General features: G+C 40.6%; 1 protein-coding gene across 1 annotated transcript; it reads right to left on the reverse strand.

The window, feature by feature from the left end:
* Positions 1-10,325: 10,325 nt before the first annotated feature.
* Positions 10,326-95,735, reverse strand: OTC (ornithine transcarbamylase). Its single transcript, XM_075196431.1, has 10 exons — positions 95,565-95,735; positions 69,378-69,507; positions 48,073-48,154; positions 38,935-39,022; positions 37,569-37,722; positions 34,190-34,312; positions 20,695-20,748; positions 20,129-20,278; positions 17,062-17,199; positions 10,326-11,069 (listed from the first exon to the last, which is right to left on the reverse strand). Exons 1-10 carry the CDS (start codon positions 95,636-95,638, stop codon positions 11,010-11,012), a joined length of 1,053 nt encoding a protein of 350 aa, XP_075052532.1. The 5' UTR covers positions 95,639-95,735; the 3' UTR covers positions 10,326-11,009.
* Positions 95,736-111,153: the final 15,418 nt, after the last annotated feature.

Genomic DNA, 111,153 nt, shown 5'->3' on the forward strand with positions numbered 1-111,153 from the left:
TACTAGTTTGTAGTTTTGTGGATTTAATGCAGAGAGAAGACAGGTCTATAAACACCTCTTCTCCTGTAACTGCAGTATGGTAACTTCTTTTTTCATACCCTTCAGACTGTCAATTACTGATTCTTTTAGCTTACAGTAGTGGCTGATATCTTTTGTTCAGATGCTTCTCCTTTTAGAGGCAAGTAGTTAGCAAGTAACAATGTCCTGGGAGTAAATGTATCAAGCTGAGAGTTTTCCGGCGGGTTTGAAAAACCAATCAGATTCTAGCTATCATTTATGTAGTACATTCTACACAATGATAGCTAGAATCTGATTGGTTGCTATAGGCAACATCTCCACTTTTCAAACCCGACGGAAAACTCTCAGCTTGATACATTTACCCCCTGATGTCAGTCATTTATGATGAGAAGGGAGTGGGAATGGTTCTGAGTTAACCCAATTTTATTTTATTTTATTTTATTTATTTTTTTAAAAAAAAACCTCTTGGCTAGTTTATGTGATACGGGTGGGACTGGTAGATGTGATATAGGAAGAGCTGGTGGCTCATGTGAAAATTAACTTTAGTTTTGGGTACAGTTATGTACAGTGTGTAGTATAGAATGGCTGGAAAATAGTCAAAAAGTTGTAGAGGTGCTTCTTATAGGTTACATAGCTTAAGCAGAGGAGGCACCATTAAATTATGGGGGCAATCATTATTTATTAAGGGGGCCACACTTATTATTTTATTATGGGCATACCATTTATACTGCACACCTATGGCACTACAAGTGACAGTATGCATTTGCTCCCATGAAATAATTAGTGCATCACAATTAATTATTCTCCCCTTTAGCAATCAAATAATATTTTTCCCTTAATATAATGAACAATCATTTTTTTATTCATGGTTAAATAAAAAGGGAAAAAGGGAGGAAAATGAGGGATGGAGTGAGAAGGAGGAAAGGTTATGTCTCAGACAGTGAAGTGGCATTAGAGAAATATAATCTCAGGATAAGAATCCCTGCCGTGTGGGCTGGAACTAGGGGAGAGGAGATGGTATATTGCTAAATTGATAGACAAGATAGCCCAAGTTTTATAGAAAGCAGCAGATGAATTCTTCATAAGTCACTAGTCATAAGCTCCACATCATAAATATATATAAATGATATATATTCCTGATGGCAGCTATAGTTGGTGAATTCTGGTTCTTCCAAAAGCTGGTTGTTAAGACCACACTTAAGATGTGTCTGTCAAATTTGTTTAGATGTTTGGGAAGGTCATTGTCACAGGTCAGTGCCAGTATTCCTTCATTTACTTACCGATCTAAGGGCCAGGTGTTTCCATTAAGGCCTGCATCCTCTTCTTCTAGCAGTTGTTGATTTTGCTGAGTTTGCATTCATGTGATCTCTGGCCTCACTTCCTGCTTCACTCAAAATGTGCACTAATGTGACCTCTGACACCCCTTCCTGGTTTCAGACATCTGATTCCTGATACATGACAAACCCTCTCGGCTATATAAACCCCACACTGTGCAGTAATCACTGCCAGAGTATCAGGTCTTAACTGAGCTAGGTTTTCCTGCTGTGTGCTGCAGTTTTATCATTCTGTGTATTGTCTAAATTTTGCCTCTTGTGCTTGAGACCTTGACCTTCAGCTTATTTCTGAATCTGCTTTTGCCTACTGACTTGGTACCTCCCTCCTGATAGTATTCTCCACCTATTCACATCAGGGGGTAGATAGAGGGCTGCGACCTGCAGGCTCCTGGCTGTAAAGTTAATACCACCTTGCAACCTCACGCCTTGACCATGCCAGTGCCAGTCCTGATTGGTGAACAGGAATCCTATTCCTTCAGTTTGAACCGTGACAGTCAGGAATAGGCAAAAGGAAGTAATGTTTATTTCAGCTGAAACAGGAGATCTGTGTTTGTTATAATTAATGTGAGATTTTTGAACCTCAGACCAGAATTTCTGTGTGATTGAGCAAGGACACAAATGTGGAGAAAAGAGCTTGGCTCTTGACAGACTCTCCAACAAAGAGGAGAAATATTTGGATAGATCTTATACACTTTGGTTGGAACCAGGTACCAATGGTATAAAAGCATTTTCTTTATCACGCACACTAATAGAGGATTTGATTCCTATTGTCCACATATCCGACCAGTCTTCTGTATCCAGGACTTCATTTATTATTAATATTTTTCTTATTAATGTTATTATTTTAGTTACTATATTGATATGAGCCATTTTAAAAAATGATCTACAAATTTATTAGCACTGTAGATTTTGATACTTTGGTTGTTTCTGACCTAAATTTTCATTACATTAAATATAACAAAACAGTTTATATCAAGCATTACATATTATGTACAGTAGGAGCTAATGCCTGACATTTACCCTTGATTATAATTCAACATAGCAAATACTGCAAATTAATGATCAATGGCAAGACAGTCTTGGTGCTTAATTTATTGAATTAATTATAACAGCACAGATAACATCATTTAATTTAAATCAGGAATGGAACCTTCAAGATAAACATTTTGTTAGAGAATTACATGTAAATTTAGTTACTGAATAATCTATTAATTTAGATTGCTGTAATTATTTACACAGCATGTCTTTTTAATACAGCATTATATTATATTATTGGCCTTATTTCAACTAGGGGTTCAAGAGGGACTGTCCCCTTTTACACATTGTCCATACATATATGGTCAGGTCTTTGCATGTCTGGGGAGGGGGGTGGGAGTAGGGATTGAACCATTGTCTTGAATTCTTGTTGATGCCAGAAATACGGAAGGAATATTGAAGTAAAGGAGGAGTGAAGCATCAACACTCATAGCCACCAAGTGATGGTGCAATCCCACTTAATTTCCTCCCATTCTTTACTTTTATTGGGTTTTACAAAAGCAAATGCAAGACAACAAAAAAAAAAAGCAACAAGCATGAAAAAGATAGCAATTGGAAGAGTATGCAACAGAAAATACACAGAAATGTAAGGCATCAAATAATACAAACAAAGCTATGCACGGTCAATGCTACAGTGGGGGAAAGTGAAGAAGGGAGGAGAAAGATAGAGAAATAGAGGGAAGAGGAGGGAATAGGGGAAGTTACTGTTCACTACAGAATATACTGGTAAGAGGGTGCTATTTGAGAGAAATACTGACTCTTATGGGGGACAGAAAGGTCAGAACGCCAAGGGTGGATGAGAACCATACTCGGTCCAGGGGCTCTAGACACGAGTGAGGGGGGCAGGGGTGTGACGCAATATGCTCATAATATATTTTATATGGTAAATCTGCCAGATGCAATTGATAATGGAGGGAAGAGGAGGGAGCTCTGGATATTTCCAAAATATTGTGAGTTGACATTTCACTGCACTAAGGGTGTGTATTAAGTTTTGGAGTATGGTTAGGGGCGCCAGGCAGGGGACGGGTGGTAATGAGTAGGGCAGAGAGGCAGGAAGAGAAACTTGAGTAGTGGTGTATAGAGTCCCAGAAGGGGATCAGTTTCGGACAGTGCCACCAGGTATGGGACATGGTAGTCACCTGACCACATAAGCGCCAACAGAATGGGGAGACACTTTGGCAGATAGTGAAAAGTCTATGGAGGATCAAGTACCATTGAAAATATATTTTCTGAGCGCTTTCGCTAATTTTAACACAGATCAAGGTTTTAACTATGTAACGGCGAAATTTGTCCCAGTCTTCCGGAGTGGTCGTTTCCCTCATGTCCTCCTCCCATTTGAGCTCATGTCGCTCCTTAATGGTGCACTTATGGTACAAAATAAGGCAATAGAAAGTGGAGATGATACCTCTAGTGCTAGAGCAGAGGGAGAAAATGCACAGTAGTGGGGAAGTCTGGTAGATGTCAATCCCTGAATGTCTTATTGTGTCACAAAAGTGAGTTGTAAGTATTGAAAAAAAAACAGAATGAGGGGATACGGTATTGTGTTTGTAAGTTGGCCGATTTAGGGAACAGTTGAATAAGGGCTATGTCTTTAAGGAATTTAATGTCATGACACGTCCAAAGTGAGAATTGAGTCATTTGAGTGCCAGGGGAAATGAAGGGTTGTTCCACAAGGGAGTCATGCATTAGGAGCTAGGTCATATGACGTCACAGTGTGGAACCAGCTTGTGAGTGAAAACGGAAAGGGAGGGGGAGCAGGTGTTGAGGTTTGAGCAACAGGAGTGAGGCTGGGGAATATGTGTTGGAAGAGGTAGCTTCAATGTCAACTCAATTTCTGTGGCCAGTGGGCGAGTGAAGAAAGACACACTGGGTGAGATGGGTGGCTTGGTAATATTTAAGTAACTGGGAGACTCTGAGCACTCTTTCCTGTGTAGGCTTGTGAAGAATATTCACATGAATTCTCGGCTTTCTTGCCAACCAAACAAATTTAGTAGCCAGCTGTTGAAGGAGTTTAAATGATCTTGTAGGGATTTTGAGGGGGAGGGTTTGGAATAGATACAGGAAGTGTGGGAGGATGTTAATTTTGAGAAAGTGTATACAACCTGTCCAGGAGATAGTAAGTTATACCATTGTCACACTCCGCTCCCCGGAGTGTGACAACCACTGCCTTGTTCTACATCCCTGTGGTAAGCTGTGCTTCATTGCTGCTGTGTGTCTGGAATTCGCTGATCTCTGCGCACCTGTTTCGCTTACCTGTGGTAATCGCCGTGATCAACACCCGCTACCTACTTGGCCTGCACTGCTGACTATTGCTATCCTGTTTCACAATCCGTGGTAAGCTGTGCTTCATCGTTGCTGTATGTTTGGACTCCATCAATTTCTGCATACCTGTTCCACTGCTTGTGGTAAACGCTATGATCAACACCTGTTACCTACTCGGCCTGCACTGCTGACTATTGCTATCCTGTTCCACAATCCGTGGAAAGCTGTGTTTTATCGCTGCTGTGTATGTCTGGACTTTGCTGATCTCTGTGCATCAATTCTACTACTTGTGATAATTGCTGTGATCATCGCTCGCTATCTATGTTATTGCATCATGCTCAACTGCTGGCTAGTGTTACATCTCAGTGGTGAGCTGGGGGTCATCTTCTACATATTAAGTTTCCGCAGATCTGCTCATCTTCATTGATCTACATTGAACTGTGTATTGTGTTCCACCCTTTAGTGGTAATTGTTGTGACTTTGATCATTACGTATGCAGTCTGTACTATTGAATGTTGCTGATGGTTACTTTTCTTGCATATCTTCGTGATCATCATTTGCAATTATTCAAGTCTTCATTGAACTCTTGTATTTATGTTTTATAATAAAATGGTAATCTTTGTTATCACCATTTGATGTCCGAATTAGAACATTCTTCTGCTGTGTAACCTGTTCTCTATCTGTCTTACTGGGAGCTTCCCTGGAGGGCTGCGACCTGCAGGGTGGAAGCCGCGGAAGCCCAAATTCCCTTCCAGGAATCCCTGGTGAACACCTTCCATCTTGTTAGACTCCTCGTCTCCAGGAAAGTTTAGTCAATACCCATTGAGACAGCAGGATCTCACTCAATCATTTGTGAGCCTTAATGGCCGCAAAAAGACGCTGACAATTTGCAATATATATTTGGTCATAGGTGCGAGTCAAACAGACCCCTAAGTATTTCAATTTACTATATTGCCATTAAAAGTTAAATCTGGGTTTGAGGCCTTGAAGCGAGAGGAATGTTGAGAGCTAGGATTTCAGATTTGGAGAGATTAATCTTAAAGTTAGAGAGGTCACCAAAAAGGGTCAATTAGATTAGGGAGGAATATGAGTGGATTAGTAAGGGTCAAATGGATGTCTTCCACATACAGTGAGAGCTTGTGTTCAGAGGAGTCGAGACATATTCCTGATATATCGGAGCTAAGTCTAATTTTACAGGCAAGTGGTTTGACCATGAGGGCAAGTACAAGAGGGGAAAGTGGGCAGCCCTGGTGTGTGCCGCTTCAGTTTGTGTAGGGAGAGGATTGAAAGTCATTGTCCAGAACTGATGCAGTGGGATTGAAATACAAAAATGCTACAGCGCACAGGAGTGGCCCCCCCATGCCCAAAGCTGCCAGAGTCTGTTACATATAGGGCTACCCCACCCTGTCGAATGCTTTCTCTGCATCCAACGCCAGGAGCTGGATCCAGGAGCCAGGAGCCAGGAGTTCCATGAAAATTGGAGATGTGGGTCAGGTCAATGGCTTGCTGCGTATTATCTGATGCCTAGAGGCTGGGTACAAAATCCACCTAGTCCGGATAGACCAGAGAAGTAATTACACAATTTAGGAGATGGCATGGAGTTTTTCGAGCAGTTTAAGGTCCACGTTTAGAAGCGATATAGGTCTGTACTTACATCAAGACTGAGGGCCCTGACCTGGCTTAATTAATCACCACAGTTTTTGCGCATGTAGTGGCTGGGTCGAATTTGGAACAGAGGAGCATGGAATTGAATAAGCTCCAGAAGCATTGGGCATGAGGCATACCTCAAAAGGTTTATGATAAATTGCCATAAAGCCATCTGAGCTTGGGGCCGAAGCATTTCTCAGTTCTTTCATAGTCTGGATAATATCTTCTGTGGTGATGACTTTATTCAGAAGATCGGATTATGCTGAAGTGAATTTGGGTAGATGGAGAGACAACAGAAAATCTGAGATCTTAGATTGAAGAATGTCTGGGTTTGTAATACAGGGTGAAAGATTAAAAAGCTCCAAGTAGAAATCTTTAAAAGTATCAGCTATACATTTATGGTTGTATGTGAGGTTGCCTGAAGGGGTCTTATTAAAAGATATATGATTGTGCGTGCGCTTATCTCTCAATTTTTGTGCCAAAAGTTCATCTGCCCAATCTCCCCTCTCATAATATTTTGATGAAGCCATTGGAGGGATTTATCAGCCTTGATGGAGTTGACCATGTAGGAAAATTAATTTTAGCAGGGTTTTGCATTTTGGAAACCGTTGATGCAAGGCTGTAAACAATGGGAGTTTCATTTCCAATTCAGCGATGCGCGCCAACTTTGCCTTGCGTCTGGTAGCAGATAAGCTGATGAGTGTGCTGCATATGGTAGCCTTGTGGTTCTCCCAAAGGAGAGCGGGGGAGATGTCCAGGTGGCGTTTAGAGGAACAAAGTCTTTGATTGAGTTTGGGATTGAAGACCCCTGGGGCTAAATGTATGAAAGAGCGACTTATGCAAGTCGCCGGAAATCTGCGACTTTGCAGAAAAAATTTAAATTGCTCTTTCATACATTTAACCCCTGCTCTGTTCAACAGGAGGGTGTCGTTCAGGCGCCATTTTTGGTGAGAGGAGCGGGGTCGAGGGAGGTTAATCTCAAGAGAAACTGTAGCATGGTATGACCACTTTAACTGGGAAATGTCAGAGTCAGTAAGAGTTTACATAGTGAATCAGTCAATTAATATGAGGTCAATGCAAGTATGTAAGTTGTGGGGAACCGAAAATACTTCTTTTTTTTTTTTAACATTGTAACTTTTAAATTGTTCTATTTCACTGTTCAGTTGCTATTTGTATTTGTTAACTATATATTTTGGTTTAGGTATGATATGCAGCAGCATGTAAACAAATTTACTGTGTCTGTTCTGTTGGATAAAATTTGAGGGTTGATTTATGACAGTGATGTTTCATGTCCATGTGATTTGCAGCTGACCTGGAAGTGTGAAAGTTTTTGGAAGATAAAATAGCACATGGCACTTCTATTCATATTCAAAGGGAACTAAATGTGTGGAGTTTGTATGATCTCCCCGTGTTTGCTTGGGTTTCCACCAGGTGTTCCTCCCAAAAATAGACTGGTGGGTTGATTGACGTCTGACAAAATGGAATTTAGTGTGTGTATTGTTATAAATTTAGACAATAAGCCATACTTACCAGCTTTTTATTCTTTCAATCTGGGACATCCCGGAGGAGAGGTGAAGTATGATTACGGAAGTGGAAAGGGGGTGGCGATTCGCGTCATTTTTGCCCTGTAATGCAATGACGCAAAACCTTTATTTTGCTGAATAGTGCCATGGAGACTCCCATGACACTATTCATTAAATCATGAATGATTTAATATTCTCCGAAAACCACTTAATATGGTGACACTATACAAATAAATAAATGAATAAATAATAAAGGGCTTATCTAATAATGCTGGAGACTTTGGTGAACTGCAGTAAAATAATGAAGTATAATGGCAAGATAAAATGCAAACAACATATGAGTATTATTTCTTGCTGGTATAATTCATGTGGCCATAACATCCACAATTTTCTTCCAATAACATACACACAACCACACTGTCCCATTCACAGTGACATAGCAACAGAAGTAGGAGCAGAAGCAGCTGTCCCGCAGCCCGGGAACTCTGGGGGCTCAGCTGTGAACCAATGTACTTTTTAGACTAAGGGTTGCTTGACTCTTTCCCACTTTACGTGACCACAGAAGCCCCAGCATAGACATTTTAGCAGGAATATGAAGCTTTCTAATTCGACAGACCCTTTAACTTGCACTTATCCATTTGCACTTAACCAGTCTATTGTTTTCTTTCATAATTTTTAAGTGATCTCTCTACATCATCTGCCTCCACCAATATAATACTAGTAGTTGGATATTACCATAATGGATGAATTTAGAATATACTTTAACACTGCATGACTGATTGGAAACGGTGCCCTACAGCTTTATCACATTGTCCAACCACTTCATCTGATAGCTCTACAATGTATGGATGCAAAGACAAAGAAGATGATAGAATCATTAAACTAATTATCATTATCTCAAGCTGAACTTAACATTATGATAGTCTGAGTGGCTTAATGGAGAGCAGTGAATGTGAGGCTTTTTCTAGTTCATTAGGAATTTCAGTAAAACTGCCCTTAATGTACATACTGGACATAAGGGGAATGTACTAAGCCTGTGTAAGGAAGAATCCATGTGCAGTGTGTGTTACTTGCATATAATAATATGCATTGTATGTAGGCACCAAAACATTGTTTTCTTTTATAAGATATATTGCTGATAGATAACAGCTGTTCTTGTATTCATGTATGTATATGAGTTGGTGGTATATTATCTTTGAAATTAGTAAAGCATTTTAATAGTCAATAAATATGCATGTAAACATTGTGCAAAATTATATTTTAGTGGGGCAAAAAGCACTCTAAAATGATGCTAAATATGTTAGGGATAATGCTGGCAGTCATAATTATATTTTCATAATTATATTTTATCAGTGTTATATCATGTGAATGAAACCCATCACATATTTTCACATTTCAGGAATCTTTAAGAGAAAGTGTTACCTTTTTACTTTTGTATCTTTTCTTAATTGTTATTTTTGTCTTTCCTATCCACCTCTGGATATTTACTGGATATGCTGAATCTATGGTGACCTCACTCACTGAAGTAACCTCATGGGGATAATTTACCAAATAAATAGGCACAAAGGGCATATAAGTTACACCAAATAAATCAAACATTTGCATTTATTTGTCTAAGAGCCAGGGCTGTTTCTGCCATGAGGCAAGGTGAGTACTTGCCTTAGGTCAGCAGAATGTGGGAGGGGAGGGAAGCAGGTCTTGATAAAAGGTATGTGGTTTCCCTGCTGGAGAACCAAAGCCAGTGGTGGGATTCAGACGGTTCGCACCGGTTCGTCAGCACCGATACCTAACTTCAGGCTCGGTTCGGCGCACCGGTGACTACAGGCTGAGTCCACCGATTTCGCTGGTGGGGGAGCAGGCTCCTTAAAAAACCCCCAAAAAACTCACCTGTTTGCGGCGTCGGCATTCCTCCTCTCTGCTCCATCCGCACTGAATGTCAGGCGTGACATCACGTCACGGTCAACATTCAGTGAGGAGTGGCGCAGAGAGGAGTCGTCAGCAGGCAAAAAGACAGAAGACAAGAAGAGAAGAAAGAAGCCGATAGAAAAGGTAAATGAAGGAGTGGAAGCAAAGGCAGCATGGCAGAGTATTTTGAGGGGCAGCAAAGGCAGCATGGCACAGTGTTTTGAGGGGCAGCAAAGGCAGCATGGCACAGTGTTTTAAGGGGCAAAAGCGGCATGGCACAGTGTTTTGAGGGGCAAAGGTGGCATGACACAGTGTTTTGAAGGGCAATGGTGGCATGACACAGTGTTTTGAGGGGCAAAGGCGGCATGGCACAGTGTTTTGAGGGGCAAAAGCGGCATGGCACAGTGTTTTGAGGGGCAAATGTGGCATGACACAGTGCTTTGAAGGGCAATAGTGGCATGGCACAGTGTTTTGAGGGGCAAAACACATTTTTGTATACTTAAAACGGTCATTAGGGCAGACATCCGGTCTTTAATTTATTTGAATTCCACCACTGACCAAAGCTGATTAAGATTTATATATATGAGAACAAGAACACAGCTTAAGTGGAACTGCTCAGTTTAATATTTCAGCAATTTGTTGCTGGAGGCAGGAATTAACAGCAAAATAATTAACAACACAAGGTTTAGGTAGATCTGTCATGACAGATACTTAAATATTTAATGTCTGATAAACCCTGCCCCCACTGGATGCTGTAATTTACATTATTCCCTCACTCTGATCAGACAGTGTAATATTCCCCCCTATGAATAATTGTTATTACCGTTAATTAGTAAGATACTACCTATATATGCCCGAAAAAATTAAATGTGGGGAAATAAAGTACACTAATGTCAATTCTACCAGACCTATAAGAATTGAGAAAAAAGTTTGCAATGCTATCTGATACAATTCTTAGAATGACAATCAAATGAACTATATATTTTTATATATATTAATTTAATGTATATGTAAAGACATAATTTGGATTTTTGGCACTCGTTACTCAAACTGACAACACATGTTAAAAGTTTTAACGTCATCTGGAATAACCTACGCAGTCTCAATCAAATTATTTTGCACTATCTGGGAACAAATTTGAAACAGAGTCAAATGTATGGCACTCAGCAGCATGTTAGTAAGGAATTATTCATTTGCTTCCATCCTTTCAGTCCGCACTCTTTGTTGTGAATCAGATATCCTGCCCATTGCAATCAGCACTCTGCATGCTGACATGTGCCAGGAATTAGAATGTAGGCTTTGGCAGCTGAGGAGAGTAATCAGCAAGCAAAGAGACCATCACACCCTGAGGAGAACAAAAACAACAGTTTATTGGAGAATAAAAGGTATTACTCTACAGTATAATTAGCAATCTCCGATTAAATAAGCTATTTAAAACACATATGAAATACATGAAGCTACATGATTGTATTCCCTTTGTTTAAAGATATTTTGCATGCCCAAAGTTGATGCTATGCAAACATGCAAATGCATATGAAATATAGCATTTTTCAGTGTGTTTTTTACGGCATAAGAAGCACATGAACCAACATCATATTAAAGTGTCTTTGGTAGGTGGTTTCTAGTACATTCAAGAATTCTTAACCAAGGAGCATGGTGCTGGCTAATTCCTTAGCTGGATTGAAAACTGTATTGAATACCTTTCCTACAAGGTATATTTAGCTATAATTAATAGAAGACATGATTGAGGTGATTGACCCAAGGAATTCAATTGATTGTCTTTTATGGGGTCAGGAAAAAATCATTTCCCCCCAGCCATTAAGATAAATTGGCAACTGCATCGCAAGTGTTTTGATTCGTCTTCCTCTGGATCAACAAAACTAGAACTTATATTAGGCTGATCTTAATGGATTTTTGATTTTGTTCACCTTTACTAACTATATAACAATAAATAAATAAAGCAATACAAAAAAAAAAGAAAAATAACCCAAGAAAAATGTAAAAGAAAAACACCCAAAAAGATGGAAATTCTTGTTGTGTCTGGTTTTAGATGGTTGCATAACAGCAATCGCTCATTTTGTAACTAATAGCTTTCAATGTGCTGTACTGCACAAGCAGGTTTTATTCAATATAATGTTCGAGTGATTAATCTCATCCATAGAGTTTAATGGAATAGGTATTTAAACTTTGAGTGTAGAAGAATTAGGAATATAATGCTGCTTATTATAATATTTAGTTACACAATAGTAAGTGTTTAATCACATAAAATAAACCACATAATCTGTGATCAATTGTTTTTTATGGGACAAGCTAAATGTGCACCTTTTTGTCTGTAGCTTGTCCCATAGCTGCCCATTGGTTACAGATGTCTTGCTCCATTAATAATAGATAATCAAGCAAACAAAATCTCTAGTGTAGCCTGGCCTAGGCAGTGGCCCCGATCGCCCCCCCCCCCTAGCAGAGACTTGCTGCCGACGGCTGCACAGTATGTGCAGGTCCGTTCGGCAGTGACAGTGTGCTGCCCGGCTGCTCTGATTAAACACAATCAGAGATGCAGGGCAGCACACTGTACCTGCCTGTCACTGCCGAGCGGTCCTGCACATAGTGTGCAGCCGCTGGCAGCCTTAGGTGTCAGAAAGGGGGCGGGGCCTAAATCACCCCCACTAAATCGCCCGGGGTACAACAGTTTTCTAGATCCGCCCCTGGGCCTAGGTATCATTGATTGAGATTTTCCTTAAATGTGAGATACAGGAACGCCAGTAATCAAGGCTGCCAAGAGGAATTCAGGCCCCCGGTACAGCAACTTCATGGGGCCCCTCTTATAGTTGAGCATGGCAATTTTTTAAAAAAAGTAGCAATGGTCATACAATTGGGGGCGTGGCTGTGCAGTATTGGGGTGTGTCTAGCAGGTGAAAAGCACTATACCACCCTCCTACAGAAAAAACTTTGCTTTGCTGGGTACACCATTGCCAGAACTGTGCAGTGCCCGCTCGCCGGAGCGTGACATATGTCCCAGCAGTCCTGACTTTCAGAACAGCAGGACAGTGACCTCATAGTGCCTCTTAGTTGTGCCCTCATAGTAGAGGCCCAGTCAATACTGTGGTAAATAGTACTGCCCACAATTCATAACACACCACATAGTAGAGTGCATATTATACCACAGTAATGCCCCCAATTAATTTTATGTCACACATACGTGGCCCCAGTTCATGTTATGCAACAGTAATGCCCCCAATTCATTTTATGCCACACATAAGTGCCCCAACTAGTGTCCATGATTTCAGCCTAGGCAAAAGGATTATTGTCCACCAGTCTTGTATGAATGTACATTACACCAGGAGGTCTCATGTATTAAGATGGGGGAAAGGTTCACAGACAGAGCTCTATGTTTAATTACAGAGGACTGCATTGTGTATTTACTTGTAATGTGTCTGGATTGTGATCTCTCCTGTTTAAACAAACTCTGCTGTATAGCCACATAACACTACCTATCAAGAGTGGCTCATCTGCTATCCCTTTGTCTGTATGTTTACCTGTGAAAAGCAAACACAGAAAAGGAACGATCAGGCAGATCCTGAAATTGCTGATGAGGTCATTTTTGGGTTTAAAATTGAGTGCCTAAGGACAGCAAATTGGCATTCACTACCAAGTGATAGCTGAAGTCAGGCTGGCATTGAGGTCTAGATCTCTGCCCCTGACAGGAGAGGGACAAACGGTCCCTGGAGTACTGACTTGGCCCTGATCTATGTCTCCAGGTCTTGGGGAGCTGTGTGTCCACTAAAAGCAGAGTGACAGTGACTCAGGACCACTACCCCACCACTAATGGTATTCCCATTTGATAAATAAATCTATTTCCCTCCCTCCAAACAGCCCCAGCAACAAATTAACAGTATTTACATTTCATAAATATTCCTATTTCCCGCAACCATCACTGCCATTAATTAATTCATAGTCACATTTAATAAAGAGACCTCATTCTCTCCAAACTCACTCCCACATTCAATAGCTCCAAAATACCCCATCTTAAATTAATAGTCCCACTATTAAATTGCCCCCATCAACCCACAAACAAAATAGCACCCTTTAATTAGCCACCATCTACCTCACACACACTACATTGCCACAAGCCCCCTATGTCATCACACACACTACATTGCCACAAGCCCCCTGTGCTATCACACACAGTACATTGCCACAAGCCCCGTGTGCCATCACTCACACACACTACCACAAGCCCCCTGTGCCATCACACACACACTATTACAAGCTCCCTGTGCCATCACACACACACACATTACCACAAGCCCCCTGTGCCATCACACACACACACTATTACAAGTTCCCTGTGCCATCACACACACACACACACACACATTACCACAAGCCCCCTGTGCCATCACACACACACACTATTACAAGTTCCCTGTGCCATCACACACACACACACACACACATTACCACAAGCCCCCTGTGCCATCACAGACACTTTACTGTGTCCCTTCATCATCACCATGCTGTGTCTCCTTATGATCACACTGTGCACCTTCAACATCACACTGTGCCCCTTCATCACAAGCACACTGTGCCCCCTTAGGATCACACTGCACCCTACATGCTGCTTTTCCCCCCTTCACCTGGCCCCCTTTCATCACACTTTGCCATGCTGCTCCCCCCTTCATCGCTCTGTTTCATGTTTACCCCCTTCATCACTCTGTGCCATGCTGCTCCCCCTCTCCTTCATCACACCGTGCCATGCTGCTCCCCTCCCTTCATCATTCGGTGCCTTTCTCTCCCCCCTCTTCACCACTCAGTGCCTTTCTCCCCCCTTCTTCATTACTTGGAGCCTTTCTGCTGCCCCCCCCCTTCTCCATCACTCGTGCCTTTCTGTTTTCCACCCCTTGCCTCTGTTCCTTTACCTACCTTTGTATTGTATTTCATCTCTTCTCTTCTGTCTTCTTGCTGGGTCTTCTCTGTGCTGCTCCTCACTGAATGTCCGGCATCACGTCCGACATTCAGTGCGAACCGAGCAGAGAAGAGGGAAGAGGGACGCCGGTGCTGCAATCATGTGAGTATTTGTCTTTTAGTTTTCTTTTTTTTCTAAGTACCTTGCTCTCCCCACCAGTGAAGGGGGCGGAGCCACCCCCCGGAAAAAATAATAATAAAAAAAAGACAAAATAAAAAACAGTTTAGGTATGTCTGGGCCTGGGCAATTAGTACCCGCCCTCCCCCTCTCGGTGGCCCTGCCTGTAATTTCTGGAAAGGCTAGCAACGAATCAAACTGGTGAAAATCCCTGCTCGGCATCACTAAAATTTAAATAGTTTAAAGCAGTGGTCAGGGAACAGGGGTAAATTAACCAAAATTAACCAAAATGTGGTCAAAATTAAATTCCTGTGGGTAATGCTGCCGATTCACATGCTGTCAGTTGGATTGTAGACCCCTTTAAATGTGAATTTGCTGTTGTACCAAAAGAGCCTCAAGGGTTGGCAGAGGCACTTATTGAACTTTGAAGCAATAATGAAGCACGTATTGCATTTGAAAACAAAGCAGATCTGTCATATGTTTGGATGTCAATAGCTGCAAATGCATTCAAAATTGCACATGAGGAGGCATTCAAAAAGTTGCTGCCTTTTGCAACAACCTACCTTTACGAACATAAAAACAAAGCAGAGAAATCGATTGGACGCTGAAGACTGTATCCAAATTGCTCTGACATCAAAATGCCTCAATATTGATGCTCTCTTTTTAAAAATGAAGCAACATCATTTCTCCAAAACCTGAAGTTTTGAAGTTGAAGCTTTCAAATAAATTTTGAATAGATTCAATAAAATTTTGAATTCCAATAATTAATAAAATATGAATTCCTTCCTTTCAAATCAAGAAGGTAACGTTGGCGTATCTAAATATATTTGGGGGGTAAAGGGTAAAACAGTTCCCTGACCCCTGGTTTAAATCATTTATTCATGTTAGACATAATGCAGATGAATTAATAGCAATGTAATAAATCAATATTGTGACTGCTCTGTGCTTCTGTTATCAGAGGCTACTCTTAAATGATTCTAAACAGCATGTTGTAAATCTACCCAAAGCTGACAAACCCAGAAGTCACATTTCCCATAATGCATATTTACTAGGACTTGTACACTCTGGTAATGAAAAACAACATTTCCTGAACTGTATGTAATAGTTTATTTTGATAGGCATACTCGTAGAACTCCATTGTATATAAGCTTGTTTGAAAACAAGTGTATATAGGTCCATTTGCTTAACATTAATTTTTGAAGACCCGGCATCAGAGAGCGTTTACTAGGTTTTGCTTATACGCGTTGTACAAGGCCTCATTCATGAAAACTATGTGTGCAGTTCTATTATATTTTTTCCATTGCATCCTTGGACCTTTTGCTAGAGGGCAAATAGATACATTTGTTACATCAGCTGGCGTCGCTCATGTTATGCCTTTGCCAGAGAGTTAAATAGATTTGCCCTACTATTGCCAAAATGGGAAAACTTCATAATCACTGCATAATTACATTTAATTAAAGTTGTGAAAGTATTCATCGCAAAAGTATACATCATAATAGCTGATAGTTGTCACAATAGGGTGATTGATATGGCTGGAACAAGATCATAGCACTTTTGTTAGGAATTTGAAAGGAAATATTTTGAATATCACCACAAAAGATATTTTGTTGTAGGGTTAATGTAGTTGTGGTTCTATGCTACAGAGCAGATATCTATTAAATATAGCTATCCATACTGGGGTTACATGTGGGATGTGGCAACTTGTACAGATAAACAGAGCATGAACATTATCAATAGATATTGCAGTTTGGCGATAGGACGGAATGACAAGATCTGCCTGCATGTGGCTACCATAAGACTCTATGTATAGAGTACCAGTATCGGTGCTCCAATATGCCTCACAGCACTAGGGTCATGGGTTCTGTTCCATCCAGGGCCCTATCTGTGTGGAGTGTGTATGCTCTTCCCATGTTTGTGTGAGATTGCTCAGGGTGTTCCGGTTTACTTCCACATTCCAAAGACATATTGGTAGGTTAACTGGCTTCTCACGAAATTAACGCTGTTCGTCTATGGGGTAGGGAATATAGTTTGTAAACTTCAGTGGGGCAGGGAATGATGTGCATGATAAAATATTCTTTGTAAAGTGCTGCATAATATGTAGGCGCTATGTAAAACTTAGTAAAAAATAATAATAATTATAAATAACTGGAAGCCAACAATGAAAATATGTTACCCTGCAAATTAAGAAGCAGTTATTTTGTCCACAGAGTTTAGTTTCAACATTTTCAATCCTAATAAAGTTTCCATCATACTGTACCATGATTGTCCACTTTCTGTTTTCTGCTTCTTGAAAAACAAGTGATTTAGGAGAATAAAAAACCTCATCATCAACTTCTTCAGGCTTTCTTGGCAAACAATGAAGAAATACCCAATTGGGCGCAGCCACTTTTGCCGCCTGTACAATAACATGGAAGAGTAAAACAGGGATGACGCATGTAAAAAGAAAAACACACAAATACCGCAACACAAACAAACACACAAATATTCACCAACACTTTCAACACTTAACCATTCAGGGACATTAGAATAGCATAATTCATTTTATTTTGTAACCACTGTGTAAACTTGTTCAAAGAGACTATATATGAAGCAATAATAATCCCCAATATGAAATGATTTGCAAATCTTGAATCAAGTTATTTTTATGCTGATTTATGATCCTCTATATATTTGCTTAATTTATCAGCTTTTACAACAGTTTTTTATCCATTCTATTTATGGTATAGCATGGGGTCCACAACAAATATCAGCACATATGGCCTCATTCTCTCACTCAACACTTCCCTCACTCTCTGGGCTGCCTTGCAAATGAAGGGAATGCATCAAAGTGTGTACAGGCAACTCCCATGTTTGTCTATTTAAATATATGTGTTGCACCATTTGTGTTTTGCTTTGTTCTAGGACCAACATAGTTACACCCATGGACAACTGTCTGATTAGCACATTTGCAAAGACACTTTTTTGCTTACAATAATATAAAGTAAAAGCACAGTGTTACCTAACGTTGTTAACACAATGGTATATCTGGCAATAATGGCTCCCTGATTCGTTCCTGCCCTAACATGGGGAAAGATCAGGCCTAGTGGATAACAAGGAGGTCCATCTAGGTCTGCAGATAATCTCTTCCAAAAATTCCCTTCTTATCTCAGCCTAGATCTCATTCAATGCTCATTCTGCCCTTGTCTCTGTTTCCTGAATAGCGCAGCTGGAAATTTTCAATGAGACCTTGAGTATTCCTTCCTTGAAGATAGAACCGGTCATCACAGTCTGTGGTCTGGATGGGAACCTTCTGGTCGCGGCAAAATCTCTTTCAAAACACTGCCAGTCTGGTTGATGGTTGGAACACGCCATTCTGAGAACCTGTCCTTGTTTTTGATCAGTTGTCCTTCTGTTTCGCTGGTCTGGGTGATCCATGGCTCCATCATCACAATCCTCTCAATGATTGGAGCAAAGGAGCAAAGGTGAGATCATCTTCTGGGGTTCATCTTGCTCGACCACCTACCTGTCCATGCCCATTCGAGTCCGGCAACTCATTTCCGAGCATCTACGTCCAACATATCATGACTTCCTGGACCTGTGGATTTCTTACTCACTCATCGTGATTATGACTGTGTGATAGATCTGATCCCTGGCACCAAGCTACTAAAGGGAAGGCTCTTTGTGTTATCTGCTCCAGAAACTAAAGTCATGAAGGAGTACATTGAAGAAAAGTTAAACAAGGGCTTCATTAGGCCCTCCAAGTCTTCTGTTTGGAGCCGATTTCCTCTTCGTCTCCAAGAAAGAAGGGAGTTTGTGGCCGTGTATTGGTTTTGGAAGATTGAATAAAATTACTGTTAAAAACACCTATCCACTGACTCTTATTTCTGTCCTCTTCAACCAATTAAAAGAGGTCACCATCTTCTCCAAGATTAATCGTTGTGGAGCATACAATCTCATTTGGATAAGGAAGGGCAACGAGTGGAAAACCACCTTCAATAGTCAGGCTATTACAAATATCTGGTCATGCCTTTCCATCTCTGTAATGCCCCAGCAGTATTTCAGGACTTGATTAACTATGTCCTCTGGGACTTTCGGGGCAAGTTTGTGGTGTATTTGGATGACATCCTGGTTTACTCCCAATCCTTAGGACAGCACCGTGTACACGTCAAAGAAGTTCTCCTTAAACTATGCGAGCACCATCTGTTCAGTGTGAGTTTGAGGTTGACAAGGTCACCTTCCTTGGGTATGTAATTTCCTCCAAGGGGTTCCCCATGGACCCTAGTAAAGTCCAGGACATCCTGTACTGGGTTATGACTACTAACCTGAAAGCAATTCAAAGATTCCTAGGTTTTGCCAATTATTATAGGAGGTTCATTTGCTCCTTCTCACTCCTAGTGGCTCCTATTACTGCCCTGACCCAGAAAGGGGTCAACACCTCCAATTAGCCACCTCAAACCTTCAGAGCTCTGAAACAAGTCTTTGTCTCAGCACCTGTTCTTCCTCATCCAGATCCAAACTTACCTTTCATTGTCGAAGTTAAAGCTTCAGACATCGATGCTGGCACCAACTTCTCTCAGAAGCACGCCTGTGCCTTTCTATGCCATAAATTCTCACCAGCTGAGGCCAACTACGACGTTGGGAACCGGGAAATGCTGGCCATCAAATGGGCCTTCCAGAAATGGAAACACTGGCTCAAAGGTGTTACTTACATCAACATCATGCTCACCGATCATAAATACCTACAGTATATTGAATCCGCCAAGAGATTTAAGTCCAGACAAGCACAATGGACCTTATTCTTTACCCGATTCAAATTTCTCATTACCTTTAGACCTGGGTCAAAGAATACCAAAGCTGACATTCTGTCTTGTAGCTTTCTACCTCAACATGTTGCAAGCCAATAAATTAAACTCATCTGAAGGTGGAGATCCTTTCATTCCAAAATACTTAGAGGGAGCGCACTACAGTATACTATCAATACTACTAACACAGAAGTGGAGATAACCTTATATTCATTACCATATATATTATACAACTAAATATTGTTTCATTTGTTGGAGAAATATCATAATTGTGACCCATGTCCTGTTTAGAAAGCTCCCGAAATGTATAATGTACTTTTGTTTCCTTGCTTACAAAACTGTAGAACATATTGGTATTGTATGTTTATTGTGAACATAGTTATATTTTAACATGCATCCATCACTACTATGTCTATACATTTGACCCTGTTGTATTTAACAAGCAGTTAATTCATTTATCCGCTTGTTTAGTTAGGAGGTGTTTGTTGACACTCACTGTTATTTCATTTAGCTACACAAATACCAACAACATCCATCATGTACCTGCATTGTAATCTGGTAACCTTTAAAATCCAGCAGACGTTTCTTCTTCTCCTCTTCTTGTCCCATGCTTACCCATGTGTCTGTAACCAACACGTTGGCTCCGCTGGCAGCTTCCAGGGGATCATTTGTCATAAGCAGCTTGGTGCCAGACTAGAAGACAAAAATCTGTGCAGATCAGACAGCTTCGTATATATTACGAGCAATGCTGATGTCAGGGATTTATCATGGCTGCAGATTAGCATAACAGCAAGCCTTGGTAGGAGACTAATAAAATGATGATCAAATGGCAAGATGAAGTGCCTTAGCTATTCTGATGAAATAATACCGTGCTTTTCATGTAGAGTTCTTGGGTACCTAAACCAGTTTCATTACAAAGCCAGTGCTTTTATCTTTGTCATCTTCATCATTGTATGGGTTGTAATAAAGGGCACCAATATCCTAATTCTCCTGTGGTTATGTTGGGCTTGTGTAAGATACTAATTCAGGTGCTTGCTGCCGCTGTTCCCTCACTATATTCTAGTTTACACAAACATCATATAACATGAGTCAAAACACAGATAATTTACCTCTTTAGAAAATTGCTCCGCTGTTGCAATTACAGAAGAATTAGGTTCATACCCCTGAAACAATAAATTGACAATACATAGGGATCATTAGTATTTAGGGGGTCACTTTTTGATACATAAGTATTATAATGACATCTCTTTGCAATGGACTATGTTACAACATAATATTATTAATAATATTCATTTAAAAATGTCAGTGTGGGGATGCACGGTGGCTTAGTGGTTAGCACTGCTGCCTCACAGTACTAGGGTCATCAGCAGGGCCTGATCAGCCAATAGGACAGGCTGCAGTCCAGGGCGCTGGAGCCTGGGGGGCGCAGCGTTGCCAAGATGTCTTGTTTTTTTTCTTTGTAATTATAGCAGTGGGGCCAGAGTCATCGGGACCGCCCCTGGTCTAAAGGAGCGGTCCCGACTGTCACTGCTGCATGACAGGAAGTCTGGCAGCGATTGCTGCTAGCTGCCTGTCAGTGTGGCCGTGGGCGCTTCTTACTCTGGTCACGTGATATCAGGACTTCCACATCTCACGTGACCAGAGTAAGAAGAGCCTGGGCCGCACTGACAGGCAGCTAGCAGCAATCGCTGCCAGGTTGCCTGTCATACATAGCGCTGAAGAGAAGACTCCACTGCAATGACAGCTTGTAAGTGAGTTCTAATGTCTCGGGTGGAGGGGGCAGGTGAGAAGACTAAAGGGGGCAGATGAGCAGGGCCGTCTTTCCCATTGGGCACGATGGGCAGGTGCCCGGGGGCCCAGGGGGAAAGGGGGCCCTGGCAGGTCTGCTGCTGTAAAAAAGCCTGTAAAGAAGAAAAAAAAAAGAAAAAAGAAACTTACTTTTTGCGGTCACCTGACCGTTCAGGTCAGGTGACGATCCGGCTCACTCCCTGGACCTCTCTTCCGTGATGCGCTCGCAGTGAATGTCGGGTGTGATGACGTCATCACGCCAGACATTCACTGCGAGCACAGCATGGAGGAGCACAGCGAAGAGGATTCAACTTATCGTGATTGAAAGGTAAGTTGTTTTTTTGTTGTTTTTTTAACTTATATATTTATATATAGGGGCCCCAGTGCACTGCTATGCCCGGGGGCCCATACTGTTGTTAAGGTGGCCCTGCAGATGAGTAGGATAAAGGGGGCAGGGGAGCAGGCTGAAGGGGGCAGGGGAGCAGGCTGAAGGGGGCAGATAAAGGGGGTTGAAGAATTTGCTGAGTGGCGTGTTTAAAAAATAGAGTAGCTTTGGGGGGCATGATCTTTGTATTGTGTAGCGGTTATGAGGATGATCTCTGAATAATAGTCAGGTGGGGCTGGTAAAGGTTTATATTTTTTATAGCTCTCGGACAACAATTTTCATATATATTATTGCCTACATATGCCTGTACTCTTGGGTAGTTTTATCTGGCCATAATGTACTGTTGTGTTTGGACTAAATCTGATCTTTCAGGGTTTGTTAACATTTTACATTATAATACAATTGCTGCATGTTTTCAAAACAGGAACTCGAATTCTCAGAATCCAGCTAGAAGACAACAAAGCTGCAAGAACAAGCAAGAGAGAAGAACAAGAAGTGGTAAGAGAGATTGCACAATCTGTCTAAATGTGAATGCTGGAAAATACTCCTGAAAATTCATATTCAAGAGTAGTCCTAAACGCCTATATTGGTGGAAGGATGGGGGGTGGGGGGTGGGGGGGAGGCTACGGCTGAAATATCCTGGGGCGGACGGAACCCTTAATCAGGCCCTGGTCATCAGTTTGATTCCTGACCACGGCCTCATCTGTGTGGAGTTTGTAAGTTCTCCCCGTGTTTCCGCGGGTTTCCTCCGGGTGCTCCGGTTTCCTCCCACACTCCAAAAACATACTAGTAGGTTAATTGGCTGCTATTAAATTGACCCTAGTCTCTGTCTGTATGTGTGTGTTAGGAAATTTAGACTGTAAGCTCCAATGGGGCAGGGACTGATGTGAATGAGTGCTCTGTACAGTGCTGCGGAATTAATGGCGCTATATAAATAGCCGACAATGATGATGATGATAATGAAATGTCAGTCGTGTGTTGGAAAGTATTCATGCTTCCCACATGCGAGGTGGCATTGTTTATTTTTTATTTGTTTTTTCTAATTTAATTCACACAGTGCTTATGGTTTAGAAATTCTGATATATCACATCTTAACAGGCTGTGCTTCATTTTCTGATGTCACAAAAAAAGACAAAAGATAGAAGTGCTGTGCATTCTAGCATATTGGCCCACCCTTTCTCTGGGCCTTGGAGTGGTTACTTCTGCAGCTAATCTTATTGCCACAACACTGCTCTCTCAAGAGAAGTGCAGCACTGGGTCAGCATTGGAGTTTGTATTTTAGCATTCTAATTACAGTACATCCCTGACACTCACTTATCTGTAGTATATAAGTATAAACTGTCCAGAAAATGATATAGTATAATTTGTATTGCAATTAATTTAGATAACTCAGTTATATGGTAGTTGGAAGCCATATTTCTTACTAGTAATGGAGCATCATGCCTGCCTCATTTAACTATGACCTCATCTAGAATACTGTGTTCAGTTTTGGAGGTCATATCCCCAGAAGGATATAAATACATTAGAGACTGTACAAGAAGGTAAAATAAAATGGTGCATGGCTACATCACAAAACTTACCAGGATAGAATAAAAGATCTTAATATATATAGTTTAAAACAGAGAAGAGAAAGGGGGGGATATGATAGAAACTTTCAATTATATCAAGGGTTTTAAGAAGGTACAGGAGGGAAACATTCTTCAAAGGAAGTGAAGTACTAGAACACAAGGACATGGACTGACACTGGAGGGAAGGAGGTTCAGAGAAAATTTGAGGAAAAATTACTTCACAGAAAGTGTAGTACATACGTGGCATAGCCTCCCATCAGAGGTGGTAGAGAATAATATAGTAGAGTAATTTAAACATGCTTGGGATAGATATAAGGATATCCTTAAATAGAAATGAGAATTAAATAGGTTTTTAGGTTATCATAGGTTAAAAAAATGGGTAGACTAGATGGGCCAAGCGGTTCTTTTCTGCCGTCAAATTCTATGTTTCTAACTCTGTTATTTAAGATTTTTCTCTGCCATGTTTTTGTTACTTCTTTCCCATTAGTTTGATGTGTTCAAATTTGATCATCTGTCACACTATAAAGTAGTTTTACACTCTCAGATACCTTTTAGATAACCCCTCCTGAAATTAACATACCCCACGCATAACATATATACATATATGTATAATATAGGGAAACCTCTGTTACCTGAAGCTGAGAAATGGGAATATTTGATTCAGAAAGATTTGTCCAAAGTGGATAGCCATTTAATTCATTGGTTTGTATGTCCTCCAGCAACACTTACTAAATACATTGCATTCTCTTTTTAGCTTACTTCTGTGATTTCTAGCCATGTACTCTTATCATGAGGAAGATAATGTTATCATTCGTGCCCTAGAATATGACCCATTTGCTGTTCTTTATGCATTAGATACAGTTGTATGAAGAACAGGTGGTGTCATATCGAAAGGCAACCAAAACTCTGATTATATAGACACATGGCTAAATAAAGGAGGAACCTAGAAATAAAAAAGCAATGTGTAATACCCTGCAAATCACAGGTATACAGGCTACATCTCCCAATCTGCCTCTGGGTAGTTCATTACAAATTCGTTTGGCCTTTTTGCGTTGGACAAACTGCAAATTACAACCCCAGGCAGTTCACTAGAGCCCCACACTGCACTAGAAGCATGTAGAGACAGTAAGACACTATAAGTAGTTACAAAAAGCCTGCAATAAATAGGCATTTTGGCACCAGAATGTGCTAGAAGGCTTCAGGAGATTGTTATGGGAAAGGACAGGAGCCAGAAACGGACTGATTGAAGCTAGTGAGTTGTGTCGCGTGATTGCTGGCTGGGATAGTAGGGATCTTCCCACAAAGATCCATTGCGAGCTGTTGCTGAACTATTGCCTGATGGATGATTGCATCAAAAGTATGTAAAAGCCATACCAGACGTAAGAGTACAGGAAAATACCTAGCTTGCCACTGTCCAGGAAATGTCATGCAGAACTCTTTGAAAACAGATAAGTTTATGGTTTATATTGCTTTGCTATTTTCAAGTTATTTAAGTGAAACAAGTGAGACACCAACTGTTGTTAAAACCTCTGACCGGGACTGTAATATTGCTATTGAAAGGTTATGGTTCTGTCTGAAGGAAGAGTTTATTCCAGCCAAATCTGCTGTATTTAAAGCTATCTGCAAGTTGACGCAGTGTGCAAGGGATATAGCGAGAAATCATTTATCACAAGAGTTTGTCCTTATTGCATCAGAAGTTTGATTCTATTGTGAAACCGCCTAAAATGTTTGCTGAGGAGAGAATTGTAAGTTGTTTAACTCTACAGTTGCTAGGACAGATCGATTACTGATTTCATCTTATACAAGTAAATGAGCTTCATGTGTCCAGCTGAAACTTCACTTTAAAATGTGGATTACAGTTTACTAGCGATGCTCAGGCTCTGTTCCCCAAGAGCAAACACACCCGAACTTAGCAGAGCTGAGTACCGAGCTGATACGGCTCAGAACTTTCTTGCGCCCTCAGAATTGAAAACGAGGCGAAGCGCCATTGTTACGTTTTCAGATCTCGGATCTCACGAGTTTTGGATTCTATAAGTACCGCCCTAAACGGCAATCCAGCGCCATTTCACAGAGGGACAAAGAAGGGGTAGCACAGTTCTTGGCAGTCTCTACTGCAGTTGGGCAGCGTCATAGGTAGAAAAGAAAGAGGAGGGGTAGCAGTGTTCTTCAAAGTCTCCGGTGACATTCAGGAGAGCTCCATTGCTCCATTGCTAATTGTCATTGCTGAAATAGAAATAATAGGTCTGGCAGGCTTGGGACTAGATTTACTAAACTGCAGGTTTGGAAAAGTGGAGATGTTGCCTATAGCAACCAATCAGATTCTAGCTTTCATTTATTTAGTGCATTTTACAAAAGGACAGCTAGAATCTGATTGGTTGCTATAGGCAACATCTCCACTTTTTCAAATCCGCAGTTTAGTAAATATACCCCTTAGTCTTCTAAATCTGCAGGCACATTGTACTGTGTTATATAGGTAAACACAAAGAGGAGAACTCCATTGCTCCATTGCTAATTGTCATTGCTGAAATACAAATAATAGGGCTGGCAGGCTTGGTCTTCTAAATCTGCAGTCACATTGTACTGTGTTATATAGGTAAAACACAAAGAGGAGAACTCCATTGCTCCATTGCTAATTGTCATTGCTGAAATAGAAATAATAGGGCTGGCAGGCTTTTCTTAATCAGCAGTCACATTGTACTGTGTTATCAAAATGGATTCACAGCAGTACACAGAAGACCAAAAGCACCAAGCAGCTGCTGGACCAGTCATGATGATAGTAATCCCTCTACATCATTTGCTAAAGCCTATGTTAAAGTGCATAGTTTGTTTAAATCAGGGAAACAAAAATGTAAAAAAACACCTTTTACCTTGGTCAAGAAAAAAAGATCTGTAATCCAGGCAAAGTTATCTGCAGAAAAAAATTAAATTGCCAACATGTCATTCTACACACGCAGTGGCAAGGAAAGAATGAGTGGCAAGGAAAGAATGAGGCCTTCGCCTTTCTCTATGAGTGCGAGTTCTGCAACTGTCACTGAGGCATCTTCTTGTAAGGTCAAAACTGGTTTAAAAAAACTTTTATGTGTAAAAGCCGAGCTGGAAGAAAACAGTAAGGCATTAGAGGAAAATGTATGTTCAGATTCAGAAATGCCACAAGTCCCTGAGGAGATTCTATCCATGAGTGCTATGTGTAATCCTGACCTTTCTGATAGTGTACCCATAAAGAAGGCCCCTTTCAGCATTTCTGAAAATGTGTGTATGAACAGCACAAATGTAGCCGATGATACACAAATTGAGGATGCCACTTTGGAATTGCAACAGGATGAGGGGGATATTTGTGTAGCTGACAAGAGCGATAATGAGGATGTTGATGAGGATGATGTTGCTTGTGTAAAGCTGGGTACACAATACACTGTTTTCGTCCAATAATTGGCTCAAACAGCCGACATACGACCGCTCGTTCAAAAGTCGGGTCAGTGTGTGCAGTGACACGATGATCGAAAGTCTGCCCAAATGGACGATTATCGCCTCATTTGGTTGGTCGAACCGTTTAATATTTTCGGTCCAATCTCGTTTCTGTTGTGTAGCGTGTATAAACTTCCGACCGATCCACAATAGTGAGTACGAAATTACAGTCATTGCTCACGACAACATGGCTGTAAAGGTCGCTAAAGGGACGTCCGCTCTTCCCTTTATCGTCCTAAACAAGGCTAGTGTGTATGCAGTCCATGGACCGAGCGATCGGACCATCGATCGCATGTAAAATCGCTCGGCATAAAAAGTTGGTCGAAATTTCTGTAGTGTGTACCCAGCTTAAGTCCTGCACCAGTGGAAGCAGTTCTTGCACGTGATAAGAAGAAGGACATTGTCATGCCTGGGCATAAGACCAAAAAACCCACCTCTTATGTGTGGAATTATTTTTACCCAAATGCTGACAACAGTTGTCTAGCCCGGCGGTTCCCAAACTGTGCGCCGCGGCTCCCAGGGGTGCCGTGGCGCTGTCACTGGGGTGCCGCGGGCCAGACATAAAAAAAAACAAAACACAGAAACTTACCAATCCGTCGGGCGCCGGGACCCAGCAGCCTCCTCTCTCCTGCAGCTGTCACTGAATATCGACGTCAGTAACAAGCTGCAGGAGAGAGGAGGCTGCTGGGTCCCGGCACCCGACGGATTGGTAAGTTTCTGTGTTTTTGTTTTTTTATGGCTGGCGCCTGGCGCGGGGCAGAGTGAGAGGGATCGTGGCAGAGGAGGGGGACAGAGGATGGTGACAGCGGGACAGAGGAGGAGAGCAGAGGATGGTGACAGCGGGACAGAGGTTGGTGACAGGATGGTGAGAGCGGGACAGAGGAGGAGAGCAGAGGATGGTGACAGCGGGACAGAGGTTGGTGACAGCGGGACAGAGGATGGTGACAGCGGGACAGAGTAGGAGAGCAGAGGATGGTGACAGCAGGACAGAGGAGGAGAGCAGAGGATGGTGACAGCGGGACAGAGGTTGGTGACAGGATGGTGAGAGCGGGACAGAGGAGGAGAGCAGAGGATGGTGACAGCGGGACAGAGGAGGAAAGCAGAGGATGGTGACAGCAAGACAGAGGAGGAGAGTAGAGGATGGTGACAGCGGGACAGAGGTTGGTGACAGGATGGTGAGAGCGAGACAGAGGAGGAGAGCAGAGGATGGTGACAGCGGGACAGAGGAGGATAGCAGAGGATGGTGACAGTGGGACAGAGGAGAGCAGAGTATGGTGACAGCGGGACAGAGGAGGAGAGCAGAGGATGGTGACAGCGGGACAGAGGAGGTGAGCAGAGGATGGTGACAGCGGGACAGAGGTTGGTGACAGGATGGTGACAGCAGGACAGAGGAGGAGAGCAGAGGATGGTGACAGCGGGACAGAGGAGGAGAGCAGAGGATGGTGACAGCGGGACAGAGGTTGGTGACAGCGGGACAGAGGAGGGGGACAGAGGATGGTGACAGCGGGACAGAGGAGGAGAGCAGAGGATGGTGACAGTGGGACAGAGGTTGGTGATAGAGGATGGTGACAGCGGGACAGAGGTTGGTGACAGAGGATGGTGACAGCGGGACAGAGGAGGAGAGCAGAGGATGGTGACAGGGGGACAGAGGAGGAGAGCAGAGGATGGTGAGAGCGGGGCAGAGGAGGAGAGCAGAGGATGGTGACAGCGGGGCAGAGGAGGAGAGCAGAGGATGGTGACAGCGGGACAGAGGTTGGTGACAGAGGATGGTGACAGCGGGACAGAGGAGGAGAGCAGAGGATGGTGACAGCGGGGCAGAGGATGGTGACAGCGGGACAGAGGTTGGTGACAGAGGATGGTGACAGTGGGACAGAGGAGGAGAACAGAGGATGGTGACAGCGGGACAGAGGTTGGTGACAGAGAGCAGAGGATGGGGACAGAGAGCAGAGGATGGGGACAGCGGGGCAGAGAAGGGGGACAGAGAGCAGAGGAGGGGCACAGTGGGGCAGAGGAGGGGCACAGTGGGGCAGAGGAGGGGGACACAGTGTGAGAAGGGCAGTGGAGGGGGACACAGCGTGAGAGGGCAGAGGAGGGGGACATTTTGAGAGAGGGCAGAGGAGAGGGGACAGCGTGACAGAGGGCAGAGGGGGCAGTGTGAGAGAGGGCAGTGTGTCTGGATGCAGAGGGGGCAGTGTGTCTGGATGCAGAGGGGGCAGAGTGCCTGAGGGCAGAGTGTCTGGATGCAGAGGGGGCATCTTTGCATACAACTAAATAAGTATTTCTGTCCTGACCTAAATACTTATTACAATTTTTTGACCCAACTACTTCTAAAACAGGACTGCTAAATAATTATTTTGGAGGGGTGCCTTGAAAAAATTTGGAGACTCTAAGGGTGCCGCGAACTGCAAAAGTTTGGGAACCACTGGTCTAGCCATTTATAGCATTTGTAAAGCCACAGTAATGCATGGATGTCTTTTTGCTGGGAATTACAATGGCTCTTTTTAGTGCATTGTCTGGCACCCTGGATTGGTCTGGGTCTGATAAAAGCACACATCCGGGGGGGAGGGGGGTCAGCGCTCGTTGCCATGTATTAGCTGTAGAATTACCACAGTTATCCAAGGAATGGGTGGAGCGATCAAATGAACCATAACTGATTTCATGATCCAAGGACAATCCCATCTTGCATCAACTTTTCTTTTCTGCCACTGCTATGTGGCAATGTTTCCTAGATGTGCTATAAACTGCCGTGTGTTTGTGTCATTGCTCTGTTGGTTATCATCCAGCTAGGTCGCTGCAGTCTTTGTTTGAAAGTGTATGAAAATATTGTGACCTGTGAGGTGGTCAAAATTGAATGCCAATGACTTGAAATTAGTGTTATTGAAGTTAATAATAATGTAGGGGGGACAAAAAGCAAAAATATGTGATTTTAGCAAAAAAAATAATCTGGATTTTAGAAAAAAAAATCTGAATCCAAAACCAAAACCAGAACACGGGGGTCAGGGAATATCTCTACAATTTACCCCTGTGGGTTCTGTCTATTGTAAAGTTACCCTAATCTACAGTAATTTCTGCTGACCCTAATCTACAGTCAATTAGATCAAAAAGGTATTTATCCAGTGTCACGAGCCGCGGCGGTACTCACAGCCGGCGCGGCTCGCTTCCTGTGCTCCCCAGCGTCACTTCCTCCCAACTTCACCCTGCAGTGTAGCGCCGCGTCCCAGCAACAGGGGACAGCCGGGCGTGTGCGCAGAGGTACTTAATAGCCTGGTGGCTATTAGGCTCTGCAACCTCACTGCCGGTTATAGCTTTTATGCCACAGTCCTGCTGACCTGCTTGATCCTAGTTCCTGTCCTTGTCCCTGTCCCTGTCCCGTTGACATTCTGTTGGATTTCCCGTGTATGACCCCTTGCTTGGATTTGGACCCTGCCTGTTTGCTCGTGACCATGACCTTTCTTGCCTGTATCTTAGACCTTGCTACCGTGCCTGTGACCTCTGACCTTGGCTTGTCTATTGGATTCGCTGTCTGCTGCCGGCCCTCGACCCTAGCCTGGACTTCACTCCGCTTTCCTGGGTTCTCCCCAGCCGGTACGCACTTCACGACCCTCTGTTAGTGTGCGGCCAAGTTTGTCCCCACCACTATGGGCTCCAGTGAACACCAGACTGGCAGAGCAGACTCCGGGTTGTGCTGTACCGGCTAGAGGGGTTCCTAACATCCAGAAACTCATTTCACTGAAGCACAGTGCCTAACTTCAAAGTGAGATTTATTTATTTAGTGACCTTTGTGTTTTAGTGATTTATGTTTGTATATTGCTGATATTGTTTAAACAAGATTCCAGATTATTTTGTGACATGTTAAATAATCTTGCATATTGAAGGTCTCATGGTATTACTTTCCTACACTACTACTACTAATCTGCACGGTGGTAAAACCTTACACTGCAATTAAAGAGAACAAACCCATGAGTTTATACAGTTTTAGCCCACTCTTTGCTAGTTGGTACGAGTGATAGAGCCACTAACAGACTTGTATTGGTATAGTTATGTACTATTTTATCTCTTCAAGCTTGTCCCTTAACATTTTTTTTGGCTTTTATATTTTGATCACAACAACAATTCTGTTATTATGTATGCTCAGAGTATATGCTGTATATGCTGACAATTACAATACTGAAAAGGAGTATTTAAATTACAGTAATACTGCATCATCATCGTGTCCACTCATCACATCATGTTGGGATATATAGTGTATGTACTATGATCACCTGTGAACAATATGTGATGTGATACTGTAAGAATTGAGGGTTCCTGATAATACTATACTTATTTTCCTTTGAACTAAGATTGAAATAACTGAGTAAGCATTGGTGAGAATAGATAAATGTGACAGCTTTATTGTACTTGTACCCAGAGGTAAGGAAAGCCTGGTAAGTAGGGACTGAGACAATTTCATGTCATGTGGTTGTTGTTCTTTTCTGCTTTAAGAAATAGGAGCAATATAATGCAACTCCCCAGCAACAAAGTGTCCCTAGAAATTGTTCTCATATATTGACAGTAATGTATCCATTATATTTAGGAGCTACCACATGCAAAAGCAATATCTTACTGGAGTGGCATCATAGACGCAAGAGTCAAGCATTGTAAACAGCTGTGCAAATTAAATTGTCACCCACAGTGTGAGGTGTATTTGAGAAACATCGACACAATAGGTTTTTAACAGAAGGAATATCCAATCAGTGGTTTAACACGTTAAACAGCTCTGAGTGTACTGTCACTTGAGAAGTAAACCTTTAAATGAAGCCAAATTGGCTGCAGGATGGAGCATACTTTCTGAAATGTAGAGTGTGACCAAAGCCACTTCTCCTTGCTAAAAAATCGTTATGACATTGCAAACAATGAACAATCGCTGATCAAAACACATTTTGCTATAGTTCTTACAAACAAGAGTGTTTCCAAAAGTGATGTTTTATTAAAAGCATGTATGAGCAGAAAACAAATTGAACAAGATAAAAAATAGCTGAATTGTCTTCCAAGCCCTGAATAAAGGCTGTATTAAACTAATATAACCGGCAGCATTTTCATGAACTGTTTGTCTTTTTCAAAGGAGCAATTCTTCACAATGGGTACACTGGTGATTGAAACATACAACAGCTATAATTGTTATTGCTAAGAAGGTAAATTAAAAATTTTCAAAGTATCATAATACTGAAATATGATTTGTTAAGAACATTATTTGCCTTCTAGAATTATTCTTGTTGAATAAAACAAGCATTTATCCGACCTGCAATATGCTTTGTTCAAAAGTCACCAAGGGTAATTTACCAACTGTAATATATGCAGGTGCATCTATTTGTCCACCGAGTGTATAACAAAATACTTGGCGACTTTCTGCATAAAATGGGGATGTGCCATTTTTAACCATGGGGCTGTGTGTACACATGAAAATCCACATGATGGAAAGGGAGAAAAGTCATATCAAAGTCCAGCCAACTACTGTAGGACCATCCTCCTTATCTGTTTAAACTGTTATTTTTTTTCCCCCTAAAATACCGCTCTTTTGGGCTGTGAAGGCCAAAGTCAACTATATAACAGCCTGCAAAATACTTTGGCAATTTTCTTTGATACAAGGGATCACTACATGAAGACACTTTTGTGTAGATCAAAAACTCAGACAACGTCTTGGGCATTTAAGCAACTGCCTGAGGGGAAATGTATAACAACTCTGACCTATGCATCCCTTTTTCTCTGGTCCTTATGGACACCCTCCCATTTTTAATTTGTTAGTTGTCGTTGTAACATATTAATAACTGTAGACATGCTGCTATTACATGCATTTGTTTATACACTGCCATCGGTACCCTGTAAAGCTATAAATGGATTGGTTGTTCCAGGATTATTTATCTGTCAAATTAATGACAAGAGTTAGGCAGCATGAAGACTATCTCTATTACATTTTACATTTGTATGTTTGAATGTTTTTAGCACATGGGTATTTGTGCGCTTACCCACATCAAAGGCATCTGGATGGAGCACCTGCAACTCTATCCCCCCCACCCCCCCCCCCCCACAAAAAAAGGAATTAAATTGGCTGGAATAAGAGGCTCTGTGGCCACCTGCTAACTAGGCAGTGCCCTGGAAATGCTTTATCTCATCTCATATTGTAAAATCTCGTTTTTGTAAGTGGGTGCAATCAGGTGTTGGAGTGCAGCCAAACCGCATTTAGCTAGGAACACCACGATCCACCCAGCCCTTCCCATCAGGAAATGCAAACTTTTGCTGGCTCCCCAGACATTGCCATCTTGATACACCAACCTATAACATTACATTTAGTTGCAAATTTGAATTAAACAGTAACAACAAATCAGTCATTTGCTTTCATTGTCTAAATTGCAATTTTTCAACTAGATACACTGTTAGCTGGCTGCTCCCAATCTAACTTATTTTCTGCTTTGCTATCAAGCAGAAAATAAACTTGAACTGTTTCTGCATGACGTGACCTCCTCACACCCAAACAGGAGGAGAGAGCCCAGTGTTTTCTGTACCACATGCTCTTCCTGTTTCCTGTGTGGGCTGTAGCTGTCAAGGTAAGTATTTTTAAACTGTCAGTGAGTGGGGGGCATGTGGGGAGTACCAGTGATAGGGGGCATTTGGGGAGGGGCATTGAATGGGAGAATATGGAAAAGTTTAGGTAGCATATGGGGAGATGTTAGTGGTTTATGGGGAGATCGGGGTGACGTGGGAAAGTCTGGTGGCATGTGGGAGGCATGTGGGCAGGTGTGCGTTACTTGTGGAGACATGTTTATTTCTGAGTGGCATGTGGGGGCATGTGTTGAGATTTGAGTGGCATGTGGGGGACTTTTTGAGTACATTGGTATCTCAGGGCTTGTGGGGGTAGGAGGGCGCAAAGAGGCATTTTATGACAACTAGGGTTTGAGTGCACGTGGTGGCAGTTTGTGGGAAGTGAGGATCTGAGGGCATGTGGTGGAATTTTGGTTCAAGTGGGAGGTCTGAGCGGTGTGTGGTGGAATATTGGAGCAAGTGAGGGGTATGTTGGGGCATTTTGGGATAAGTAATTGGGATGCCAAGATCATTTTGTGGCTGCTTTTACATTCTTAAAATGAATGTCATTGTGCGGCCCTCTTGAAGATTGGAGGACCACACCTGTGCCCATTAAACTATATCAGGATAAGGTTTACAATCACTAATGTATGGCATATCTTCCAGCATAGAACTTACCTCTTTAATAAAAAGCATCACAATTTGTATTAAAAAAGAAGTTGAATGTGCAAATATCAGTAAAATAACTCCATTTATGCAATGCAAGCCAAATTCCAAGAGGAAGTGGCAAGCCACTGACTACATGTCAGACAAGTCACTTCTAATAGAGAAGAATATGACATTTACCTTTGGTGTTGCAATATGTAGATGCATTCCAAATTTAGCAGCACTCATCATGATTGAGTTCAGGACATTGTTTCCATCACCAATCCAGGAAATTGTCAGTCCTTTGAGGCATCCATAATGTTCCTGTGTAGAAGATCATTAAAGTGAGCGGCATTAGATGATGTTTGTAGACACATAACATATTACGTGGGACTTGCATGCAGTATATTTTTATGGATGTTATTAATAGTTAATTTCTACAAAATAACTTGGCCACACAGGTGCTTCTGTTCTTTAAAGCCAGTGTGGGACAAACTTAAATAGAAATATTGCAGCATCCCGTGAGCAATAAAGTATGTGAACAATACATTCAAGGAAAGTTAAAGGATAACTACACCCAACAATAAAAGTTCATTATTGAGTGCTGGGCCGGATTTACTTGTCTGGACCCTGTAGGCACAAAACCTTTGGCATACCCTGACTACCAATTGGCTAAATAACATTAAGTATTTACACACAACAGGGGTGCATAATAAAAAATTAATTTAAAATCCCAATAATAGACAGACAATTAATATTTATCTGTGCTTTCTATATTCTCTGTAATGTTCAAATCAGTTCTAGAGCTAATAACAGAACAATGTAAAACAGCTCTACTGAATAAAACAATGGTGCAGTTCATTATTGGGTAGATTAAAAACCTATATAATCAATTATAACACCCTCCCAGCTTTAAGTAGTAACATCCATATCCAGCCTAGATCCAGAATATTGTTAGGCCTGAGTTAAATGTTCCTGTCTGTCTGCTTGCACTGTACACAGTACCCCTGTACTGCCTGATCAAATGGAGCCCGAGAGCAGAGATTTAGTTCATCAATTTTGCAGGACGATCCAGCTTACTCCACCTGTCATTCTACTAGAGACACACCAAGAGCCTCCACTTAAATGCAGCTCTATAAAGAGCCTTGCACCCTGCTAGCCTGTGCTAGATTGTTGTTCAGCCAGAACTCTATTTGTCCCCTGTTATAGCTGGACTGTTACTGCTAATTACTGGTTTACCAGATCTTCTTGCTTATGTTTGACTTGGCCGAAACTCTGCCTGCTACGACTTCCTTTTTGAACTTGACAATTCTTCTGCTTGTAACCTCCTATATGCCTGCCACTCCTACCATTGGACTTCCATTCTACCTTATCCAATGCCCAATCTAATTTGCAGTGCCACACCTGGTGCCCAGTCTAATATACATAAACTTATCTGGTGCCCGATCTAATGCTATACCTGCTGTCAGGTATATTATGCAGTATCCTATCTGGTGCATAGTCTAATAGGCTGAGCGCCATAGCTTGTGCCCAGCCAGAAATGTAATGCCATATCTTGTGTTCATTCTAATATGCTTAGCCTTATATGTTGCCCGTTTAATATGTCTTATTTGGTACCATATGAATTAGGAGAGAAAGAGAGTTTTGACCTAAGAAGCACTCCAGGTGTGAAGTAAATAAACATTTAATACTAATATTTTAATGGTATGCGTTAAAAAGGTGTATGTCAGTATACAACTGATTAAAAAAGCGAAGTATTTAAAAGTAATAGTGTTGAAAAAAATAGAATTAAAAATAATGTAACCCTGTGGTGGAGCCAATCTAAAAGTACTGATAATGGGGGAAGATCTGCCAAATAGAAATTCCTTCCACATGTATATACACAATGGATAAGGTGAGAAATAGCCAAGGAGAATGATTATAAGATCCTATAGTATGGTAACTATGTTGCATTCACCAAAACCCTATTCCTGTTGTGTTCATGTAGACTCTAGATGGCAGTAGAACGTGAACTTCCTCCCTATGATCTTGACTCACTGGAGAATGTCCCTCTGTTATTAATAAATCAGATTCCTAACCATAGTCAGAAGCTGAATCGCTGGATATTCCCAGATAGACAAAACATATATAACGTGGCTTTACTAATTCCCTAATGGCATAACTTCAGGGAGACCACTCTTATGTGCGGTTTATATTGTTACCTTACCAATAAACTGTACAGTGTAGTGACAAAGCGCCTTATTTTATGTTATAATAGTGCGCTTATAACCAAAAGAATTTATAACCAAAGGGATTCACCCTAATAGGAGACAGTGTAATACAGTGAAACCACTCATTCATACATCCTATATTACTGCCATGCCACAAGGCTGCACAGTGCAGCGACAAGGTACATTATTCAGTGTTGTTAATGTGGGTTTATAGGCAAAGGGATTCCCCTGGTAATAGGTTATAAAGTATAGTAATAGGTCGTTGTACTTAAATTTGGTATACACTTGTAGAGAGAAAGATATCTACTCTAAAGGTCAATTATTCCTTACAACGATGAAGCGCCGTAATTGTAGTTACTATGCGCCTGTGAGCAAAAGGATTTACTTTAAAGGTAAGTAATACGGCTCAGCGGCGAGACACCGCACTGAGAATTGTGTTATTTATTTTATTTCATAGACAGAGAGATTCCCCCTAGTAGTGAGTGGTTAGATAGAGAGGCACAGCGCCGCGATTGGCTCCGCCCACTTCCGGGTTTGACGTCACCTATTGTGACGCCGGCCCGACGTACGTTTCGCTTGAGAGCTTAGTCATACCTGAAACTTAGTCTTATATACAGAGCCTTATCTGGTGCTAGTCTAAAATTCAGGGTCATATCTTATGCTCAGACTAAAATGCTGTGCCATAACTAGTGCCCAGCCTAATATGCAAAGGTTATTTGATGGGAAGGTGTTTTTAGGAAGAGTGTACACAGGCTGAATGGGAAGTTCACTGATAAGGGTCACTAACACCATCATGGCCTGAATTAGACAAGCAGCTACAGAACAGAGTAGCATAGGAGAAGACAGGATTGCTCATCCTCTTCTATGGCATAACAAAGTGTTTTTTCAAGCCCAGTTTAAGTTTTGGAAATCAAATTGTACAATATATATAACAAATAACTTTCTTCATAATAAAACATAGCAGTTGAATAAATTAAAATGTAATAAAAATAAGATATAGGAATAACATATTGAAGACTGTAAAACTGTAAAAATATAGCAAAAAGATCTGATTTAATTAATGTATGATTCCTACAAATTTATACCATGCACAAATCATATGCAGTTAAAATTACCATTGTTTTTTATTCATTAGAACCTATCTCTGATAGGACAGAGTGTGCAGGAATAAATGTGCTTGCAGTGGATATTAGTCACAGTATAGAATTGCTTAGCAACAGAGATCTGCAACATAACTCCCACTGAGCAAAACCTGATTTTTATGCAGACCACGCCAAAACGCACTAACTCTACTGAGGAATCCCCAGGATTGTATGCCTTTATGCTTGAAAATAATTCAGGAAAATGTATGAGCAGTCATTTTTACTCACCTGAATGGTGAGGTAATCGGCTAGAATCTGAATAGGATGGTAGTCGTCAGACAAACCATTCACTATTGGAATTGACGCTTCTTTTGCCAATAGCTCCAAGTCTGACTGGTGATAAACTCGTGCTAGAACAGCATCTGTCATGCCAGACAGCACCCTGCCAGCGAGACAATACAACATGCATAAGACCAAAAAGCAAAAAATTAAATATGCGTGAAATGCTATATGAAGTGACTCACAATGCAAAATGGTCTATTTTGTAGCAGCTATTATAGAGCTAGCCATCAACGTATTACTTTACTTTCTATGGAAAAAACACTAGTTCATAGTGTATTACAAGCACCATAAAAAATATACTTATTTTAGGAGGTGCAAAGTAGTCCATATGGCATAGACGTTGGCGTGGTATTCATTTTGTAAAATCTCCTTAATTGTATATTATTCTCCTATTTGCTGCTTTCCACTTTGACTGCATAAGATTTTTTTTTTACTGCCTTTGCTGTGCATCAGTCAAGTTTTCAGTACCCCCCATGCTAATAGCCTTTAAGTAATTCTTTACAGCTCTGTTCCCTCTTCTTCATGAACACAATTGATCTAATAGTTAACAAGTGTTCACACCTTCAAACAAATGATTTCTAATAAATCTTTTGGTCCAAAACATACATATTTCCAAATACAACATCGAACCTGTGAATTTTAGTTTAGAATACACAACAATGCCTGACAGGCCTCCTACCGAGCATACATCCCAACTGTCCTGATTTAGGCCGGACACTCCCGATTTGAGGGCTCTGTGTTGTCGTCCCAATCTGGACAGCTTTGGGACAGCAACTATGTTTGTGCCCACCTTTTGTGGCTGCAAATTTTGGATCCCTCTTAGGGTATAGTGTAGAGATTCCACTCAATGATATGCATTTGTCATACTGCTGATCTATTGGGTGTTATCATTTATGGTCATCTGCAATCAAGCATAAATGGTACCACTGTTATGTGCGCTTGGTATTGTGTATGTTTGCGTGTGTATAATATGCAGATATGATAAATATATGGTCGTGGAATCACAAAGTGTATGGATAGAGTCCTTTCAATGAAAATATAGCATTTTCCTTTTTTGGGGCTATTGCATTTGATGGTTTATGGAATTAGGATAATATCCTTGTTATAAACAAAATACTACACTGCTTATATTAATTAAACATTAAGTCATATATTGTAAGCAGCTTTCTTTGTATTTTATTGTTCTAACACTTTTTTAATGACAAGATCAAATCAGCAGAAAAAACTAACGATGTTGGTGTGATAAATAGAAAACCGCATTTCTCTCTTAGGAAAAGATGAATCTACAGGAGATTGACAACATGAAAGAGACCTTGCTGTGTCCTTAAGGCTTTCATTGACTCCCAAATGGATATCCTGCGTGGTGAGAAAACAAGGATGCCCTCCAAGTAAAGCAAATCCTGTAAATGCAATATAAAAATATAAGATGATTTATGGAACTGGAAATAGATATAGTACATACAAAAAGTGGCAGAGTTTATATACTGTATATTCCGTTTTCATAGGTCTGATGTTTCGGTAACAGACCAGGTACCATTGAACTTGCAGTCAACATTCTTTACCCTTTGAATGAGATATATTCTCCACTCTCTAATACTACTGCATTCCTATTACTGATGTATTGGAAGTTGTGAAAGTACCGTTAATTACCAAACTGGTATTTTGATGCTCCAGAAAGCTCTATAATGAGGATTATCCACTGTCCACTATGTTTTGGACACATCACATCCAACTATGAAACTAGACAATATACAGTATGTGAATACATGGGGTTTAGTATATTTCACATTTTAATGGGGTAAATTTGTAATATTTCTGAACTGACAATTTAAACCTACTTATTTATTTATTATTATTATTTATTATTAATTTATTAGTAAACCAACTCTATAAATGCTATGGTTCTGGCTTCAACATTCATCTCTTAACATTACATTAAAGAAGATTTCACTAACATAAAAAATAAATACAATGGCACAAAACCTTATGTTTTTTGCTGACCAAAATACTAAATACTACCAGGCAACCTTCCTAGACTCTGTCATTAGTTGTATTGGCTTGCAGTACCTCTTTTCCACCAGAGGTGCTGCTGTTTTACCTTTGAACATTCCACCTCACTTGCAGGAGTTAACCTTTTTTCCCTGATTGGTGCCTACACCTGCCTCAGTCATTGTTCCTTGCAGTTATTTTTGTTTGTGCCTTGCTGCTGTCCTTGTAAATAACCTGCTCCAGTTTGTTACTTTGGTTTCACCTCTGCCTGTGACCTGACCATCCCAGATTGCTGCCTGGATTGACACTTTCCCTGTGAACCCCAACTATGCATATCGCTACCTGGACCGACCCTTTGCTTAGTATTTTACTCTGCCTTTAGTCTACAATTCTACTTCCCAGCTTCGGGTTTGTGGTGTCTGCACTGGACTTACTTGTGCTCACTGTGTTCAACCATCCAGATATGCAGCTTGATCTGGCCTCTGCTTGTCCTGTGCTGCTCTCCAGTGCCATCTCCACACAGGCCAGCATTACACCCAACCTTTAATCTGTGTTGCTATAGACTGAACCATTAATCACTCCCTGCATCTGTGGCTTAAACCTGGTTGACTTGCTACCTTGTACTGCGGTTAACCCTTCATATTCTGAAACTGTTATTGCTATGGACAAACTTTGCTATTTCATATGTTTGAATCACACCATTGCATATACTGAGTTGCTGTTCACAGGTTCTCTGCGCCAATTGGTTTTCTATGTGTATCTGCTTAAATAAACAAACTTTGTTTTATTCAAACACTTCCGTTTTCCCTGGAGTTCATACGAGGAATCATAACACTAGGTCCTACAGGACATCCTGCCTAAGATGGTTAGTGAGAACAAATATCAAGAATCTGGACCTGGTACTAGATTCACATTCCTATCAAAGAGTAGACTGATAATGAGGATTGGATGGATGGAATGTGAAGCTGACCCATCACCGTGGCATGATATTGCTTAGCCCCTAAAACACCTCCCTTACATTCTTAGTAGTAGTAACAAATACTACCATATCATATTAAGTAGATTAATCATATATTAATACAGGATAATGTACAATACATATATAATCCTATATTAAGCAACAGAGAAAATAATGTATTGAATGAATAATAACTGTACTTCTTTATATACTCCTGGATTTTAATTCAATGCCTAATGGCATGTACACGATTGTGTTTTTTCAATTTAAAATAGGGATCGTTGGTCTCTATAACATTAAGAGTATATACAACCATTTTATAAAATAGCATACACAGCATTGACATGGCCTGGGTCAACAATATACAGTTTATTTCCATATATGCTCTGTCTTCAATTTCTATAACACTTGTATAAATGCTTCATCATTCCCTTTTTTTTAATTATTTTTAAAGCTCATCAAACTGCGAGTGTGTTTTATTTGGTGTTTGAACAGTTAAAACATGTGATGAAATCCTTTAAAAGCTACTTAACATAGAATTTGAAAAAATGTTCACATTATATGGACATAGAACACTCATATGACTGAATACCTGCTTTGTTACCTTTTAGCAGAACTTAAGTATTATATTGTTATTTTAAATTACTCCCAACCCCCAAATCTGTTCCCTATTAGAGTAAATAGTTTCAAGTAAACAGTTAACAGATTCTGATTTTATTAAAGAACACTTTCTTGCATGTCTGTGGGCTCTTCCATAAAAGAGTTGGTCTCAAATGGTAAAGGCAGAGGGGAAAACGGCATCTGCCAAGTATCTAACAGTTTGTGTCTCTGTGAGAGGTTTCCTGTGGTTATAACTGACCTAGGAGTGGATGGAGTTAGTGAACTTAATATTCAATCAGCGGCTAGTGAAAACTGTAGAGCAGACCATTTGCGGTACTTGTTGTTCAATTTCTGTAACTGAATTAAAGACCAGTGATATATAATTTTCCGGGGAGAATAGCGTTGATACAAGTAGCTGTACATTGCCTTTCTAATGGTGATTATCTCAGGAGGAAGCTACATACAGGTTTGTCAGCCATTACCCTATTTCACTTTAAGTCAACAAGTGAATGTTATACTAATGCTAATTGTGGCACCAGGTTTTATGTTTGAAGTTTGTCTTTATATAGAGATGTTTGACAATCTGTATTTATTTTAATTTGTTGTCAAAGAACCGTATTTTGTTCAAGTAGGTCCTGTGAGGCAAATTATTGTGAAAGTATTTGGCACTGGTTGAAGAGTGCACAGTCGTCAAGTGGTGGAAGATTATAGTAGAGCAAAGGTATTTCAGTGGTAGGGCAGACACAAAGAGATTGGGAAGACAGTTTAGCTGTTTATAGGGTGTTTTTATTATAATTTATTAATATTTCGACATAGAAGATAGATAGCAAAGAGCAGAAGTAAATATAAAATTATCACAAAATGCCTGTACAGTGCTACGATATAGTTGCACTATAGAGACAAAAGTATTTGGAAGCGTGACCATTACACCAACAGGGACTGTAATGACATTGTATTCAAATATATTTACTTTAATATGGAGTTGGTTCCCCTTTTGCAGCGATTACAGCTTCCACTCTTCTTGAAAGGATTTCCACAAGATGATGGAGTGTTTCTGTGAGAATTTGTGCCCATTCATTCTGTAGAGCATTTATTAGGTCAGGCACTGATGTTGGACCAGAAGACCTGGCTCGTAATCTCCATTCCAGTTCATCCCAAAGGTGTTCAATGGGGTTGAGGTCAGTGCTCTGTGCAGGCCAGTCAAGTTTTTACACACCAAACTCATCAAACCATGTCTTTGTAGTCCTTGCTTTGTGCACTGGGGAATAGTCATGTTGGAATAGAAAAGGGTCTTCCCCAAACTGTTGCCACAAAGTTGGAAGCATAAGCATTGTCCAAAATGACTTGTTATGCTGAAGCATTAAGATTGCCCTTCATTGGAGATAAGGGGCCTAGCCCAAACCCTTGAAAACAGCCCCATACCATTATCCAATAAAATCAAATAAATGGGCGCTAGGTAATCTATGTAAATACGTATTAATTACAGTTGATCGCTGCTGTCTCTAGTTAGATATCTGATACTAACTGATTATAAATCATATATAAAAAAAGGATAGAGGGTAGCGCTGACTCAACTGTAAAAATAGTTTAATACAAATTAAAGCCAAAAGGCCTGATTGTGATAATACCACACCTGACTAGCATACATACAATTAATATTCTTACAATAGAATAGATATCACTGACATATTATACAATTGGCTTATTAATTAAATAGACTGGTGCACCAGTACATGTAAAATTGGCCACTGTTTAGCGATATCAATCTAAAAAACAGAAAATATAAACCAAGCTGTGGTCCGGACCAATCAAATTACGGTAATCAAACCGGTTAGTGAGCAATCCAAAACTGTTGTGCGGAGTATAGTCCCATAAAGCCGTATAGCATTAGTGACCATAGCATGTAAAGAATTGTATAAATATAATCCAGCACAAGCAAGAAATGTTAGTCTAGCTCAAAAAATGAGCATGTCAAAAAGTAAACCAAACCGTTCAGGAGCGCCTCTTGCTTGAATACTAACATGTAAAATAGAAAATAACAGTTCAAAGTGTATGGATACATGAAGATAGATCAATTGGTAGTACAATTTTAGGCATATAGCCATACACCAATAAGCCTTCAAATCACTGATTAAGCGTCTGCATGAAATTGAACTTGTTTATCCAACGCTGAAATGCAGTAGCCGCCCAGCTTGAAACATACAGACACAGCAAGCCGGCCACAACGGAACCAAGCGGCAACAGCTATGCAAATGTGTACACACAAAGTCTCAAGACAGTGCTTGTATTATGTTCAGCATAAGTTTTACTTAGCTGATCAAGTAATCTTAGGAAGTCCTCCGCGGTTGGTATGTCAATAGGAAATGTCCGTTGTCTCTGTAAGTGCAGGAGAAATAATAACAACAGTCCGGCACACAGTACCCCGGGGTAGATAGGCGGGGTCAGTTTGTCAACTAGTCAGCTGATACGATATAGCCAATCCTGATGCGTTTCTCCGGGCAGTCCGGTTTCATCAGAGGAATGGTAATTGTTTCACAGGCAAAACAATTTATAAGCCGATCCGGTCACATGACCAAAGATCGCAAAAATTAAAACTAAAAATGATTCAGATCATCCTCTTATACATTAGGTTGAGAAACCCAACCATCAAAGCACTCATGGCAAGAATGGATAAATCAATTAAAATTCATAAGTAAGCACAAATATATGTTTATAAATAAACATGCAGCTTGGTTCATGTTGCCATGACTACAGCATGCACTAAATAAACCAATTTAGACTTAAAATTATAATATAATGCTCTAATGCAGAACATTGAAATATAGGGAAAAAGTATATATTAAAAATGTTAAAATTGTCGCAAACCCTTATAACTAAGCACCTCTTAGGATGCATCAATTTAAACCAATACCTATAACTCCAGATTGGTACGGATAGGTATGAGTATTATAAAAAATAAATAAAATAAAGTATAAATAAAAATAAAAAAATAAAAAATAAAATAATAAAGGAAAAGAAAAAGAAAAAGAAAAGGGGAAAGGAACAATAGGAGAACAAAAGGATCTAACAAGCATCAACCATCTAAATATTGCTTAATTCAATGCTCTCGTTCAAACCAGATGGTACAAGAGTATCTAGCCTGAATATCCAATAAGCTTCCCTACGGCACAGTAAGTTGAATCTATCGCCACCACGAGGGGTGGCCTTCACCTGTTCAATGGCTTGTACTTGAAGTTTATCTAAACCCCCTGTCTTGCAGGAATTCACATGACTAGATAGACTGTGAGATTTTATGTTCTTAAGAATATTTCGACGATGTTCAGTAAATCGTGATGCCAAGGGGCGAATAGTGCGACCAACATATTGTTGGCCACACCCACAGTTTATAAGATAGATGACAAAATTTGATTGCCAATTTAAAAATTGTTCAATTGCAAATGTATCATTAGAATGAAAAGATGTGAAGGACATACATTTATGATCAACATAATTACACGTAAGACATCTAGTTCTGCCACATTTATAGAAACCTTTATCCCTCCTCCACTAAACTTCACAGAAGCATAATGCAGTCAGGCAGGGAACGTTCTCCCGGCATCCGCCAAACCCAGACTCGCCCATCTGACTGCTAAACAGAGAAGCGTGATTCGGCACTCCACAGAACACTTTTGCACTGCTCCACAGTTCAGTGTCAGTGTGGTGTGCTTTACACCACTTCATCCGATTGGTCTTGGTGATGTGAGGCTTGCATGCAGCTGCTTGGCCATGGAAACCTATTCCATTAAGCTCCTGCCACACAGTTTTTGTGCTTACATTGATGCCAGTGGAAGTTCTGAACTCTTCAGCTATGGAATCAGCAGAGCGTTGGCGACTTTAACGCACCATACGTCTTAGCAGCCGTTGACCCTGCTCTGTGAATTTACATGGTCTTCCGCTTCCTGTCTAAGTTGCTGTTAGTTCTAAACTCTTCCACTTTCTAATAATATCACTTACAGTTGACCGTGGAATATCCAGCAGGGATGAAATTTCACAAACTGCCTCATTGTAAAGGTGGCATCCTATCACAGTACCATGCTTGAAGTCACTGAACTCTACCCATTTTGTATCACAAATGTTTGGAAATGAAGACTGCATGGCCAAGTGCTTGATTTTATACACCTCTTGCAGTGGGTCTGATTGAAACATTTCAATTCAATAATTAACAGGTATGGCCAAATACTTTTGTCCATATAGTGTAAGTCTAAGTTCTGGTTCTGTCTTACTTGATAACTGATATGAAGAGTTAGTATATGTACTCTCCATTTGGTCAAATTTGTTGTTACTATCTTTTAGTACGTGTCTTATATTTCTGGAATGGAGAGTTTGTTGATATGCATTATTATTTGTTGATTTTCCCATCATGATGCAAAAAACGATACGAAGTCCACACAAATTGTTCTATTTAGTACATATAAACATCACTTACAGACAACCAAAACGACTGCTATTTTGTCTTTTTATTTGTTGCAAATTCTTGCTATGGGGATTGGCAATTGTTTATTGTATAATATAACATAAGGCTGTTTTGCTATGTATTTTATAGAAACTTTGCTATAGGAGCTGTGGTGCATTTTAATCATGGTGGTAAGCAGTTTGCAGTCTGTTCTAGTGTACCTTGTTGAAGCAGTTTATTAATCTTTGATGGCACATTTTGCAGTGTGGTGCTCCAATGAAGAATGAAACATTCTTTAAAGGAACTTAAAAATAAAATATTTTTTTAAATAATACAGGAGCTGCATTATTCATTATACAGCACAGGATTTCTTAATGAATACTGAATTAATGAAATCAAAACTCACTGATTCTTAGGCAATGACATAATACTCACTTTTTTATACAGGTATACAAGATTATACATATATTAACATCACGTGGGTGTGATCCTGTAAAATAATCTAAATAGCATGTTATTCTTGAATGGATTCTAGACTTATCAGTAATTCATTGTTACAGGATCTGATAATCTGTATTACTTTATATATATCGGTCTATTTTCAAAACTGTGATCAGCCATAAACCTGATAAGAAAGTAGCCGTTTTCTCAGAAGATTGGCCATTGCATCACGTTAGGCAATTTATAAAGGGGTTAAGTTAGAAATTAGAGATTTACCCTGCATTAACCTACTTTTTGTGAGTTACCGCAGTCCCCCTAGCCCCCCCAGTCATGGACTGTGATGCTAGTAATTTATGAAGCAGAGTAAAACATTGCTTTTCACTGCAAACTAACAGCATCTCAAGATCACGTTACCTCACCTGTTCCGGAAAGGCTTCATTTGATTCCCTGCCGGGTGATGTCCTGAGCGCATGAGCGGATTTTAGACGCGCAGGGGCATTTAATTTTCTGCATTTGCATTTGCATTAAACTGCCAGTGTCCAGTAAGAACAGTTTGTATAGAAGAGGGGGGTTTCCACAGGGCTGCTTGAGCAGTCCCAGCATAGGAAATAGTAGCGGTACTGCTATATTTAATGTCTATACAATAGTATATAGACCCTATAATCTCCTGCTCTGATTCTTAAAACTGTGATATGTCTTCCTTATTATCTCTAACTAATAGCCATAGCTCTAGTATTAACTCCTTAATAACTAAGTATTCCATTTAACTCAGCATATGAATATATCACTCCAATGACACTTAAAATAGAAGAAACATAAATTCGACATGAGAAACTGCAGCATAGTAATATTTTTACCGCTATGGACACATACGATATGCCTGAATATAATATGATATATATGTATGAGGTATGTCTATTAAATAACGAGGCTGATTAAATAACACACCTTTATTTATTGGCATTACAAGTTTAATGTTTGTCCCCTTTAATATACTCCTCATTTGCACTAATACATCACTGTAGTCTTGTTTTCCATTGGTCGAAGGCATGGAGCAAATCAAATTCTGTCACTTGTTTCAACATATCTGCCGTTTTCTTCTTTACAGCATCAACTGACTCAAAATGTGTCCCTTTAAGCACTGATTTAAGTTTTGGGAAAAGATGAAAATAGCAAGGTGCTAAATCAGGCGAATATGGAGGATGTTCAAGTGTAGTAATGTCTTTGTCGGTCAAAAACTGCTTCACAGAAAGTGCTGTGTGAGTATGCACATTGTCTTAGTGAAGAAAGAAACCATTTTTCCACAGTCGCGGCCGTTTCTTTCTGACTCTTTCAGCTTTTGCAAAACTTCCTTATACTAATGCTGATTAACTGTTGTGCCTTCTGGAACCCATTCTTCCAAAATTACACCCTTGATATCGACACTATGAGGATTGCTTTGAATTTTGACTTGCTTTGACAAGCTTTTTTCATTCTTGGTGATGACGATGTTTTCCAGTACATTGACTGTCTTTTGGTTTCAGGATCGTACTGGAAGATCCAGGTCTCATCACAAGTGATTATTTTATGAAACAGGTTTGGATCTGTGTCAGGTTGCTGCAGAATGTCAACACAACATTCCTTGCAACGTTCTTTTTGCTCTGGTGTGAGAACCCTTGGGACCATCTTTGCACAAACTTTCATCATGTTAAGATCCTCACGCAAAATTTTCCATACGGTGTCTTTGTCAATGTTCACAGATTCAGCTATCATTCAAACACTGAGTCGGCGGTCTTTTCGAACAATCTGACTGATTTTTTTTCTACATTTTCTTCAGTTTTTGAAGTGCAAGGTTCAAGGTTACTACGTATGCAGTCATAACCGGTTCTGACTGCTTTGCTAACTAGGTGGAATCACAGTCTCGTTATTTAATAGACATACCTCGTGTGTGTGTGTGTATATATATATATATATATATATATATATATATATATATATATATATATATATATATAATTTCAGAATTAATGTGATCAGGGATCATGCCTTACCTGTTTCAGTAGAAAGTCTAGTTCTAGTGCTTCTCTTCTCAAAAATCATGGCAAGAGACTTTCCTTGCAATAGTGGCAGATACTTGAAATGAACAAAAACATTGATAGATTAAGCTTGCAGTGTACAAGATATTACTCCAAAATGTAGCTGTGATATAATTATACATCCAAACATATTTCAGTGTTGTGACATATATAGACCAGTATATTTTAAAATATGTTATGAAATGACTGCTTTTTCATGAGTTTATAGAGACATTTTTGCTGATTTTTGGACACAATGTAAATAAAATTAAATTTGTACGAATGAAAGTACCAATGGAATTGTTTTTATTCAAGTACACCACAAAATTCTATAATACATGCACAATTAATGCAGAAAGCACTTATTAGATTCAGCTATGAAATTGCAAACAGAAGTGGCTAGCTAGAGCTGGCGACTGTCCATCATCATCATCATCATCAGCGTGTATTTGCATCTGCCCTTTAACAGGTGCAAAAGATAGGGCTCTTGAAAGGCGTATATGCATCTCTGTGCTGGTCTGCCTCATCCACATATGCATGAACACGGCCTTACTGTACTAGGCTTATATTAGACCGCCCTTTCCCTCACCTGTTCCACTTCTAGAGTCGTAAGGAGGCACAAGTGTCAGATGCACAAAAGTCTGCAAGCCCCAGGGGAGGGTTTCAGCCCGGGGGGCAAGACTCAACTCAGCAGCCTATTTTAAAGGGGGAAAAATGCAGGTGACCCAGCCCAACTTAGCCCACTATGGGACCGGCCCGGAGGGGCAGATGCCCCCCTGTCCCCCAGTCCAGCCTGCTCCTGGCAAGCCCGCATAAGTATGTGTTCTCTTTGTAGGCATGCACAGTGCAAATTTTTACATATGCTACGCAAGCTGGCATAAGTTGATGTCGGCATCAGGCACTTTGTATAATGTGCTACATTTAAGAGTCAAATATACATTTTAGGGAACCAACAGAAACATCTCTATACATCTGACCCAGAAGTAAACAAAGAGAGGTATACATCTTCCCTCACCTACCCTGATTTGCTGAGGTTATCTCTGGTTGGCTTACATGCCATCCTAGAACTACACTGTACTCATGTTGACTTGTTCCACATAGACTACTGTCAAAGATATTTTATTTTGGATGAAGACAATTTATTAATATGAAAATATTTATATTGTTCTGTCTTATTTTGGTATATCATTGATAATTGATGTGGTGTTGTTGTCGGTTGGAGCCTTACGTGTGAGCTGGAGAGAAGGAACGGGAGTGAAGGAGTTACTCAAGGGACAGATGTTTCTAATCACAGATGTTGGAACAAAGAGTTGCAAGAATTTCTTCAGACTTTCCAGGGAAGCCTGGATCAGGATACGCCTATATACTTTCTCAGCCAATTGTAATATGATATTTGTAAATTGTAGTACAACCTATTCTTTAGTTTGAACAAACCTACGTGTCTGGTCTGTGGGAGATGAGAGAGTTTTCAATTCTGAAAATGAGAGTGATAATGTTATCACAGCGCTTGCTTATTCATTTGTAAATAAACAATGATATAATTTTATTCTTAAAGTTTCTTTGGCTGTAGGAATTATTTTATTACTTTATTAATTGGAGGCACTGCTGAGATTTTTTTTCAATATGATTCGATTTGGACAAGGGACATTTGGATTTCTAATTTTGAAATGCATGGTCGACGATTTTCTCTTTTATAAGGGAAGGTAAGTTATTGCCGATCCTTTTGAAATAGAGAGAGATGTATACCATGGATTGCAAACTGGTTATCTTGTGTTTTTTTCCAATGAGATTTGTGTTGCAAAATAAGAACTTTTATTATTTTTATGTTTATAGTAGCTGTAATAGAATTTAAAAGTAGGAGTTTAAAGTGTTACATTTTTCTGTCTGCTACTTTGCTAAACAGTACATCATATGTATTTCTGTTATTGGAATGTAGGCAATATAAAACTTTGCCTGAAGTACAGGGGAGGCTGCTTTGTGAACTGCTTATCTGAGTATGAGTGTGTTGAGTGTTGAGAAGTTAAGAGATAAAATAAAGAGTTAATAAATCTACGTAGTCACTGAATACAGTGTTGAGATTGAGGGGAATCTGGCTCTCAGACGTGAGGCCTAATGGACTTTCTGGATAGTGGGACTGCGGGACCACTATCGATTGAATGCGCACTGCGGGACGCATTTTAACTTGAGAAATTTGGACTTATGTACTGCAGAGTCCAGTTCTTAAAATAAAATAAAAATAAAATAAAGATGAATATAAAATATAATGAGCGATTTATGTACTGCGGGGGATAAATCCTCAGTTAAATAGGAGAAAGATTGTCCAAAGGTTTAGATAGAAAAATAAGTTTAATTTTGTAAAACTGCGGGGTTACAAACGTGTGTTTTTTTTGAGTGATTTGTGTAAGGCTGTATGAAAATGACTAATTATTGTGATAAGCAGTTTACAAATGCAGGGTCCTTTGATAAAAAAAACATTTTGGATAATGTGCAAACAGAAATTGAGAAATCAGAAAACGAAATTATTAATGAATTACTGTTTGGTTTTGTGGAAAGCGGAAGCGGAACGTTGAAAGCCATTAGAAACTTTAAGCAGTGTTTTACAGTCACCTGAATCTGATCTAGGTGACTCTGAAACAGATATGTCTGAAAAGATAGAGGATAATAATAATAATTATTCCAATAAAAGTAATTTAATAGGGAGTGGCTGCACTACCAGAAGTAACCAATAGATGGCACAGGGGCTGCATCAGAAATAGTTAACTGTAACTTTAAAAAATAAATAAAAGAAAAAAAAATACAAAGCCATATTTGTTAGATCGTCAGAAATTTATTATGGCTTTTCGAAATTTCATTGCCTGTGAGAGACATTGTTCAATTTTGTGATAATTCTAAATGCTGTGCATGAATGAAATTATTTTTTTTTATCTTACTAAAATTACTAATATTTAATATCATTGTGTTGCTAATTATGTATTTTCTCCTGTGAGTTGATTAATATAAACTTTTCATGATTAAGCTAAAGAATAGTAAATCTTTTAAGGATTATTATGCATAAGATGTGGCTAAAATGTCACATTAGATGGGTATATGTGTTTATATATATGTATATGTGGACATAGCAGAGCATAGATAAATGGCTGTTAAAATTTGGAGCTGAAGTTTTAGCAGAAACTTTGAGAAGCATTCTTCAAATTGCAACCCTAGAGTATAGGAGTAAGAGTTGATCATTAATTGTGATATATTATTAGTAAGAAACAGGAAGATTTGAAATATAGATTATTGACTGTTCAATTAAAATATTTTAGACACAGAATTAATAGCCCAAATAATTTAAAAATATTCAATGTGATTGTGAACCACACCTAAAAATGTCTGGTAACGATTTTATGTGCTGACAAGAATTATTTCTATCAATGTTTTTTTTTGTTCGGATGGAGAACCAGACCCACCCCCCACACCTTTTACTGCTAGTGGAAGAATGTCTTTGTGCTCAGCAGAAGAGAGGGGGGGCCATGGGTTTTGAAGAAAAAAATACATGTGTAGATTTCTGGAAACAAAAAAAAAAAAAGGCAGGAGATCTTTTTTTGTTGTTGATCATCATTTATTTATATAGCACCAACATATTCCGTAGCGCTTTACAATTGGGGACAAACATAGTGAACTAATAAACAAACTGGGTAAAACAGACAAAGAGGTGAGAAGGCTGCTCGCAAGCTTACAATTTTATTGTTTGATTTTCCTGAGACTTTTATATCACACTGTGATTTTGTATTTATCTTATGTGTTAATAACTTACTTTTGTTTTGTTTTTACAGTCTTTGTAGGCACTATTCTTAGCTGTTAATATTCCTATATCAACATGGCTACATGGTTTCCAGAAATAAACTGCAATTTTGCCAGTTCAGGTTAAGTATTTGGGTTATTGCTTGACCCAAGGACTGATACATCTTTCCTCAGAAAGACTGCGAGTTATTCTGCATATGCACTAGTCGCTAAATAAAATCATTAGTGCACATCTTTCTAGGGATGTGTAGTTGGAATTTAAATGGGAACTATCAAAGACCTATTGTTTATTATAGTGACGAATTTAAATATAGATGCTCATAAATTGTCAATCTGTTTAAAAATAGTTGCAACTTTAGCATTATTCAGAGAAAATATCTAGTAGTCAGAATTTTTTTATTTTTTTTTCCATTCCATATCCTGTTTTTGTTTTTGATGAATTTTGCACAAACATGACAAGTCTTCGCTGCCAGATTTGTAAATTGTAAATGAGATCTTTTGGCTTTTCTTTATCTAATTATTTGTTGGTGTAATATATTTAATACTGTTATGTTCTTAATTATTGTGCATAGGAATGCACAGAGTGTGGATGAAAGTACTGATAAGTATATGAGATTTTTGATAAATCAATGCTTATTTATGACTGTATGGAACTTTTGGACTAGAACCTTTACTGCTAGATCTGACATTGAGGATACACACTTACTGGGAGAAGGTATAATTTTTTTATATATACAGATGGTAGTTATCATAGATAAAATGAGATTGAAAAGTTATGTATAAGATATAATATAAGTAGCACTCACAACAGTGTGTGAGTTAGTGCAAGGCAAAAGTATTAAACATCTACACAGATAGTAGATATGTATTCAGTGCATTGTGGTGGTTTAGAGATTGTCTAACTGTTGTAGATACTTCAATAGCATATTTTCAACATGTGAAGAAGATGTTAGATGCTATTCAGATGTCATTGCAGGTAGTGATTAAGTGTTAAGATCACACAGGTAATACTGATCAATTGCATTAGGTAATAAATAGGACAGATGAAGTTACAATAGGTGAAGTAAGAAGTCCATTACTAATTAACATTTCTTCACAGGACTTGAATTTGTTGTTGTTTCAGTTCATTACTGATCAGAAATTAATCAGAATATAAAAGTTTTGTTATTCACAGGAATTGGCACTCTGGAAGTTGAAGGGATGTGTACAAGATACTAATGGTACATGGAAAGATGGTAAAGATAGATCAGTGGCCCCAAAGGCTTACCTACCAGCACTGGCAGAAGCAGCCTATGGTCTGACTCATTTAGATAAGTATGGTATGTGTGGACTTGAGGCCTACTGGTGTGCACCTGGCTTCTCTTCTCATGCAGGTAAAAAGGCTGGTTCATGCTTTATTTGCCTGAGGGAAGAATCCAGGTAAAGCCATATCTGTAGAACCATCACATATCCCTCCTACAGAGATTTATTACAGGTAATATAAATTGGCTTCATCCAAATAAAAAATGTTGTAATCTACTGTATGTACTAATGTTTGTAGATATGTTTTCTAAGTGGGATAGAAGTGCAATTTCACTGCAAGTTGCACTGCAGTATTTACAGCAAAGAAATTGGTATATGAATTTGTGTATAGATATGGTATATCACCGATGATTGAGAATGACAGAGGTACACATTTCAATGTGTAAGTTTGTTTTTTTAATGTATTTTACTAAAGAATAAAAAATAAGTTACTGAAACGATTTAATGGTATATAAAATACACTGAGTAAAGTGATGAAGAATACAGGGATGATTTGATTAGAGGTTTTATCTCTAATATTTTATAGTATCAGAACCACTCCCAGACTTCCATTCAATTTTTTTCACCATATGAGAGTTTGTTCAGAAGACAACCCAATATTATTATCAGCCCGCAAGAGACTTTTCAAATGCATTCAAGTTGTAACTGTTAAGTACCTGAATGAGATGAGTAAGCAGTTACAAAAGCAACAAGAGACTTTGAAACTGATTGTACTACAGATGCCTATTGAGAACTGTCAGTATATAACTAGGAAAATGTTATGGTCAGAAATTTTTAATGTTCTAGTTATTTGACAGATTGATGGGAATAACCACAGCATTGAAAGTTGCTGAAACAAGATACTTGGATTCACATATCCCACTGCAAGAAGGTAGTCGATCCGACAGTGACCTGAAGAGACGCAGAGACTAATAAAGTTTTGGAACCATATATAACAATTTTGTTTCAGGACTTGGACAAAGATGTGATTCAGGAAGAAGAATCTGACCCAGAAGTCAAAGGATAATATCCTTATTACTATTGCCATCGCTATAGGCATGATCTGTTTTCTGATTCTTATACCTTATATTATTTTATTTTATGGACATTTGGTTACGAGGACCTGATGGTAAGAACCGGTAGTGGTTTTGAGGAAATGGGGGCATATAGTCGTAAAAATAAAGAATCAGAACTGTCTTCATCATTCATTCTACTCATAACTAATAACACATACAATAATGACACATATAAGATAGAATTAAAAGATAAGTAATTGGAGATGAACCTAAAGATTGTAATGAGAGACTGTCAACTGAAATATGTATATGTCAATATTGTAATAAGCTCCTGAAAATGTGTACAATGGTATGATAGGATGAGCAATTAAACTAATTGTTGAATATGTACACATATACTACATGGACACCAATATGTTGAATTGTTACCAATACCTTTAAATCTTACAGAGTTGCTTAATTTGCCAGAGAGGACCAGTTGTTGGGAAATATAATGAAACATGACCTCTTTATTTAAAATTGTTGCCACATGTATTGACTAAAAGTGTTATATGTATAAATTTTACTAATAGACCTATAGATGAGAAAAAGGAACATCTAGGTAAAAATTGGGAAAAGTCCTGCATTTAAAAATAAATCTAAAATTTAGATATGTTGAATCAAAGAGATCTTTGGGAACAGTAGCATGAAAATAAAATATTATAATGTTGCAAGATGGTGTTTGTAAAGAGCTGTTAAAGGAAAACAAACACGGAAAGTTTATAGATATTGTATACATAGATATATTGCATGTAGCAATACCATGTATTTTATTAGATGATATATTACAAATGTGGAAGTAAGGCATATAAGTGTAAACCATTGAATTAAGGTAGAATATGTTATCTAGGTTAGGTAATTCCAGTTGTTAATGTATTTACACAAAATGATTTAAAGGATATTGTATTTAAAAAGTATTTAATAGATGTTTGATTATAAAAAGAAAGGAAAGTAGTGATGAAAAGAGTGAACAACAACCAGTATCACAACTTATTAGTGAATCTACTGGTGTACAAGTATGGATTATATTAAAAGTTATAGGAACTGCACATAGAAGTATGAATTGGTTTTGTATCTAAGGTTTAGCTACATTGATAAAATATCAAATGAATATGATGAAACCTTTTGTTATGTTGCAAAAGAACTTCAAGTTTTTAAAAATATAGTTAATAGAACATAGATTGATCTTGAATTATTTTAATGCACAAACAAGAAGTTATTGTGTAACATTACAGATGAAGTAATAAAAGTAAAGAGAGATTTTGCAAAGATATATATAACATGACATTATCTGCAGTGGATACAAGGTTTTCGTTATTAGATTAAAAACAATATATATTATAATAATTTCTCAGGTTTTTGTACATGGTTTCAATTGTTGATGCATTCATTAAGAAGATTTTTTTTATGTTAGGAATATTCTTAGTTATCTATTTTGTATTAAAATGTATTCCAGTACTGTTGAAATTTTGTAAGAAAACATTGAGTAAGGAAATTTAGAGAGTGAATAATATAGGGGAAGAAATTATAGAACTGTATGAACCAATTAAACCTTGTAATCATAATATTGTGTGATAGTTTAGAGAACTATCAAATGTGGGACTGTCAAAGATATTTTATTTTGGATGAAGACAATTTATTAATATGAAAATATTTATATTGTTCTGTCTTATTTTGGTATATCATTGATAATTGATGTGGTGTTGTTGTCGGTTGGAGCCTTACGTGTGAGCTGGAGAGAAGGAACGGGAGTGAAGGAGTTACTCAAGGGACAGATGTTTCTAATCACAGATGTTGGAACAAAGAGTTGCAAGAATTTCTTCAGACTTTCCAGGGAAGCCTGGATCAGGATACGCCTATATACTTTCTCAGCCAATTGTAATATGATATTTGTAAATTGTAGTACAACCTATTCTTTAGTTTGAACAAACCTACGTGTCTGGTCTGTGGGAGATGAGAGAGTTTTCAATTCTGAAAATGAGAGTGATAATGTTATCACAGCGCTTGCTTATTCATTTGTAAATAAACAATGATATAATTTTATTCTTAAAGTTTCTTTGGCTGTAGGAATTATTTTATTACTTTATTACTACATCCTTTTCTCTGCCCCTACTTCCCAACCACGAAGTCTGTTTTATACTTAACATGATCTGTCTCAGGCTACTCTCTTGTAGTGATAAGCCAATTTCTTCTCTTTGAAAGCTGACCACTTCTATCCTAAATACACTTGCAGACACTTTCCATGAAGCACAGAAAGCATAAAACTTTCATAATGGAAACAAAACAAATGTCAAAACTTTTTTTCTTGTAAAGGAAACATTTTTTAACAAGGGCTGGCACTAGCACTAAACCACCCAACAGAGCTTCAATTAAGACAACAGACAGTAACATATATCCACGACAACCAATATTAAAACAGATTATTTTACCTTTTTTTTTTAGGAAACTATATATTTCTTCCATTGACTTTACCCAGCTAGACTGAGTTATACCTTTCAGGCATAAAACCACCCAAAGTTATCCCAACAGGAATAGGACATACATGATTAATTAAGTTGGATGAATTCAACAAGGATATGGTACTTAGTGTTTATACCCTCTGTTATAAGACATATGCAACAAAGTTTTCTCTTCCCAGTCTCTTCCCTGTTCCATGATCAATGCTCTCGTTATTTTAATTCCCAAATTGGGTAATGGGTTTAAATTCCAATTGGGTACTCTTTAAAAATCATAATAGCCAAATTCTCTATTAATACTTATAAGTAATATTATACACTAAAACTAAACTAATATTCTGCTGTAAATATCCAATGAGTGCTGGAGAACATCCAGTATCCGCATAATAACACGTCTGTCATTATTTCATTAGACAGGACCATGACCTTTAACTCTGTCAAATGGCTATTTCTTTGAACCATGCTGAGTCAATATATTTTTAGTATGTGTCAACTTGGTGTATTCACATATGGCTTTGTCTCAGATGTTTACTCCCCTTAGCTACTACTTTGTCTACTCTCCTTTGGTAGAGGCACCAATAAAAGATGCCCATTTCTCTCCTACTTAATACAACTGTGAGTGAGCTTAGGACAAATCTTGCTCTAGAAGGCCTGTAGTTATGGGATTTGGAGGAGAGCATTGACTCACACATGGATGACACAGTATTATATCTGGGTAACCCACACCTTTATATACAGTGCACAATAGAAATAATCTGAGAGACAGTATTGTACTTTGACTTTCAACTAACAAGTCCAAGTCCGTGATATATCCAGTGGATACTGTCCCCTCTCTCAGTGTGCATGTATTCCTTGCCCCTAAGTCGTGTCAGTACAGGGTTAACCTTAGGATCAATCTGCATGGCCTATATCTTCTACCCTGACCCAACAATTAGTGCCAGTTATTGAGATTTTGCACACCTGAGTGAATTCTCAACTCCTTGGCTCCAGCATAACATTGAGGAAACATTGCTACAAGTTTTGTGTGTTGTTCCTTATCATTGAGACACAGAGCTTAGAAATGGCCCTGCTTGTGAGGAAGATGGTGTGGCAGCAGCAGGAGGGGGGTGCCTACATGGTCCTAAATCCTGGTGTGGTCCATCCTCAGCATCTGCAACGTTCCCTGGCGTTGGATTAAATTAATATAGCCAGATTCACTGCCATCCATTCAGAGTCAGTCATGACAAGCCAATCAAAGCTCGTTATGTGGCTTTTGAAGTGGTGCCCTGTTATAATAGTCAAATATATGGCTATTGCAAGTGGAGCCGTGCAGTTTGACAGTGGAGAGAGACCGGTGAAGTGCTCCGGAAAGATGGCAGTGAAAAGTCCAGCCAAGAGTGCCTGATCAAGTAAGAACTTGCTTGGCTCAAGCCAGAAGATGTGGGAAGGAGTGAACAATGCCAAGTCAAGAAGGAAGCCCTCAAGGTAGCATTTGTTGCGTTCAGGAACTCTTTATTAGTACCATATCATTCAGAAATGAAGCCTGTGGCCAGCTGTTCCTCCCGACCAGGGAATTAGGTTCTAGGCCTTATTCCCCTGTCAGACTCCATTGCAAGCTTTGCATCTCTCATTCAGGCATCACCTTGGGGTTCGTTGCACCATGAGTTCTTGCCATTTTTCCCGCAATACAGCCATTTGAGCTCAATGTCCAGTTCTCCATCTCGGGGTTCCCTTAAATAAGATTCCCATTTAAGGTAGACTTTTATTTCTCTGTGGTGCCAATTGCTTTGCCTTTCTTTGGTTCTGCATTTCTTGGTGTTTTCTTCATGTATATTTGATTTTCTGTTTTCATCTATGTCTGTTTGATTTCCTGTACTGTATTGTGGGTGTTATTACTAATGGAGTATTAGAAGTTCAGTTGTGCAGCATAGTTGACCAAATAGTGTGTTTGTTAGGTACAGTGTGTCTTGTATAGACTAGACTAGTGTGGGTGGCACACATTATCAGGGTTGGTATCCTAGTACTTGAATTCATTTAGTAAGCTAGAGGGCTTATGACTTGAAAGCATAGCCTGCTTTCACAGGGTTAATGACCTAACTCATTGTATAAAATGTGCGGGCAGAAATACTGGCCTGTGTTTAGTCTGTGGCTCTCCAGACCCAAGCACTACAAGATAACGTTGTGACCTTTAGGGGGAAATAAAAAGCTTCTGAGACCTGGGGGTAAATGTATCAAGCTGAGAGTTTTCCGGCGGGTTTGAAAAGTGGAGATGTTGCCTATAGCAACCAATTAGATTCTAGCTGTCATTTTGTAGAATGTACTAAATAAATGATAGATAGAATCTGATTGGTTTTTCAAACCCGCCGGAAAACTCTCAGCTTGATACATTTACCCCCTGATATCCTGGTACTGGAGTGATTTTTGCCACCTGAAAAGACTTTAAGGAACCGACCACATAATGGCTTGCTATATTTTATATAGTCAAATATAATTCCATTTCCAATATACCACTTACAATCAATATTATTAGTGATCAAACACATATTCATAAATTGGATGAGGAAGGGTATACCATACATTGAATAATGCTGTCCGTCAGGCTGAGAATGAGAGGAAATTAGTATAAGCTCAACTTATACGCTTTACCATTCTCTGTTTGGTATCTGTAGATTGGTAAATTTATATGGGATTTATTAATGATAAAATTGGGTATTTGTGACACTCCCCAGAAAAGATATGTTACATTATACCATTGGGTAAACAGGGAAAATGTGAATTGTGGTTGTATTACGGTGTTTCAGGCCTCCCCTGGAGATCAACCCTTGTAGGGGAGGGGTGCAGATTATACAATCCGTATGTAAATTTATACTATAAAACTTTGTCCTTTTATTTTTTAATCTAATTTGCTGTGTTTTATGTCATCTTTTATTAATTGTTTTTATAACCTGTAAGCATTGTTCCTTTTTCATATATTAAATTTAAAATTTAATATGTGCTATCTTTATTGCTCTAAACTAATTCACTGACCGTTTAGAAGAGAGAGATTGCTTGGCTGTGTTAACTCCTTAAATACCAGTGTGTGAAGAGTTAACTGTTTAGCTATCAGAGCACAGAGTGTGCGCAATTGGGTGATTAAGTCAAAGGTTTACTACGGGCCTTATACATAGATGGTGGCAGTTGTGGAGAAGTGTAGAAGCGTGTGTCTGTGTTGGGAAAAGGGACAGCTAAATCTGTAGCCTTAGAGAGAGAGGTGAGTGTGAGGTTTAGGCTGGAATCCTGTGTGTTCCTTTAAAGTAAACGTCCAAGTCACCAATGCGCAGAGGACGGTTTGTGACTGGTAATGTTAGCCAGGAGTGTTTCCTGACAAAATAGAGTTGATATATTGTTTGACTGTTTGATTATTTGATAAATTATTAGGTCAGGGAGCTGGCAGAGGTGGGTCTCCCTGACAAGGTACAGTCTACTTTTTCCACCTGCTTGTCAATTACTCTGCAATGAATTTATAGACAGTGTGCCTGTCCCACACCATATTGAGGAAGTGCTGCTATAAGATTAGTTCTCATTACATAGAGCTTAAACTGTTATCCTAGCTAGTGTTTCATATATAGAGGCATCAAATCTAAATTTCTACTTGCTACTTATTTAAATATAATCAATCTGATGTATCATGAGACTCCTATAACTCAACCTTGCTCTGCTTTTTCTTGCGCTTTTTCTCACACAATTCCTGTATCGGCATAGGAGTTGCCTTGGCAACCTGATATCATTCTGGTTCTTCTCTTTGACAGACTCTGCTTGAAGGGACCCTTCTGGATTTATTTATATCTAGGATACTCATTACCTTAATAGTTTGATTGTCTTATATAGTCGGGAGTTGAGATAGCTCTCATTTACAACACTTACGGGTTTATTTAACAAGAGCCTTCTGTTCTGAAGATTTTCTATCATTGCGACCCTTTTATTGTGCAGTTTAATAAACAAATGTCACTTGGGCAGCAGAGCGTTGCTCCCCGAAGACTCTCGCCAACAGAATTAACAGGAGTCTTACCACTTGCCATGCCAGTCTGTTGTCAGTCTGTCCATTTAGGGGCATATTGATGACAAATCTCATAAAATGCCTGTAAAGTAGCATTTCTTGTTGTCGCTTATCACAACTATAGGAAATGAAATAATGGAGCAATTTTATCAATGGAGTATTGCCAGGACAGCATCTCTGATAGGTGGCTGTCCTGGAGAAGACTGGTTTGCAAGGAGACATCTAAGAACGCATTGGCAAAGATAAAACTTACGTGTTCAGTCCAGATTGCATTCACTTTAGTGATGGTTAATTCACGAATGATTAGTTCAAATTAACTAATCTTCAAAGTGAACTAAATCATTTAGTTCACAGCTCTGGCAAACATTAGTTCACCAGGAACTAAAACAAGTGGGGGGAGTTAGAGATAAGACCGAGCAGCTCCAGCAGCCTCACTCACTGTCTCATTCACACTGGCTCTTTTGTTTCTATTCAGCTCTCTCATTTAATACTCATGAGTCAGTACCTCTAAACTACCAAAGATGGCACTGCTGTGCTCAGACATTGTGTGAGACTCTGAGGAGCTGATCACGGAACTATAAGTCATGAGTCATTCTCCTGGCTCAGGAGTTCATTAGTACATCTAGTTCATTTGACTCTCTGACTCATATGAATCTCTGACTCATTTCACCCTCTGAATCTTTTTCACTCATCTGAATCTTTTCACTCTCTGAATCTTTTAAATCATTTAGATCATTTAGCTCATGAGTCACAGGAAACATTCCCTTCCCTGTCAGCTCAAGACACAGTGCACTGCTGAGTGCTGTATGCTATATACTGTAATTCTGTTTACTGCACCATATATACAGGGGATATGTATTAAACCTTCAAGAGAGATAAAGTGGAAACATTGCCCATAGCAACTAATCATTTTCTGCCATTTTATAGACTCTGCTAGATAAATGACAGAAGCTGATTAGTCATAATTGCCAACATTATGTTGGTTACGTATGGGAGTTCCTGGAGCGGGGTATGGGCGTAGGGGGCGGGGCTTCGTGATTTGCACCATTTTGGCCCTGCCCCCAGTGGCATGTACTCCCATCTGCCCCATTGTTAATCATGACACTGGTGTGCACTCAGTGACATTAATGGTTGAAATTAGAAAAATAAGATTAGGTCGAAGGTAAGTAGTTTTTTTTTTATCTAATTACTGTATTTTAAAAGCAAAAAAGTGACACTTTATAATACTCTGAATTTGGGCCTTTTTCATTTGCATGTTATGGAAGTAAAAAATAATAATTAAAAAATGTAATTAACTTTGCGGAGCTCAACGTGTCCTTACTAGTTTTTGTATATTAAACTTATCTGATCATTTTAACAGGACTGTAACTCATCTAATGAGAAGTAGTAGATATGCCTGCAGTATGTGTAATAAACTAATTCTATGTCTCCAATCACTTCTCTCAGCAGTGTTCCAGAGCCAGTGATCTAACTGAACTAACTGAGCTAAATGAACCAAAAAATGAACTACTGAGTCAAATTAGTGAAATGAGTGAAATGAACTACTGAGTCAGATGAGCCAAATGAACTAATCTTTTGTGTGAACTAGATCAGAATGAACTAATCTTCAAAATGAACTAGATTTCCCATCACTAATTCACTTTGCATGTGCAGCGCATGCGTCCTCACTGGACAGGAAACAGGGGAGGAAGCAGAACAAAATTAAATAGCCACAATATGTAAGTTTGCCATGATCCTGCACAAACAGTAATTTTCGCAGAATTTAAGGCTAAGGAAGCTTTCATATATAGGGCCATTGGTGTAGTTAGATAACTGTAACAAGCCAGTAAGGCAATCAGTCAATGAAAAATTAGGCAGCTAGTCAGTCAGTTTAGCAGGCTGTCAGTCATTTAGAAGTCAGTAGTCAGGAAACCAGATGTTTCAGTCAGTAGAACCGAAAAAGCAAGGGCAGATAAAGGGTTTGGAGCAGGGTAATAGGACAGGAGTAGAAAATAGTTACAGGACAGAATAGTACAGAGGACACCGTTACAACAGCTTCAGATGCTGGGACCATGAGAGACGCCCGCTTTTGCACACCATCCTATGCGTGGGGAAGCCTGTTCAACAAGTGTTGAGTTTATAGTTGTACCACTGCAATACCTGTTCTGTTATAAACTGTTATTGCTATGGCAGCAGCAGTTGCAAATCATTTAAAACATTCTTCATTCTTTCAATAGAGATTCTTATTTTATTCCTAATTTTTTTAATTAATCTATTTTTAAACTTTAGTAAAAATGAAGTCATATGTGTTTTTTTTCAGTTCCACTGAGGCTGCAAGCCGGCTCACACATGTGGATATCTGAAAAGACTTGCCCAGTAAAGAGGTAAGTTAACCCTTTCCACTTCGGGACAGTACCATCAACACAGCTGCCCGGTCAATTTTTTTTTTTTTTAAATTGCAGCGATTACCTTTTCTTTTTTTTTTCTTTTTTGTAATGAATATACATTTTACAGAGAAGTAGGCCCTTTAGAAAGATTATCTTTGCTTAAAAAATACTGAATTGGAGTGAACATTTGAGAGAAACTGAGCCTTAAAGCAATATTCTTAAATGGTCAATTTAATAGAATTCTAAGATTAATGTACATAGTAGTGTTTATAAGTATTCAGTAATGGTTGTAATTTATTAATAATTTACCAGCAAAGGAAAGCCAAACCACTGTGATTGTATAACTTAGTTTTCCTAAGGGTGATAAACCACTATCTGTCCAGTACTTGGGCACAGCATATAAAACTTCTTCAGTAAGCTATGTAGGTTTGCATGGGGTAATGGCCATTAGAAATTCAGGTCATCAATACTGCAAAACCCCATGAATGAACCCCACTTCAACTTTACTGCATAGTTTCCCAATGTAGATATCACACTGGTTTGAACTGAATTGAGGCCAAAGATCTGGACAACTCTCCTTGAACTCTGACACTGGTCTCTATGAATCAGTATATTAGTTATTTTGAAGCAGAGCCAGAGTGCTACAATGGCACCCCCATTCCAACCACTGTCTTAGTGCAAACTAAGGCGGATTGGAATAGGACTAGGCTATATTTTTTGCCATATAAAACAGATTTATATACCCCATTGTGGGAAAATGGTAACCTTCCTGAGCTTTGAGTCTGGTGAATGGCGTTATAAAGGAGATTTTGTAAAAGGGATTTTTGGTCTCTATGTTAAATGAAAATTAATGCTTACTGATATTTTACATCCATCCCTAGGGCTGGTGCCACCATTAGGCAGCTGCCTAGGGCAACAGGCTCTAGGGGCCGGCACTGTGGCTGGGTACCCTGACTTACAATGTCCCTGAATGAGACATTGTTAGTTAGGTGTCCAGGACAGTGCTGGAGGTGCGTTCGCCTGCCCAATATTTCCCAATGCCACTGTCCTTAGGTGTAATCAAAGGCATTGCTTCCACATGGCAGCACCGCCCCGTAGCATCCCTCCGACGCCTGGCTCTTGCAGCTCATGACATCATGCCTCTGTCAGTGAAGAGGAGCCAAGAGGGACCAGGAAGGAAAAAAGAAAGCAAGAAGCGGAAATGAGGACAAGAAGAGAAAAGAAAAAAAGGCGGGTAAGAGGGTGCTACAGAAAACATGAAACGAGGGGGCTGGAGAAAATGGGGGAGAGAGGGCTACATAAAACAGGGAAAGAGGAGGCTGGGAAAAATAGGGGTGGAAGGGGGTACAGAAAACATGGAAAAAGGAGGCTGGAGAAAATTGGGGAAGAGGGGGCTACAGAACACATTATGGTAAGAAATCCCCATGAGTTACACACTATTCATTTAAAGGAACTTCAGTTTTGAGCAACCATTTATTTTATTAGTATTTGTACACTATTTGCCTCTCCCCTGTTGCTATATATTAGTATACTTAACTTTACATCTACAGAGTAAATTAACACATACACAAATGTAATCTAAATGATACATGCAGCATTAGGCTGTTCATTTATTAAAATCTTGTGGGCAAGAGGTCATGTGAGAAAAAAGCTGTTTGACAGGGGCATATGTTTGGGAAAAGCTGGTGGGGAGGGGGGGCATGTGCGACAAAAGTTGGTTGGCAGGAGGACATGTGTGAAAAAAGCTGGATAGGGCACCTAGGGCAGGTGCGCATTGAAAGAAAAGTTAGTGGGCAGGGGGGCATGGGCATGTGAGAAAAGCTTGTGGAATGGAGGTGGCATTTGTGACAAAAGCTAATGGGTACAGATGGCATGTGTAAGAATAGCTGGTGGGCAGGGGGCATGTGTGAAAAAAAACTGGTGGGCAGCGGGGGATATGTCAGTATGTAACAGATGAGTGATGTCACATCTTTTTTACTTGCTTGTTCTAACATTTGTATCCTTCCCTCTAGAAATCCTGTGTTTGCTCCTGGGCAGCAGTGAAGCCTGGAGAGCTTTCTGCATCAGGCATCAGTACATCCGGGCATCAGTGCATCTGCAGTGTAACCTTACCAGCCAGCCAGGAGAAGGTAAGAGTTACTATTTTATTCTACAAATGTCAAGTGTGTGAGGGGCTATGAAGTGGGAATTGGGGAGAGGAGGAACAGCACATTGAAGCTTTGCCTAGGGCGCAGATAAACCTTGCACCGGCTCTGTCCACCTCGATGGACAGGATGGGTTCAGGAAATGTGACTACGCACTAAATGTGAAAAAAGAACTATATATTTGTATTTGTTTATGTGAGTATACCTAATAGAACAGTGCTACTAACTGACAAAATTCAATGGAAAATCATTGCATTAATCTGCATAGAAGTAATGCAAGCACAATATGTCTTTACTGTGTAATTTGTTTATGGAGCTCTGTTTTTTTACTAGTTGGAAACACATAAAAACATTGTATTATGTACACTGTATGACTTTTAGTCGTCTTCTCTTCCACCACTTTAAGCTTCTCAATTTGTAATTTCCGATTGTAGCATCTTCAAAATACCCTTGTTTATTCAGGTACAAGAGTCTTACAAAAATATAATGTTTTTAAATTAAGGTAAGTTAAAATATAATTAAATTTTTACTGTTTTTGGCTTAAAAGCATTTAAATGACAACCAATCTTGAAAAGTTTAAATTTTCAAATTTGAACCATGAATGTAATATACATACTGTAGTTAACCTAATATTTCATTGCAGCTCAATTAAAAACATATAATTTAATAGACTAACATCTCACAACTTCATTATACATAGATTAAGCCCCTCCAACATATTTAGGTCAGTGGTGAAAGAGCATGATAGACATATTGCAATGACAAGTCAGAATGTGGACCTTCTGTGCCTCTGATGATTGGCACTGGCTACTTTGATGCGTAGAGGTTTATTGGCCTCCTTCAATAGTGGTCCCTGCAAGGAGATTTGGACTTCGATGCCAGAAGACCACAGGTTGCAGCCCCAAAAGGAGTTTTTACAGTAACGCGGTCAATTGAATCTGCCCCTTTAAATGCAAACGCTTCGGTTAAGTCACAGCCATATTATTCAGTTCAGTAATACACATCCTTTTAAAAAACCTTAATGACAAATAGTGGCTTTACTTGTTCTTTATTGCCTGAGATACAGAGTTTCTTAGAAAAATACACTGAAGTATGAGCCAAAATCTCCAGCACCCTCATGGCTGCAAATTTGCATGGGTCACATATTAATGCTATGTTCAAGTTAAAACGCTATATATGAATAGTGTCAGCATTTGTTACCTATGGTCATTGAACTCATTTATGGTCAGTGTGTTCGTTGACTGGCTCTAGAGAGAGCTGCATAGAAAACATGGCATTAAGCACATTCCTTTATAGCTACTATGATAGTGTGTTTGACAGCTGAGCTAGTGAGTATAAATAAACTGCATTGTAATATCAAATATTGTCATGTTTTTTTCTTAAACTAGGCACAGTACTTGCATGCATATAAAATATAGATGCCACATTATAAACTGTTGACTAAGCAGCTTTGAATCAAGGTGTCTGGACACTTACCTAAGTAAAAACATTCATCATTAATGAATTCAAGGTAGGTATCTGATGTTGATGCTCAATTAATGGGGGGAGAAAGGCGATTCATAATGGTATCATTATATTTAAAAAGCAAACAACTATTTTAAAAGCAAATACAGTTTAACAAATTAGGTTCATACATACAACTTTATTGTATTTTTTTTATTTGCAACAATATATAGTTCTCTGCTACACAGCTTTAGAGCTACAGCTAGGTCTGTAATAACCATCATTAAAGTTTAAATGCTGTTTTTCAACTATTAGCTGACATTTTTGTAAAAGTTTCTTTGCAAATCATTATATTAGCAGTTCAGAGATATTATTTTATTTACTGAGTGGACATCTCCTTAAAAGCAGTTAGATCACCCTAAAATCATATTCTTTATGTTATACCCCATTCATACTGCACCAAAATCCCGGGTTTTTGCCGGGGCGAGCTCAAACGACCCGGGTCTTGGTGCAGTATGAATGGTACAAGTCAAAAATCCCAGGTCTAAAAACCCGAGTCTTCAACCCGGGATTTATCGAGGGGTAATTCCCGGGTCGGACCCGGGTTGCCTGCACTATGAATGGTGCAACCCGGGTTTTTCAACCCGGGTTGCACAGAAAACAAGCTGATTGGCTGTCTGCCTGTCTCTGGAGGATGATGTCATCGGTGGGAGCCGATGAGTCTGAGTCTGAGCCAGGGCACAGACTTGTGCAGTATTATTATTATTATTATTATCATTTATTTGTTGGGCGCCACAAGGTTTCCGCAGCGCCGTACATAGTACAAACAGTAGACCGTACAGGGTTAAACAGTACAGAACGATGAACACAAAGTACCAATGCTTCAGTAACTCCGGGACAGCCATAAGGAGTAAGGACAGATCAGAAGAACAGGTATGGAGACACGGGGGAAGAGGGGCCCTGCTCATAAGAGCTTACATCCTAAGGGAGGGTGGACAAATCAGACACGAGAGGGAGCTGGTGATGCCAGGGGAGTGAGGGAATAGCGAGCAGAGTAGATGAGGGGTTACAGTATGAATGGGGTCAACCCGGGAAATTCCCGGGTTCGAGGTGCAGTATGAATGGTGTTTCTGAGCTGGGACGCTCCGAGCCCCGGCAAAAACCCGGCTTGAAAAACCCGGGATATTGCCGGGGCGGCAGTATGAAAGCGGTATTAGTAGTAGTATCTACTTATAATATGCATTCTTTTTATAGCAACATTAAATAACGTGCTTGCAAAAAAGAAAGAAATTTTAAGCAGTTTACAGTAAGGTAGTAGAGAGACGTGCAGCATTAGAGAGATAGGAGGAAATCTATGAATCCTTTATATTCACCAAACAAAACAAAGCCATGCTCTGACTTTTCCATTACAGGAAAGAGGAGAGATCCTAGAGTCAGGCGTGTTTTCTGTATGCTATTTTCATCAGCATGTTATCCATGGTGAAAGTGTTTGAAACCATTGGGGAAGAGAAATTAATTGATGCCAAAGGTTTCATGCACTCCCACCAGGGACCTCTGGATGAAAGTAGCTGATTGAGAAAATTAACCCTTGGAGACAGCTATAGGTGGTTTGCCAAGGGAAGATTATCTGTTTTAAAAAAATAAAGTAAAAAGAAGTGCAAGCAGCAAACAAGTTATTTACATACATTTTTATTTATCATGAATAAAACAATAAAGAAAAAAATATTTAGTAATGTGCTACGAGCTCTTCAATTATAATGTTATTTATATCACTATCCATTACATGAAGGAATTATATTAAAAAGGGATTTTAGTGTAACCCAAAAACATGCAAGCAGGTTGTTACATTTAGCCAGTAGGTAGGTTATCTGTTCTTGACTGGTAAAGATTTTTGGTGAAGCTACTGTGAGCTATCTCAATGTAAGGGATTGCCTTTGGCATAATAAGCTGCAACCTAATTGTACATGCTGAGATATGTGAACTGAGGGAGTCTTTAGACAAAATGTACATATTTGAGAAGCTTTGCGTACTTGTTAATTATATAAGCGCCACTTCTTCCACTTGAACCAACTAAATATTTTGTTGCCTGGCTCAAGTCAGACCATAAATGATGATGTCAGCAAGGCAGAGGGAAATTTAAGAACCGCTTTGTAGAACACCTTTACTTTAAGCAGGGCCACCTTAACTGCATTATGGGCCCCCAGGCAATGCAGTGCACCGGGGCCCCTACATTCACTACGAGCACTACGAGGACAGCACGGAAGAGGGGACCAGGGAGGGAGCCGGATCGGCGGCTGACGTGACCGCAAGGTAAGTTTTTTCTTTTTTTTTGCAGGATTTTTTTTTTCAGCGCTGCCTCGGACGGGCCCCCTTGCCCGCAGGGCCTCCGGGCTCCTACCCTACCCCTGACTTTAAGGACATCTCTATAGCTACTTGAACCACAGCCTAGCTTATCAAGTCAGCCAGGTAGTGGAGCTTTGTCTATCACATTAACTTGAACTGCTGTTTCAAATGAGAGAAACAAACATACATTTTCTGGAGTCTTATTTGGTCAATTCTTATTTGGCCAAATTCAATTAGAATTGGCCAAATGGCTTACAGTTTTGCCTGTATAAGTAACAAGCTTTGTCACAAACATCCAATATTTTTTTAAATAAAGTGCAGTGTTTCAGAAAGAGTAAATTGTGTTCGACAGCACCGATAGTGATAATGTAACACATTCAAATTTCATTTCTCACCTCTCCCTTTTGTTTTATTCTGTATTTCAGATCAGCTGCCACCCACAGAAGATATTTTATCTCTTCTGCATTGTAGTTCTTCAGGGTTAAAAGATCACGTCCTTTCAACTGTGCATGAGTATGAGAAGATCTGTAGAGAAATAAAACTTAATGTTTCCAAAAGTATATTATATAGCATCTAACCCTACCACAGGAATTTGCAGAGGACATTTATACTATTCTCGCCATTTATCCCCTCTTTCTGAAGCCAAATGTAATAATCCACCAACTGCTCTATCTTCACCTTTTCTAGTTGCTGACCTTTCTTCAGATTACAAGTGCCTTCTTTCTTGCTTGTCATCATCATCATCACCATTTATTTATGTAGCGCCACTGATTCCGCAGCGCTGTACAGAGAACTCACTCACATCAGTCCCTGCCCCATTGGAGCTTACAGTCTTAATTCCGTAACACACACACACACACACACACACACACACACACACAGAAGACACACACACTAGGGTCAATTGTGATAGCAGCCAATTAACCTACCAGCATGTTTTTGAAGTGTGGGAAACCGGAGCACCCGGAGGAAACCCATGCAAACACGGGGAGAACATACAAACTCCACACAGATAAGGCCATGGTCGGGAATTGAACTCATGACCACAGCGCTGTGAGGCAGAAGTGCTAACCACTCTACCATAGCTCTTCCTTATTTCTTAGCATATCCCTTTGCAGTGGATATGCTAAGAAAAAGATCTAGGGGTCTCTATTGGCGCCTCAATCATGGATTTAAGCAAATTATGAATCTTATCCCAGAAGGGTACAATGTGAGGCAACTCCACTATATATGGTAGATCATTCACCTGTGGCCACAGTTCTTCCAGCAAGCAGATTTAGTGGTACTGTACATCTCTGATAATTTGTCTGACGTATAAATTATCTATAATACAAGTTGTATGCTGTTTCTTTAATTAAAGTGGATATTGAACTATATGCTATTCCCATTCTCATCTGTTTGCGACCATTCTCATCAGTAGCGAGGCCAAGATCTCATTCTCATTCTCTGTTATGCTTAGGAATTGTGATGAGGGGAGTGAGAGACAGGAAATGCCTAGTTTGAAAAGAATGGGTTGCAGACAAGGGAATATTTGGCATATTCTGTCCCAAAACCAAGCAGCAACACTGATGGGTGTGAGTCCTGGATGGAGGCTTGGATTATCCCGTGTAGATGTGATCAGAGAATAAAATATTGAGAGAGCAAATTTAAATGCTGTTAAATTTAATTTTTTTAAGAAGCATTTAAGAGATGTTAGAAGGTTTGAGAGGGGTGGCTTGTTAACCTTAGAGAAGCTTCAAACAGCTGGTAGAAGAGGAATATTGAGAAATTTAGTTTCAATATATAACCATGATATCTTATCAGGAGGGACAACCTGTATGAGGTGAGAAGCTAAGTAGTAGACACATCTACCATCTTTGTTTTTTTGGGAAGTATTAGTATTAAAGACTAATGTTTGTGGTTTTTTAGGAGTATGTTTGAAAGTGTAGACTCCTGTGAGCTCTAATCATGGTTACATGAGAAAATGTGCATGATGTGAATTCTCTTCCTTATCACAAGAGTTGTACAGATTAATTTCTTATGTTTCATGTTGCGCTTTATTTTAGTTTAATGTATTAATATAATTTGTTGCTAAAGTGGTGTTCAATCAGTGGATGCAAAATTAGCGTTGCGGCTGTGTTTGAAATAACCTATAAAAACATAGATGTGACCCTGTCGTATATTTGGTGGTAGAAAGTGGATGAAGAGAATGTCGTAGAAAGAACAGAAAAGAGAACAGTGGTGGAAATGGCAGCTGTGCAAAAGAACTTGACAACTGTGAAGAACAACAGAGTCATTGGCGAGGACAACTGCAAGCTATCAGCAATTCCTGGAGTCAAGCAGTGACAGGATTAACAGCACCTCACAGCCTGTCTTTCCTGTGTACCACCAAAGTTGGTCCTGTTGGTGTTAGTGGATGCATTTGTTACCAGTGTGGTGTTAGTGGATGCATTTGTTACCCGTGTGGTGGCACTGGGTGTAAGCATAAGATTCAACATAGCTATAGTATGTGTGTGCATCACAAAGCCACATCCATTGAGAGGGACCTTTTTCTTCACTGGTTACTGTGTGGAGGCCAGTATTTTACATGTATATTTTTTCCTTAGGAATTGGAACTGTGGCTGTGCCCCCTCATTATTCATGGTGGATTCATAGAAAGCAGTGCATACCTTGCCCACTTAAGCACTGAGAAGTGTATAAGGTGTATAATCATTCATAAGTACCAGGCATTTACACGAAGAACGTTGTACTGCTATACTGGGCACTTATTATCACTGGTCTGAGTCATTGCTTTGTGGAGTGTTATTTAATCAAGTATTGTCTACAATAGTCTGTTGTACTGCATAGATTCCAGTGGGCGTGGCTAGATTTCGTTGTATGTGGTGTGTCCTGGTTATTACAGTACCATCATTTTAAGATCACACCCAGGGCCGGATGAAAGAAGGCAACTCAGAGTTAAGTAAAAGAGTGGAGGAATGCAGAGAGGCACAGGGGGATGAAGAAAGGAGGGCGGAGAGATACAAGGCACAGGGTGATGAAGAAGTGGGGGGGGGATAAAAGGCACAGGGGGATGAAGAAAGGGAGGGTGAGATAAAAGGCACAGGGGGGTGAATAAGGGGGTGAGATACAAGGCACAGGGGGATGAAGAAAGGGGAGGAGAGATACAAGGCACAGGGGGATGAAGAAGGGGGGATACAAGGCACAGGGGGATGAAGAAAGGGGGGAGAGATAAAAGGCACAGGGGGATGAAGAGGAGCAAAAGCAGCATGGCAGAGTGTGAAGAGGGGCAAAAGCAGCATGGCAGAGTGTGATGAAGGGGGAAAAAGGAGTATGGAGGGCGCAGTGCGATCAAAAGGGGGCATAGCGTGGTTGTGATGAAGGGGCACATTGTGATCATAAGGAGGCACAGCGTGGTGATGATGAAGGGGCAAAGTAATGTGTGTGGCACAGGGAGCTTTTGGCAATGTAGTGTGTGAGGTTGATGGTGGCTAAATAATGGGTGCTATTTTGTTTACAGTGGGGCAATGTAATAGTGGGGACTATTAATTTAAGATGGGGTGGTTTAGGGGCTATTGAATGTGGGGGTGAGTTTGGGGAGAATGAGGTCTCTTTATTAAATGTGACTATGAATTTAATGGCAGTGATGGTTGCAGGAAATAGGTATATATTATGAAATGTAAAAACTATTAATTGATTTGGAGGGAAATCGGTTTATTTATTAAATGAGAATACTATTATTTTAATGCTGGGGCTGAAGTGAGGCCTAATTTTAAAACGTGGGTGCTATATAGATTTAACAGCAGTGCTGGTTGGAGTTTTCTAAATTTCATGTACCCATTTTTTTTTCCAAATAGGGCCCCCAACATTCCAAGATCCAGACAAGCAGCAACTGATCTAAATACACCAGCAGCCACAAGTGGTGGCAATGACAAGAAAGGTAGGAGAGAGCAGGACAGTTTGCCAACTGTTCTGAATTTGGGGGGTGACTGTCCTGCTTATACCCCATTCATACTGCACCAAAATCCCGGGTTTTTCCCGGGGTGAGCTCAAACGACCCGGGTCTTGGTGCAGTATGAATGGTACAAGTGAAAAATCCCGGGTCTAAAAACCCAGGTCTTCAACCCGGGATTTATCGAGGGGTAATTCCCGGGTCGGACCATTCATAGTGCAGGCAACCCGGGTTTTTGCATAGTAGGGAGAGAGGGAGAGAGGGAGATTTTTCATTTTTTTTCATAGTCCAGCTTTTAGCCAATGAAAAGTGCTCTGGTGATGACTCCCACAAATTGCCAGGGCACAGACTTGTGCAGTATGAATGGGGTCAACCCGGGAAATTTCCGGGTCCAAGGTGCAATATGAATGGTGTTTCTGAGCTGGGCCGCTCCGAGACCCTGCAAAAACACGGCTTCAAAAACCCGGGATATTGCAGGGACGGCAGTATGAAAGTGGTATTAGTCAGGATTTTGTCTGACAAGGACAAGGACAGTTGGGAGGTATGTCATACTTCACATTGTACTGCTTGTGAAGGCAGAACTGTGTGCACCTAACAGTAGTGCTCACAGTATTGCCTGTGTATTTGTTGAAAATGTGAATAACCATATTACATCATAGGAGCCCCCTGTCTTAAGTGCCTAGGGCCCCCCGAGCCTTAATCAAGCTCTGGTTAGCAGGAGGGAGCGGATATTTGCCCCCAATCCCTGGACAGGACACAGCCTGCATAGCAAGCCGAGGAGCTCTAAGTCTCATGAGATTTATTAATCTTGTGAGACTAAGAGCTTCCCTGCTCACTCTACAGGAAGATCCCACCCTGATGGATGTCAGCAGCTTCAGAAGCATAGATAAGTACAGTGGACTGGGGTGTTGTAATGTGTCTGGGGTGGGAGTAGTGTGATGTGGATAGGGAGGGCCTGATAAATGTAATGTTTTATTATAATGTATGTATCAATGCCCCATGTTGACCATGCCCCCAACATAATGTGGCCACGCTCTTGGCGGTGCCGCTGCAGTTTTTTCCTGCTCATCAACAGAGGTGGGCCTGTATGCTTCAAATGCCAGGGCTGATTTTTAGTCCCAGTCCAGCCCTGATCACACCCCATTACACTACTACCGTTTTAGGATCATGCCCTATGTGTGTACTTTCCCATATAAAGTGCCATTGGGAGGAACAAAAGTACCTTACTGAGTATATAAAAAGGGGACATGTTATATTAAAGCTTTTTTGTAGGGGTAAAAATTCTCTGCATCCCCCTGTTATACATGGAACTCCACCCTTTCAACCATAATTGCATGCTTTTGAAACCCCCTTGGGAAATCCAGAGTGGAAAGCAAATTGTATGCCCCTTCTGCATGAGCATCAAAGTGGGAGAGTGGGCCATGATGACGTAAATTGCATCATCAGGACACGCTCATGCAAGGCCTGATAACACAAATCATGTCATAAAGGTCCCGACCCACCCATTTTAGAAGAAGATCAGACGGGATCAGGTTGGGTGACCTACTCCCAGGAGTCTGGAAGTACTTCCCATAATTCGGGGGTCTCCTGGAATGTAGGCAAGTATGCTTTCAGGTTCATTTAAATAACCTTTTACTGCACCCAGACTATATCTTGTTTCTGCATGTGGGTGCATAAATAGTCACATATTCTGCACTCTCCATAAATGATGGAAAAGTGGTCATATAAAATCACAGCTAGAGAAAACTCTGTCATAATCTGACTGTCAGCAGATGCATACTAAGTAGCTAGCACATATATGTCACCTAAATTTCATGCATAAATGCCATGACAAAATACTGAATCCCTTCTGTTTTATTTTTATATTATCTGAATGAAAAAGTAAACCATGAAACACTGTTTGACCACCAGGACAACACTGCTGACATCGTTGGGCAGGCAGCCCATGTTAGTTACTGTTACTATAGTTGCAAGATGACCATAAAATAATAGTGTACTTTGCTGACATAATGTAAAGTTGAGTTGACTTAAACATTGTCAGCCGCCGTCTCCGCTGATCGCTGACAGCCGGGGATGGACGCCCGACTTCCGCCGAGCGATCTGTTGCTTAGCAACAGACCCGCTGCGGCTTCCTATTATGGCCGTAGGGCGCATGCGCCCTGCCCCCGTCCCGTTGTTAGGCAATGGGACGCTTGTACTCCTCGGCCGCCGCTCTCCGGAAGCTGTCCTGCCAGCTGCTGTTCCTGGCTATTTAAACCTGACTCTGGCGCCATTAGGGTGCCAGAGTAACAGGTCCTTTCCTGGTGTTCCTGGTTTCCATACTCCTGTCTCCTCAAGTGTTCTTGTATTCCAGCCTCCTCGTTGTGACCGGGCTTGTTAGACCATCCCTTGTTCTGTGTGACCCATTCTGCTCCGTGACCTCGGCTTGTTGGCCATTCTCTGGATTTTCCCTGGTGCCTTGTATTCCTGATTTGGCTTGACCCGGACCGTCTGACCCTTCTACACTACACCAGCAACTGGCTAGCAGGACCGCGACCTGCGTACCCTGTGCAGCGAAGTACAAACCTCCTTGCGGGGGTCCTTGGCAAATATCAAGGGGTATGTTAGACTCCACACCTGTTAGTCCAGTAGCGCCAATACCGGTTAGTGTCCTGCTCTCGTTATCCTCAAGAGGCCACGGCCTGACAAACATCACATGAGAATTAGTAGTATTTCAGTTTGGCTCAAAGGAATCAAGTTTACAAAAACAAATAGGGTTGTTTACAATGTATTAGTACTGTCACCAGAAATGTTTGATTCTCTTAAAAACATGTAAACCCTTATTTAGTGCAAATTATATCATAATAATAAATATTACAATAAAATACATTTTAATTCCTTAAATTATTGTTAAAATCATAGAAACTTAAGGCTTGTCATATATCTATGACCTAGCATGAAACTGATATGTTAAAATTCATCTTTAAGATGTTGCTACAAGATACTTTGCCTGCTATGAAGACTGTCATTTGCTCAGAGGGACCAAGCAATCCAGAGGTTCATGGGGTTTGGCAAGTTCCACATATGTTTTTGTCACAATCTGTCACAAATTGTTATCCCTATAACAGGCTTTTGACACCTTCAAACTCCCTGTCCATAAATCTGGTATTCTACACAGTCAAGCTTATGCAATTGAAGTTCATACAGCTGAGTAGGGCAGGAGCCGTGCTCTCCCAGGCTGATTATAAGGTCATCCTTCACCCCTGCATTTTCTTTTCAATGAGGCTTACCTCCTCTGAGGTCAACTATTTCATGAGAATTTGGGAGTTATGGGCGATGACGATGGCCTTCACTGAGTGCAGGCATCTTCTGGAGGGGACCAGATTCCCTCTCTCCTCACTGAACACAAGAACCCAAAGTATATTCAGGTGGTGAAGTGGCTGAATCCTCAGCAGGCATGGTGAAAGACTATTCCTAACAAGAATTGACTTCATCATAATGTACTGGCCAGGATTCAGCAACATCTAGGCTGATGCACTCTCCCAGCAGTTCGCTTCCGAACAATCCATCATGGAGGGTGAATACATTAAAACTCCAGACTTGACTCTGTGAATGGCCATCTCATCAGAGTTGCTGGACAGGAACCAGATCGGACAGAAGCACTCATCAAGATGCCCTAGGCACCAGAAGGCAAGAGGTTTGTTCCTCCTGTCTGGCGATAATGGAATGGGGACATGACTGATGATTGGCAGGGCATCCAGGATCAGGAAAACAATCAATTTGGTCCAGAGAATTCTTTTTGGCCGACTGTGAAGAAGGATGTAGCTTCATTTGTCCAATCTGGCACTACCTATGCAAGCACCAAAGTGCAACAGACCCTGTCCTCCAGGCTCCTAATGCCCCTTCCACAGAGGGCATGGATTCAACTTCAACAGCTCTCAACGTATGTCCTCCATCCTGGTGGTAGTGGATCACATATCCAAGCAAGTCCACTTCATGGTCTTGGAAAAATTGCCATTGGCACCCTTACCTCGCCCAGATTATCATCTTAGAAGTCTTCCGTCTGTACAGACTTCCCTGGGAAATCATCTTCAACCGGGGTCCAGTTCATAGCTGTGTTTGGAGGGCCTTTTGCTTGGGACTAGGAAGTTCACTCCACTTCTCATCTGGGTATCACCTCCAGTCAAACAGACAGACAGAGTGTGCTAATAATTCACTCAAGCAGTTTTTACAGTCTGATGTTCAGGACACCTTGGCACAATTGCTTCTCGTGCCCCCTCTGTGGTTCCTTCAGCAGACAAATATGTGCAGAATCTCCAGCGACTGTGGAAAAGGCTGCAGGAGTGGGTGAAGATGGTGGAAGTTAACTGAAAACAATTTGTGGACCCAAGGAGATGATATGGGCCATATTATCAATGTGATCAACACATGTAGCATTGCCATGAAGATGCCCTCAGCACTCAAAGGGAAGATAAATCTGATAGTACAGGCTATGACGGCCACCTTCCTTCTGGATCCACCTGGCGTTTCATGTCTCCCTTTTGAAACTGGTGTCAAAGGAACTATTTCCGAGACAAAAGATGACCCATTCTCCTACAGTAAAGGTAGAGGGTCTCCATGAATACATTATTTAGTCGTTCATTGACTCCAGCAAGTCCTGGTAGTAAATATATTAACTAGAGGATTCTGTCACCTTGGTCTTGTACCATGTTTCAATCCTTACTTTTGCACTATCCAATAATTTGTTTTCGGTGTAGAAAGACGTTGAAGATAGCACAATGATGCCACCAGAGTCTTTTTATTATTATTAGTATTATTATGAACAGTTATTTATATAGTACCTAAATGTTACGTAGTGCTTTACAGAGAATATTTAATCATTGACTATACATATTTTAAGACTGTAAGGTTTACCTCTTTTTTGTAGCAGATGTGAACTAGCAGTGACATGGTGTGTCAGGCGCCGCCCCTGCACACACATTAGGTACCAGGGACGGCAGACTGTCAAGGCAAATTGATTCCCACTCTTCATCTGAGTGATATAGTGGGGCTCTCCATATGGAATCTCAGGCTCCTGGTGCCATCCATGAAATTGGCTCCACGTTTTATTGGACCGTATCTGGTAATACATATCATCAAACCGTTAACTTACAGACTGCGCCTTCCTCCCTCTCTAAAGATCCACAATACTTTTCACATGTCTTTGCTGAAACCATTGATCCTCAATAAATTCTCTCGCAAACCTTCTCGCCCACAGCCCTTGTTCACTGCGTCCGGTAACAAGTACAAGATCAGTCGCATCCTGGATACTCGCAACCTGCGTGGGCGATCCCAGTACTTGGTCCATTGGAAGGGCTAAGGACCCGAGGAGCGGTGATGGGTGTATAAGAAAGATCTTCATGCTCCTCGTCTTCTGGCTGATTTCATCAAAAGACAATCCTTGAAGGACACATCTTTCAGTGAGGGGGGAGGGGGGGGGGGTACTGTCAGGCGCCGTCCACACACACACATTAGGTGCCAGGGACGGCTGCCTGCTTTGTTACCCATATATAGGAGGAATGACAGTTGATAAAACTTTCTATCTTAAAGACTTCTTTAGTAGTTATTGAATAAAAGTCTTCACATTTATTCTTAATAAACTTACACGTGACATCAATTCTTATTACACTTACAACATCAATTCAGCTCACTCAACAGCCACAGGCATTAGTGTGTCAATAGTTTCATTACTACATTTATATGTTCCTAAAGAAGCTGAGGGCCAATTTGAAAGTATTAGGTCTTTTCAAACTAATAGTCCGAGAGGGCTATATCAAAGAAATTAATGTGTTGTGAATGAAAACTGCTGGAGAACTATAAATTATACAGATTAGTATTCAAGTGTGGAACAAAATCAGTGATAGAATCAGAATCCCCATTCCAAATAAAAAAAATCAATATATCTGCCATAGAGCCAGGTTTGCCCCGAATCATCCAGTACACATATAGTCGGACTCAAAGCCTCCCATGTCCAAATTTTAAAAACTCCCAAGTGTTTGAAGATAAAACTGTGTATCAAATACAAAATAGTTATGGGACAAAATTAAAGCAATACAATGCAATGTAAATGTACTTTGTTCTTCTTCTGGTTCCCCATCCATGGGGAAAAAATAATAAACTGCTTGTATACCTGTTGAATGACCAATATTACAATATAAAGGGATTCCACATTTTAGGTCAAAAAATGAAAACCTTCTTGTGAATGGATAGATTTAATCAAATTAAGAAATTGTATGGTGTACATGATATAAAACTAGAAAGCACATGACGTGCTTACGTAATGCAAAATCTACAAAGTGAGACAAATTTGAAGTCATAGAACCAACATCAGAAATGATAGCTTGTCCCGGTGATTTGTAAAGTTATTTATGTATCTTTGGAAATTGGTATGTGGGTACTACTGGATGTGCAACAAATAAAAAAGCCACAAATCTCTAGCTATAACCCCCTCAATCAAAGCCTTATTTGTTTTGGGTGTAGAAGGATGATGAGGATAATGGCGCAATGATCCCACCAGACATTTTTTTTAGGCGGTAAGTTTAATAAGAATAAATGTAAGGACTTTTATTCAACAACTACTAGAGAAGCCTTTGAGATTGAAACTTGAGATTGAGATCAACTGTTAGTCCTCCTATATAATCTATCTTTTGGAGTATATATAAGGGCTACAATATGCAGGCCAGACCATGAGGTCCCTAAATTTTATTTTTTTGGAACATCAAAGTAGCATTATGAGTGAAGGACATTTATGAGTGAAGGACATTGGGCGAGTTGTAAAAAAAAGGTGACATTTCAAACCTTACAATTAGGGGCATAAAAGTTATTAAACTAATACTAATCATTTTTCCCTTTTGATAATGATACTAAATTCCTGTTTATGAGCAAATCATTTTTGGATAAACTGACAGAAGTGTCCTATGTTTAACAATTTTTTTCTTTATGGTGATAGATGTGTTACATTAAGTTCTCTACATACTTGTTTCTATACTATGTCCTTATTATATTTTGAATGCTGATTTTATTTGATTAGGTATCTTTTATATGGCCCTTTTTAGTGGTTCTATCTTCCATCAGTTGGACGACTGATCTAGCGATGGGATCCAATAGGCTACTAAGCAAGTTACTTTGACTTTGTATAAGTTGGGAGACCTAGCTGTATGTGTTTAGGTTTTTATACATCTGTATATTGTACAAATATTATTAACATGTAGTTCTATTGTCAAACCCAATTATGTCATAACTAGTGGGGAGATTTATTGATTAATCTTTAAGTGTTTGGTTGATTATAGGATCCCTATTCATTGAGTATCCATCGTGTAGTCTAAAAATGGAAAATGTTTGGTGATTTACCCTAAGCACAAGTCTTTTATTTGTAGATTTTTTCTTTGTTCGATGTGCATCCTGAACTTTTATGTCAAGCATTTAATGTTAATATTATAACTGCTAATTTACTGGATCTTAAAAGGTTAATCAGTTTGAGATGTTCCAGAGTGATTTATTTACAGGTGTATGCTGATTACTGTATTCTGAGTGGATTCAAGATGTTTAAATACTGGTTGGTTCTATGGACTCCTCCACAAATCCTCTGATGAAAGTAGCTTGATTGCTAGAGAAACGCATCAGAGAAGGATGCATATCAGTTATTACTACATCTGCTATAATTTTACACATATAGATTGAACTTTGGCTGAAGACAGGACATGGATATGTGAGTATTACTGATTAAAATACAATATTCATCTAAAAGGGACCTGTGACGATTGACTGTAAAAAGATTTAGCTATTCAGCTACCTGGGTGGTAAAACAGAACCTAACAAGGAACATTGTCGCTTTTATGATATGATTATCATACATTCCTGAATATTATATACTTGTCCTGATTGAACTGAAGAGTGTTAACACCTCTAAGAGTCATTATTCATTTTATATACCACTATCTATTATCAATTGGATATATCCATGGAATTGTTCATTCCTCTTGTGAAGATTTCTATTCACAGGGACTGTAAGGATTGCTTTTCCTAGTAAATTCATTGAACTATACTCCGATTACCATGTATGTGTTTGATATTAGAAATTGAATAGCAGTCACTCTATACATTTATCATCTGCTGTTTAATTGAATGTAGTTTCTGTGATGCTTGTTATTAATTGATTTTAAAATCACAGTATGTATATGTATTCAATAAATAGTTAATTTACTTTTATAAATCTCTTGGAAGCGCATATTATTATTCATTTTCAGGAATTTAATAAGTGTATTGCGCTTCCTATTTTCCTTTTTAATATACTTTTAGTTTTAGAAGAGTGAGTACCTCCTCTCATTGGAAGTAGAACATACACATTATTCCTTTTATTTACATTCAATTATTCTTATATGTATGCTTTATTAGATTGAAGCTGGTGATAGTCTGGTCAACATTAACGTAACCAGTGGTCAATGTGAAAATTTAGAAGTGGTGGTATTGAAAATGCAACTGAATAATCAGGGGCCATCTACACCCAGATTTAGGGAATGTGATAGTTTGAATTAATTTTAGCCTTAATTATAGATGTTGTTTAATTCTATTTAGTAAACTACACAGACATGTTTGTCCTATGTATCAAGCACACAAATAATGGGATACACAGACATACAAACAGACACACACACACACACACAAAACAGAAAACAGAAAACTGACTCTATCACTACAGTAGTGGCTTTACCAAGACTTAATGATGGGGTCAATACGAGCTCAGCCAATTAGAGTGACTTGTATCTAATTAGTATGAGAAAACCGTTCTCATTAGCTGATCACATATTGACCCCTCAGGTTCATTTAAAATCTACTTCAGCAAGTAGCATCACTCTTTTATGTTTTTTATTTTATATCTCTGTAGACTATTTCAGGAAATAGAAAGCAGATTCCCTATGGATTTAGAAGCATGCTAAAAGGGTAAAGAAGGGGTTTGGGAAAGTTTTTATTTTAATTAAAATACTTATGTAAGGTGTGTCGAAGTCAGCAAATTGGATAAAGTCATTTCAATTAAAGTCTAGCAAACTTGGTTGTCTTTGTCTGAAAAGATGCGTACGGTACGCTATGTCGTACAAGGGCACGCTACGGCGTGAAAGGGCGTACGCATCGACTACACGTGGCAGCAACAGTAATTGGTCTTTTACCATACATTTGCACAAACACGCATACTTATAAAATAGTACACATTATTGGTAGTTGCAACACATAGTCAGTTATGTCGAAATATAGTAGTATTTATATGTTATATCAGAGTTACATGCATATTAGTGAAATACACAGAACGGGTTAAAGGAATAACATCATGAGTGGTATCATAATGAACCTTGTTACATATCCTACTGTTTGGTGCGCTCTGCGAGGGAATCGCAGAGTGCATACGCAAGTTATGAATGATAGGGAATTATGAACTACTTAAGAGTAAGGAATTCTGGCGGGAAGAGCAGAGCATACCCCCTGCAGAGATGACCCCCTCCTTTGGATTCCTTAGGATGAACCAGCCAATGATTGACGACCCCTTGGACATTCCTGAGACCCGGACCAATAGATGCAAGCCATACCATCTTCATTGTATTACTGTACTTGATTGTGTATATAAGCAGCAGCTTGTGATCCAGAGTGCAGACTTCTTGTCCCCAGACTTCAGGATTGAATGACTGCACTGGATCCAGAGCGCCTGCGTTAAGTAACGGCTGTATTTACTATTACATCGCTTGAGCATATTTTTTCAACTTATTGCGAATAAATATTTGTGCGTTGGAAACACAAATCGAGGTTCGACAATCGTTATTGGTTAGCGACAATACGCACATTACAATTTGGGGGCTCGTGAGCTTTGGAGGTTTCGTTGCCGATGATACGCAAGACCAACGGATTTCGGTTCCTCAACAAAGGGTGGAGACGCGTCATAAACGGGTAAGAACGCATGGTGTTCAAAACCTGAATTTTACTCTGTGTTGCGAAACCGAATGTCCGTTTTGCATTATCTAGGGCACGCTAACTAGAACCTAGGGACAAAAGAGAAAACTGTTTCTTTTTTCTGTCATTGTGCGTTTTAACTGTATTGCATTGTTTAGCGTATGTGTACTTCCTGCTGTGCGTACGCGAACTTCCGGTAAACTTGCCACGTGGTTAAACAATCGTGTTGATAGTTATTATACATGCATAGTATAATTACTTGTGAAAGCCTCTGAGACATTATTACTATTGTTGGGAACTTTTGATTTTCTGCGCAGAAAAGGTGTATAGTGTGTGATGTTGTAACGTAGATACACTGTTTTATTGTTGAGGTGCTCAGTTGCTGTCTGACGAGGCGGATTGCCCAACTGAAGGACGGTATACAGGGCAGGTATACCGAATGCGAAAACTGGGTTTTCGCAAAGCGCTACCAATAGATCGCAAGGTTTGCTAATAATTAGTATTGGTAGGCAGTGCGATCCGGTCGCACCGTTAGTGCGAATTGGTGAAGCAGCTAGGAGGAATTATACTGGAAAGGCAGGTTGATTGTATCGACTTTGCGCTCCCAGCGATAATAAACTCAGCAGATTTTGTGGTTTAGCCAGGGTATCGAGGAGCTGATAGCCCTTGGGGCCCACAGTGATATTTCTGTATTAGGGAAAAGCGAGTGAGCGCGGCTAAAGGAAATACGTTCACCGAGGATTATAGATCTCTAGCGGTGAGTATAGCAACAGAGTTGAAATTATTAGGTGGAAAGAACAGAGCATTGCGGTGTGTCTGTATTTCACATTTGGCCGGAAGGAACAGAGCATTGCGGTGTGTCTGTGTTCCGGGTAGAAGGTATATTGTTCAACATGGGTGCTAAGCATACGCTAGAGATGGTCAGTGTACTGCCTAAGGAAGGCCCTATTGGTTCAGCGAGGTTTCTCATGTGTAAGAAGTATGGTGCATATGCAACTGTGTATTGTGACACGTGGGTCGGGATGACCAAAGCTTGTGATAGGCCTTTCCCAACAATAGGGAGTTTTAATGCAGAGGTACTGAATACTGTAAAAGATAGAATATGGTTGATCAAGTCAACGAAAAAGAGAAATAGACATAATGATTGTTTAAAATTGTGGCAAATGGAAGGTAACACGTTGCAGAGCAGCGAATGCAAACCGGAAATAGGCGAGGCGAAAAGCGCGCGCAAGGCGGATGTAACCATTGAGAAGCGTGACGAACTCAGCGCAAGCGCGCCCCCGCCACCTTATGTGGCGGGAGGGGTAAGTACAGCCGTTGTTAAAACTGAAAATAGAAAAATTACTAAGTTGTACCCTGTTTTAAATCAGTTTCAATCAAGTGTATCTGAAAACGAAGATGAACCCACTGTGATTTCGGCCATTGCCCATGCTGTTAATGTACTAGAGGCTCAGCGCAAGTATGAGAAAATGGCTGAGATAGGTGAGAGTAGCGTGATCACTAGGAGTGAAAGTGTTCTAAATCTAGGGCCTGTAAATCCTGTAGCGTCCCCTGAAGTTAGTGTACCAGAGGGTGTGTTCCCGGTCCGCACAATATCAGTTCCCAATGGGAAACCAGATAAGGATGGTATAGTTCCTTTAAGAAATGTTACAATGCATTGTCCCTGGACTAGATCAGAATTACGTTCCATTATGACTGAATTCCCAGATCCTAGAAAAGAGTTAGCTAAATGTCAGAAATTTGTTAAAGACTTAGGGAATGCTCATGAACCAACCAGTAAGGATTGGCGGGTAGTGTTGAGGGCGTGTCTTCCTCCCAATACTAACATACAAAAATTTATTGGAGATTGTTTGTTGGAGGAAGATGACACCCTGACTGATGAGATTAACCAACGGAATATAGAACAAATTGTCAAACACTTAGCCATCTGTTTTCCAGTAGTAGTAAATTGGAGTAAGATTTTCACCATTAAACAAAAGGATAGTGAAACTGCCTCAGATTACTTTGCTAGAGCTATAACAGCGATTGCACGATTTACTGGGATATCCAACATAAGTGAGGACCCACATCACAGAGAGGTAGCTGTAGGGGTACTGATGGATGGCCTTAGGGAAAATTTAAAGACGAGAGTACAAACCACATTACCTAATTGGAGAGGCGTCACGGTAGACTTCCTTAGGGAGTCTGCTGTGGAGCATGACAAGAACCTTTTTAGAAAAAGGGAAGAGAAAAGTGATAGGTTAATGACGGTAAGTATACAGGCTCTAGAAGGGGTGCATACACGACCACCAGCATACAACCCATATAACAGGAAACCTAAAGTGATCAGGTGTTTCAACTGTAACGAGGAAGGACATTACAAGAGAGATTGTAATAAAGAAAGACCCAATACACATAGGGGTGGGTCACATAGATATCCTCCAAGAAAGGATTCACATAGACTAGAAGACTCACATCTACCCGCGCATATTACGGCAGCAAATGCTGCGCGGGAAATCAATAGTCAGCGCTAGGGGTCAGGTTATACCTGTAGTCTACAGCCAGTGAGGTTAACTGAGAGTCAGAGTGAAGAACCAACAATGATAGTTGACATAGCTGGCAGGAAACAAACTTTTCTTGTAGATACAGGGGCGGCCCGATCTGTGATAACCTCTCCTTTCAATCTACAGGTGACCAGCAAAACTATTCCAGCTATGGGGGTGACGGGAAAAGTGTTACATTATCCTCTAACTAAACCCGCCGAAGTTACTATCGGGCCTCTGCATACTAAGCATTCGTTTCTCTTGGCTGCAGCGGCTCCTACTAACTTGCTAGGGAGAGACTTGTTATGTAAAATGGGATGTGTCATATACTGTACTTCAGATGGTGTGTTCCTAGATATACCCGAGAAGGTTGCACATGAGGTACAGGACATATTGGACACCCCTCCAAGGTTAATGTTACACTCTCCTGTTATAGAACAAAGTCCATCTCAAGTAAAGGGGATGTTGCTGGAAATACCAGGTTCCCTATGGACCAGAGATGGACAGGACACTGGACTGATGGCAAACGTAGCCCCTGTCATGGTCAATCTAAAAAGTGGTAGGATAGCCCCAAAAATCCCACAGTATCCATTAAAACCGGAGGTGGAACTAGGGGTATATCCTGTTATTGAGAGGCTGTTACAACAAGGGATTTTAGTTCGTACAGCCAGTACAGCAAATAGTCCCATTTTCCCTGTGAAGAAGAGTGGGGGGGAGGGGCTATAGATTAGTCCAGGACTTAAGGGGAATTAACAAAGTTGTTGAGAGCCAATTCCCCGTAGTGCCGAATCCAGCTGTCATCCTCATGCAGATTCCACCGTCTGCCAGTCATTTTACTGTCATTGATCTATGTTCTGCTTTCTTTTCAGTCCCTCTTCACCCTGACTGCCAATACCTTTTTGCATTCTCCTACAGGGGAGTGCAATACACATGGACCAGACTACCCCAGGGGTTCATTGACAGCCCCAGTATTTTCTCCCAAGCCTTACATGACTGTTTGCAATCCTTTCAACCCCACAATGGGTCTGTTCTAATTCAATATGTGGACGATTTGTTGTTGTGCTCTGATTCTTTTATGTCATGTTTACATGATACTAAATTGTTGTTGCTTCATCTTTCACAAACAGGGCACAAGGTGGCAAAGGATAAATTACAGCCATGTCAGACTAAGGTCAAATACTTAGGACACTGCCTCACTAAGGGGCTAAGACACCTGACAACCGACAGAATTGAGGCCATACAACACATGACCCTGCCGCAGAGCCAGAAGCAGATTCGTACTTTCTTGGGGATGTGTGGATACTGTAGGTCCTGGATCCCAGGTTTTTCTATTCTGGCATTACCATTGCAGGAGCTAGTCTCTTCCTCAAAACCAGAACGTGTCATACACACAGAAGAGTCGGAGCAAGCGTTCTTTAATCTTAAAGATAGTCTGACAAGAGCACCTGCATTGGGAATACCTGATTATGAAAAGCCTTTTGAGCTATTTTGTACAGAAGCTGATGGCTGTGCAGCAGGTGTCCTCACACAGAAACATGGTGACGCTAGCAGACCGGTAGCATACTACAGTGCACAATTAGACAATGTGGCAAGGTCACTCCCAACATGTCTCAGAAGTGTAGCAGCAACGGCCCTTCTAGTAAGTAAGAGCGAGGATGTAGTATTAGGACATAATTCAACCATCTATACACCCCATGCTGTATCAGCTCTGTTAAATTCAGCCCAAACCAGACATGTTTCTTCAGCTAGATTCACAAAGTGGGAACTAGCCCTGATGGCACCCTCAAACATCACCATCAAACGATGTAGCACCCTAAATCCAGCTACATACCTTCCGTATGTGTCTCAAGAGACACAAAGGGTGGGAGGTGAGGAGACCCTGGTTGATGATGAGTTAGGCAAGAATACTGACACGCATGACTGTATGGAACACCTGAATCAGACCTTTACTGCAAGGCCCGACATATGTGACACCCCCTTAGAAAATGTAGATTTTACGTTTTATACAGACGGAAGTTGCCATAGACAGACAGAGACAGGAGAGCTATGTACTGGTTACGCTGTTGTAGACGATCAGGATGTGGTAGAAGCTGAACCCCTTGGTCCACCTCACTCAGCCCAGGTGGCGGAACTAGTAGCACTAAGGAGAGCGTGTGAATTGGCAGAGGGTAAATCAGCCAACATATATACTGACTCTAGGTACGCCTTCGGGGTAGTGTATGATTTTGGGGCCCTTTGGCGTCTTAGAAACTTTACGACAGCAGCAGGTACACCAGTGGCACACTCACAACACATAAAAGGACTTCTGACAGCGATACAGTTACCCAGAACAGTAGCCGTCATAAAGTGCAAAGCCCATACCTTTGAAGAAGACCCAGTGTCATTGGGCAACAACAGGGCAGACGAAGCTGCTAAATGGGCAGCAGGGCAACCTATGACTGTATCGACCGAGACTATGATGGTTTTTCAGACATTAGACACGCAGAAATTAATTGAAATGCAAGATTTGTGTTCCCTGCAGGAGAAGGCGGTCTGGAAGGCGAAGGGATGTGGTCAAGAGTCCTCAGGACTCTGGAGGGATGGACAAGGTAAGCCTGTAGCTCCCCGAACATACTATCCAAGCCTGGCTGAAGCAGCACACGACCTGACTCACCTGGGTAAAGAAGGTATGTGCAAACTGGTGAGAGCATACTGGTGTGCTCCCGGATTTTCCTCTCAAGCTGGTAAGAAAGCAATGTCATGTCTTACTTGTTTGAGGAAAAATGTTGGGAAAACTATTCCAACTGAGCCATCCCACATCCCTCCTACAGACGGACCTTTTCAGGTAATACAAATTGACTATATCCAACTACCACCGTGCAGGAATCTGAAGTATGTGTTAGTGTGTATTGATGTGTATTCCGGTTGGGTAGAAGCATATCCGGCAGCCACTAATACTGCTGTGTTCACTGCAAAGAAAATTGTACAAGACTTTGTGTGTAGGTTCGGTATCCCTAGAATCATTGAAAGTGATAGGGGTACCCATTTTACTGGTGATGTCTTCCAAAATATGTGTAAACTCATGGGAATCAGTAGCAGACTTCACACCCCTTACCGACCACAAGCCAGTGGTAAGGTGGAGAGAGTAAACGGTACTATCAAGAACAAACTAGGTAAGATAATGGCTGAAACTGGGTTGGCATGGCCTGAGGCTTTGCCGTTGGTCCTCCACAGCATTCGAACCACTCCTAGACCTCCTCTTAATCTGTCCCCCTTTGAGATACTGTTCGGACGACAACCTCATTTGATCGTGAGTCCACAAGACGACTTAAAGTGTAATAATGAAGTGACTGTACAATATCTTATAAGAATGAGTAGACAGCTGAAACAACAACAACAAAAACTAAAAATGCTGTCACCTGGTATGCCAGAAACGAACTGTCATGATGTTGAACCTGGAGACTATGTTATGATCCGCAATTTCTTACGTTCAGGTTGTTTAACAGACCGTTGGGAAGGCCCGTACCAAGTGCTGCTGACCAGTACTACATCACTGAAGGTTGCAGAGAGAGACACTTGGGTCCATTCCACCCACTGCAGGAGAGTCCATAATCCGGAGAAAGTGCAAGACAAGACTCAGACCGACGACATAGAGCTGTCACTTGTGAGCCTGTTCCGGGAGACCTAAAGCCTGCAGTTAAGACACCTGAACCAGAGACGTTGCCTCAGAACTATCTTTCCAGCGATGGAGTGGCGGTTTTTGTTTTTCTTTTGTTCCAGGATTTTCCTTGTTTTTACTTTTTCTAGGACATTCTATTTTTGTGAAGGAGAATGGAGGATGGAGGAGAGTTCTGGGAGTGATACGGATGAAATGGAGGCCGAAGAAAAGTTAATAGGATATCCTGAGCAGCCCATTATCAAACTTGGTCCAGGGGTTATGAAAAGGTCTGCTAGCTCAGGAACTCGGAGGCAGTGTGAGGGGCTATTGTCTGATGAGTATTGTATCTGCAAGTTCTGCAACTCCCTAGTTGACGAGAGATGCATCCAACGATGCCAGTCCCCCAGTACTCTGAATATAGGCGGGCATCCATTGGAGGATTATCACTCCCTGGTGGGTAAGGTGCTAAACCAAACTGAGTGTTGGGTGTGCTCTCACGTGCCTCAAGGGCAGCATAACATAGGACTAGTGCCATTCCCGCTAAACATATCCGAAGTACTCGAATTAAGGGGTGGGAGGCCCATAGAAGGGAGGTACAATAACACTAGGTCCCCTAGTCTGACGCTTCGACAATACTCCATAGGCAGATCGTTGCTGTGCCTAAACATATCTCATGCAAAGCGCCTGGAGAATTGGGAGGCTGACCTATCAGATCAGACAATGGCTCGCCACACTCATTTTAGAGAGAGACCCACAAGGTCACTACTAGGCAGGAATGCTGATGGAAGTCACAAGTTAGGGCGTATAACCAAACATAAGAAGGTATCTATTGGAAAAGTCTCTACAGATAAATGTGAAAATATCATTAATGCCGACACGTGTCTAGAGCAGATGGAGACACTAGGCATGGGTAGTTTTATCAAAACTCTGTGTGATATAATTCATGGGCATACTGTTCCTTATGTTCTCCCTGATGATGTGTATTTTGTTTGTGGGAGGAAAGCTTATTCCTGGGTGACTCCGAGTTCCAAGGGCTTGTGTTTCTTAGCTAAACTGGTTCCTGAAATCATGACTATTACTCATGAAGAAATGGTAGATATTCACAAGACTACATCACCACCATACATACACACACAGTATGAACACCGTGGCAAGAGAAATATGATTCCTGGTGAGGAACCCATAGCTACAAAATTGATTAGTGAAACTGCTGGTTTCCAAGTTATGGTTGCTCTAGATCTCACCAGGACCGCTCGGGGAACATTAAACTTTAAGTATATCCAAGACCTAGCTAAATTAATAGATAATATCACCGAGATGTATGATGACACTTTCAGGTATACTGGAAGGGAGCTACAAGCGTACAAGAAGGAGTTGGTGCAACATAGACTGGTACTAAATTATCTCACCTCTATTACTGGTGGGTACTGTGTGACACTGGCCACCCAGTTCGGTGTCAAATGTTGCACGTACATTACTAATAATACGGAAGACCCTAAAGAGGTTATAGACCGGAAGATGGATGAAATTTTGCAGCTGAAATGGGAATTTCGAAAGAGCCATAATTCTTCGTTATATGAGGTCGGGGAAAAGGTGGCGGGTTGGTTCTCATGGTTGAACCCAGCAAAATGGTTCTCTGGTCTGGGGGAGTGGGTACAGGAAATGATTGCGAGTGTAGGTAAGCTCCTTCTCCTTATACTGGGTGTCATCTTAGCAATTGGTTTAGTTGTCAAATGTGTTCCTACTGTGTTGAAGTGTGGAAAACGGTCTCATAAGAGTAACACTGAGAAAGAGACTGAAAGGGTGGTACCAGATACCGAGATCATGGTCTGTGAAGAAGTATTGTATAATCCTGAACTTGAAACGGTGATTGGGTGATAGTTTATTACACTATCAAAGGGTGGAACTGTCGAAGTCAGCAAATTGGATAAAGTCATTTCAATTAAAGTCTAGCAAACTTGGTTGTCTTTGTCTGAAAAGATGCGTACGGTACGCTATGTCGTACAAGGGCACGCTACGGCGTGAAAGGGCGTACGCATCCACTACACGTGGCAGCAACAGTAATTGGTCTTTTACCATACATTTGCACAAACACGCATACTTATAAAATAGTACACATTATTGGTAGTTGCAACACATAGTCAGTTATGTCGAAATATAGTAGTATTTATATGTTATATCAGAGTTACATGCATATTAGTGAAATACACAGAACGGGTTAAAGGAATAACATCATGAGTGGTATCATAATGAACCTTGTTACATATCCTACTGTTTGGTGCGCTCTGCGAGGGAATCGCAGAGTGCATACGCAAGTTATGAATGATAGGGAATTATGAACTACTTAAGAGTAAGGAATTCTGGCGGGAAGAGCAGAGCATACCCCCTGCAGAGATGACCCCCTCCTTTGGATTCCTTAGGATGAACCAGCCAATGATTGACGACCCCTTGGACATTCCTGAGACCCGGACCAATAGATGCAAGCCATACCATCTTCATTGTATTACTGTACTTGATTGTGTATATAAGCAGCAGCTTGTGATCCAGAGTGCAGACTTCTTGTCCCCAGACTTCAGGATTGAATGACTGCACTGGATCCAGAGCGCCTGCGTTAAGTAACGGCTGTATTTACTATTACATCGCTTGAGCATATTTTTTCAACTTATTGCGAATAAATATTTGTGCGTTGGAAACACAAATCGAGGTTCGACAATCGTTATTGGTTAGCGACAATACGCACATTACAGGTGCATGTGTTTTAGAAACTACTGGTGAACTACATGTTCTAGTGGGCCCTGGCTGCGAGGGCATGCTAGCGCTTGTAGTTCCACAAGCACATACATGGCCAAGCCACGAAAAGATGCCGTGCCATACTGGGTTTTTTTCTTACACAAGAGTATTCAATCAAATTTGAACTTTCCACTATTATCCTGCCACTCACTGCAACAGAAGTGCCAGGGAGAGATTTGTTGGTTATACCTTCTGATGTTACTAAAGGTGTTCAGCGGTGTTAATGTGGATGTAGAGCCACAACGCTTTTGTAACTTAAACAGGTTGCTGTTTATTTAAAGATGATAACAACAGATGAATGCAGTTACTCACAGTTGCTTGTAGTACAGCATTACCAGTTGCAGCAAGCAGGCAATACAGATTATATGCAGCACACACTTGTATTTAGATATGCTGGTATGCAGATGCAGTCTTGTCATATGCTTATACACTCTTATGCAGATGATGCAGGTAGGTTTTCTATATACTGCACAGCCGTGCAGTTTATGTTGTGGCAGACTCCTCTAAGTCTATTGTGGGCACAGTAGGGAGCCTCCGTTAAATATATTAATGCTTTTGGGTGACATATCATGTGGGGACGCAGCTCCTATAGCTGCGACTTATCTCCTCACTTGTCTGGGTGGAAGTGTGGTGCAAAAAGCCGAACTTCCGGTTTCGAGGTCTGGGCATGCGCAGTAGCGCAAACCGGACATTGGTGTCCTGCCCCACTTACTGTTTCCTCCTAGACCACTGGGGAAACCAGGTAACCATGGAAACGCGGTTGTACAAGGAGACAGAGAGTTAGCGCTCCTATACACCAACAAGATTCAATGTTATTAAGCATGGGGCTGGATGTCCTCTGGAAAGGGGCTGGCATGCCTGTTGTTGTGGGTCAGACCCGTGCTGACCAGGCTGGGGCTGGTTTCACGTTATGACAAAGAGCCCAGGTTCTTGTTTTAGTCTGACAAGCCCAGCCGAGAAAACTCTGGTACTGACTGCTGCTTTTGTATTGCACTTCACACTTCTTGTCCCCCTGCTTTACTGGTAACAACTCAGGGTATAACACTGGCGCTGATTATTAATTTATGGGTACATGCCATTTTAATTTATTTATCTAATTCTTCATTAAAAACAGTCAACAAGATGATGATGACTAGCATATCTTTACTCTTGCCGCATCTATGCGCTCTGAGTGTATGTTTGATGCGCCTGTTTCTATATGCTGCACATTTCTTAAAATATTTGTGATTCAAAATACATATGTAAAACTGTAGGTTTACGCTTACTTGCAAAATTGTGCGCAACTAGTAATCAGACTATGTGTTCTTAAAAAAATAATGTGTCAAATAGTCTTGGTTTTAATAATACTATGCTTATACAGGGAATTTTTTGGTTTACAGAAACTTTGCTAAATTGCATTTTGGCTACACATTTGATACATCAGGGAGTAACTAAGGAATCTTTGATCCCGATGCAGCAGCATCCTGGAGTCCTCCTAGGCTGTACATACAGCCTTGGCATAAGCGAAAGCTGTGTCCTGCAACCTAGCGGGTGTGTGACTTCACAGACCACACCCAAGGCAGCGCACAGAGCTTCGGCAAAAGCTGAAAGAAGTATGTGACCTGATAGACCATTAAGAAGCTATTGTTCTGCAGTCACTTTCCCCTGCCCACAATCTGACTCAGATGAGATGGGAATGGGGACCAGGTAGCCCCTCTACCACTCTCAACACCCCTGTCTGTATGCCAGCAAGTGATTAGTATATAACTAGATAGTTGGCTGAATATCTTGCCACTCAAAATGCCCATTTAAGGAGCACTGGACACCCATGATGGTAACAAACACACTTAACAATATAAAAAGAAAACTAGTGGATGTAGAGTGGCCTCTACCTCGGCATGGGTGGATTACACACAAGGTGATATAAAACGCATATTCCTTTACAAAGCCACATATTCGTACAATAGAAATCACTGAAACTCACAATAATACACAATACAGTACGATAACATACGATCCAAATATTTTCATTCTGCTGTTTATTGCAAGAGACTCCTGCATTTTAACTATATCTCCCACCTCCCAACTGGCATTCATAGCAGGAAAATAAAGCTACCGTCAGCTAATACAGGTTGATAGATGCTCGGAGACCTGACCTGACAGGAACATGGATGTAAATAAACTATTAGTAGTGACCCAGGAACATGCTTTGCATTCTAGACTGGCCACGAGGGTCTTGGTTCGATAAGACACACTTGGCAAACATTGTCTAGGTTTTGTATTGTACACTGGTCACCAGAGACTGAGCTTTATAGGGTACACTTTGGCAACTTGGGACAAGGCTATATAATAGACCAGTCATGAGGGAATGGGCTCCACATTGTATCCTGGGTATGTTAGGAAACTGGGATTGCCTCTTTAACTCTGGTGAGCATGAGTCAATGGCTGTGTATGTTGATATTACCTCTTCAGCTGTGATGAGCATGAGTCATGGTTGTGTCTCATTAAATTAAGTTGTGTTTGTTTCCTGACCTGATTGGATCTTTGGAGTTTAAAAGTCCTTATAGTTCAATGCAGCTTTGAAAGTGATAGAGTTTTACTCTGGCATACTGTAAAGTATAGTCTCCTCTATGGTATTCTTCCATTTTCTCATTAAAGCTTCAACTCTGACTCTATTACCCTGACTAACAGGGTAAAAAGACTTCTGACTCTGTACTCTGGCAGATAACATTATAACTTCAACTCAGCATTCTGGCATCCTGCTTATTGTGACTCCTTTCTACAGCATTTGGAACATTGCAGAGTCTATTACACATTGGTCTGTTGGTTAGGAATTTTTTTTTATAATGAAATTTTTCTATATTACTTTGTCTGCTGATTATGGTGCCAACGGTCTCTGGACTCGTCTCAGTTGTACTTAGACTTTTGTTGTCTCCAGGTAGATCAGTAATCTTGGATATTCTCCGTTACCAGATTGTACTCTTGTGAGTACTGTGTCTATTTCTACAAGTTGGTGAATTCATTATTCCGTGTGAAGCATTATAGAGTACCAGTGTCTCTGGAAATATTTATTTTCAACAGAGCTGTCAGAGACTGCAATTACTAGAGACTTTGTTCTGTTAAATGTTTTGCAATGCTGGTTGGTCTGAAAGGTCAGCCTGGAGACAATCTGCTTTGTACACCTGTACAGCTTACTGTCTCATTTCCACTTGACCTTAACTTTAACGATGAGTCAGCACTGGCAGGAAAAATCAGATTATGCCAGTTTTATTAAAAAAAAGCCAAACACAATACAGTAATATAATCACATAATGTATATCTTTACTGAGGTACCCATAATCTGGTAAATTGAAAGATTACCCAAGCCCTAAGTGGTTGGATCTATCACCAATTTCAATATCCCCATACTCGTGTGTGAAATTCAATGGGCCACAATTATTGCTGATGGATAAAGATTACACACATAACATAGAGGTTATTGTTTGATTGCATGTTCCACTCCTGATCGACATTTGGTAAATCCAAATCAGATGTTGATTTTGGAATCAGTGGTCTTTTTTCACACAGACATGTGTGGCCAGTTAGGTCTAAAACAAATTAATTAGAGATGAGAACCACAGTGTGTATGAGCACCTTTACTAAAACAAGATGAAAACATATTGGGCAGAATAATTATTAATAATTAATGTGACTTATACTATGGGTATACTGTCAGTAAGTGTTAGAAAGGTATCCCTTTACCACTGCTTGGCATTTTAATATTGTAACTTACCGAAAATAGCGAACACTGCACTTGCCATGTCTCCAAGAAGCTGCATTAAGCATGTTCCTCAGATGGTGGAGCATTTCTCATTATTTGCAGGGTTTCCAGTATAATGAGAAACAAGCCTGTAGTGTGTTGCAGGAGTTTCAGTGATCTGCTCAGAATGAACTAAAACAGGGTTATTGCAGTGATTTCCCAATTGATCAAAGTGCCAACTCACTGCAGGACATGTGAGAAAAAAGCTGCCTAAACAATCAGTTCGGACTTGTGTAATATTTACCTTTATTTTAAAAATGGTAGTAATGAAAGATGTATCATTTAAAGTACTACAATTAACATCCTTATATTAAGTGGGGGCTTTCTTATTTATCTTACACATGACAACAACAACATTTTTTACACTAATCAGAAATTATTAGTGTAAAAACACATTTTTTCAGTGTCACTGTAAAATGAAGAAACAATTTTGTGCAACATTTGGGACCAAATTCCTACTGAAATCACCAGAAACTTGGTAATTATCTTGCCCCATTGAATAGCTCTAGATATTAAGGCCAAGTATTGATAGTTAGTGTCACTTTAACATATTTCTTCATTGCTACCTGTCAATATAATTATTTGCAAAAATGTATATAGTTTGATGAAAACAATGATTTATTAAATTGGTTTAAGAATTTGACAAAACTTAAGATACTTCGTTTTATATACACAGAATTATGAATTTTCCACTGTATATTATTACAGGTATTAGACTTCAAGAACTTTCATATATAGGCACAAATATATAGGCAGACTTTCCCAATTTGCGGCAGCTGTAAGAAGCATATCCTGGGGGTATATTTACTAAACTGCGGGTTTGAAAAAGTGGAGGTGTTGCCTATAGCAACCAATCAGATTCTAGCTGTCAGTTTGTAGAATGTACTAAATAAATTATAACTAGAATCTGATTGGTTGCTATAGCCAACATCTCCACTTTTTCAACCCGCAGCAATAGGCAACATCTCCACTTTTTCAAACCCGCAGCTATAGGCAACATCTCCACTTTTTCAAACCCGCAGTTTAGTAAATATACCCCCTGGTCTTCATGGCTGATCTGGTGACCGTACCTTTTATCAAACATATGGAAAGGCTTATGTTGGAAGAGCTACATATCAAAACACTGTTGATTAACAGCTCCTGAGATTGTACCAGTGCTGGGACTATCTCACTGTAGCATTGTGGTATCTGGCAGTTAGGGCAGAAGGGCATGTATTTAACTGTCTTGCTTGCAATAAACAGTTTTTTTATGGCAACTGAGAAAAACAATTTAAAACGCAGGCTGCAATTATACTTCAAATATCTGTAAAAGGACATACAAATGCTATTAAAATACATAGTAAAAAAAATAAGGTTGACAGAAGTTTATACAATTTTGTAAGCATATACATTTCCATTTTAATGTGCAATATGAGCATCTTTTACTGAACCTTTTCTGGGACAAATTAGTTAGACAGTATACATGATACCACAACCCATTTGACAAGGAAGACATTAGACTGTTTCTGTTTCTCTTAGTTATTCTCTAAAAGAATTAACCTGGACTTAATTACAGTAGGGAATTGATGTTAAAGGCTTGTTTAAATCAATGAACTAACCAAATCCTGGTTAATGCAATGAGAAAAGAGATGGAAAATATGGGAATAGACTAATGTCACCTGGGTGAATTGGTCATATTGGCATGTTTGCACTTTTATGAAGACATTATTACTCTGGAGAAGATGGAGTTCTCTTTGTATTACAAGCTCTACATTACTAATGTACAGCATTCAATCCCTGAAGAGCCTACTGACGTGATATGTCACATTCTCCTTCCCCACATAAATAATGCACGTGGAATCATTTTCAGACTTAACTTTCTCTCTTTCTTGCTTGTGTGCAGTGGCAATCACTCCCTGTCCTGTGCTTATCACACACTATCTTTCTTATCCACAACTTTCAGCAGTAAACAGCTGGGACACGGTATATACCAAATAAAAGTAAAAATGATTAAAGTCATTGATAAGCAAGTCTTACTGTCATCTTCATGTCAGCCAAAGAACAATTGAACACTGTCAATTCCAATGTAAAACAACACTGCATTAAACACAGAGACTGACAAAGAGTATTTAACCTTTTCAGCACCTCTGGATGTAGATTAGCATTCACCTGGTTTCCAGGATAGCATGATAGAGTGTAGGTCAGGTTTAGTCAGTCTGTGGATCTGCAGTAGAACTACAAATCCAAACATGCTCTGCCAGGTTGGGGACACACAAAAAAAATATAATATAAAACTTCCTCCTGAGCTAAACACACAATTGTTAATAGTAGTCATTTTGCATATACTGTACTTTGGCTGGTAAGACATGTTGGAAATTCACATCTGATTGGATATACCATCCCACAGGCAGAGCGCTCTGAGATTATAATGAGCACTAATATTACAATGTTTAAAAAAGCATGTCCTTGCTGCACATTCGAACAAACACCAGTCAGCCACAACATTATAACCATATGCCTAATATTGTGTAGGTCCCCCTCGTGCCGCCAAAACAGCTCTGATCCATGGACTACATAAGACCTCTGAGGATGTCCTGGTGTATATGGCACCAAGACTTTAGCAGCAAATCCTTTGAGTCCTATAAGTTGCAAGGTGGGGACTCCATGGCTTGGACTTGTTTTCCTAGCACATCCTACAGATGCTCGATCGAATTGAGATCTGGGGAATTTGGAGGCCAAGTCAACAGCTGCAGTGTGGCAGGGTGCATTATCCTGGTGAAAGAGGCCACTGCCATAAGGGAACACCGTTGTCATGAAGGGGTGCATTTGGTCTGCAACAAGGTTTAGGTAGGTGGTACGTGTCAAAGTTACATCCACATGAATGCCAGGACCCAAGGTTTCCCCGCAGAACATTGTCCAGAGCATCACACTGCCTCTGCTGGCTTGTCTTCTTCCCATAGTGCACCCTGGTGCCATCTTTTACACAGGTACACGAAGAACACACTTCCAGCTCTCCACATGATGCAAAAGAAACCATGATTCATCAGACCAGGCCACCTTTTTTCTTTGCTCCATGGTCCAGGTCCAACGCTCACATGACCTTTTTATTCGTTTTAAGCAGTGGACATGGCTCAGCATGGGCATTCTGACTGGTCTGCGACTACGCAGCAAGTTCATGCTATATGCTTCATGCAATCAGGAATATATATATATATTTGAAAGCATTTGACTCCACTATTAGGTATCCCGAGTCCTTTAAAAGGGTTCTCCATTATTATTATTTTCTTTCAACTATTTTTCCCAGCGCCAAGAGGAAACTTCATTAAGTCAGTAACAATCATCATCATCATCATTGATTTATATAGCGCCAACATATTTCGTAGCGCTTTACAATTGGGGACAAACATAATAAACAAACTGGGTAAAACAGACAAAGAGGTGAGAAGGCCCTGCTCGCAAGCTTACAATCTATGACAATGCTCACTTTGTCAGGGAAGTGTTAGATGCTTTAGACAACAGGAATTTTCTGACCAGGACATTATTCTAAAGTGAGGAAACGTTCAATCAGAGTACATTAAAGGGAGTGGGGAACACCATTCTCCTGTCACACCATAGTAATTCTGCTGTTATGGAGTTTTAACAGCTGAATATGGTTTGAGAGGGGAACAGCGGTCCTCATTTTATTCTGACCTGGCTGTAAGATGTTATCCCAACAGCATTTGATGAAATTCTTGAATTCCAACTTCACCAAGCTCTCCTGCCAGCTATAACTGATTATAATGTGCTATACTATGATAACACATAATATGCAATAATAGAACTATAATGTATTGTCATAGCATAGTACATTACAATCAGTTCTAGTCACCAGCAGAGAATGGTGATGCAGGAACCCAGGGATTCCTTAACAAAATCTCACAGCCAGCACCTAGGAGTTGTGCTGAGTAATCAGAATGAGCAGTCAGGGTTCAGCCGCAGTTACACTGTAAATATAGATTCTGTCTTCTAGCAAAACAAGTTACTTTGGATGAGGGAGAGATAGAGGAACTTAAAAAAAATGACAGGAGAACCCCTTAATATATAGTGAATAAGGTTACATTTATACATGTTTGAATATTACAAAATGTTCTCTTGTACAGGAGCAATAATTTTCCCTTTATTCAATAGACATCTACTCCAGATTTGTAGTCCAATGTGTGAATTAAGAGTTCATTAATGACTTGGTGTGTCTGGAAGTATTATATATTTTCCAGCATAATTAAGATATTGATCCCCTACTGCACTGCATCATATTTAATTGCACCCAAGCTGTCTACCCATATAAAAAGCTTTTTTTTTCCCCCCTCCTTTTGTGTTATGTAACATCACAGTAATTCACCACCTCCCTCTGAATCATGAAAGAAGCAGTCTGCTGTGCTCTGTTATTCCCAATGCTGTTGCCAACTTTCTTTTTATTTCCATTAACAATGAATAAATGTCTTTCATTGTAAGGTGCAATGAGCCTTCTCTAGCTCATTCCCTGCATGAGTGACTTAATAAACTTCATTGTAGTCCCGCTCCTTGAAGTTGGAATTATTTTTTATTAGAACTGACATTTAAGTTAGAAAACCCCACAGCTCGCTAGTTTGACCTTGGACATTGTCAGCCGAGGCAGCATGTGTGTGCAATACAATGCAGCAGTCACTTGACTATTCGATATCCTTTATTAAAACAATATGCAAGTTATTAGAGAACTATTCATGAAGGCTGGCTTTGCAATGTAATTGATTCCAACATGAATGAATGTGTAAAACCATTTCACCACGATTGTAACATGCTTAATTGACTTTAGATCTTTAACTCTAGGTCATCTAGAAAAGAAACATTATAACGCTCATTTAGACTTGAATTTGCTTCAAAATTGCAGGCATAAAAAATGTTCAAGTACATTCTGAGTTGCACACCCACACACACACACACACACACACACATATATATATATATATATATATATATATATATACAGTACTTGTCATTACTTCAATCATTTGAATGAATTGCACCAATAAATGCATTTTCCCATAGAAGTGCTTAATAATGCACTTTTCTGTGTAAATTGCACCCCAAAAAGTGGAAATGGTGTACCATTGGAAATATGAGTTGAGACCTGAGACCTGATCCCTGCTATCTACAAATATGAAAAAAAATCTTCCACCTCCAATTACTGAAACATGAACAGGTCTCCACCCTGCGAGGAACCACTGATACCAGTTACAGATGACAGATGGCAACACACCTTCAACACGGACAAATGCAACTTGTGAGGAGCTGCAGCAATACCAGCTAACAAGAATGTATACCTGATAAAGTAGCCACTGAGTCTGTATGCATATTTGTGTGTATGTATATGTATATATATATATATATATATATATATATACACACATGCATACATACATACACACACACACACACGTTATAGGATCTTGTGTTCCGCCATAATAATGATACAATGCCTTTGATCTTATTAATAACTAATCTCATTAATTATTGGGATATAATGCAATTTGCATTTTTTTCACTATTTTAGCCACGTCGAATAATACGCACCCGTGATATCTCAGATGTACTATAGAGGCATTATTTCACACAACCTTTTGAGCTTTTGCCTTATACCATGCAAACAATGAATAAGGTATCTCAGTGGCTATGCTTGCGCATCCCAACTAGAAATCCATAAGAGAAACGTACGTGATCCCTGTGTTTGACAAGGCTATATATATATATATATATATATATATATATATATATATATATATATATCCTAAGTATTACACATCTATTGACCTCCACGTCAGATAGCCCACCATTATGTGTTAATCACTAAATAAACACCACTCTGTCATTTACCTCACTATACTGCATTCTGCATTATCTATATAAACATCCATTCATACTATTCAATCCGGTTATCTAAACATACAAAACAGGCATACAGATACCAGTCTTTTACTTTACAAAGGTAATCAAACATACAATACATAAATGCATATATACAATACAGATAATACATTATAGACTCTACAGACATGATGTTAAAACTTCAGAAGTGTATAATATCCTATGGTGTGGTGTGTGTGTGTGTATAATATATGTACTAGTGTATATGCTGTAAGACAGAAATGTATATGAGTGTATGGTCAGTATTGCTCTTTTGTGTAGTGTGTGTTTAGCTCATACTTGCCAACATTTTTTTTTTTTCTTCCGGGAGATGCCGGCTGGGACGTGGGCGTGCAGGGGGCGGGGCTGCGAAATCGCGTCATTTTGGCCCCGCCCCCGTGACGGAATGACGCAAATCGCGTCATTTTACAGTGGGGGCGGGGCTAAACGCCGCGATTCCGGGTGAATCGCGGCGTTTAAACTAAATTTTTCCCCCTTCCTATCAGGGAGATTGCCACACTCGTCCGGGAGACTCTCGCAAAATGCGGGAGTCTCCCGGACAATGCGGGAGAGTTGGCAAGTATGGTTTAGATGTAACAAGAGAGAGAGCATGTTTGTGTGTGTTTAAATGTGTAAAGAGTATGTGTTTAAGTGGTAGATAAAGAAAGATTAAATGAGAGAGAGAAAGATATGAGATAAATGAGAGAGTGATATAGGAAGGTTGCATAGTGCATGTGTGTGCACAGGCCAAGCATAGAGAGAGAGAAAGAGATGGGGGGAAGGAAGCTAGAGTCCATTGTAGTGTAGATAGTAAGCATTCCTGAGCTGGGAGAAGAAGCTAGCCTTTGTAAAGCATGTGTGAAAAGGTTAATTAAAGATTCAGAAAGTTAACAGAAATCGATATAAACTTTACATATATGTGCAAGCAAAGTATATTATAAGTTGCGGGCAGAATACATATAAGGTAAATAAACAGATAAAGATTCAGAGGAAAGTTAATAGAAATAGATGGACATATAAGATGAAGGCAGAGATACAGACAGATAGGGCATAAACTTACTGTGGAGTGTGTGCTGTAGGCTCCAGGTGGAAGAGATGTTGCAACTTCCAGGTGTGTATGTGTATGAGCTGTTGCAAGAAAAACTAACACTCTACTCTTCTAACTGCTGATCACGGAGCCGATTTAACACTGATTGAAGCCTTACTATCGAAGTCCGTTCACTTGCTATCTGTCGACTCTCTCCCGATATATGTGATTGGTTCCATACAGAGCTGTGTTAAACGGGAGTTACATTTCTAAGAGCTCATGAAATTGGACACACACCTGGCTTCCTTGTCGGCAGACGAATGGATGCACACGTAGCTGTGCTATACGGACGGTTTAATACAGGAGTGTTTTTTATTTGAAACTCAGCAGCACTGGTAATTATAGAAGACACTATTGTGGACATTATTACTTTCTCCCTGAAACAATAATATGTGGGTTGTATGAATGATATTTTAGCACTTGGGATTTGACCTTTTGTCTTTTCCATTTATGAAAAGAGTTTTTTATTGTGTTATATTTTATATGTCATTTATACATTTATTAAATCATGTACAATCTTTAGCTTAGCACTCTCTCTTGTGTCTTATCTTTTTGATATAGTCCTTCTTCAAGTATACTCAGTGGCGCATGCAGGGGGGGTTTCTGAGTCTCTAGAAAACCCCCCCCCCTGCGCTAACTAAGTGGCCACTGTCCTATACAGCAGCCGCGGCGCTGTCAAAGAAGCGTCTGTGGCGGTGCTGTATTGTATACAGCACCGCCGCAGACGCTTCTTAGACAGCGCCGTGGCTGCTGTTTAGGACAGCGCTGGCGAAACGGAGCGCATGCGCAGCAGCTCTGTTTTTTTTTTTTGGTTTTTTTTTTTTGGTCGGCGGGGAGAAACCCCCCCCCCCCCAGACAATCCTCTGTGCGCCCCTGATACTGTATATGTATGAGCTGCTGGGGATAGGAGGAAGTGACATGTGTCACACAGGGCATTGTAGGAGGTTCTTGTTTCATGTTATTCATTCTGTCATGTTAACCCTCACAGAGAAAATGGTCCACTCCATGAAATGTTGTCTCCTGATATCATTGTGTACCATCCTATACGAACGAACAAATTGCAACAGCCGTCTTACCTGGTTTACGAAGGGCCCTCAGATGTCCACACAGACCCAACCAAGTTGCTCTCCCCTTTCACACAGTCTTTGCCGAGAGGTTGGCGGCTGAATCCTACAGAGGAATATACAACAGGGACCAGACAGATGGCACCAAAAAATACAGCTTATGGTACGGTATGTTACCTACCGTGACCACCTCACGAATGATCGCCAGTTTTTCACCTGCCCTTAGCTGCGTCGCCGTCATCCACTGGCAGCTTGGAACCCCGGTTTTACAGCCTATCACTTTGGGGCCCAGGAATTTTGGTGCCCTTCCGGACCTGATAGAGGGGCTTCATATACCACTCTCTCAGCCTACCGACTATTTTTAATAGAGGGCCAAATATCCCTTACAACAAAGGCACAACGCCCTTATACTCTAACCAGGGCCTAGCGTCCCTATACACTAACCAGGGCCAAGTGCCCTTAACAACAAGGGCTTGATGCCCAACTAACCATCTATTGGGCCTACTGCCCAACTCTTACTATGGGCCTAGTGCACACTCTAACTAATGGGCCTTATGCCTTCTGAAGGCCCTACCTACCTAAACAAGCTCTATTGGTGCCTGACCTTATGCCCCCCCTATTATGCACTTTTCTACATAATGGCCCAAATGCCCAATACTACCTAAGGGGCCTTATGCCCAATTCTAGATAAGGGCCTTGTGCCCTCTGATGGCCCTACCTATCTAAACAAGCCCTATTGGTGCCTGGCCTTATGCCCCCTATGTGCTCACGGGCCTAATGCCTGAAATGCGGCAGGGCCTTGTGCCCTTTTGTGGGAAAAGAAGAGAAAAGTGGTGCAGGCGTGGACCCGGGAGGGAGGGGTGCCCTACCTGTTTCCAAAGTCTGCAGGGATCTTCTCCAGGGCTCCCCAGTCCCCCTCCGCCTCAACGCACTGTCGCCACCTTCTGGCCTTGATCCCGCCGGGTCTCCAGGAGGCAAAGTAGCTCTCCGCCTCCGCTCTCTGATTTTGTCCATCCGCTGGCTTCTTGATTCTTTTCTTGACTGCGAAGGCGCCTTCTTCTTCCACATCGAATGTCTCCCGACGTCTGCCATCGCCGAAGTTCCAAAATGATTGGCTCGCCGCGGTGCCAAGCAGTCAAACGGCTGGTAGGTTAGGCCTGATTGACTTACCAACCTGGCCAACAGAGGCACAGTCTCAGCGATCCGGTGAATCTCACCAGACGCCTGAGTCGCCCGGTGAATTCCCCACATTTGCACACTTCTACATGACGTCAGTAGATTGGATGACATGGTTCAAAGACTCTGACATTTATCAGCTGATTTTCGATGAAAACATGACTGACAGCTGGCTCAAGTTTTAAAGCGAGTGGTGAGTGTACTGCATTGCCAGACTCTCTGACAAATCTAAAAAAGGTACAGGCCTACACTTTATTAAATTTGGTGGGTGCAGAAGGACATGTCAAACACATTTCTATATGCAGATGGGGAAGACTCAGAAACACTGCTACAAAAGTTTAGGGTGTTTGTCGATAAAAAAAATTCATAATGGACACCCACATATTCAGCACCACAAACCAAAAATGTGATTAGACAATACAATCACAGGCATATCCAGAGTGAGGCATTACATCACCGGCTGCCCTGCTAAACAGTGATTCTCAGGGACCTTGGGAATTCAACAAAATTATATATATATTGTGGCAAGAGCCCGCTACTGCAGAAGCACACGCGTACAACTTCTTCCTTTTTATGGTTCTTTATTGTCAGGATGGTAATAATGTTTTGACACCGTATACTTGCACAGCAATTATGGAGACCCTCAACGCTTACTATACATAGTCCAGCTCTCTGTCCAGATCAGCCAGCTAGCCCAGCGTTGATCTCCCTGAACAATGAAGCAAGCAGGGTTTTATACCTGTAACTCCTCCCACAGGCCTAGCTTCATGGACAGGTGACACACCCACCTTCTCTTTAAAAGGAAACACCCATCCCTGGCTCTGTTTAGACTATCAGACCCACCCTGTCTGTTTGCTGAGAGGAAGCATCTTTTAAATCATGTAAGTAAACCAATTTTAAACTACACATATGTTTTTACCTGGTTTAATCTCCACCTAGGTACATAACTGTGCCAATGTTTTACTCTACTTCCCTGCTTTCTCTGCATATTGCCAGCTAAATGCCTCCTTTTGTTTCATATCCCTCCCCCTAGCGTCTCCAAGTAGGGGGACGCGGACTTCGCGAGGAGCGCATATTTTCATGACAACGCATCTGCATTTTTGTGTAGAATCCCAGGCCTATGTTCAACTGAGAACTTGAAAGGTTGTAGTGCCAAGAACCAGCGGGTTACCTTGGCATTTACCTCCCGGTTGTTCTGCATCCATCTTAATGGTGCATGGTCTGTTATAAGGGTGAACTCTCTGCCTAGGAGATAATAGCGCAGAGCTTCTGTAGCCCATTTTATGGCGAGACATTCTTTCTCCACAGTGGCATATTTTTGTTCCCTTGGAAGCAACTTACGACTTAGGTACAGGACAGGATTTTTTTACTCCATTCTTCTCCTGTGACAAGACTGCACCTAAGCCAACACCAGAAGCATCAGTTTGGAGGAAGAACCTCCGGGTAAAATCTGGTGCTCGTAGAACTGGAGAGGAACAAAGAGCTAACCGAAGATCAGACCAGGCGGTTTCTGCAGAGTTAGACCAGGTTAATCTATCTGGACAACTTTTTTTTTAACATGTCCGTAAGTGGAGCAACTCTAGGGCGAAGTGGCTTACAAACCGCCTGTAGTAACCTACTAAGGCTAAAAAGGTTCTTAACTGTGACTTTTTCTCTGGTCTTGTCCAATTTTTGACTGCCTCCACTTTGTCTAGCTGGGGTTTTACATGCCCTCGACCAACAATGTACCCCAAATATTTGGCTTCTCTCATGGCTATGGCACATTTCTCTGGGTTAGCTGTTAACCCTGCGGACCGTAATGAAGCTAAGACCGCCTCAACTTTGGCTAAATGTGATCCCCAGTCTGGGGTATAAATCACTATATCGTCCAAGTAAGCAGCTGCATAAGCTGTGTGAGGTCATTTCAATTTATTCATAGCCCTTTGGAAGGTGGCAGGTGCCCCATGCAACCCAAAGGGTAGGACTTTATATTGATAGAGACCATCAGGGGTGGAAAATGCAGTCTTTGGCTTGGCCGTGGAAGTCAGGGGAACTTGCCAATAACCCTTTGTTAGATCAAGGGTTGTTAAATAATTGCTACCAACAAGATTTTCCACTAGTTCATCCACACGTGGCATCGGATAAGCATCAAACTGCTACATACTGTTTAGGCGCCTAAAGTCATTGCAGAACCTAATTGTCCCATTGGGTTTCGGGACAAGCACAATGGGACTATTCCATTCACTAGTGGACTCTTCAATTACATCTAACTGGAGCATCTTCTCGACCTCCTTTCTCACGTCCACCCGTCTGGCTTCTGGAATACGATATGGCTTCTGCTTGACAATGACTCCTGGCGCAGTGACAATGTCGTATTCGATTAAGGTAGTGCGCCCAGGAATGGAAGAGAAGACATCCCTGTTCCGGCGAATAATTTCTTCAATCTGTTGTCTCTGCTGAATGGACAAGGCTGGTTCTATGGGCACTTCAGACTTTTCAATGGCAGTACTCACTACCTGAGGAGAGGTTTCCTCATCATACCAGGGTTTAAGGAGGTTCACATGATATATTTGCTCCTCCCTTCTCCTACCTAACTGGTGGACTCTGTAATTGACAGGACCGACAGCCTCTAGAACTTCATATGGACCCTGCCAATGGGCGAAAAGTTTGCTTTCCTGGGTAGGAACCAGGACTAGGACCTTGTCCCCAGGCTTGAAAGATCGAACAACAGCACTTTTGTCATAACTTTTCTTCTTTCGTTCCTGAGCCTCTTTTACATGTTGCTGCACAATGGGCCCTATCTTTCCTAGCCTCTCATACATTTGGGACACAAATTGTACCAGATTTTGCTCCCTGGGACCTTGCTGCTCCCACCCTTCTTTTAACATATCCAAGATACCCCTGGGCTGTCTCCCAAACAATAACTCAAAGGGACTAAACCCTGTTGAAGCTTGAGGTACCTCACGGATGGTAAACATCAAATAGGGAATAAGAGTGTCCCAATCTTTTTTCTCTTGAGCCACTGCTTTCCTGAGCATGTGCTTTAATGTGCGGTTAAAGCGTTCCACCAAGCCATCTGTTTGTGGATGGTATACAGAGGTGTGAAGCGCCGTAACCCCTAGCAACTGGCACATGTCCTTCATCAGTTTAGACATGAATGGAGTACCCTGGTCTCTGAGAATTTCTTTGGGTATTCCCAAGCGTGTAAACATCAATACAAGTTCTTTAGCTATGGTGCTGGACTTTATGTTTCGTAGGGGAATTGCCTCTGGATACCTGGTTGCATAGTCAAGCACCACTAGTATATATTGGTGCCCACGTGCGGATTTTTCCAGGGGCCCCACAAGGTCCATAGCTATCCGTTCAAAGGGAACTTGTACTATTGGTATTGGAATGAGAGGTGCCCTGTACATGGGTTTGGGACAGGTTCTCTGACATATGAGACAGGACCGGCAATACTTTTTCACTGCCATGTGTACACCGGGCCAGTAAAACCTAAGCAGAACTCGTTCCCGTGTTTTATCCTCCCCTAGGTGTCCCCCACAGACATGTGTATGTGGTGCTTTTAACACTAGGGTTACATGGACCTGAGGAACCATTAATTGTTCTACTTTTTCCCCCTGTACATTGTACATTAGCAACTCTATACAGGAAATTATTTTTAACAATAAAATATGGTATACCTTCTGCAGGCTGGGCGGCTTTCGCTACCCCATTTACCTCAGTCACACTTTTAAAGGCATGTTCTAAAGTGGCATCATTAAGCTGGTCTCGAGCAAAGTCCTGCAAAGGAAACAAAATTGGTATTGCGGACCAGTCCGTATCCTCACTGACAGGCGGGGTGGGCTCATCTGCGACATCACCGCCCATTGCTAGTTTGGACTGTCCATGTTTCACCACAGTTGGATGCTTTTGTGGAACTCCTGCTGTGACTCCCAGGATGGCATTCCGGTTCGGCGGTTCCCAAAGATCGATGTCCAGATGTTGTGGATTCTTAGGCGGTTCCTTTAAGACCGGGCTTCCGACCGTTGCATCAGTTGCCGGCATGCCCGGCCGGATCCGCTCACCGAGGACATCATTAAACAGTGGGAAGTCTCGCCCCAAAATGAGTGGATATGGGAGTTTAGGTGCTATGGCAGCTACCACCATAACAGTTTTGTCTTTGAGTGTGACTGGTAGTATTGTTCTTTCATACTCCTCTGTTGTGCCATGTACGCAAAGAACTTTCACTTTGGGCAACCGAGAAGTTATGGTTTCGGGTAAAGCAGAGCTGGAAACCAATGAGAGTTCACTCCCTGAGTCAACCAAGGCCAGAACAAGGTTTTGGTTGATTAGCACGGTCACCCGGAACAAACAAGGACTTCCTGATGTGGGACTCATGGTAAAACAGCTTGGAAATGCAGGTCCAATATGTGCTACAGAACAGTCCATGGGTTCCTGTAGTTTAGGACACTCTGCCTTAAAGTGGCCTGGCTCACCACATTCAAAACACTTCAGATTAGACAGCTTTGCACCTGGACCTCTGTCCGTAGCAGTTTTGCCATTGGGCCCTGTGGCAAGGATTGTCAAACCTGGCTTTTGGCGTGGCAGCGGCTTTGGCACAAATGCAGGTTCTTTAGTCATTTGCTGTAGCGCACAAAACCTTTCTACCACGGTGGCAAGCTCTTCATAAGTTTGTGGGTCTGATTGCAGAACCCACCTTTGCAAATCGCGGTTCAGCCCCCGGATGCAGTGATCTATCGCCAGAACTTCAATAATCCGAGAAGGCGAATTCTCCTCAGGCTGCAACCATTTCTTTAAAATTTTAGAAAGTTCAGCCCCTTGCGCTCTGACCGGTTTTTCTGTATCATAGCGCCATTGGTGATAGCGCTGGGCTCGGCCTGGCCCGGAAACTCCAATGCGAGCCAATATCTCAGACTTTAGACACAGATAATCAGAAGCCCGTTCCTCATCTAGATCCATATAAGCTCACTGAGCTTCACCAGTCAGATATGGCGCCAGTCTCTCAGCCCAATCTTTAGGAGGCCATTTTGCCCTTTTTGCAAGTCTCTCGAAAGACACCAGATATGCTTCTACGTCATCAGCTGGTGACATTTTCTGGAGAACAGGACTAGGTGGTTCATTTCTGTCATGCCTCACCTGGCTTAACTCTTCTCTTAAGAGCCTTGTGTTTTCCACCTGTGCCTCGGCGACTTGTAGCATCTGAGCTTGCTGCTGTTGCTGCGCAGCGGCCACATTCACGAGGGTTCTCAGTACTTCCTCCATGTTGACGTCTGCGTGGGTTGGGTAGCGGAAACTTGCTTCCCGGAGCATCCCACTCCTGACACCACTTGTGGCAAGAGCCCGCTACTGCAGAAGCACACGCGTACAACTTCTTCCTTTTTATGGTTCTTTATTGTCAGGATGGTAATAATGTTTTGACACCGTATACTTGCACAGCAATTATGGAGACCCTCAACGCTTACTATACATAGTCCAGCTCTCTGTCCAGATCAGCCAGCTAGCCCAGCGTTGATCTCCCTGAACAATGAAACAAGCAGGGTTTTATACCTGACACTCCTCCCACAGGCCTAGCTTGATGGACAGGTGACACACCCACCTTCTCTTTAAAAGGAAACGCCCATCCCTGGCTCTGTTTAGACTATCAGACCCACCCTGTCTGTTTGCTGAGAGGAAGCATCTTTTAAATCATGTAAGTAAACCAATTTTAAACTACACATATGTGTTTACCTGGTTTAATCTCCACCTAGGTACATAACTGTGCCAATGTTTTACTCTACTTCCCTGCTTTCTCTGCATATTGCCAGCTAAATGCCTCCTTTTGTTATATATATATATATATATATATATATATTGTAATTTCAAGCTTTAATATAAGAGACAGGCTTCAATTACAACTTTAATAATGGAGGATCCTATAACATATTGGTTATCATCATCAGCTATTTATATAGCATCACTAGTTCCGCACCGCTATCTTATTATTACATAATGTTAGACTATGTGAATGACAATTTATTTTGTGACTTACATGTACTTGTTATTTACAGCAAAAAAGTTTATGTTGAAGGCTTATTGTGGCACTTTATTTTTTATGTTTCATTTTTGCTTTGTTCCAAATTCAACTATTTGGAAATCCCCCCTTAAAAATCCTGCGTTTGCACCTACTGCACTCAATCCATTAGCTTAGCAGAGAGGTCGCTATGCTCAGCCTAACACCTTCTAGAGAAATGTGGTCTATGGTGGTACATAAATATTTGCAGCACTACTCAACTTGCATATCATACCAAAGGATTGCCTACAATCACCTTCCCAAAGACTAGCATGACTATTATGACAAACAAAAAAAGTTGAAAAA

This window comes from Mixophyes fleayi, chromosome 2, assembly GCF_038048845.1.
Source record: "Mixophyes fleayi isolate aMixFle1 chromosome 2, aMixFle1.hap1, whole genome shotgun sequence".
Classification (NCBI taxonomy): domain Eukaryota; kingdom Metazoa; phylum Chordata; class Amphibia; order Anura; family Limnodynastidae; genus Mixophyes; species Mixophyes fleayi.

Bases quoted from the DNA above. Each gene is read 5' to 3' on its own strand.
- OTC (XM_075196431.1), bottom strand. From the start codon at position 95,638: ATGCTCCACCATCTGAGGAACATGCTTAATGCAGCTTCTTGGAGACAT. The intron at 48,155-69,377 runs GTGAGAAATGAA...GTTCATTTCAAG, and splicing joins GAATAAAACAAAAGGGAGAG to TATCTGCCACTATTGCAAGG. The intron at 34,313-37,568 runs GTGAGTAAAAAT...TCTTCTACACAG, and splicing joins CCGATTACCTCACCATTCAG to GAACATTATGGATGCCTCAA.